The sequence below is a fragment of the Pagrus pagrus genome (assembly GCF_965226575.1).
Source record: "Pagrus pagrus genome assembly, chromosome: 9".
NCBI classification, from domain to species: Eukaryota; Metazoa; Chordata; class Actinopteri; order Spariformes; family Sparidae; genus Pagrus; species Pagrus pagrus.
In genome coordinates this window covers 23,915,103-24,058,810 of record NC_140193.1, presented here as the reverse complement: position 1 = coordinate 24,058,810, position 143,708 = coordinate 23,915,103, and the positions used below count along the sequence as shown (strand labels likewise).

Below are 143,708 nucleotides of genomic sequence, written 5' to 3'. Positions count from 1 at the left end.
CTTTACACGCTTGGATCAGAACTCAGAGAGAAAACAGTCTGATTTTAAAACTGAGGACACACAGCGCCATGATGCTCTGTGTGTTTAGAGCCTTATATGTACATGTTCCTGTAGCTGAGGTCACTGACAGTTAGCCATAACATCACACACACACACACGCACGCACGCACGCACGCACGCACGCACGCACACACACACACACACACACACACACACACACACACACACACACACACACACACACAGATAAATGTAGGTCAGTAATATAAACTGTAAAACACGGAGGACTGTAAATATTTTAACGGTGATGTATGTGCAGTGACACACGCTCTCTCTCTCTCTCACCCACTCGCTCTCTCGCACACACACACGTACATACACATACACAGACCCCCTGGGGGGAGGGGGGAAGGAGGGGGTGTCTGAACAGCTTGTGACGTCTCCAGGCCATGATAACGTCTGCTAATTGGTTCCATCAGGCCTCAGTGTGTGTGTGACTGTGTGTGTGTGTGTGTGAGTGTGTGTGTCTGAGTGTGTGCTCTGTTGTCTTTGTAACGACTAAATAAACTATCCCACAGTCACAGTTACTCAGAGCCTGCAAGTATGTTTCTTATAAGTAGTATAAGTACTTTTTCTTCCGTCTCTGTCCAGAAAGTGGAGGTAGTGCCTGAACAAGCACAAAGAGAGCTTCATCTTCGAGGTGGAAGGACGAGAATCACAAGTCCTGACCTGCTTCACAGGTGGCTTAACACCAGTTCACATTCGTTTTTCTCGACATGTGTTTCATAGGAGGTCATTAAGGCGGACTTCTTCTTGACTTCCAGGAACTGTGTCATCGCTGTGAGGTCGCTTGGCAACCAGTGGAGACAAAGTTGCTGGCTTGGCAAAGAAGAAGTCGTAACACAACCCACTGTAATACAGCAACAGGTCATTTTTACCTTTGGTGTTTGTATGGATGAAACATACAAGATGTAACATGTTAATTAGTTATAATTACTGTGGACAGAGCCAAGCTAGCTAATAACCTCTGTTTCCAGCCTCCATGCTCAGCTAAGCTAACCAGCTGCTGGGTGTAGCCTCATATGTGAGAGTGGTATCAATCTTCTCTCCAACTCTTGGCAAGAAAGCGAATAAGCACATTTCCCAAAATGTCAAACATTTCCTTAAAACACATGTTAAATGTTCTGTGTCAGTGAGGGACCACATAAAGTCAAATATGTCATCTGCCCGTAACCGCAAGAGACCGCAGACACATTTTGCAGCCTTATGTGTGCAGCCCAAATTTTCACGACAGTGCAGACTTTACACACCATATCAGGGCCTCTGGAAAGACAAGGACCCCAGTGTGAGAGGACTGGATAGTGCAAATGGAAAAAAATACAAAAATAGCTAGAATAAAAAAAGAAGGATGAAATCTCTGGGACTTCTCACCAGGCAGGAGAACTGAGGAAGCATCTCAGAAGAGAAGAGAAACAGCAAACCCAGCTGCCTTTAACCCAATACTTTCAGATATTTTATAACCTGAATAAGTTAAAGATGCCTTCTGCTGTTTCCTGGTGACAGAAAACAGAGCACTGAACTCTGATTGCAGGATGACGCAGGAGTCCCAACTGTGAAAGTCAACATCAATAAACTCGGTCCAATGAACTGGGTCAGAATTCATATCATCAGTCTATCTTATATATATACAGCAGTAATTAATGATTAGAAGAATTAGACTGCTTGTGCGTGTGTGCGTGTGTGTGTGTGTGTGTGTGTGTGTGTGTGTGTGTGTGTGTGTACGTCTGTGTCCGTGTTTGTGTGTGTGTGTCTGTAGCCATATGTTGAATCAGTAATGAGCTACAAGCCTGCAGCAGTTACACTGTGTGTGTGTGTGTTGTCCCACAGGCAACACAAGCTGTTACCAAAGAAGATGCCTTCGGACACTCCCCCCAATCATCAATCATCTCTTGAGATTAAATGACATTCACAAATAAAAAGTTCATGTATTAAAAAGAACATTTGTAAAAAAAACTATTTTAGGACATTATTTAACTTTATCACATAACGCTGACCAATCACAGCCCGTATGTGTTTATTATAGTTTACCAATGAGGTCAGATGTTTCTCTTGTTTGCAGAAGGGATGTAGGCAAAAATGAATCAGTGGATTCCCAGTTAGAAGTGTCATTAATTAAAGCTTCACCAGCAAAATAACTGTAAATAATGATCAGTGATGCAGCTAACATAAAACACAAATGTACATTTGCTGTCCTGCCTGAATAAAGCCGTAAGGAACACTTGTCTAAATTACAAAGTCAGCAATGTTTTGTGTTCAATATCTGAAATGAGATTTACATTTGAGTCATGACTTTTACGTAAAAGTATCTCACATATCTATTCTGACATGAGCCCATCATTTTGACAAAATCTGATCTGAACAGTCTGATCAGCTGAGGTCTGGTGTGTTTCTGTGTTCATGTTTGAATTCAGTCAGAGGTTATTTTCAGTCTCATAGGGTTGGGATGAGCAGACACTGATGCCTGAGCCTTCACACTTTAAACTAAACACAGCTGGATTTATTCTCCCGTGTCACGCTGGTGTGGAGACTCTGCAGCTCAAACCTGTAACAACACATCAGAGCTGCTGCACAGATACCACATGGAGAGCAGGGGGGCTGTGATTGGTCAGCTGGGACTGCTTGTGTTTCCTCCCTTCATGTTTCTGAATGAATGAACTATTGTTAACAGTAAAGACAACATGGCCAAACATGAATAAACTATATGAATGATTTGTTTGTACTTCATAATATACATAATTTTAGCGACAGATTGGTGTCAGTCTGGAAGAACTTATCCAATGAGCCACTCCAGTGGTACAGAAGATGTGATTGTTCCTCGTATCCACACGGTGACTGAAAGAACATAAGCAGGATAACTTTGACGACACAACATGATCATGCATAACACGTCAACGTATGTTTGCTGCAGTGGAGCTGAATGTCAGACCACATGCATGAGAACATGGATGGACAGATATGATATTCAGTCCAGTTTCACCCGAATCAGTTCCTTCCTGTCCCGAAGTCCTTGAGGACGATGTCACATCCTGTCTAGAACAACAGCCATTGTGCTCCCGAGGAAGTGAACTTCCCGCGCAGAGTCCTTTCTTCCATCTGCGGTCAGTTGGTGCAGTCTGACGCCTATGCTGCTATTCAACAGGAAGAGCCATATTGAAGATTCATCAACATGGCGCTACTGTATGAATGTAACACAGTGACTTTAGTTACAGTATGTTTACGCCAGCACAGGCCGTTTTGTAGTCAGAAAAGAGGCAAGTATTTAAGAAATTTCCCACGATTTGGACCCGTCTGGTGACTTTATTGTTCCATAGTTTGATTGGGTGGCAGCAGGGCGCCACTCCACCACTGTGGCTGCTACAGTACATCTGATTCTATTAAGGACCTCTACCCTATGATACAAGTTGTCAACTCTTATCTCACCTAGCTTACGTGACGCATCATGACACGTGGTTGACACAGCAAGTTAGGCTAAACTAGGCTTAACTAATCTAAGCTGTTTATTACCCCAGAATGGATAATCAGGCTTTGAAGCCGACAGAGTCTGTTTATTGTGGATGAACAGGAGTTTAACTCATGAAGCCAGGCACCAGTAAAGTGGTCGCCATGGTCACAGAACGAACCACATCGGGAAGTTGAAAAACTTTCATCAATAATTGGAGGTCAGCGATAAATAGTCATGCGCATTCAAGAGAGCGGAAGCCGCCCTGTCTCTCTTGCAGACGTGTTTACATTGAAAACAATGGAGGGAGCAGCAGCGACTGTTAGCTGTCTAATAAATACAACATTCCCCAGAGTATTATTAGCCTACACATCAAATCAGTCGAACCAAGACCATACGCAGATACTATCATGATACTATCACCTGTTACCAATGAACCTTCTTAATGTTCCAAGCAGGTGTTTTTGTAACATTCTACAACATATCCAGTCTTTTGTGGCTCACGTCCCAGCTTGTTTGAAACATGTTGCTGCCATCACATTTAGAATAAGCATATATTTACAAAAATCAATGAAGTTGATGCGGTAAAACATGAAATATATTGTATTTGTACAGTTTTCCTTTGAGTATACGTCAAAAAGGATGAGGAAAACATCACATTCAGTTTAATATATGTCCAACTTTTTAGAATTTGGGTTGTCGCGTGCACTGTCAATAGTTTTGACCTATAGACAGAGTTATAGGAGAGGGGATCACTAAATAGTATCTGGAACTTTTTATGGTGTGTTGCATCATGAACATATTGTTTGTTTTCTACAGTCACGGATGAGTGACATGGTGCCATCTCCGGGTGTCATGTTGTTAAACTGTTTTGAATGCAGTCACACTCATTTTTCACTGACTGTTTACATGTTTGTGTCTTTGTTTGTGGAGCTGAAGAGATTTCAAGTATTAAATGAGCTCTTCTGCTGTGTCAAGAGTCTTATGAACACTGAGGACTTCGTTCTGTCTGTTAACCTGCAGCTTCATTAAGCTAATGAGCATCAATTAATTATGTTAATGAACTGCAGTTAAAATCTCTCCTGGAGGGAAACTGATAGTCTGTTAACGAGCTGAAGGCTGAGGAACCATCTGATTAGCTCAAACTGCCGTTGTGTGTCTGCGTGTGAGTGTGTGTGTGTGTGGAGGGGGGCTTCATCCTGAATTGTATCTCTCTGTGGCCCTGACTTGCTTATCTCTGACAACTACACACACATACACACACACACACACACACACACACACACACACAGAGTCAAATCTTTTCCGGTCTGGCGGGAGACCTCAGTGGGACAAGGTCTTGTGTGTGTGTGTGTGCGTGCGTGCGTGCATGTGTGTGTGTGTGTGTTTGTGTGTGTTTGGGTGTGAGTTGGATCCAGCTGTTGGCTTCATATCTGTGACCTCCTGTGGTGGGTGTGGGTGTGTGTTAGGGGGGAAGGGAGTTATAATGACTTCACACTAATATCATCGCTAATGAAGCTCCTGAGTGTTGGTGAGTGTGTGTGTGTGTGTGTGTGTGTGTGTGTGTGTGTGTGTGTGTGTGTGTGTGTGTGTGTGTGCGTGTGTGTGTGTGTGTGTGAATGTGTGTGTGTGTGTGTGTGTGTGTGTGTGTGTGTGTGTGTGTGTGTGTGTGTGTGTGTGCCAGCATGAGCTCAGACTCAGAGAGAAAGACAGGCAGATGGGGGACACTCTCCATTTAGGTACTAATGTATGAACTTGAACTTTAGGAAAGAACTAAAACATTATAAAACAGTTGGTGAAGATTACAGTTCACACAGAGCAGTGCAGGATATAAATGAACTGACAGAGAAGTGCTCTGTCAGCATCATTACACAGTATGTTCTTTCCAGTGTCAGTGTGCAGTGTGGAAGTGAAAGACGGTGCATTAATTACATACTGTGAAAACCTGTGAAAGAACAATCAAAAATATTTTAACCTTCATTTTCACAAATCAGTGACTTGGACCATCTTTTATTCATTCATCCTAAATACAGCCCAATGGATACTCAATTTTGGGGCTCACGGCGATATGAGGTAGGGCTATTCTATATTAAAATATTGGCCAATAAGTACTGTACGAACAAGGGCTGCACGATAAATTGTCTCAGAACTAACATCACAACGTGCACATGCACAATAGTCACATCACACGTGTGATGTCAATTAAGGCAAATGTACTCAACACTTCCTGCTATAGTGTTCACAGTGGTACAAGCGGCCCACAGAGGTGCCGGTCGGAACTGTTGAAGCACTACAAGGTTTTTTTAAGGCCATTATAAAGTTACAGTACGCCTAAGACTAAATATGAAGGGGTGGCCCTGCATACCGGGGAGTTCCAGCCCACTTCAACAATCGATGTTTGTTTTTTCTCAGTCTGCGATTCTTCAGGAGTTACACTTTTGGACGAGCTGTTTTTGTGGAGATCCACGGTTCAATGGACTAAACCAGTAAAAGTCACTGGGAATTTAATGATTATAAATCAAGCCAAGCATCTTTTTTGCATCATGTGTAAAAAAGAAAAAAACAAGGTTTTCTTATCAGCACGTATCGGACAACATTGACACAGACACTGATCCATCATTCGGCCAATATCAGCCTTTGACATTGGTAGATCAATAGATTAGTAGGGTCTAATCCTAGACCCTTATTTGGGATGGAAAATGGCGATGTCAGCATCAAGACAGCGACTGCAGTGTGATGTCTTACTGAGGCTTTAAATGAAAAACACACATTCTCACACACAGCTCTATTAACAGCTGTGTTATCTCCCACCGCTCTGACTGGTTTCGGACTGCTGATGATTCATTAACAGACTCTGCTGGAGGTGAAACGTGTCTCTTTATGTTAGGACTGTCATCTTAGGTCTTTCCTCTAAATCGGGTCTTGTTATGCTTTGACACAGTGTCATGACACACACAGCTGTAGTACATCATGAAAACCAGGCTACTCAAAGGAAGTGACATAATTTATAATAAATAAAATGTTCCACATTCCACCACAGCCCAGTTCAGGCTTTTGGCCTTATTACATTTAAACATAAAAATTATCATTTGTAACTGCCCTCCACATTGACCCAGAGAAGCTTTTCCTAATCTAATTCATCAACAATCATTTGTCAGTGTCTTCTATAGCTGTTAAAAATCACTATTGGGAAAAAAATTCATTTTCTCATTGGCCGCAGCTGGGGTGAAAGTTCAGTTAGATTTAAGCACACAAACCCCAACCCACTTGGTTATGATTAGGGAGAGAGCATGCTTTGGGTTACAATAGCCCCATTCACACTGCCCTTTCTGTGCGGGAATCATGTGCCGATACTCCGCCTCGCCGCCTGTGTGAAAGTTTCAGATGCGGAGAGGGGGGACAGTTTTCCCTGCGACTCTGATCCGCCTCCGGAGGTAGTATCAGAGCCGCAGCAGGGGCGAGACGACGTCTGTGTGAATGGAAAAGCCTGTGGCGCAGATCAGGGGTGTGTCGGTCTGATGGTGTTCACAGTCTGACAGCTAAACAGATCCTTCACTCATCAAATAAAAGAGAAATGTCCCACGCTTCAACCCACAAAGCAACGTTACAGGACCAAACAACAGTAATGTGGTAACTTATATGAGGGAAAAAATACTGCATCCATATGTGGAAAAGCCTCTGTCATCCTGTCTGTCCGAAACACGGTATCTGTCCCCGGCTGCAGAGCCAAGAAGCTCCTGCAGTTGAATGGTGGTGATTATTTGACGTGATTCAGAGTATTAAACTTTAACTCAACATGTCTTTGTCTCCTTCCACTATTGTGTTGTTGTTACTGTCTCTGGAAACTTATATTGAAAGAAATCACTTTGACAGTCAGCCCTCATGACCGAGACTTCAGTGAGCTTTCCCCCAGAAAACAGCATCCCTCCCCTCGAGCGAGAGCCAGACAGGGTCTGCTGTTTACTGATGGTGATTATATAATTATGTAATTTAGAGCAAAAAACATAACTTTGTCAGTTTTCACTATGCATGGTGGGTCAAGATCTCAGACACAACACAGCTGCTCGGTTCAGTGCGAACAAACAAAGGCGGAGAAAAGGCGAGCGAAAGGCTATTGACTACTTTGTTGAGGTTGAGGAAAGATTGTGGTCATGGTTAAAAAAAAACATATGATGGAGGAGTAGAAAAGTGCCAGCATTTAATATTAGCCTATTCGTAACAATGTCTTTTCATCAATCACTGCTCACTTTCTTATCACATCATGGACTGTCGTCATCTCATTAGTTGTCGACTTAAAGTTTACATGTAGTTATCAGTAGAGTATATTACAAAGTTACTGTCTTTTTGGAACAAAATGTCCTCTCTGCGTTACCCCTATATCTTATAGCCAGAATAAAGGGGAGGAATGATTACAGTGTCCACTATGGACATGTCTGTATTGCTTTGAGACTAACTTGACAAAATGTGAATTTTGTCCATTGTACAACAGACCCCATTTTAAAAAAAAATAATTTTGGAAATATTTTCTCACATTCTTGTAATAAAGTTTGGTCCTCATTTGCATTTACTGCTGTAAAACAATATTTGACAGATGGATTTCTCTGAGAGCTTAAATATCTCACACTGAAGAATTTTAACTCTCGACTGAATGGAGGCTGAACCAGACCAGACCAGAGTAGCATCAGTCACTTTGTTTTGGTGATGTTGATGTCAAGATCACAGAGAGAATCAGTCTTAAAGTTGATGTATAGGTTATGTGGTGTCATTCCGTACATGTCTTCCGGTCCTGAGGCCAACGTACCTCTAGGACTTACAACCCATGACTGAGGACTGTAGTGTTGTGGCAGTTCAACAGCGAAGTGACCATTTGCTACTGTCTTTCCTTCAGGATTCACAGGAATCACATGGTGACCCGGATGCAACACGGCTGTCATATGACACACACACACACACACACACACACACACACACACACACACACACACACACACACACACAAATTGCCTCAGGATGGTGATGACAGTCCGTCAAAAAGCACTTCAGTCTACAGCAACATATACTGACCAGACTGTAGCGAAATTTACTGATCATCTCATGGACTGCCATGAAATGTGGTTGAGACATTAATTTCCCCGTCTGGATGAACTGTTATCGCTTTGGTAATCCTCAGAATTTTCTAGCACTATCAATATTTCCAATATTTATGACCAATACCTACAAAACTAATGACATTCCCATGGAAATGGAACATGGTAAACATAACTGCTAAGCATCAGCATGTTGGCAGTGTCATTGTGAGCATGTTAGCATTTAGCAGACAGCACTTCTCACTCTTTATTTAACTGAAACACACACTCCTGGTTGATTACTTTGTATCATTGTGGTAATTTTATATATTTCTACTGTTTACCCTGCAAAATTGCCACTATGAAAGATAAAAAAACAACATGGTACATGAAGCAACATGCGCAGACCAACCCATGCTCCTGTGTTGTTTGAATGCAGGGGTATTCTTGGAATCAATGCTCATCTTGTCTTGCTATGTCACGTTTGATTTTAACCTAATATAAATGAAATTCAAACTAAAGCAGGGAACAGGCTGATATTTCCATTTAGATTCAGATACATGATGATTTGTCACAATTAGATATTTATATTTATTCATTTTGCAGACACTTAGTTCAAAGTTCAAATGAGGAATATATATACATAATAATGTAATTTACTCGGTCAAACACTACTGACGTATATGTTAGTAGTGCAGGGTTATGTTCTGGGGTTTTTGTGTGTTTTCAGATTTTTTTATGAAGGCTTCAGGAAATGTGTGTGGTTTAAAAAAACTGCATTACTCAGAAACAGTCAGAAGTCAGGGTCACCACACTGACTGCAGCTTCCTCTCAGCTGGTTTTGGTTGTTAAGGCCACAGTAACCGTAGTGGCTGCATCGGACTTCCTCTTTTTTCACACTGATGCACTTTGCTGATCAGCCTCCACTGGGGAGAATTTGGCACCTGTTGCCCTCGGTGACTCGGTTGGCTCATCTTTGGTTTCCATCTCTCCCCTTCCTGTCGTCATAGGAAGTCACCTCTGTCAAGGCCTCTCCTGCGTAAGGACGTCAAAATAAAAGCGCTGAATGCTAATGTCCTGTCAAAATAAGAGTTAAGTCCTTCACCTCTGTCAGACACAAAAATAACTTCCGGACACACACACACACACACACACACACACACACACACATCTTACATAACCATAACAGTTTCTTCCCTCTTTAAAGCAGAAGTAACTGAGAAAACCCCCTCCTCCGCTTCTGAGCAATATTCTCTCTTGCAGATGGTGAGCGATGAGAAGATGGATATCGTGTCTGTGTCAGTCAACTATTGACTATTCTTGGATTCCAGCTTCTTAAATGTGAAACTTTTCTGGGTTCTTTGCCGCTTTATGGCAGTAAACTGAATATCTATGAGCAAAACAAGACATATAAGAAATTCATCTTGGACATTTTTCGCCATTCTCGGACATCTTATAGACAATAAAAGTGATTGATTGATTAATTGAGAAAATAATTGACAGATTAATAGACAATGAAAATAGGCAAAAGTTTGCACCCTGAATCTGAACACAGACATGCAAGAACAGCAAGTTCTGGTTCTGGCAGGGGGGCTTGTCCATGTTTGTACTGTTTAATCCGTCTCTAACTCTTTAGCTGTTGTGTTTTTGGTTTTGGGAAGGGTTTAAAATTGACCCCACACTCCATACTTACAGGAAAATACAGGGTAGTCTTTCACTACGGCTCGATGCACACCGCTTCAACAAGTGGAGAAATCCAAAGCTTGACAGAGCTGCTGTGCCTTGATATGGTACACTTTAGTTCTCTATGCTATGACTGGACAAAGACTGTTCAGGGGTTTAGCCAGTGGTCAACTAAAGAGAGGCTTCAGTGTCGTCACACTGTATCATCAGCGCTTAACAAGTCAGTCTTTATTTTTGTGTTAATAAGCCGGAAACTCCGGCGTACACATATCGTACACATATCACACATCGTTTGTTTTTTGTTTCATAAACCCCTCACTGTTGAACCACAGTATACATTTATTTTGGTTTATATTATGCTGGCTTTTGTTTACACCCTCAGCAGAGTGAGCTGTCTTTAAAACCTCACCGACTGGAGCGGAGCGCCCGAACATTAAATGTGATGTTTGTCGAACGTTGTCTCGACAACGTCTCTACTGTTCATTCATCTCCCTCCCAAACAACAAGGAAGTCTTCTCAACCAGCTGACAGCTGCACTCAGTGTGTGTGTGTGTGTGTGTGTGTGTGTGTGTGTGCGCACGCGTGTGATCTCCATCGTAACCACTTTACAATATTCCCATTCTGCTGTTTATTTTCCTGGTTAAAATAAACAAACAGGAAGTGAGACAGAATGGCAGGAATGGGACATCCTGTAAGAGGAGAGCCGCTGCAGTGACGTCCAATCCCAGACGAGAGCTGTGATAAGGTCACTTCCTGTCAGTTCAGCGCCATCGAATGGAAACTCTGAAAACTGCAGCTGGTTCCTATTTCGGGCAAAACTTCTGAAGGCAGTGTGTGAATGCTGCAGCGAGTGGAGGGAGAACACAAGGAGACATTTTGGTTTCAGCCGACTGAGGCATCTCACACACACACACACACACACACACACACACACACACACACACACACACACACACAAACACCGGAGATACAGAGTATCCGGTATTCATGCTAATGAAATACCATGGTCAGGAGTAAAACGATGATGTTGTTTTCATCGTGGTTGCCAGTGGCGATGTTGACATCAGAAAGCGGAACAGCTGGCGTAACTGGAGGCATTGCCACAGCAACACAGACCCACAATGCCTCTGGAGCAAAACAGCTGTTCTGTCCAGGGGCGAAGAGACCTAGAAAAAGATGGAGAGACAGAAAAGGAGAGACAGACAGTCTCTTGTCGTAGCAGGACAGCTTATTTGAGACAAAATTTGTTGTTTTGGGCCTCTATTGACCCCAACCACTTTCCCATTAAGTGCCAATCACACACTGCAGGACACAGCACATACTTGGCAGTCTCATTATTGCCCAGAAACTGACCAGTGCTCCTACATGGGGAACTGCTTGTCTCTACGTTTTCTGTCAGTTAATTTGAGTCAATTTGATTAAGCACAAATGTATTTAAAGGGTTATAATAAATATTTTTATATTAACAGTGGATCAGATGTTTGCAAAGGGGGTCATGTGTAGTGATGGATCATCAGCCTCAGTTCTACAGAGCTTTACAGCATCATTCAGTTCATTGTTTTGGTGATACAATCTGAAACTTGACCTGTTTTGTTCACTTTCAGGACTGTTATCGACCTTGTTTCCAGCCGCAGCTGTTTTCAGCAAAAAAGCTCTCAGACAGTTCACTACCTGCTCAGCACCAAACAGTTAAAGACCAGCTGGTGAACAAAAAGGAGCATCCAGCAGCTAACTAGAAAGATTTTTATAGGAATTGGTGAGAATGAGATGAGAACGGGACACAACCTGTCTTAGGTAATTGTTCTGCCATGAACAAAATTCTTAACAAATTTACATTTGGTTAATTTCTGTGCAACGAGCAGACGTGCAGTGAACCTGGGGCTGGGGATCAATCAGCAAACACATCTGTGTATTTTTTGGTGAAAACTGCTGCTAAACCAGGGGTGTCAGAAGTGAAGTGAAGTGAACTCTGATGTTGTTGGCAGCCATGTTGGTTTGACAGGTGGTGGACTGAAGAAACCTTACCTACCTGACATCCAAGGAACTTAAAAAAGAAGGAAGGGTCATTTCATCACTGAGTCTTGTTTTGGGGCCGGACAGCAGTGACAGCTGTATCGAAGTCAGTGGAGACATATGCTGGAATCTGTTAGCTCGGACCACAAAACAAAAGTGTGAAGGAAAGAAATTACAAAATAGGTCAAATAAATAGTTTGTGTAATGTGGACTCTCGTGCAGACAGACGGGCCTCTTCACTGCCTGCTGAGGAATGTTCTGGATGAAAAAGTAGTTCCACTAAATCAACTGAGTGATAAAGTCATGGGAGTTCAAAGAGAAACACAGACAGAAGCACAAACACTGAGGGCAACTGTGAAATATGAATCAGGACCTACAGTTGTGTGTGTGTGTGTGTGTGTGTGTGTGTGTGTGTGTGTGTGTGTGTATAAATACCATGTCTAATTAAAGTTTAAATTCGTCCTTCCTGTCCACAATTCTCATAGTGACCGTGGGAGAGACTGAGGGGGTGTGTAGTCGTCATTGTCCGGCAACACACACACACACACACACACACACACACACACACACACACACACACAAACCCTCTGTACTGTTCTGTAACATTTACCAGTAGAGAATCAACAGTTAGTTCATGATGTTGGTCACATATAGCACACGGACAGCATCAACTTGCTTTCACTGACTTTTACGCCAGCCGCTGTTCGTTCAGTCATATTTTCTATTTATTTTATTTCTCAACCGAAGTACCTAATGCTTGTGTCTAAATGTTAAAGCCTATCAATATTAAGCCAATGAAAAATAAGTGTGGATTCCCTACAGATGGCTAAAACCACTCAATTCCTACGGTACAGAAGGACATGACCTCAGTGTCTTCACTGGCACCACCCGGCCCTGCACTGAACTGACCATCAGCACAAGATCCAATGCAGAAGTCCAACTGGTAAGAGTGTAACTAACATTAGTTATGTTTACATTAAGTGGTACTTTTCCAGTCACTAGAGACTAATGTATCTGCCTGAATATGACACTATTTTTAAGTTGCCACCCAGCGTCACCATGCCAACATACTGGTTTAGCCAGAGCTTTCGGAGCAAAGTAAAAACAAACTACAATGTCACCGACAATCCCTCCATGTAAAGCAACATCTGTCTTGTCTCAAGCAGTCACCATTGTTGTTATTATTATTATTATCCTCGCTGGCTCCAGAACACAACTCGACAGTGGTTTCAGTCATGGCCATATCACTGACTGTCTAATTATTAGTCCCCCGTGACACTCTTTGGATCATCTGCTTTTCCAGATGAAAAGTGATGTTCCATGTCATGACACCAGACAAATCGGATAACTTCTTGGAACGGACAGATTCAGCAGTCTGGACCCTGGCAAGTATCTTCAAGCATCAAAAAGAAACCCAGCTCTATAGCGCTACCAGAGGTTTAAAAACTCTACACAGAACCTTTAACCGAGACAATCTTTAGAGAAGCGATACAAAATGAAGCAACTTAAGTTACATTTTGGGTGTCATATACCATTGAATGGGGGGAATGCAACATTGAAATACATCAAAATGCACAAATCAGCAATAATAATTTAATTTTAGGCAATGTTAGCTGCGGAGGCATAAGCAAAGAATGGTTTTATGCTTGTTATAAAGAAAAGGACAATAATACATACACAGAGAGAGTTCTCATAACCCTCCATGTGAAGTGAGTGTGCCTCTGAAAAATCTCTGTTAGGACTTCCATGCAGACATTACACTTCACCCTACGCCTTTATCCCAACAAACGTAGGGACACCCTAACCCTAGGCATGTACGCACAAAATGGAGGGGTAGGGCAAAGTGGTAGGTGTAACGGGCATGTTGGGATTCGCCCAAGAATCTAAGGCTACGACACTGGTTGCGTGAGGCTAAATGCTTCCAGCATGTTCACGATGACAAAACTAATGTTGATGTTTAGCAGGTATGAAGTTTGTTCAACATCTTAGTTTAGTGTGTTAGCATGCTAAAATGTAGGCCTACTGGTTAGCACTAAGCAGAAAGTGCAGCTAAGGCTAATGTCACAAGTTTTGTGGGTATTTGGCCAAACGAAGGAGCCCCACATGGTAGTGCAACATCACGTGAGGCATACAATAATAAAATCAGACATAATCATACATACATAATCATACATAAATCAGATATCTGTCCCTTCACGATGTCAGATCTGCTTTCATTTATATCTCACTGCTTTTGCCATAACTGCAGCAGCTGTGAGGAGCAATCTGAGAGAAATGGGACAGGAAACTGGCTGTTTTCTTCCTCCAACAGAAAAATATACAGAACAGTCTGTGTGTGTTGATAGTGTTTCAGCTCTATTGTTCTGTTTTGTCCCAGATCTGACAAAGCTAACTGTATTAATGATGAGGAGGCTAACACAGACACACACATGTGCACACACACACAAACGCACACTGATGTTGGACAGCAGAATGGAGCTCTGTTGTCACATCTGCAGCTCTCTGCATTTTCCTTCTTACAGAGTTCAAAGGTTGTTACACCACTGGGAGGTCAGAGGTCAAAGGTCATCTCCACCTAGTCCCACAGCCGCTCCTACCTCTGTGATGTCTTAAGCCGTAAACGATTCCACAGTTCACGTTCCTCTTTGTGAGGAAACAAATCATTTTTTCATCATCTCGGGGCGGAACAGACATTACCCAGAAGACCCAGGAGATGAAGTGTTACATGCAGACGATGAGCAGCAGATACTGAGGATCAGCAGGCCTGTTGGAAGTTTTTTCATTGAATATAAAAAGACTGTTTGGATTCAAGACCCACATTTAGTAAACTCACCGTTTCCAGGTGAATTAAAAGCTGCAAAGATGAGTCTTGGACCATATTGCCACGACAGAAACATCGTACCCACTTTATGAAGTCGATGTGGCAAACATGTTGACACAATCTACCATCCGGCACACACAGAGCGCTCATCAAATCGGAGTGATGTTTGTTTCCATTTGATGAATGCAAACCAACATTCACTCTCCTTTCAGTTCTGCTTTTGGTCCCCACCAACCCCTGAGAAAAATATCAGGCTCGTCACTCCACTGTTCTCACCAACTAGCTGTTAACTTCGCTGTCTGCTGTTTGATGCTGAGCATGTAGAAGGCTTCAGCTGTTTTTAGAGCTTTTCATGCGACTGTATAAAAACAGTAACAGTGACCTGAAACAATTAAAGACATGTACAGCTGAGTTATCTGTATCTGTTATCTGACTTGATCTGAAGCCTCTATTGTTTTCTCAGCTGGATGAAGGTGAAGGGGACTGAACTGTAAGGGTTGTTGTTGTTTTAGTTAACTTCCTGTCCGTTTCATCACCACACTTTCACGTTTTTTCAAGGCAGCTCTCTCTGCCTCTTTATTGTCTTTCTTTTCAGACAGGACCACCTCTTTGTGGAGTTCTCCGTCCTGATTGGATAAAGTGGGAGGGGATACCAGAAAAATGTCTTTCTCTGTAGATGCGTGAGCCGTGGAAGGAGACTGGTTACTGACCAAACACTCTATAACAGTGATTACTGTTGGAATATAGAACAATTATACATTCATTTTAGTAAGAAAATAACACTTGGAAACACTATGGAAACAAGTCGAATGTGAAAATGAATAGAAAAAGATGCTGAAAATATCTCTGTTGGAACACAATACCTACAATCAGAGGTCAAAGGTCACAGGATATACACTCTAGTCAGTAATGTCAGCGACACATTACACAGGCAGAAGCAAACACATCACATAGTGCCTGCTGCCTACAAACTGGATGAGAAGCTGCATGTCTGATTCTGCTGCTGGTGGTTCACTGATTCATCAAAAAACAACAAATAATTCAAAAGGGAACCTGTTTTCACTCAGAACAATTCTTTGTGAGCTGTGTTTGTGTTTGCTCGTCACAAGCCAACACATGCAACCAGCACTTTCTTGTCTGCTGACTGTTAGCAATAAGGATACAACCTGCCTGTATTTGGAGTCCCGCCATGATCAACAGCTCCATCTAGAGCACCGTGCTGGACATCACAAGCATCAGCATCAGTAGAGTCACCGATACGCTCCACAGCAACATCAGGAATCCCGCCATGATCGACAGCACCCCAGTGTCATCGAGAACGTTTGTTGTTTTGATATAATGACAATGGAAGCTGATGGATGAACAAAACTGTGACAAAAATAGAGACTGTTTTCTCTAATTCTTCTTTTCTGATCAGATCATGTAAGAAAGTTGAGCTTATAATGAGATTAAAAAATAAAAAATAAAAAAAGCTATCATCCGCTGCTCTACCTTTGTTTTTTAAAAACCAAGATACTTGAAGATGACTACAAATGGCCTTACACGCTTGTTTCAATCATGGTCGATCAGTGAAAACACTAAATCATTTTTGTTATTGATGTACATTTTTTCTTTTTCATCACTGATCATAAAGAACTAAACATTAAGCTTACTAAGCGACTAAACTAAACAGCAGCAGTATTGAATTACTGTGCAGCACAGACTCAGAATCAGCTTCTTATATCTGACTTCCTCCAACTTTGACCACCTTCAACCTTAAATACTCATCATGAGCCACCTCTACTCACTTTTACACTTCTACACTATAATGCTCCTTACGCTAAACCATTTTGCTTCCTTTTTATTTCTTTTAATGTCTTATGTAAAGAGCTTTGAATAGACTTTGTGTATGAAATGTGTTATAAAAAAAAGCACCTGAACATCTTTGATCAGCACTTTTTTGTGTTTTGTGCGAAGAAAAAGTGAACTGGACCAAACTGACTACTTAAATGTACTCTGAGAGTCCAAATCTTCAAAAGGTCGAAGAATACGATTAATAACATTTATTAAACAAACATATGGCTGAACTTTTAGAGGCGTTAAGAAGTCAGGTGGAGTCATTAAACAAATGTCTGCTGATCCCAGCCCACAGGAATACAAACCTGCAGAGGTGTGTTTTTGAAAGAAAAGAATAAGGAACAGGACAAAAACAGTGTGTGTGTGTGTGTGTGTGTGTGTGTGTGTGTGTGTGTGTGTGCGTGTGTGTGTGTGTGTGTGTGTGTTTGTGTGTGCGAATGCAATATTTATGCACGATATACCAGTGGGACTGTATAAAACAATGAAGCATCATTGTAACTGCGCCACATATTTATCACCCGCCGTGTCAGCTCTGTGTGTGTGTGTGTGTGTGTGTGTGTGTGTGTGTGTGTGTGTGTGTGTGTGTGTGTGTGTGCTCTCATTAATCACAGCAGTGTTGTTCCTCCAGCGGGACGCTCTGATCTCAGGGGAGCAACCATCTGTTGCTCAACACCTTCTCTTCTTCTGTGGTGAGATGAAACACGTAGAACTCTGTGCCAAACCCATTAAACATCAGAAATGATAAAGCTCTGAACATCATCTCAAACCGTCCTTAACAAATCTGTTGTCACACTGACTGCTGGAGGAAACAAATACGATGTTAAAGTGAGACGCGCAGGTTTAATTTGTCACTCAGTTGACACTTTTAGCTTTACGGCAATGAGAAAATAAAAAAGATTTTTGTGCATGTGCCGACTGCAGGCGAGGCCTGCATTGTGCAATCTAGGAACCAAACAAGACACAGAGTCTCCTGCTTGGTAGCATCGTCTCATCTACAATGCTTACGTTCTGATGTGTAGCAGTCGGTATATTGTTGAACATGTTCCACAGTGACGGTCACTGTCAATTCCAACCCCGAGGACATGTGTTCAAAGATAACAACACTGCAGTGACATCAGGAGAGTCAGAGAAGAGAGCTGCAGCTTGAACTTAAACTCTTATCATGCTTTGTGAAAACTAAAGCAAGGCCTCCCTCTAGAGGGAGCACCTCCTGGAGACATGGTACACTGGAGAACCAGGGCAATGAGACAAATGTAGGAAGAACAGTCTGCTTGGGGCGGTGATCTGGAGAAAAATAGTTATTCAGTATGAATTATGTTGGATTTCTTTTCTCTGCATTAACTGGTCAGACCTATGACTGTTTACAGCAGTCAGGCACATTTCCATGTAAAACTGAAACAATGACTCAAACAGGTGGATTAATTTTAAATGGCAGAAGGATTAATATGCAGGGATTGATTAAGATAACATCAGACTCTAACTCTGATCATCTGGTATTATTAATATTATGAGGATCAGTTAGAGATTGAAAATAGATATTCTGGCTCTGAGGATGATATGAAGCACAGTCTCCCGGCTGTGTTTACAAGAAACCATTCTGCACAGGTGAGAGGTGTGTTACAGTCATTTCACACATCTTAAAAGCTAAAATTGTCACTAAGCTGTTGGACTTTACAAACATATTGTCAGGATATTCTTCCTCCTGCGGGGAAAGCTGCACTCCTTCACCTGGTTTAAAACAGGAGGGTGAATGACTTCCATTACTCCGTCTTATCAGTGTAAAAGACACGTGAAAACTCACCTTTACCAAAATGAACAGAACATTTATAAAAAGCAATTATAGCCTACATAGGTGATCAGAAGTCACCAGGTCTCCTCAGCCTTACTGCTTCTTGTTGTAGCTTGTTCTTGTCATCTAATTTTCAGGACAAACCGGAAACTCAGGATTTTTCTCATAAGTCGGCTCATATTTTAGGACACTCCCTACTGCTAAGAGACACACCTGCTGACGGTTCAGTCAGTGGCTTCTGCAGCTCCTTCACATCACAATTGCACTTCAATATCGAGGCCCCTGCTGCCTTTGGGTCCCAACTGTACAGTCCGAATAAGAAAACGGTTGAATACAACAGGGTGCTGACGCAGGCAAACTCAGCTGTGGTTATATGCAATCTCTGCTATTCTGTTTTATGTACTTGCTTTAAAAGCACCTTAAAATTTTCATATGTAGTTGAAATGGACATGGAATTAGTGTTTTTTAGTCTAAAACAAATTAATTTGATCTTCAGACTAAAGAGTAGAGCAACACATTTTGCCAATTCTCCTCAGTCTTTTCTCATCCTAATTATTGAAAGCATTTAGACATAATTTTAGTTTAAGCAGCAGACTAATTTAGTCATTTAAGGTTTATAGATTCAGGAGATACTGAGTTTACATTAAGAGCTGTGCATACAGACGTATGGAATCATTAGGGAAATTTTTAAGGAACTGTTTTCTGCTATTGATTGGTTTTGGTTTTATCACTAAAGTATTCATTTTCCCAGGAAGAATATACGGTAGTTCTGATTCTGCATTGTTTTCATTCAAGGATAAAAATGTATGCAGCTTTCCTTCTGTATGTATTAAAATGTAATTCCAAACACATGCAAAATGCATTGTAAAAGACATTCAACAGAGGCCAACTTTGGTGTGAAAACTTAATTTTGTGTTCAGTGTTGTTTCCTTTTTTCTACATATTGTGGGTGATGAGTAACCGTTAACATTTCTGAGAATAAGCTATTAACTTCTTGGACCTTGACCATCACAAAACCTGATTTACTGTTGTCTTCAAAGGCACCTCAATTCAGGATGCAGATATGCCATAAAATGCTCACTCCTACTGTATATCACTTGACTGGATGTCACTCTTGGAATCCCGCAGATTTTCCTCCCCAGGCAATAGTTCAGGCCCGTCAACTTCCTTTATTTTCCGTCACTGCTTCTGCAGGGAAGGTCTAAGAGAGTAAATACTGAAGAAAGACAAGGAGGAAGATCCAACCAGTGATAAGAAAATAAAACTTTCTCTGGAAATGATCCACTGGCACTTACAGCATGTGACTGATCATAACACACAGTTAAACAAGTGCTCCTGGTGATGCAATAAGCCACTCATAGAAGTTAATCAATCTGATTGTGAACAAATTAAATATTGGTTAATTTATGTCGACATAAAGAGACCACAACCCTCACACAATATGGCTGCCTTAATATACTTTTGGGAATGGCTTTTCGCTCTGCATCCTGCAGAATGTCGAGGTCTTCAGCTCTTACTGTCCATATCAGTTACTTTTTCAGGTCACAAACCTGGGTCCTTTTACAGAAGATTATCTTTCTTGGAATTTCTTGCACATAATTGCCATTTACAGATTACTCACTGTGTCTGTCTCTTTCTGTACACCTTCTCTCTTTTGCTCCATCCTTATAATCAGCATTGGTGCTGCTGGCAGCGCCCTTTACTTTTTCCTCCACTTCCACACTCCCCCCTGACTAGTGTTGTCATAAGTATCAATTTATCGAAACATAACGATTCTGAATATTAGAACCAGCTAAACTTTCTCGGTCTAATTCAGTCTGCAGTATCCATTGGTCCCGGCTTCCTCCAGAAGTAAATTAACTTAGATGCTGTTGTGCTTAACTCACAGTACACAGTGCTTGTTATAGTCATCTTTTAATTCAAAAATTTTTTTCTTCCCCTGTGGTATTGAGAGAGTACATGACGCGTGTGATAATATATCCTAAAATATAAAACCATTTGTTATAACACCATCACTAAATTTTAGTTGCAACGTTTTTGTTTTTTTCTTAAACGGACTGCATGCACAGGGAGAAAGTTTAACAGCACTAAATCCTGCAGAACTGACCCAAAGTACCTGCAGTAGCGGATCACTACCACTAGATGTCAGTAAACGACCACATTTCAGTCTGTATCAAAGTCAATGCACTGTGGCCTTTAGACTTGTACTGACAGCTGTCACTTAGTACAGATGGAGTCATTCAATGCCTCAAACTGTCCAGTAACCAGTGCAGACTAAAGGCTGTAATGATAGCTATTATGTATTCACACTGCAAAAACCCACTCGTACCAATTACATTAGTAGCCCTTCACTGAGATTAATGGGACCTTTTTTTTTTTACTCATTACAAGCAACACTTTCTATTGATTACTTGTTATTACTTTTTTATACATTTTTTAAAACTTATTTTGAAGATGCATTTTCCCCCCAGGGCCCAGTGCATATAATTTAAAAAAAGGATGTAATAATTTTCTCTTTTTGAAATAAAAAAATACATTTCCACAACCGATCCAACACAAAAACCTCCTTCTTAAGATGGATGTAGGGCCTGTAAAGGTGTGGGGATGAGGAGAGACAGGGCTGGAGCTGTATCTGTGGAGCTTGGTGTGTGAGTATGCGCAGCTTGCTGAAAGTCAGCCTGCATCCATTAACTGTCGGCTAAAAAGGGAGCGAAATATGGACATGAGGGATTTTCTGTGAAGATGTTGAGAAATCAATGTTATGAGAGCAAAATTAGCCTGTTTAGATAAGCGCCAAGCTAACAGGTTGAACCATTTCCGACAACACTGTTTCTGCCTCCACTTCCCATCATGCCCCTCGGTGCTTTCTCCGGAAGAAAACCTCCGCTTTTTCCTTCCACTTCCTCTTTCCGTCAACGGAGTTTAGGTAGGACAGCTACTGATCTGATCCCCGTCCTTAAATCTGTTTAAATCATGATTTTGTCTGTTCATCCGCGTTAAACCAGCATTTGTAAATGTGCAGCAGATGTCTAAGATTAAGAACTACTGAGTATTGTCACGACAGACATTTGTTTTGAAGCATTTTATTGGTTCTGTTCGGCTCATTGATGACATGGCGCTGTAACAGCGGTGTGTCACAGCTAAAGGCCGACAGCCGCTACACACGGAGCAGAAATGGCTTCGATACGAGCCGGTTATTGAAGCTAGAGATTGTTCAGTTAGAGCACAGCTGTCAACGTTGACACGAAGTCTGTGTGTGATTGAAAACATTGTGAACTTCTTCCCTCAGTGTGAAGACACAGCACGTTATGGTTGTTAGCTTGCTAGGCTAACAGCAGCTAAGTTAACAACTTATGAGATTTTGCGAGCGTCTGTCCTCGCTTTAGACTGTGAATTAGCTCATTTATAACGTGGTGGGTTAAGTCAGCTACCCAAGACGGTGAATGTGTTAGAGCAAGTGTACTGACTTGATCAGTGAAGCTGTAGCCAGAGGCCTTAAAAGTTTGGGTTCACATGTCAGACCGGTAAATAACCCTCCCTGTGCTCTGTTTCAGTACACGATGGGACGTGTGATCAGGGGACAGAGAAAAGGTGCGGGCTCCGTGTTCAAAGCCCACGTCAAGCACAGGAAAGGTGCTGCTAAACTCCGGCACATTGACTTCGCTGAACGCCATGGCTACATCAAGGGGATTGTAAAGGTAAGTGAGGTCTCTGTCACTGTCTTATGGGAGCAGACCATTGTGACATGAGCGCCCAGCGTGACATCGTTTTCCTCTGCTGGTGTGTCCTCTCAGGATATCATCCATGACCCTGGCCGTGGTGCTCCCTTGGCCAAAGTGGCCTTCCGTGACCCATACCGCTTCAAGAAGAGGACCGAGCTCTTCATCGCTGCTGAGGGCATCCACACAGGACAGTTCATCTACTGTGGCAAGAAGGGTAAGAGGCTCAAAGTAGACTTTCTAGGGTTGTTGCAGCATAAAGTAGATGAACACTGTAAATTAAGTTTGTGTCCTTTTCAGACAGAATCTAACAAAACTGACTCGAAATGGTTTAAATTTGACAGCATTGTTACTGACGATATAATTAAGTGATGCGTTATAAAACTTGCTACAGTAACATTTAACTCTTTCAAGTAATGATCATGGTGTGGTTGATGTATGAAGTGTTACAAAAGGTTATGTCTGACCTTGTGAGATTGCATTTGGGTTAAGATAACTCTGAGGATTTATCCAAACATGAGATGGATGTGTAAAATGACTAGTACCAGTGTTGAGAAATGACGTCTGTCTGAAAGGGAAGATGGTTCTGGACTGTGAAATATGCCAATGTGGTGGTTTCAGTTCACTCAGAGTCCAACCAGGATCTGGAAGTTTGAAACATTCTGAGTTAGATTGGATGCATCTTGGTCTCATTTTACTGCATTTGTGCAATGTTTGGCATCTTTCTGTCTTTGTATGAAGGTTGTCATGATACTTTAACTCAAGTTTTGAACTATTTATGAGATGCTAGAAAGTAAAACGCAGTTCTCAAAACCTCGATACCATGAGAAAAGGTGTGCAAAAATCCTCAGCACACTTGATGGGATATTCTTTCTTTTTTATCTTAATCTGCAGACAGTTCTGGTACAGACTTACTGAAACATGCCAGTATTTTTAATATCTCTGCAGCTTTTGGTAAAAAATCTGGTTAAAGATCTGTTTTATTATAGCTTTCAAGTAGTTCTGATACGACCAAATGCAGATATTGTTTGAAACTTATCGAACAAGTATAGATACTTTTGACATCCTCACTTTGTAAGCAGTTCTGCTGCCTCAAAATCTTGTAATGTCAGAATGTTAACGGAGTAGGTTGTTCAAATTCATGGATTAATGTGCTTGGGATTTAGTGATATTGTGGTTACAGTGTTGGATGGGTATATATGATATTCTGGTATGAAGCCCATGGCTCATTATGTTTTAACCCACAGCTCAGCTGAACATTGGCAATGTCCTGCCTGTCGGCACAATGCCTGAGGGAACCATCATCTGCTGCCTGGAGGAAAAGCCCGGTGACAGAGGCAAGCTGGCCCGCGCATCAGGAAACTATGCCACAGTCATCTCCCACAACCCTGAGACCAGGAAGTCCAGAGTCAAGCTGCCCTCAGGCTCCAAGAAAGTCATCGCCTCTGCCAACAGAGCTGTTGTTGGTAAGGACCCTTAATGTCTGCTCGAGCTCATGTTTCCTCACTGCCACTGTGACTTACTTTGGGAACTGATGTCATAGTGTGAGGAGCTGTGTAGTTACACTTCATCTGGCATTTGTGAGCTGAAGAGTGTGATTGCATCAGTACACTGTTTGACGGGCTCTGCCCTGTGTTACAGGTGTGGTTGCTGGAGGTGGTCGTATTGACAAGCCCATCCTGAAGGCTGGTCGTGCCTACCACAAGTACAAGGCCAAGAGGAACTGCTGGCCACGTGTCCGTGGTGTGGCTATGAACGTAAGTCAACATTTTGCAACTGTGTTGTGTATGATACAAACCAGGTAGGGCTGACTATATGCACTCAATACATGTGTGCAGAGAATTAAACTGTCAAAGTAGACCGTAGTGAGAGATGAGACTGGGACAGATGACAAGTGTAACTTATTCCTATTTACTAGGAATACGTATGAATGCATTTGAGCTGGGTAATGCTAAGTAGATTCTGTTAAATTGTGAATAGATATTGTTGGGGGACAAGTTTCTGGTTGCCTTGTATGTCATGTTTTCCAGTGTCAGAATCTTGAGAGGTTTTATGAGCAGCTTAATTCAGCGTTTAATGAATTGTAAGAGGAATATGTTAAATGTGCTGAAAAAGGCTAGATACTGTTAACCTGGAGGAGAGAGCTGCACACAGCGTGGTTTTTGTTCTACGTGGAGGTGACGATTAAGCTTTAACAACATCTGTATTAGCTATAGTAACTGTTTTTACTTGCACAACTTAGTTTTTCCGACACGCACTTCGTACGTGTGTGAGGTGGTTCAGTGACAGTTTTTTCAGCAAGGTTGGCACTGGCAGGAAGTCTTCTATCACAGTATTTTTGTGAGACAGACCATTGAATGATGTCCTAGTTGAAGTTTTGTTTGTGCTCCTCTGAGTGTCTGTTTTAGAAAATGTCACACTAAGGAGGTCCAAATTTGTCCGTCAACGTGAAGCACTTTGTGCTCACTACTGTAATGGCTCAACATGTGCTACACTAAAAGTTAATCTGTCATGCTTTCACTGTGAAAGGCACTCATGTACTGAAGACATTGACTGTATCGCTTGTGTTTGACGGTCTCTGCACTTTGGAAATAAAGCAGTATTTAGCTGGTTAGACATGGTCTTTTAACACTAGCAGGTCATTAGGAAAAGGCACAGCAGGAAGTTGTAGGCTGGGAATAAAACAAATTCAAGGTTCCTCAGACTGATGTTCCTCTCTTCTCCCCACACAGCCCGTTGAGCATCCCTTCGGTGGTGGTAACCATCAGCATATTGGCAAACCCTCAACAATCAGGAGGGACGCACCTGCTGGTCGCAAGGTCGGTCTCATTGCTGCCCGTCGTACAGGCAGACTGCGCGGAACAAAGACCGTACAGGAGAAGGAAAACTAAATCTGACTGTCTTCATAATAAAATCTGTTCCAAAAGAATTCTGTTCTGTTGATTTATTTCTGGGTCCACACATACACGCACAAAAGCTCAAATATGGGACAGGTGTTTGCAAAGTGTAGTGGTTAAATAATCACAGATAAATGTGCAAATAGGCCTTTAGTAGGAAAAACACTGGTGTAAATGTTAGAATTCCATTTGCTGGTTCAGTTTCATGGTCTGGATGTTGCTATTAACATTTCAGTTTATTCGAAAATGTAACTAAGACCATGACTATTGGCTACTAATGACTTGAGTGATCACAGCGGTAACTGTAAAACCAAACCATTAATGACGTACCTACAAGAAGTCTTATCTCCATTAAGATATATTGGTGAAACTCTTGTTGACTCTTCAGGTATGGATTCAACATTATGATCAGTTTGGTGGTCATGGGCTTTTGATGTTTCCAATATATCTCAGTAGACCACAAACTACAGTACATCTCCCCATGTGTTGAATCCTGACACTGTAAACTTCATGATGTAAGATTTAAAGTAAAGAGTTTTAATTTGGCTAGTTTGACACAGTTTTAGCCCATGACCCAGGTGTCTTACAGTTTGTACACTAGAGGGAGCTTGTATAGCGGGACTGTTGGAAAAAAGCTTTGGTTGTTAAAACCCTCAAATGAAATCCTGGATCTATTCATAGACTAAAGATGATTCAATAGTGCTTATGTTCCTGAGTTTATTTGGTCTGAACTCTATATTTTTGTTAGCCCTTTACAGATTATGATCTTTGTGTGTTCATGAGCTGTGAGCAGTTAAAACATGAACAATTTTCCCTCTTGGATTGTATTCATGTGAAGGGGTTTTTGGAGGAATTAAGTATCCAGTAAAAATTGTGTAACAGAAATATCTACACTTTTTTCTTGAGACCCCTTGAAAGAAGGGGCCCCAGTTAGAGAGATGATAAAATATATAAAGAAGTAGCAGCAATGTGTCAAGCTCAAGAGAACATGCAACTCTGTAGCATCTTTATTAAACTCTCCCTGTCTGGTGAGCAGGTGCATCTTTTATATGATGTGTTTTGCAGGGTTGCTGCCCAGGGTCAAAATTAGCGCTCCCTCTGCAGCAACAGAAGACATTACATACTCACTTGCCAGTTTATTGGGTGTACCTAATTAAAACTATTGCAGTGTAGTACATCAGTTGAGTTGAGTTGAGTACTTGCAGATATTTCTATTATTTTGTTAACCCCATTTCTATCAATAAGGATAAATAACAGTTAAACAGCAGCACAAACTTAATCTTACAAATTGGCCATATAGAATCAGTATGTAAAACTGAACATTATAACCTTTGGATTTATTGTACAGCTGTTTGTATTATTATTGATTATATCTTCGATTTAGTCATTTTCAGAGCTGTTATTATTGTTGTCGCTGTGCCTCTGTGTCCCTCCCCCTCCGACTCTCTCACCCTCTCAACCCAGGCGGTCAGGGCAGATGTCCACCTTGAGTCCGTGGGTCTGCTCAGAGTTTCTGCCTGTAAAAGTGAGTGTGTAAAATTGGTGGGGTGCCCCTTTAAGAAGGTTTGCCATTGTGTCACATGACCATCTCTCATAGTTGACAATATACCTCCTGGAGTCTGCTCACCATCATAACCATGCAGAATCAACAAACCATACCAGTCAAGACCTCACACCTTGGTACAAAACAATGCAGCAGCCAGCAGATATGAAGACATTTTGTAAGAATACTGTTGTGTTCATATAAAATGATCCCATCAGTGATGCTCAGCAGATGTTTATTGGTTATGTTCACCAGTAAAAATGAGACACAGGCAAGATTCCATGTTCTTTATTTGCTAAGGGCGCAATGCTTTTTTTGTTATATTTCTGTGCACAAAAAAACCTCACAAAGTGAAAGTCCACATCGCGACTGTAGCTCCAGAATTCAACGTCACACCATGGCCAAAACAAAAGTCGGCAAAAAACAGGGCGCAGAACTCTGTACAGTCAATATCTTCTTTAAAAATAACACAAGGACAAAAATGTTCCTCTTAAATCAAATTCTATTTTTAGTGAAATACAACAAAATAAATTCTATAAAATAAGAGCAAAATATTTAAATATAATACGATGGGCAGAATATTTTCATTTGCAGGAGTATTTGGTATGTTTTAGACAAAAGAAAAAAAAAAAATTCAAAAAATACATGCATTCAAGTTACCAATTAAATACAGTATTTACTGATGTTTACCTTTTACTCCTACAGAATTACAAGTTAGCTCAAGTTGCAACATGACTAACCAGCCGCTATTCTTACGGTACAACCCTGCTGTGGAACCCGTTCTCCATGGAGCGAGAGGGCGAGGGTCTCGCTGCCAGCTCGGGACTCCGAACCACAGCCAGAAGCCAAACCTGACCAGCTCCATGGCAGAAAGGAAGCCGATGGGCAACAAGTCTGTCTACAACTAGGCTCTATTGAAGAGACAGAAGCAAACCACACAGTCTATTATACACCAGATATCCCAGTGCAGCAATTCTGTTGCATATGTGTTTCATTTTTCAGAATTTCTAAAGATGAAAGCTAAGCTGTCTATCCCACCAAAAACGGACTGCCGAATGTGAAGTTGGAGGATTATAATGTGCAATTGAAAAGCCACTTATTCATACATTGGTTCAAAATATCGCCCTCATTGTAGATAGGGTAGATGAGTAGAAAAATAAACAAAAACAAATAAACCTAAAGGGTAACAACACCCCTCTGGAGATGTGGATTAAGAACAGCTTTAGGTTGTTATGATCACAAGTCTTCCCTTGGGCTACACTATTCTGGTGAGAAGCCATGCTAAATGTTACAGCATATTAACTAGAGCTTCAAAAAGGATTGAATTAATTACCAGAACAAACAAAAAAAAAAGAAAAGAAAAAAAGAAGAAAGGCAATGAGTTTCAGAACAATGTTGCATCACTGCTTTTTCACATCAACCAAACATCAAGTCCACCCAACCATTCCATATCTCACACTAAAACCAACCACAGCTCGTGCGTTGATTTGGCATCGATCATAAGGTTGCCAAGGAGCTTAAGAATAATAATATAATTATGATAATAACAATGCGTCCTTCTACAGTTGAATGACCAGTAACCGTCCGATGGTAGAACAAACTTTACTGCTGAGCATGGGTGATAAAACAAAGAGGAGTTGTTGTCTTCTTACAGTTTTTTTTGGGAATTTTTCTTATTTATAATATCCATTTTTGTTTTTCATTATATCTGCAACATCTCCCAACAGCAAACCACACAGAGTTATGCTACTGGGTGATCTGAACAGTCAAAAACATTAACATACTATGTACACCTTTTTCGTCATGTAGACAAGCGCATCAGCATCGTCGGCTCTGGGTAAATTTGAACTCTTGAACTTAGAACTCTTGTCCACTCCCTCGCCTCTGCAGCCGCCAGCAGACCCCTGTCACATGGTCAGGCAGCCCCAGGCCAGGGAAGAGCACCTACCACAGGCTGACGGGAGGGGGAGGCCTGGCTCTGCCCTGCCCTGGGGCCAGAGATAGAGAGAGAGAGAGCGCCCGACGAGGAGCTCTGTTGACCAAAGGATGAGAGGAAGGAGAGCGGGACGATGGAGGCTCGAGGCACAGCAGAGGGGGGAGGGGATGTTACTCCTTAGGCGGGGCAGGCGCCGGGGTAGAGGTGGGGGCAGGGGTGACCTCCTCGGTGCTCTCCCAGTTCTCTTGTGCTCGCGGGCCTGGACCAGGAGTGGGACCAGGGGCCGGGGTGGGGGTCTGGGTAGGGCCTGGAGTCGGGGCAGAGGCAGGACCAGGGCGCTGGGGGTTGTTCATGTGCTGAGCAGCAGGTCCGGTGTACGGCTGCCCATGGGGGTGGTTGTTCTGTTCAGGAGGAGAAAGTGGACAGAAATCAGTGCACTGGGCAACGTGTTCCTTCATTGTCACTGAACATGGCGATTTTGATCCTAGTAGTGATCCTGATGTGATCCTGATGTGTTGTCTGCTTTAATCTTTTAACAGGATAACAACAACAATTTAGAATATTGCATGGCTGTACCCAGGTGCAGTAGTTTGTTGTTGTTGTTGTTCTTTGTCTTCCCATCTCTGTTTATTGACGGATGGTAAACTTTTAAAGGAGCATATAAGATCTGATGTTGTGTAATAGTTATTTGTCCCCCATATATTTGTATGGGATTGGATGTAAGCACTTGTTACCGTTTTAACATGCAATCAAATGATTTGTTAGGAATGGTTTGTTTTTCTGATTTATATTTAAAAACAAAAGCAGTTAATTTTTCAGGAAAACAGCACACAAAGTTGCTTGTTACTCTGCTCTGCTATAACGGCTAGACACAAACAGTGAATACGACAATCAGGGAAAATCAGTCATTTATTCATCCCAGACTGCCGTGAGGACCCTGAGACGGTACCTGCTGAAACTGGGTTGTTCCAGGAGAATGTGGGTACAGAGAGGTGTCCTCAGGTGGGGAGGAGTCTTGATCATCAGGTGCTTCCTGTTCATCTGGCTCCTAGGAGACGAGATGAAATAAACATCATCACAAATTCATTTAACCTGTATATTAAGTATATTAGAGTAAATATATATATATATATATAGCAGGAATGTCTAGCTTTTTAACAATATAGTGAGTGCTATGTTAAGCTCCTGCCTTTCACTGTGAAACAGAGTAGGTTGTGTGGGGAAGTTACATTTTTCATCTGTGTTAAGCTATCAAGTAGAATGAGGTTTAAATGAGATGTGATTATGTGTGTGGGTGGATTCTACACCTGAGAGCTTCCTCTCAGCACCAGAGCTGCTGGTAATCCTGAGCTAACAGAAGCTGCTAGTGAACTCCCACTCTACTGTGGAGGTAATTTTAGTGCAACAAAGCACAAGACTGGTGGTCTTTTTTTAACAGTAAGGAAAACATCAAATATATCCAGCCCTATCATTAAACAACTGTTAATCATATATCTATGTGACAGGGGATAACATTTCTGTTGAGCAAGTGCAAATAAAAATATGACAACATGAAGTCGTAAGTGGAAAAACAACAAAACAAAACCTGTCAGGCTATTAACATAAACTTCTAGTTAAATTGCTAATAAATTCTATCATATCAAACCATCCTTGTGTTGTTTTAATACACTCAGTATAGCTATTATCTATTATTTAGCCACAGGTGACATATCAAACTGTGTGATTTAAACTATATCTGATTTTATGCCAATAACAAATGACTAACAACCTTGTGTTAGCGGTTGTTTTGTCAAATTGTGTCCAATTTTTTTGAAGGAGTGATTCTCCAGACTAACACCTGAGTATATTCAGCCTTTTCAAGATGCAGGTGGCTGGCAGCATCACAGTTTGAGGGAAAAAAAATACTGGCAGAAGTGCACCAGACTGAGATGGAAGACTGGCTATGTCAGTGATGTTGCTTTGGCGAATCACTGGGACTGGGCAAAAGGACAGCAACAGAACAAAGATCTGTTCACTGTGCGCAGCTGCATAAAATCATTTCTTATGCCAGTTCCACTGTATGGCAGTCTACCTTTCCTTTCACTATACGAGTGGATAACAAGATGAGGATGGTCATTTTTTTGTTTAACTTTGTCATAATGTCAGCATGAACATGTCCATAATTTGAGAAGTAAACATCCTGACTACATATAAAAAGACAGAAAAACAATAATGCACATACAAATGGCTGTATACTGGAAATATAACTGTTGAAAACTCAAAGGGCTGACTAATGTTTTAAAATCATTCTGGCAGTTTGTATCAACATAGGCTTACTCTAACCTCCTGTGCTAAACTCTTTCTACAACATTTTGCATCACATTAATATAAATCCAGTCCGAAAACAAAACTGAGCAAAGCTGACAAAGTGGGAAAAACTATGGGGACTCAACATGCCACAATGTTTCTAGCCTCTGCCACTGATTACTATTCAAGCTACAGAAAACCTAAAATTGTGCAAGTCTATCTAAACAGATGTAAACTGTGTTGGAAGCCTAAACACTGGCCAATAGTTTCTCTGCTGATACTTCAATTTTGTTCCATTTCCTTCCTTTATGTTGTGGTGCCTGGAATACTGACCTTCCCTGGGCTTCCCTGAGTACACTTGAGCTGTGTATGGAATATTACAGGAGAAGTGTGTCATTTAACTGGACTTTTAAACATAAAAATACAAGTCACTTATTTTAAGTGAGAACAAATAATGATATTTGTATGCATTGTGAACTGCAGCCATTAATCAATACAAGACATATTCAGCATAGCAAACAGGTTATAGCTGTAGCTCAGGGAGGACATTTACATTTAACGGCATGTTGTAAACACTAAATTAATGGGTCAAATTAAGTATTAATCATTAAGTCTATCAAATGTCAGACACTAACATTTTTTTTGGTCTATACATCATTTATGAAACCAAATATCAGGAAAAAACAACAACTACAAAACTGAAACATATTCCATTTGTTATGACATCAGATAGAGAAAAATGATTAATCAATCATTAACACTGTTGATAATAAATATTCTGGTCATTCTGGTGAATCAGTGGGTTGTTGTGTTGAAGTGATGTGCTACATCAGGGGCTGTATTCACAAACATTCAGGGAATACTCTCAGAGAGCTCCTAACTTGGCCTAAACATTTCTAGCAAGGCGTCCCAGCTTAGGAGTGATTTAAGAAACTTTTTAGAGTAACTCTGAGAAAGGAAGGGCCAGAAACTTTATCGTAGTGACGAGGCGTGGTTGACTCCATTGCTAGGTACGATGTTCTGTAACACAATTAATATTAGGCTGTACTTTAAAAGAAGCCCACTAAATGTTTGAAAACACAGGCCTACTTCTGCATTAGCCATGCATTCACACGCTGATAGCTGCGTTACATGCTGGTAATTTCGGTAGTGTAAAATAATTTCCAAGGAAAATTTGGCCTTGTGTTAAAGCGCAAACCAAGAGGCAGACGCAGGAGGATTTGCCTTTCACATTGACAACAAATCCTCAGCAAATGTCTTGTCAGCCAACTCTCATTACTTTCGTCACGTTACAAGTAAAATGTGACTCCTGATACTCTGCTGGCACGCTGCTGCTGCACGGATTAGACATCCGCAACACTCTGTAACTGTAGCGTCCATTGTCAACTACGTATTGCTTTTTAAAAAGTAAAACAATGGTGGGGGTGGTGGGCAAATAATGTAATCAGTGTATGCAGGAACACCATGCAACACCGGGAACACTGACTCCAACAGTTTTTCACCTAAGGAGCTAAGGATGCTTTATGAATACGGCCCCAGATTATTTGAGCTCCTCTGGCTCAGTCATACAGGTTTTCTGTGCGATTTTTCTATTACCTTCACCACTGTGCACCATGGTTAACATGTTTCCATAGCAACGGTGGCCATATACAGTAGATATGCTTTATTGTGGTGCTTTGAGGTCATTTTCAGTCTTCATGTGGCCTTCATGATTTTTAATATTTGCCTTTAACAGAAAGACCCCTTCTATACTGATGTTTGACTTAATCACAGTAACAGAACTGAAGCGTTTTTGAACAGCTTTACTGAACTTCAGATTTTTTTCAGTACATCATATTATATAATATATTCATTCTCACAGTGTCCTATAACTGATATAGTTTGCCTCCCAAAGCACATTTCCTGAGACTGGAATATTATGTCAATGTGAAATTAGGCAAGTGTGTGTGTGTGTCTATGTGTGTGTTGTATGTGTGTTGTGTGGTGTGGTGTACAAAGTCAATGGCATTACCTCCTCAGGACAGAGTTCACAGGCTTTGGCCAGTGTCATGCGTGCACTGTGTGACCGCTCCAGGAAGTAGCCGTTGGAGGTCTCGTTGCTCTGAACTGGAGGGGACCAGTTGTTGTAGGTGTACTGGGGATTCCCTGTGTAGGGCCTCCTCTCCAGCTCGTCCCCTAACCACTCCACTGCCCACGTCCACTTTCGTTTCAGGTCACCATTACTCTGTACACACAGAAGAACACACTCATCAGCATTTATGGCTCCACATGTTATGGGACCTTGAATGCTGTAGGTTTATTTTACTTTTCTTAATACATTGTTTGACTTAATTAGTCCAGGTTCTTATTCAACCAGTCAGTCTTGGCATAGGTTAACTAGTGTTTGGAAGAGTTGGAATATTGGTAGGAATGCAAGAACTGTGTAGTGCGTGTAGAAAATACTAATAAAATTAATAAAATGAATGCCAAAGTAATTGGGTCTGACCACAGGAGAACTGCATCTAGGATCGTAGTTTTTTTTTGTTGCAAAATTAGCTATCTAGCATTTTTCAAACTACAAATTGCAAATTGATTTCATGGCATATACATGTAGTGAGACATGATGTAAGCATACCTGTAGGATCTGGTAAGCCACAGAGCAGTTGCTAAACAAGGCCACCATGCACTTGATGCACTGGTAGGCTCGTTTCTGGTAGTGGTTCTTTGAGCGCTGGATTGTGTCAAAAAGCCCATCTCTGTCATCTGGAATGCCCTTAAGCACATTGTGGATCCTATACAACCAAACAGGGAAAGGTGAAATTTAAATTGTGATCACATTCAAAACAATGCAGCGCTGATAAGTTCCACCCTGAGCAATCATTCTGACCTGTGTGTCTGCCAGGAGTCCTCAATGAGCAGGATCTGTAGCAGCAAGTCCAGGTAAGGCCTCAGCTCGTAGGTGTAGGAGTACGCCACCTGCAGACACAGAACACATATATGATCTGGACTTAGGCTCTAGTGGACACATACAAGATATCCTGTTCGTCTTTTCATAAGACATTTACCTGCCAGAGCAGCTCACTGAGCACAGTGGAAGAAAACTGAGGGTTCTCCCAGCAGCTGAAGCGAAGCAGCTTTACTGTCTCTTCAGAGTTGCTGCAGTCCTCAATGATCTTTTTCACGTAGCTCGTCCTCACAAACAGAATCTCCGCCACCAGCTGCTGCACAGGCATCACTGGGGCCGTGAGGTTGGTGTCACCATATGGGTTAGGAAGAGGAGGGTTACCTGGAGAGGGCAGAGGAGAAGAAGTTTAGTTACGCTAATCTGAAATATTGGTAGTTTCTCGAGACATATACATGATCTCTTCACAGCGCTTTTATTCTTCATCTCTAAAAGCCCTCAGCTCCAAGCTCTGTCTACACAACAGAGGCTCAGAGTGGCTGCTTCATCAGTCACTAGATCCTGAGCAAGGATGAATATCGTCATTGGGCTCCAACTCTCCCCACCCTGAACCATCCCAGGCTATTCATATAAAGAGTAAGAGTAAAACCCTTACCATTTATGGAGGACTGCATGCGTGAGGAGACGTCACAGCAACGGACCAGCTGGGAGACCACCGTGTAGAGCTTGCCCAGCTCAGCGTACTGGTACTTAATGGGAGGGCCGGGACCCTCATCCAGAGCAACCAACATGAACGTGGCAGGGACATTCAGCTTCAACAGCTGTGTCTTTTCTGCCAGGCCTGTGTGTGGTAGGAGTAGTGAAGGGGGGAAGGAAAGAAGGTAACATTTTCAGTCCCAAATTAATTTTAAGTTTTATAAAAAAGTGAGTCATACTTGAGAAAAAGTAAAGATATCATGTTAAAATTACTTAAAACTGAAAGTCACTCATCAATAGTGCGTGGGGAAAAGTTTGAAAGTATCTGACATGAAATGTACTTAAGTATCAAGTATCATGACTAAAGTTAGTGTAGTATAGTACAATATTTGCCTCCAAAATGTAGTGCAGTGGAAGTATAAAGTAGCAGAAAATGGAAATACCCAAAATTGTAATTTAGTATAGACCTTTAGTAAATGTACTTGGTTACATTCCATCACAGCTAATTATCATCATTTATATTTCCCATGAAGCTCGCTTGTAGAATTCACAAAAGAACAGATGCACATGACAGCAGTGTGATGGCTGCGTGCTCCTTACCGAGATTGGCATACATGACAAAGAGGTTGAAGTACTGCTGCAGGTGACGGCCATGTTCAGAAACCTCTCTTCTGAGCAGGTTGAGTACAGCTCTCAACAGGTGGTCACTTAGACTGAGGTTATCACAGCCCTGATACACAAACATAGAAAACAACAAACAAACCACAGCAGGGTTACATCAATAAAAAGCACAAGACGAAAACTCTCAGTGACAACCTGTGATACAATCTGCCTCAAGTATCTTCAAGGAAATCTGTGGTTCAAACTGTATCAAGTAACATCAAGTATCTTCCTGAAACTCCTATTAAGAGCCATTTTCCAAAAGGTTCCGCTACAGTCCGGCACCAACCTGAGCAGAGGGTCCAGGCGAGGCGGTGGGAGAGGGGCAGGGGCCGTCTTGCAGGGAGAAGTGAGCAATGAAGACGATGAGCTTGGCAAATGCACCACGCACCTCGGCGCTCGGGCACTCGAGCAGGTACTCCGAGAACCGGTTGGGGTACGCAAACAGAACATTGTGTGCAAACCAATAGCGTACATTCTTACTGTGTCTCAGCAGGATGCAAAGGGCGTCATACCTGGAGGGAAAGATGAGCAGAATAATTTAAAGAGAGGGATAAATCAGGGAGAAAAGCTGAAAAAAGAAACGCAGACAGAGGCAGAAGGAGCTTACCAGTCACTGGCAGGACCCCGTACTACTTTCTTGGTGTGAAAACCTGTGCTGAAGAGGAACCTGGCAGCCAGCTGAGCACTTATCATAGCAATCTCTTCTGCCTCTGGCAGAAGATGGTCTTGTCCTAATAGAAGGAGAGCAGTGATAAATAAAACACAGCGAAAATCCTTCAGGCAATTTGCTCCATTTGGCATCAGTTTATGTTGCAGTATTGAAGAAAACTATGTAGCTACACACACAGACCAATGTAAAAAGCTACAGCTTACTCATTGCCAAAACGCATAATTAGCAACGATTCAATGACCCGGACCGTCACAAAGCACATTACTCTAACGTCTATATGTACAGTATACATCACAACATACAAACATTTACAATGTAGTCCGCAAGTACACCAGTAGGGCACTGACACGTTTTCCTTTGTTTAGGCACTCCATCACACTGGAGAAATAAAATAATCAATATGACTAATCTGTTTTATACAATCTATATAATTCCTAAACATCCTCAAGTTGAAGCCGACAGTTGGCTCTGTGACCTCATAGTCATCATTTCAAATCCAAACAGTGCAAAGTCAACACAGTGAATAAGGTGTCCTAGTAATGACAGACAGCAGGCCTATTTTATATACATATTACATAACATTATAAATAGTGACGGTAAAGACACTGAATGCCAAAAAATGATGTTGTACAAAATGCAGACGGTAACACAGCAACTGGCAAGCAGTCAGCTCAGACAGAGACAGCAGTGTAAGCTACAAAAAAACCATCCCCTGATCTCTGAGTCAGGCCCATCAATAATATTTAAAATCAGTTACATTCAAACTAATATTCTTGGTCATTGCGTTGCACAAGTAGATGGATTGTATAAAAACACAGCGTACAATATAAGTTTGTTTTCAAAAATCCCTTTGCCCTGAAAGGAAAGTTCTTCATGATCTGAATCATTCTGTCCCAATCAAGCGTTTCTGTGCTGATGACTTCCCTCGAATATTTATTTTCCAGTGGAACATTACAAAGCTCTGGCTTCATTAATAATGTATTGAAGGGGGGGGGTGCTTTCTCGGCAGCCCTTGCTCAACACTACTGAACACCAGTTCTTTCCACAGGGATGCTGCGTATAACCATCACTTTGGCTTGCATTACACACATTTCAGAGATTAGTGATACAATTATAATGGCAGCTGCTTTGTCTTTAAGAGAGAAGCTTTTGAATTGCCTAAGAGACATGATGATGACTTCTGCTCTCTGTTATTGGATATGCAGAGACATAATTGGAAGAGTGATGCGAGACTGTGCAGCTACAAGAAATCACATGCCTCACATTTTTCCTGCACACACAAGGATCGAACTCTTGCCGTTTCTCCACTAGCACGTGTGGCGAGTCAAACTGAGCTGCACCGATTTGCTTTTCCATTACCAGTTTAACTGTGCCGAGTTGAGCTGAGCCGGAGATGGACCTGCTCCGGAGAAGGGCCGAGCTGTGGCCGGCCCACCTCCAAGCAGCCTCCTGACATCTCACGACTGTGACCGACCCCCTAAAATCGATACGGAACTCAAGTCTGTGCAGGACTTTTGTAGCTTCAAACTGAACTCTTTAGTTTCTCTCGTCCTGTTTGTACATTCAGACATCTGCTGTTTTACTGTTTCGTCATGTTCACTTTCAGCCGTTTCAGGAGTCATGTTTGGTTACTGTTCGTGAAAACACGTTTCCCGTAATGTTGCTTCATAATAAAAGCTTTTAAATGACTAAATAACTGGGGGCTTTTATTGCTAACAAGTTACAGTAAATTAAATGTGTTTGTAACTGAATAAGCAGAGCCACTTTGTTAGCGGTGATCCTTCGATAGTACTACGGGGATCGGAACAAGCGCGTAATTGGTTTAAGACACACCTTCAAGCAAGCAGCCCAGTTGTGATGGAAATGCAAAACTGCCGAGTCAAACCGAGCAGAGTCAAGCCGACAGATGTAATGGAAAAACGGCAATGTGTATGCAGTGTCAGAAATTCCTGATTAGATATATTGTTGATCCGAGATGCATTTATCCATGTTGTGGAATAAAGACAAACACTTGCTACTTGTCTAGTTAATGCTATGTCTGCTATTTGCTTATTTTACTTTTCCTAATATTGTTTTATCCGTTGCCTATTTTTGTATCATTTTATCTGCAACTTTATTTTAGCTGCCCTCTTGGCAAGGTCTCAATCCCAGAAGGTTTTCAGTTTTAATGGGCCTTTCGTGGTTAAAAAAAATAATGTCCCGTTGTCACTTGAATGATAAATGAAAACAGCCAAAAACAACAAGAATAAAAACGCAGTTGTATTCACAGCCATCATTTACCAGCGCAATATCTGTTGCAAGAGCAAACTCCTGTGTCGTTTTTTTTGCAGTTTGTTTCCAGAGTTCATACGGTGCTTCTAAAACATCACACTTGAGGTTTGAGTTAAGGTTATGAAGCTAACTACAGCAATTTATTTTTTATTTATCCTGTAACATACAATAACACACAAGATTCACTGATTTAGTTATGCATTTAAAAAACCCTTTAGCAGCAAACAGAAAAAAATTATACATACCTGGAGGAGGGTTTAAATAGACACTGTTACAGGTCAGAAGTTTCTTAATGAACTGGAAATATTCCAGGCTGTATTGCATTCGGTTGTGCATGAATTGGACGTTCTGCTTGCGGACGCTGCACTCAATGACACCAGGCATCTTGACCTGATGCGGCTTGGTGGAGGAGATGGTCAACTCCGAGATGTATTTGACAAGCTCGCTGTCCTTGTCCAGTGAGTCCATACGCTCATAGAATAGGATGTAGGCATTCCACCAGCGCTTCTGCCTGCGGTACGACATTCTTTTCATCATATGATCAAACACCTCGCCCATGTATTCCCCTCCAAAGCACTGGTTCTTCATCTCCTCCTCATCGTCCATCTTGCACTCAGTCACATCCCCATCGTCGAACTTATACCAGCGGTTCTTCTCGCCATCACCCCCATTCCTCTGGATTATGTAGGAATAGTAGTGTCCGCCGCTGGCCTGGCCTGAGTGAACCAGCACTCCCACCAGACGATACTTGGAGCTGCCTGGAGGTGTGGGTTCAGAGGGTTCGTTCTGTTGGATAACCTGGTTCTCTGGGTTGACGTCATCGCCCTCCAACTTGGCCACACCAGCTACTGTGTACGGCTCCATGTCTAGCTCCCTGGGGAACTCAAAGTAGTCATTGAACTTGATGGCACATTCCCTCTCCCAGTCATAGTCGAAGCGCTTCAGCTGGATGGCCAGGACAGGTGGCAGCTTCTTAATGAGCAGGCGCTTCACAGTGTCCACCTGACAAGGAGAACAAACATCACAGGTCACCTCTCTGGTCAGAGTTCAACAGATACTTTTGGGTAAGCCATTAATGGGCAACCATTAAGGCGTCCTTTTTTTAACCAATGCACTTTGAGTGTCAGAATTGAACATAATCTGGCTACCAGCTGGGTGCTCCATTCTCACCTTCTTGTTACACTTCTCACAGTGGTAGGCATTGGCTCCCTCAAGCAGATCTCCTTTAACATACTGCTCCATGGAGTCCAACAGGTTCTGGTGGTTTCTGATATCTACGTTGAGTGTTGTGAACGACTCCTCACATTCATACCTGACAACACAAAAAATTATAAGAAAACAAGAACCCGATGCAGTCTGAAGATTTTATTTCTCAAACTATTAGCACAGGAGAAAGGAATGCACCAACCTGTGGGGGCATCCCTGACAGATCTTTTGGTCAGCAAAGGACCCACCCAGCACCTTGCTGAGCATGGCGGGGTGGCCCAGGGCTTTCAAAGCTTCATCCAGACTGTCTACTAAAGAGTTGAAAAACTCCAGAGCATCGTGCTGCTCCCGCAAGTTCACTGGCTCACCCCATAACCTAGAATGGAGAGAAGACAATTAGAAAACTGCATCCACTAAACAGGCAATTTGCAGATCCAACCAAAACTACTTTGAGTCTCGAGTCTTTCATACCTGAACTGTTTCCAGAATCCCCTTGGGACGTAGTACTGCAGTCTGGATGCAGCCAGATGTCCAAAAATGACCTGTAGGTGACGTAATACACCAATGTTGTACTCCTTCCTGTCCTCTGACTTGCTGGAGGGTTTATCATCAAACTGATGGTGGTAACTGAACACCTCATCACGAGGATCCACATTACTCTGTAGAAACAGAACGAAAAGATGAAACATAACTTGCAAGTCTCCACAGCCACAATCACTTATTACTTTTTGCTACGGTATGTCATTTTGTTTGTTGGAGAAACAACACTGAGAAATTATTCCCCAAATAATTTGTATAAATTAATCCTTGAAGCTGGTGCTGTTAATATGATGCCCTCAGCTCTTCGCTCAGCCTACGCGCCTTGAGTTAGCCACTTTTGTCAGTCACAGGATTCTGAAAAAGGATGAACATCTTCATTGGGCAAAAGCTTTATTGCAAAATAAACCCTCAACGTACCTCATTCTCCTGCTTCTCATCCCCTGACATGTCATCGTCCACATCAGTGCCTGTGCCCTCAATGGCCAAGATGCCGTTGCGGATTGGAGGGATCATGTACAGCTGCTGAATGACTGAGTTCATATAACAGGTGGCCCCAGCATTCTTCAAACCTACAAAGCCTTTGTTGGGCCGCGGCCCCACTGGAGGTAAGTACTCCCACTCTGTCAGTGTCTCGCAACCTGGAAGGAGAGGGAAGAAATCTCATGCATGATGTAACTTACAAGTGGTCAGGTAAAGGCATCAATGAAATTGCCACACTGGTGTCTCCCTACCTAAGTAGTACATGTCAGTCAGGGTGTCAACTATTTGCTTGAGGTTGCGTACACAGCCCACGGCCAGTGCAACAAGGAGCTCAAAGCCAGCGTTTATGGAAGCGGGGGTGCTGCACACTGGGATGGCCTGCTCTGTGGGGAACTCCCCACTCTTCATGTACTGCAGGTACACGTTAGATGCTGGGAAGATGAAGTCGTCAATCAGCTCCTAATCAAGAAGAAAAGGAGAAGCGATCTGTTAGTAATGTTCTGAGAAAGGAGACAAAATTAAAGAAGGGGTGGTTTTCTTCTCTTCTTCAGGTATGGTCCATTTGTTATACCTTAATAAGGTTGGCTCCTCCTTTCTCACACCCAATGTAATACTTCTTCTCTGGTGTCTGGAAGGCTAAAAGTTCTTTGGTGACCCCAAGGTGGCCCTCCAGGATGGTCTCCTCCACACCAGTCTCCCCAGTCCTTTTGACCTCATCCTACAAAATGCAAAAATGTTGAGTACCATCATTTCTGCCCCACATTTGACTGAGTGGCAAACATTCAATAACCTCAAATTGGCTTTTTAGGGGGCATAACAAATACTAATAACATATTAACAGGTCAGTCGTGAGATTAAAGAGCTTCTTTACCCTTATCCGTTTCAGCCAGTCGATCTCATTGTTGAGGAGCACCTCAGCATTTGGCAGGTTGATGTTGCTGTTATAGGCATAGTTCAGAAGGTGTCTGAGTAGAGTGAAGTAGTCTCCAGCATGTTTGGCGCGCTCCTTGGCTGTACTCTGCACATGGACAATTTAGCATTAGGATTTTGTAAGCAGTAAATTTAAACATATATGGCACTGAGGTGATGTATTATAATGGATCAATAAAAGGGTTGACAAACAAAAAATAGCCTTTAAGAACACAAAGTGTATAGCCACTCACCCCCAACACAGTGAAGAGGAGGGTGATGAAGAAGAGAAGGGGTCGATGGCCCATACAGCACCTCGTTGCCATCAGGAAAAACTGCTCCTGGGCCATTTGACGCACAGATCTGTTTCACATAAATGACACCGTCACCATCATGACATTCTGACATACCTAAAGGCTGGAGATGAGGATGTCTCCATTTTTACTTCAGCGATTGGTTGACATGCATCTTGGTCTACTTACTTGCTGTGGCAGTGTAGCAACAAGTCTATGATGAAGGTCTGCCAGGCCTTCTCCTTACTGAGTGTGTCCAGAGCCGTTGGCATGAGGGCGAAACACAGTGTCATTACCTCCAGGGCCTCGCAACACACCTGCTCATCTTCCCCATCTGGCTCCTTTGCTGCATTTGTCTAACAAGAAAAAGAAAGAGAAAGATATTATGCAAAAATACATATAGCATTGCACTGCACTGCTAAGTCCACTAAGCTCACCAAGAGCTCTTTGTTTTTTTCATTGTACCTTGCTCAAAGCTTAGGACCTTTTACGGTCTTGTCTGCTAGGTTCTAAGACAGTCTACATCTATCATGGAAGGAAGAGCAGCACAGATTTTACTCTAATGGAGAGCCTGCTTACTTTTAAATTTATAAGGCTTGAGACGTTTCCTAAAATAATTAGATTAAACTTAACAAAAATTAAAACGCAAAACATTCAAAAGTCAACTTACCTTCTCATATATTTTGCTGATCTCTTCATTTGAACTGAAGACGAGCTGCACTGTGCCACAGCCTGACGCCCACACTATTTTCTGTACCGCTCGGATCACACAAATGTCTGGGATGTATTTCGATGCCTGGAAGAAATTCTGGTGAAAAAAAGTCCCATAAAAGCCATTACAGACTGCACCACTCAACAAAAATAGATTTTCATCTACTTATCCAGTGTTTGTTTGAACATAAATTTCTATGACATTACATAACAAATGTTCAGGTTTGGGTATCTGCTTTTATAACCAGCTTTTCTATTTAGACATTTATCATTGAATTACTACCTGAAATGCAGTGCCCATTAAAACTATTCATTAAAATTCAGTACCTTAACTAGTTCACAATATTCTAACAACAAACGCATGAAAAAACTGTTCCTTACATTTTCTGTGACCTCATCAGAAATCTGCTGGGCCAGGCGGATGGCTACGTTGCGCAACATGCATTCTGAGGCAGGGTTAGGGATGTTTTGCAGGGCATTCTGGAGGACCAGGGCCTGGTCATGAGTGGCCTGATTAATCTGCAGAGTGGAGAAAGATAAAGACATGTTAGAGTCAATTTTTTAAGAAACAAATCATACAGGTATGTCTGTGAGTAATGTGTGTGTGCGGCCTAACCGGTGAGACAGGAATATTTCCCTCAGCGTTGGGCTGGCAGGCTTCAGCCACAGCCTTCACATGCCCAAAGCCTACGGCAGTAAGAAGGAGCTTTGCGATCTTCAGTGCATTGAGGTAAGCCCCACGCCGAGTCTCCATGTCTGCCGATGGGAGGAAGTTGTTCCTGGTGAGCATGCTCAACACTAGGGGAAGCCCACCGCTCTTCAAGAAGTTGTACTGGAAGTCGCTGGCGTCCTCGCCCAGAGTGGCACTGGCTGGCATCAGCAAAGCATAAACAACCTGGAAAACGGGCAAGATTAGTGTTAACCTTTCTCCAGATCAGAGATCAGACGTGACTGAAAACATAGGTCTTTATCCCACACTGCGGGATAAGTGTATGTAAATTTGTTATCTTTCAAATGTGGTGCATGTTTTAAATGTTTTATTCACTGCAGTTATCCAGCTAGATTAGTCATATTCCTTGTGAGACACATTACATATTCATTAACTATGTTATGATTATTAATAGAGATGTAATACTGCTGTTCACACTCCAAATCAACACACAAAAATACACTACTACATCACAAGCTGAGAAGACGAAAAATGTGGTTATCAGGGCACAGAAAGTATCACAATACACTGGCAGTACACCGAGACCCACCTCGATGAGGTAGAGCACTTGTGAGGGTGACGGGCCGAAGAAACGCGAGTCCAGTGAAGGGCTGAGGCTGTTCTCACCGAGCTTGGCATGGTCCAGACACACAGCTCGCAGATTCTCCACTGTAGTGTTATCTAAGGACACAGAAACGGCACAAACATGACCACGGAGTAAACACTGCCCCTGCGTGTCTCTGTCTGTGTATGTTTATGTTTTCATTAAATAAACTGGCAGGATAGTATTTAAAGCACAGCTGCATGCACACCTGGGGGCATGAGTTTCATGAGAACTCGAGCTCCATCTCTGAGCAGTGGCATGTTAAGGTTGCAGCCCAGGTCAGCCACCTGCCACAGGAAGGAGATGTAGCGCAGATGCAGCGACATAATCTGTAAAATAAGGTATGGGGTGTTAGAGTACTGCTGTTCACATACAGACACAAAATTAGGGCTGAGTGATGCTGACATTTTCATATTCTGATAATATAAGGGTTTCTAACTGACTAAAAGAAAAAAATAAATAAAAAGATAAAAGATATAAATGATAAAATAAATGTGTTCATTTTTGCTTTCATAGAGTCCAAAAATCACAATCTTATACGCATCTTTCACATATCAACAATGACTTAATTAAAACAAAACAAAATATATCACCCAGCCTTTGTTATCGTGACATAAGTACACTGCTCAAAAAACTAAGGGTACACTTAATCATCACAGTATAACAACAAGTCAGTTTTATCCATCCTGATTCTTCTGCTAGTGTCCTTGTCACTACTGGTAGCATGAGGTGGTTCCTGCAGCCCAGTCAGGTTGCACAGGATGTCCGGCTCTTCCAGGAGGGCACATCCATGTGTGCGGTCGCAAGAGGGTTTGCTGCGTCTCCCAGCAGTCTCAAGAGCATGGAGGAGATACCAGGAGACCGGCCGTTACACGAAGAGAGCTGGACAGGGCCGTAGAAGGGCATCAAACCAGCAGCAGGACAGGTATCTGCTCCTTTATGCAAGGAGGAACAGGAGGAGCACTGCCAGAGCCCTACAAAATGACCTCCAGCAGTACATGTTTCTGACCAAACTGTCAGAAACAGACTCAAGGAGGGTTGCATGAGGGCCTGACGTCCTGTAGTGGGACCTGTGCTCACAGCCCTGCACTGTGCAGCTCAATTGGCATTTGCGAGAGAACACCAGAATTGGCAGGTCTGCCATTGCCGCCACATTCTCTTCACAGAGGAGAGCAGGTTCACACTGAGCATGTGACAGGTGTGAAAGAGTCTGGAGACGCTGTGGTGAACATTATTCTGCCTGTAACATCATCCAGCATGACCAGTTAGCCGGTCGGTCAGTGATGGCCTGTGGAGGCAAATCCATGTCATAGCCAACAGTACTCTGACTGCTGTTAGGTAGCAGGATGAAATCCGGACCTTGTGCTGGTGCTGTGGGCCCTGGGTTCCTCCTGGTGCAGGACAATGCCCAATCTCATGTGACCAGAGTGTGTAGACAGTTCCTGGATGACAAAGGCATTGATGCCATTGACTGACCCTCACCTTCCCCTGACCTAAATCCAATTCAGCACCTATGGGACGTTATGTATCGGTGCATCCGACGCTGCCAGGTACTGCCACAGACTGTCCACAAGCTCACTGATGCTCTGATCCAGATCTAGGAGGAGATCCCCCAGGACACCATCTGCTGACTCGTCAGGAGCATGCCCGGACGTTGCCGGGAGTGCATACAGGCACGCGGGACCCATACACACTACTGAGTTGGATTTTCAGTTGCTGTGATAAAATTCGCGCAATTCACTGAAGCTGAATCAGCCTGTGATTACCATTTTTTACTGTGTGATTTTAAATCCAGCCCTCAGTGGGTTGATGATTTTGGTTTCCACTGTGTGTTGTTATATCATTTTGTTCTCAACAAATTATACAAGGTGCATCAGTAAAGATTTTCAACTTGAATAATTTGTTCATCAAGATCTGATGTGTGTTCAACTAATTTAAGCAGTGCATATTATTTGGAGGTCACAAGGACATCGGTTTATAGAGTTAATAAAAATATATGCTGTAAACTTACCACACCAGGAAGACAGCTCTCCACCTCAGGGTTGGGCCCATCACTGTAGTGGTTGCCATGGTTACCAGGAGAGCCAGTGGATGAGTCAGAGGAGCTGTCTGGGCTTGAGGGCATGTTGGCACTCACCTGGGTCAGCTTGGCGGTGATCAGCTATACACAAACATCACAGTTAGTTAATGCATTAGATTAACAGTCTTTCTGGCTTCAAAATAAGTGTTGCTTTGGAGGTGAACACAGCAGGTAGGATCACTTATTTTAATGATGAAAGTTCCTATCATATGTATGCACATAGAAAAGTACAAAGACGGCAGCACTACACCTTTACGGAAAAATATTTATTTTTCTTTTTGATGCCAAAGAATAACGTCCGTCTAACATTCTCACCGTTTTGTCCTTTAAATTGAGCTGTCCAATCAGCTTCCTGTCGTCAGCTGGATCAACAACCTCCCCACCAATAAAGAGCTCTATCTTGGTATGTGCAGCATTAGCTTTGATCCTGTTTAGGATGCCACGCCGAACCGAGCCGATTGTGTCGTTAGTGTGTGACCAAATATCCAAGTCATCCACCTGACGCCCCTGGTTGGGGAAACGGACGATCAATGTGATGTGCTTCCCGCGAAAAGCTCTGAAAGAGGAATGGAAGAATTTGAAGTTTAAGTGAAACAGAAATTAGGCAATGGCAATAAATGTGAATCAAGCAAATAGACTCTTGTTCTTGAACCAAGGGGAAAAAAAGGCCCTCAGTTAACTTTAGCGAATTCTGAGGACAATGTACATGATTTCCAATGTGTGACCATATATCAAGTCTTACTGAGGTTTCTAGGTTTGTGATAATGTTGATTTTTCATATTCTTGTCATTGTGTCATATTTAAAATGGCACAGACTTACTTTCCATTTTCATGGCAAACTCTTAACCAGCACAATGTCATAGTGACTGTACCTTGACATAGGCAGTATAGTCCTCTCCTCATGGTAGTCACTGTCACACTCATTGATGTACTCTTTGAGCACAGTGAGAACTCGCACCATGCGGATCGCCTCCTGACGGGCACAGTTAATGCTGTCTTTGTCTCCATCTAACACACACAGGGTGTCATAGGATGCCTTCAGACGGTCAAAACATGACTGGATGAAGTCTTCATGAATTTCAACCTAAAAGGGAGAGAAAGTAGATGACAATGATTAAGATAAATAACTTGTCAATTCATTCCAGAAAATTATTTTAAATGGTTTGAATTGACCTCCTAACAGATTCATGTGGACAAGGGTGACACAAGGACTAGAAAAGAACAGACTCAAGATTAAACTTGTGCTCTGAAACACAACAGTTAATGTACCTGATTGACTTGCAGTTTTGGTCCAAGATTGGTGTAGATCTCTTTCAGCAGGTCTATGGCTCGGCTGGCGATGTCATCACTTCCTTGAATTACCACCTGGGAGAGAGGAGAATATGGTAAAAAGGTTATGAAGAGAAGGGCTCTTCAACACACTCAAGAGCAGAGAGTCTGACTTTCAAGCATACATGTCTGTTGAGGTCTAAAGCACCAAGGTAAAGAGGAGCCCAATCACTGACCACTCAGAACAAAAAGCACAATGTACTACAGGACTGCGTTTTTTTATCTCTTGCAAACAGAAGGATGCCAAAACCCAGAACAATTGACTCTGGGGGAAGGGCAGATCTCATGTATAGTTACCACTGCAAACTTCTCTTTCGATAACAATGCAATTACTACCACAAGGTTACAATGACAAGCGTACAGTAGGGCTGCAACTAAACATAATATTAATCTGTCAAAAATGTTCTTGAATAATCGATGTGTTGTTTGATCTATAAAATGTCAGAAAATGCTCATTCAGTGTTTCCCAAAGCCCAAGATAAGGTCCTCTATTATCTTGTTTTGTACACAACCCAGGATATTTGGTTTACTGTCATAGAGGAGCAAAGACACGAAAAAATATTCAGATATATGAAGTTGAAATCAGAGATTTGGACTTGGAAAAAACAAACAAACAAACCAACAGAAAAAACTCAAACTCAATCGATGATCAAAATATTTGCCGTTTACAACTAATTGATTAAGCGTTGCAGCTCTAGTGTACAATAATGACAAACCGCAGAGCAGCTGTTGCTCATGTGTCACAAGTCATCATTATTATATCAAGTTTTACAAGTTAGCTCAGAGCAGAGTGCGAGTCTGTGAGCCTAACTGATTACATCTATTAATTTGGCATACGCTTTTGTCCAAAGCAACCACACAGCATAACTCGTCATGCAGTTTGAACTACAGCTTTCACGTAACCACTGTTTCCCAACAAAGTGCAAACAACATTTAAACAGAAGCTTTAAAATCAGACATCTTTCTAATGTTAGTGGTGCTCAAGGAGACTAAATGGAGATCTCTTTTTCCGGTTTTCAAGATATCCAATTTTGTTCCTCAAAGCTATTATAAAAATGCAAAGCACAAAAAGGAAAGAGACATAAAGGCATAAAAGGTATAAAGCATTATCACAACCATCTGCCTCCCTTCCCACTAAACAAAAACATCCATTTATGAGTGCCTGTTGCAACACATCTCCTCACCCTCCAAAGGTAGTCCAAGCCTATTAGTTCCAGGTCATCCATCATGTAGGCCCTGCGCTTTGCTACCAGCTTGCCCTCCCTGCAGTTGACAGCCTTGAAGAACCTCTCAAAGCACTTCATGCCATTCTCCGTCAGCAATGAGGGGTCCAACTGTAGAACGTTGTTCTCAAAGAAGTCCTTATTGATATCTGGGTCCAGGTCGGGCTCATCACCCATCAGCTTAGAGTACCTATTGGGTGGCAGGAAAGTAACAACATTCAGAATAGACGTATGCTGATAAACACATATAAGGGAATTTATTCAAGCTAAACACAAGAATACATCTAATTGCACACTACCATTTGAAGCAGGCCTCACGGTCACAGAGAAACACTGCATTCTCGGCCAGACACTTCCAGATCTGCTTGGCCTGAGGGGCACACAACCACAGCTGGCCATCTTTAAGCAGGAACCTGACAAGAAAAATCCAGAAAATCAATAGTGGACACTGGTGGCCCGAGAGTTAGAGAAACATGCTTGTCAAGGTCATGTAGTTTGTCCCAGACTTGCAACATAATTGCTGGTGGGGGTGAAGTCTCTTGGTAGCGCTTGCTTCTCTGTAATTACACACATTTGTCCTTGAACAAGCTAATGAATGGCGCACTGGCTAACAGACATGACTGTGGAGGGACAGAGTAGTTTTCTTAGGTTGTATTAGAGTGTGTCATATTAGGTCTGAATTAAACTGTATATTGTGTATTTTCCTTTCTATGTTCTATATTTAAGTGCAGAATATCACCTTGGATTTTAACAAAGATCTAAAATTGTACAGATTAACCATCTAGGAACTGTTGAGCATCTGCCAACTGTTGCTCAAATTAAACAGTATGGACAGTCCGTCTCATTGGTGAATAAGAGCTACATTTATACAACTGACCCAGTTTAAGAAAGGGCATGATAGTAATTGGAAGGATCTATTGGTATTTTGTAGTCAATTTAATTTATTGTAGTTGATCCGAGTCCCCATTTAACTCAAAATACAGGGATTTTAAGGTAGAATATGCTCGATAATTAGATTTATCTTTCTTCCATTCCTAGTTTTAGTCTCAGGTTTTAGGAGTAGCTCCCTAAAACCCTTTTTATCTCTGTCTCCGCCAGGCATCAGCACGGAGGTGTTCATGCATTTGGCCGTTTGTTTCCATAACTAATCCTGCATACTTGGACTCATCTGCCTAATATTTTTGTGCACATTTATGACTGTATGCTCCCTGGGTTGCAATGATTCACAATATTTGAAAACCCTATTTTTTTGATTGCTCTATTTTACAAATATCTATATTCACTACCGACTCCTCACTCCTCTTAACCACTCAGGGGTGCAAGTGAAACACAACTGCTTCAGTTTGGAATCTTGTTTCCACAAGGGACAACATACATCGCAGATTCTTTTGTAGGCATTTCCACTTTAAAATGACATTTTACATTGCTGTTGTTTTGGAAGCAGCAGTCTCCTCTTCTCGACACTATTCTCATGCATTCACTCTGGACACAGAGCTAATCTTGTACTCCCTGTTCTCCACCAACATGCCCCCCACACTGACCTGGCAGAAATCATTACTCCTTTAGTTAATTTCTTGTATTTGAGTGTGAGATGATTGTGGTGATGTTGTACCTCAGGAAGTTTAGTCGCTCCTGGACTTCCTGGACATGGCTGTAGCGGCTTCCCGGCCTGACTGTCTGTGGGTCAAACTCAGCTTGTTCTTCTGTAAAAGAACATATAGTCAGACTGCAGACACATCACTGAGCCTTCTACTGTACCTATAAAAATGAAATGTGCGAATAACACAGGTTCCATTTCTGTCTGCGACAGTGTACCTTTAGAGAACTGCCTCATGGTCTCCATGTAGGCCGAGAGATTCTCAGCCACCAGGGTGACCAGCGCATGGTTATGCTGCAGCTGGTTGATCAGGTCATGGCGGTAAAACACATGAGGACTTCTCTGGGTTTGACTAAAGAGAGAATAGCAGGAGGAGTAGAGGTTGTAAGAGGGACAAAGACAAAAATTCAATGAGGAAGCAAGAAAGACAAAAAAAGTGAGAATTAAGCAGACATTACTTACTGTACTTTTAGTAACTCATTTTTTGTAATTGGGAAAACAAAGCATGGCTGATTTCTCATTTGTGTCTATCAGGGACATATAGAAAGCAGCTTTTGGTGTATTGGGTGTGTGTGTGTGTGTGTGTGTGTGTGTGTGTGTGTATGTGTTTGTCAGAGAATAACCAGCAGAAGAGGTCATATCATAAAAGGCCATTTCCTGCCTTGTTTTCCACACAAAAAACTAAACTCACAATCCAAATGAGCCTGCAATCCATGATTAACTTTTGATAGCCACCAAACAAAAAAGAGCCACATGGGAATCTGCAATGTACTAAAATCAGTTCAGATTGGAAGAAAAAAAGTGGCTCAGATTTATTAAAATTCTGCAGGTAAATTATGGCTCCAGTTGACTTATTAGCAGTGGCAAAGCAACTTCTTTCAAAATACATTCCAGTGTTATTACATTTCTTAATTAAATTATCCATATGCATGTTAAATGCAGGAAAACAATATTAAATTAGATTTAAAGAGTGGATACAAGGCATGAAATATCCCTGATATTTTGCACCGAGTGATTTGCGCTGAAAAGAGCTGGCATCAGGAAGAATGGGGCTCCATCTCAAAGGACCTTTCATTCAGTTGTGTAACCGTCTAGATTGATGGACTATTCTGTATATACACTCTGGCTTGTGCTCAGTACTGACAAACTGCACAGAAACTCCCAACAAGTACTACTAGAGAAATGATGCCTATCAGAGTTTACCCAAGGGTGTCTGCTTTTCAGTGATAATGGTAACCACGCCTCCTAAAAGTTTTGGACTTGGGCTTGCTTCCAGTAACCACAACTTAACTTCATCTAACGTGAAAAGGCATTCAATATTAACAAACTATTGTATCACAAGCAATTTTCAAAGGATATTAATAATGAAATCGAATGACATGAAGCTAAGCATTTAACATACGCATAATGATAATCAGCAAGGATTATCATTATCAATCACTCAGTATCAATCGGAGCCTACTTTATATTGTAACAGCTTTCAGTCCAGCTAATCTGTGTTTCTCTTCAGGCCTAATTTTCAATTTTTCAAACTGAAGGTCAAGTGTTATAAAGAATGTGATGGATAGGCATAGATGGGTTGCCAGGGTTTCCAACAGTAAGAGCAGAGGAGGTAAAATAATTGAACATTATTCAAAAACAAAAATGTAGAGCTCATTGCCTGGCCATTGGTCAGGCTGCAAGAATCTGGTATGTTTTCCTGACTGTACTACACATGTGCAGGGCTTTGAACAGGATGAGGAATGAGTCATTTGAGATGAAACCCAAGGAAGAATTGCTTAAGCAGATCCATGACAGAGAATGACATTTTATATAGTATGTATCATAAACATGTCAAAGAGAAAGTTAGACTTGACGTAACACAGAAATAGGTAGAACCCTGGAATTGACTCTCAACTTACCCCACTAAGTTCGTTTGTATGTTAATTGGCATTTTCTTTCTGAAAAACAACAGGCATGTATACTACATATTTTCTATATTGACTAGAAAGGAAACACTATTTAAAATCAAAATAATTTATGATTAATGCTAAACAATATAACTTCAAAACAATGTTATAATGATTTCACAAATTTACCATGGTAACATTATATTAATGGCCATCTTTGTTAGCATTGTGATTCCTGATTGTTTTTTTTGTTTGTGTTAACTACTACAGCTCCTGACAACTGTGCTATTGCTACCATGAGTCAAAATGATTATGATTTAACAAATTATTCATGTATCACAAACAGTACATTTTAATTTTTATGCAACATTTACTTGACAAGCTAGCTAAAAGACTAAACAAATGACTAGCTAGTCAGCTGTAGACGTAAGTGGACATTTCAACTGGTTGGATGTGATTGAGTTTAGGCATGGACTTGGTGGTGGTTAAGGTTGAAGTTGAGTCTATCAACATTATCAGGTGACGTCTTTCAATTGCAGTTACAAAATGTACACTGTTACAGTGTAACTAGGCAAACAAGGTAAGTGTACCTTTCAGCTCATTTTCAGTATACTCAAAGTACAATGTACAATGTAAGGGGGCCTCAAGGTCACATATCAGAATTATTGAGAGTAATTGATTTAGTTAGAGATATTTCACATCAGTTTAAAAAATGGGTTGTATTGCCCAGCCCTGCTGATTAGCACTAGTGGTTAATTAGTGCACTTGGATGACTTTACGCAGGGCAATTCTGATGTTATCTTGCAATGATACAATGCTAAACTGCTAGGCTATTTACTCTCGTGGGCACTAAGCATTCAAGTTGACAAGCATCAGCTAAAAATGCCAGGAAGGTCAGCTGGTCAAAAATGTGACAATTAAAGTGTCCTCTTGCTTCCCTTACGGCTGTTCATGCATTATGTGTGATGTAAACATTAATAATTCTGAATAAAATACTTAAAAACTCTACTAAAGACACATTTCATACTTGCCAGTACTAGAATCTTCCTGTTCCTGTTATATAAAACTGAGATTACCATGACCTTACCTAAGGTTTTGAGGGGCTTCTCCAAAGAGGCTACAGATCTCTCTGATTTGCTTCAGGGCTGGGATCACCCATTTGTCATTGGTTCGTAGCTCCTCTATGAAGCGATCTATCCATTGAATCTTCTGCGTGTCTCTGTCCTGCGAGTAAAAATTTAACATTCTCAGTATGTGAAGTTAAATGAGCAGTCCATCACTTATTTTGCATGTCATTCACCTTTAAACATATTCCCCACCAACACCCCAACATGTACCTGGGAGCAACTGTAATCCAATATCTTGATGTGAGCACTAAGAGCCTGATCCATGATGTCTACAGGCACATCATCACTGTGTGCCAGGTTCCACAGCAGGTTAAGGACCTTGTGGGCCATCACGCCGTCCTTATCATCCTCAGCCAAGCGCCGGATAAGCTCCAGCAGTTTTTCACGCTGCTTCTTGCTGGCATTGGTCCAGCTTGCCTGCAAAAGAGGAACAACCAAGTGCAGATATTAAGACACCGCATAAAACAGTATATTGTTGACATGGAACTATTCATCTGTAGTGTGATTAGGTCAGAACCAAATGAACAAATAAAGCATATTGTGTACAAGAACCCTTTATAATCTGTGATTGACTGATTAATACAACTCTTCCTCACCTTGAAACAGTCAAAAAGGTGATCAAGCTGCTCAGGTGAGAAGTCCCACGCCAGCTTGGCTAGGAGGTCATGGACATTCTTCACAATGGCCTCATGCTTACCAGCCTGCAGATATACAGAGACAACAACCAAACTGTTGGGTTAACAAAATACTTGAAATGTCAACCAGTTCCAGACGTCTCAGCAGTGTCAGGGATGTGCTGCAGCTGCAATGCAGACAACTGGCAATTAACAGCAGGGACCTATACTTTTTGTGTGGAATGAACAACTGCAGCTTTGCTTCAGTTACAGGATTAACTGAAACTAATTACTTAAAACTGAACTTAATTCAGTACCACGATTTGTGCCATGTTCTTTACTTGGATGTTCTTTCGCAAACTAATCTAACAAATTTACATTTCAGCTTTATTTTAATATTGCTCTACTCTAAGTTTCGAAGAAGACGTCAGCAACAAGTCAAAACGTCAGCAACACTTGTAGTACAAAGAACTTTATTGTGAGACCAACGCTTTGGCTTTTATCAGATTCATCTTTTATCAGGCTCATCTGTCCATGACGATAACCTGAAAAGCAAGGAAGTACTGGTGTCACCATTACGTCTTTCTTCAACTCTCCCAACTACCATACAAAAATTCTCAATATCGTATGTCCGTAGAGCTGTGCAAAAAAAATAAAAATAAATAAAAATAAAATATCGATACAGCTGTATATCACAATATTTAATTTCCCAATACACTGCGTCAATATACCCAACTTGTCGGGTGCCATTTCGGGCAGAGTGACTGAGTTGGTCAGAGAAGCAGGAAGCGGCATGAACGACACAGCTGACAAAATAGGGTACATTCCAATATAATTAAACGGCCTTGGTACATTCACATGAAATCCGGTGGTGTGGCGGTTTGGGGGTGTCAACCTGTGGTCCATGTGTGTGACATGTTGGGGACCCCCGCTGATGAGTTTGCCAAAAGGCGAAACGGCTATCTTGTTATACTACTAGCATGCTGGTCCTACTTGTGGTTGTATGTCCTCATCGATGGATTAAAAATAACTGTATACAACCAGGATGCCAGGCAGGTCATTACTGTGTGTTTTAAACTGGGACATAAAGCCAAACCGAGCGATCACAAGTGAAACATCATGCTACACAGACAAATGTCTGTTGCATTCTCTCTGGAGGATTTAGCCATGCTAAATACCATGCCTAGCTACTGACCTATTCTGAGTCGGTGGAGCATTTTATTTGTCAAGATTTGCACCCCTATAGTGTGGTTGAAAACACCAGCTTCAGGCATATTTAACACTATAGTGACAATACGATGGCATCTACATAACTTCAGTGACACATTTGATGCACTTTATTTTTCATATTTTTTGCAATTTCAGTGTGTCCACTGTTTCAGTGTCACGTTGAAGCACAAGAGTGCACTTAAATTGTTATGGCAGCTAAGACTTTGCCAATACCCAGCCCTGCTGCATAGTCAGACAATATAATGAAAAGTAACAATTTACATGATTTCTGTAATGTAGCATTTGCTGGCTTACTTTGCTTTGTATCCTATCAGATGATCTTAGAGTGAATTGTTTGGCTCTGTTAACTTGTATTGTGCATTTGTCTGAAAAAACATTGTTAGTTGCTGTATACCTGTGCAGCCCAGATGTTGTCCAGATCCTGCATTGTAAGCGCTTTCTCTTTGATAACGAAGCGAAGGATCTTCTCCAGTTTCTCTACATACTGCGGCTGGTGCAAACTGTCCCTCAGCACAATGGACAGGATGTGGTTCTGCTGGATCCACTCCTGAGGTTGGACAAGAGACAAAGATAGAAGAAGTGGATTTTAGATACAGAGAAATCTAAGACTCGAAGAACAAATGTTAAATGCCGTGTTGAACTCACCGCCATGCGCTCCGCTGTCAGCCATTCCTCCTCTTCAGGGTTATGCCGATGAGTGTAGTAAGACACACTGGAGATCACCTTGTTCACTTCATTTAGTGCATTCATTTTGCCGTTAAAAGAAGAAATTTGCAATAACCTGTTGATGAAAATTGAGTTTGTTTAATTAATATCAAATCATATTAAATGTGTATAATGATAACTGCACTCAAATTGTCTTAAATCTGTTGACAGATATCAGGAACTGGCAATCAGACATGATTTTGTGGTACTCACCTAAGAATCATTTTTAACCTAAAAATCTCTAAATTCTTCACGGTCTCCTCCTGCCCTGGTACACGAGAAGCCAGATTCTTCAGAGACTTGATTATCATGGACAGTGCGTCGTTTTTGGCTTCATTCTTGGCCTCTTTCTTCAGCTCTTCATCAGTTAGATTCTCTAGAAACTGGGGAACCATCTCGATGACTGGAAGGAAGTACTTCTTTACCGTGTGCAATGTGAGGAACTCGTAACACTGGCCAAAAGGCCTGCAATGCAAAGAAAACAACAAGTCAGCTCACACAAACTTGTAAGAGTTAAGGAAACCCATTGACAGAATATTGAGCATTTGCAGAAGAGCCTCACTTGATAAGTGCAGCGATGATCTGGACGTTCAGTGCTTGGCCGCTCATGAAGCGATCGTGCAACATTTGAAACCCGTTTAACGTGCCAAATTTGTTTATTAAGTCCACCAACCAGCCCTGGGAATAAAAAAACAAAACAAGGGAAAACATGTTGAAAGAATGTTAAGTCAGATTTTCAAGTTGGAATTATTGCTGGTCCATCTGACCTATCTGGTCTATCTAACTGTAAGCAAATATAAAGTTTGCATTGCAGTTTAATATTTATAAATGTCTGATTAAATTTTAACCCTAAAAAAACAATTGATAGCAAATCTGGTTTAATCGTTGGACTGTGGGACCATAAGTAATCCTGGGCCCCTGCCAACAGAGGCAGACAGGCGATCAGTGCTGCAGTGCTGTTCAAACTGACCCCTGCCCACGCTGTATTCATCACATCTTTCACTGTAAAATTCCTATTCTCTGGTGTATCCACCTTCTCTTTTACAAAATCTGCTTTCTGACAGAAGCACTAAGTGTCTTATGGACTGTGAGTTCCACATTTCATTATCAGGCTTTTCCAGAGAGGGATTCTCTTTGTTTCACAAGGGCCCTAAGGGTAAGACTAAACTGTGACTCTATGGATTCTGTCTAAGATACAAAGACAGGCCAACTGTCCTCTGGAGGAAGAAAACAATCTGTTTCCAGAATTACTTTTAATTTTTTTCTACAGCCTGAACATTTATGATGTAAATAATGTATCGTTATCACACACAATCTAGACTATCGAAAGGGGGAAAAGAACAATTTGTTTAATCACAGAATGGAGTTCACAAAAGTTCAAACATGGTCAGTTAAAAGGGCAAAACAGTTTGTGATTGACCACAAGACTACTTGAAGTAACCAATGATACAATTTTTATGTCTGGTCAGCTGGAGTAGTGGTGACTCACCTTAGGAGAGCGTGGGTCTGGTGGTCTGGCGAAGAGCTCATCGTCGGCCAGCTGTGCTCCAGCGGGGACAGTCTCGGAGGGCCGTGTGCCATTGTAGATGTGGAACTTGCAGTGAGGGTTGGTGGCCATGGCCAGCAGCTCCAGTAGAGGGAACCAGTCCTGAGAGAGCTTGGCCACACACAGCTCCACCAACCGGTGTGTGTTATTGATGATGCACCTCTATGAAATAAAGTTTGTGTGTCAAAAAAACAGTTTCATTTTAACCATGTCACTACAATAGACAGAGAAAGAAAGCATGAGTAGCTCAGAATCTCAAGGTCATCTGAAAAATCCTCTCTCTGGTATGCTGCAATCCATTTCTGGTTTAGTAACAATGACCATTTTGACTTGAAAATCCACCAATAGCCTATAGCTCACAGATACCTTTACATTAATACACCTAATACCTGCAGCCACAGACTTATTTTTTAAAGATTTAAAAATAATTTACTTGATTTTCAGGGTGACAGGAGAAACAAAGATGTTTTGCTCCTTTATGTCCTTGCCTGTCTCACTCCATTTACTGTGAAAAGGTTCAAGGGATCAATCTCGCTAATACAACACAACAGCCAGCCTCAGCTACTTCTTACAAAAAGATCATTGATCACTGCTGGCGTTGCCTCAGCCCTCGGTAAACCAAACAGGAAACTCAATTTACAGGCAAGACCCCATCTGAACAATGCATACATCCAAAGAGATAAGGGCAAAGATGCCAGAGAACAAATAAAGCTAAAATGACTGTGCTGTGTCATGCTACCTGATAATGATGTAGTTTTTTGTCAACCTTTAAGAGCACCTTTAACCCCTTCTGTTAAACCAGTACAGAGTAGTTTTGTGGGAACTGAAAGTAGAGTCAAATTCAAAAGATGGTTCTCATTTATCAGGGAAGTCTTACTACTTATATTATGGTTTTATATGTTTAAGATAATATATTTACACAGATCCCTTGGCTTCAAGTTTTTCAAGTACCAAAATATGAAAGAGCAATCAGGACTCACATGGATCTCAAACTTCCAGCCACTGACTGCCTCGTCTGTCAGGATCTTTGTGAAGGAGATGGTCAGACCATCTCGGAAAAACCTCTGACATGCCTCACATTTCACATCCAGTCCTGCAAGGAAATATGTCCCTCATATATCAGACCATTCATATAAAATGTGCAAAGAATTAAACAAGATTATGACATAATCCTTAAAGGTTTCAGTTTACAAATGGCCTAGGTAGTGGAATGTCTACTGCGGTTTTAAAATTGGATGAATATCTGGACTTTGGCCTTAATCTCATTGTGACATTTCATATCTGAAGTGCAAAACATACACTGACAAGATACTTTTGATTACTCATCAAAACATTTAATATTTTTAAGTATTTTTCCAACAGTCTGAATGTAATAGGTAGGGTGCACTACAATTCAGACACTGATCTGAGGAAGGCCATTTGTTGACAAAATATTGATACTCATAACGTAACAACATCATTAGTGCAGAGAGACTAAAGATTAAGGTCTTTATATTTGGTTCAGTAAACAGTGGACAATCAGGTGGAATAAGGCTTGATTTTAGTGATGAAACGTTCAGTCCATTAATCTGTTATCATTATTTCTTTTAACAATAGCATTTGAACACTTGCTGCTTTCTGTTTGATTTCATTGTAAATTGACAATATTTTGGACTGTTGGTTGAGCCAAACACGCGCAGAGTGATAACAGATGAAAACAGCAACATCAAATGTATTACCAACTATTTTCAATTATTATTTCTAATATTATTAATTCAGTTTTTCAAGCAAAAAGAGTAAACATTTGTTGGTTCCAGTTTCTAAAATTTTGATGATTTAGATTTGTTGCTTTTCCCTGTTTTATTAAATTGTAAATTACATATCTTTTGATGTGTAAAATACACCTTGGGTTCTCAAAATATAAAAAACAAACTACAATCTAACCTACAATCAGGCATTACACGAATATTTTATAAAAATGAAAATAATTATTGGCAGCGGCCCTATTCTCTACACTTGAACTTGCGATGATTAACAATTTGTACAACACAATTAGCCCGTAATTTTAAACGTCTGTCAGATGTGTCTGCCCCAACGCATCCATATTAACACAAATACCATTCTGTATATTCCTACCTTTTTTACTCAGGTCTATAGCAGCTTCCAAGAGGACTTCTAATTCTCCTTTTGGCAAAACTGGAACAACCCAACGAGGCCTAGAAGAAAAAAAGTGAAATCAACAGAAAAATCACTATATATGTATAAAAAGCATGGATGTTGCATGTATGATGTCTACCTGCATCTCATAGAGCTCAATTTAACATGCTGTTAAGCACCTTCCCTGTGGTGGCTTGACTGTTGTGTTCAGATTGAGTGTGAAGCCAGTTTTTAAGGGCACATACAAAGTTAATGGAAAAACATATGCAATGTCTTGAAAAATGTTTTAACTTGAGTTGAAAATTTGCACTCTTCACGACTCAGGAGGAAACTTTACAAGCAAATGCGCAATGAAACTCACTAAAGTTAATCAGTGTAATTTTGGACTAATAGGGCTGCAATGTTTCTAAGTTTGGGTCCACACTCTGTATCCCATGTGCGGAAACGGGGGTGACTAAGGACGCAGCCTCTGCGTCATCAAATGAGGAAATACCTGTTGATCATGTCATCCAGCTTGGCTAGGTCAGTGTGAGGGAAGGCGGGCTCCTCCTCTTCCAGCTGTGGGGGCCCATCACCCTGGCCCTGCTCATCTGGTGGGCTCACTGGAGAGTTCTCATTAGATGAGTTCGGAGATGATGTCTAGAAAAACCAGAGAATGAAACGCATATTGATCACTGCTTGTATCATATAAACTAAATCTGACAGAAAGGTTTCAAAAACAAAATACCTTGAAGAAAACTAATTCCACTCTTTTGGAATTCTTACACAAACATAAAAATAAAGCTTTTGTGAATTCTTTATGAAGTATTAAAATAAAGTATTGAATTGAATGTTAGCACCTGCAAAATGTAATTTAATTGAAACACCTGCACAATGTAATGTAATGTAATGTAATAAGTAATAAGTAATAACATAATGTATAAAGTATTTTCTGGGTGCTTTTTATAACATTAATCTTAAGTAATAATTCATAAACAAACAAGACTATATGTCTAGGGTGATGGTAAACGCAACAATTAATAAGAATAATTGGCCTGGTCGATTATCGGGCCAATACTCAGCATGTTCCCAATTATCGGTATCAGTGATTTTTCTGTCAGATTGCAAATAAAATAAACTACACTAAAAATATGCTCCTTTTGGCTCTGATGCAACATCCTCTCATGCAATGTCCCGCCCACAACACTATCTGATTGGTAACCCATCACAAATAATAGCCTACAAACAATACAATAATATGAATCCACAAAGTAACTAGTAACTAAATTTATCAAATAAATGTAGTGGAGAGGAAGTATTAAGTAGCAGAAAAAGGTTATACTCAAGTAAAGTACCTGAAAATTGTACTTAAGAACGGTACTTGAGTAAACTGTAATGTATATCGGTTACAAATATTGGTTATCGGTCTCCTTGATTTCTAATCATCAGCATCGGCCCTGAAAAAGCCATATTGAACGATCCCTACTGATTATACCAGACAACAAAAAACAGAGCAAGACCGTTGTAACCGTTAGCTTCTTATTAGAAGTGTTTATCCTCAATGTTGTATTTGCAAGCTGTTTATTTTATGTTGAAGGTGAGAGGGTGGGTGATGATATGTGACTCAGAATGGCTGTTGTGGTGACATGGCATGTGTGTTAACCCACTCAACCATCAGGACGCCTTGATCCGTTTTGATTACATATACATTAACATATGGACGATAAAATACGACTTGGCCATAAAAAAATCAAAGAGAAGACTTGGACAGTTTTGTTTTATCTCCACTATGACCAGACATCAATTCAGATACAGTTTCAATATCATCATTAGCGACCAATAACGTCATTAGACATAGTATCACTGCCTGATAGCTCACTGACACTCACCGTCATGTCATTATCTGAAACTGCAGGCTGCTTTCTAATTAATTTGTGTGCTCATCTGGTTACTTGTGAACAGGCCTATGCAACTGCAGTGTTTTGATAGACACAATGGGGAATTTTGTTTTTGATCAGTGGTGCACCCAGAGCACTCAAACAAAGGATGAGAAATAAGCCTGGCTTTATGCAACCGATACCAAACCTTCAAAAAAAAATTGCAAGATCCAGATTGAACTGATTTATTGACCAGCGAAGCAAAAGCTTAACTTAATTTGTTATACTGTTTCTATAGTAACATATACCAATGGAAAGGCATGGCCCACTTCCTGTATGGGGTAGGGTTTCTATTGTTCTAGTCACTAAGTGCATATTTGTAGGTATAAAGAAGCAGGTGTCTTTCATGAAAGGCCTTTAAACAGAGCCATTCAAGTCATTATACTCATAGTATTTGGCACACAGAGATATGCCCTTTTCATCCTTATCTACCTAGAGGAAACAAAAACTGGGGGCTGACATGGTTGTGTTAGAAGTATAACTGTGTTAGTATGTAGGTGTATCTCTGTTACGGTGCTGTCAAACAGAAATTTTGGAGGGAAGAGTGTTGGAGAAACAAAGGCAACAATGTGCATCAATAAAAGCCAATCTCTGCACCAAAGTCACCATTCCCTTCTTCATGTCTTTCCTCATCTAATGAGTGTGTATGAACATCATGGTGGTGTGAGCAGCTGTGTGTGAGAGAGTAAAAGAGGGATACACATAATCGAGAGATGCACAACTGAGAAATATGAAATGTGGGGGTGTGTGGTGAAGGCTCCTTCTGCTTGGCTGACCTACATAGGCAGCTTGCCTCTCACGTCTCACCACGGCTCATCTCTAACCAACACAGGCCTGCACATACACACATCCTTTATCCATCACTCAGGAGGCTCTGTTCATTGATGCCTCGCCTTCACTCTCTTTCTCCCCCTTTTCCGCTCCCTCCTCCCCTCCCTTCTCGTCCACTTTGGCATCTGTGTGAGGTTAGGTACGAGCAATATCTGTTAAAAAAACTGTGCTGCAGTGTCTGGATGTACAAAAAGAGAGCTATCAAGACACATTCCAGTTCCTCTTCCTTCACAGGTTAATTGAATTACATGTGTCTACCATCGGAAAGGAAGTGTAAGGCACAGTCATTTAAAACAAGTACAACGTGATGGGACTGGATGAAAGCAGTAGCCAGGCAAAGGGAGACAATATCAGAAATATTCAACATAAAGGAAAAAATATGATGGGTGTGTTGAAGGACAGTAAGGAAAGGTCTGATGATGAGTATTAGCTGGAAAGTTAAGGCTGACCTGGTTCTGTGGCAGTGGGGGCTGGCTCTGGGCATCAGGTGCCTGGCCCTGGCCCTGGCCCTGACTGTCATTGCCCCCCACCGGAGAGCCACGCGTGGTGGCCGTCATGCTCGCCACGGGGCAGATCTTGGCAATCTTGGCCTCTTAGGGAGTGCTGACCAGAAGGGAAATCACAGCCACCTCAGCTGTAGAGCAGAGGGAAGAGAGCCCGAACACACGAGAGAGGGACACAAGCACCTGGAGATCTGGGTGTGCCGCTGAGACCATTGCATAACCTGGAGCAGGGAAGAAAGGACAAAGGTCAAAAGTTACTTGTAATACACACACAAAATGTTAGGTGGTTATAATCTTGTACTGCTAAGCCGCCTGAATGACACTGTGTTCTGTGACCAACAAGATGTGTTATTAATTAGGATGCTCCAGACAGGTTTTGATAGTCTGATGCACATCATTGATTTAAAGTATATTTAGTAGTAGTAGAGGTAGATTTAGAGTATCCACTTCCAACCAAAGATCCGTTACTGGCTCATTGCATCGTAATTACACCAACCAAAGTGAGAAACTGCCTTTACATTTACAATTCTCTAGATGTTTCCCGCACCTGCATGCTTTTGTCGATTTACCAGGGATGCACAATATGGATTATTTTTTTGATAATAATAACCGATAATTACCTGCTTTCATGGCTGATGCAAACAAGATAACCATTTTAAACTGTAACAAGACAACTAAGAGGCTCAAATGTCATGAGCAAAGATGGACGATTATGATTCCTTCTTCCTCTTCTTCATGTTTTATTGGTGAATTTCAAACCAACTTCCATGGTATCAGTTTACAATTTACACTAGATTCTGATAAATAGCCGATAATATACATTTCCTAATATTTACATTATTGGTAATGTATTGTACTGATGTATATTGTGCATCCCTATTCAATTCAAATTATATTACTGACAGACATTTTTACATCTTTCAAATTTGCCATCCAGAGACATTAACATTGACCTGCGTCACTACCAGCCCATCTAGCCTGACAATAATTATGTTGTCCCAAACATGTTGCTTCTCATGTCCAACTAAATCTTTCGTCACGGCAGCTACAAGACTGGTTAAAATTTTCCTCTAGCACTTTGGCCAACCCTAGGAACATATCACCTCTTATACACAACAAAAGTAATATTTAAATACTGTGAAAACACAGGTCCCCCCCAACAGTTGCTATGAACAAGCAGCCAGCGGATACTACTACCTGCCTGAATCCAACTCATATTTGTGTGAGGGCAGTCACAAAAATAGTCTTAGGTGGGTAATGATGGGACAGGGCAGCTGTGATGGTCAACAAAGTCAATACAAAAGTTTAGCATTTATTTTAGTGTTTTCTGTAACTGGCGTATTCAAATACTGACTTAGTCATTAGTAATACACATTATCAACTTCTGATCACAACTGATCAAGTGATGTATCCTTTCTCATAAACTACTGTATAATATGTGAGAAGCTAGAGCATGATAATAAACAAAATAAGAACACCAAGACACCTCAGAACAGTCTGAGAACACTGTCATACTTTCTCGTAGCCTTGACCAACTCTGTTCATTGCAACCTGGATCTTCTTTTTGTTGTTGTGGCCATTACTTTTGTGCCCCCCAAATGATCTCCTGAGATTTGGGAACATGAGGACGTTGCTACATGCAAAAGTTCGATGGAGCAATAATCCCAAGCGATCAGATAGTTTCAGACAAGCCAGCAGTTCAGCCATATTATCTATCCAAATTTATTTGGAGGTAAAAGCTGTAATGTCAGTACTATTCCCTCGCTGCATAAGAAAACTGTGTGCTCACACAACTATGATAAATACTGCAAGTCAAATTTAGGCCAAGAAGTTGGTCTGCAAGTTGTTGGTCGATTACAGATATCAGTAAAAACTTTCTGTTTTTAAGAGATTATAAAGCACACAAGGATGCTTAGGGTAAACACAAATTTTACAATGAAGTTTGGTGTTTCAGTCCACTGCTGTTTTAGACTTAATAATTAAGTTTATTGTTAAACTGTAAAGTACCCTGCCTCTATTGCTTATATTTGTCACAAATATGTGTCTGATTATCACATTTGAGCGATCATTGCAATTTGTTTATATCAGCCAATATATCAATATTGGAAACGTTTACTCCCTAATTTCAGTATTGTTGGTCTTAAGTTTCAAACAAACGGCATTCAGCAAACACCTATCATATATCTACCAGGCTATCCATTTGCGTCTGTTGTCATGCCAGCTGAATACATGCATGTCTTCCCAACGACTTATGCATTAGTCTAATTAAATCTTGAGTCTAGCATTATTCTTAGTTAACTTACTCAGCTGTATTTTAGCTGCTTAACTAGCAGGTGAAAAGGACGAATTGTCTGATTGTTTTGTGACAATCACCTTAATTTAGCAAATGCTATGCTACACAAAACAGGATAAAAATCCTCTATCATTACAGTAAAGTAGCCTAAGGGTGTCTTCACACCTGTAGTGATTTGCTCTGGTCCAAATCAATTGATGAGCTAGTTGTAAACTTGGAACATTTTTCCTTGGGTTTGGTTTACTTACTCACACACACAAAAAAAATCCAAGCGAACCAAAATGCAGCACTATAAACCAGGTGAGAACGTTCTGAGGCAGGAGGAGGATGTAAATACAAAAAGGACTAGTGCTTATTCTGTGTAAGAAACCTTGCAATGGCATTTAACATGGAGCAAAGGGCACAGTTGGAATTGGCTCACAAGTATGTAGAAATGCAGCAGGCAACACTACACCAGCAGAATGCCGACTATATTGAAGCATCCATCTTTGTTCAAGACATCTAAGCCGTTCTCACCCTCAGGTAAACTACAGGTTAGGCACATGAAAAGCAGGCATTTTCTATAGGCAAAACTATTATTAGTTAGTGGTATCAGCTGAAATATCCATGTTGTCCATTACTAATAAAAATTCACATTTTGATTCGTGCCATGGCAACTTTGTTATTCCTCATTTGTTATATTGTCATTCCCCTGTGTTTTTTCCCCCAGACTGTCAAATAACTTTACTTGATTTATTAAATATAAAATAAATGTATTGAAGATAATAATTTATCAAACACTTGCACAATTGTCTGACTGAACGCATTTCTTGGCTGGCTGACGTCTTTTAGGTGTTGTCAAGGCATTCCCTGATCTCAGTTAGAGATGTTCCCATATCATTTTTTCTTCAAGATACAGATTCCGATACCTGGGATTTGGTTATTGGCTGATACCAAGTACCAATCAGATACCAGTGCTTGTTTAAAAAAAAAAGGCCTTTATGGCCTGCTTCAGCTTAAACCTTGCAGAGAATGTTTGCCATACAAAATGATGTTATTTATTTTTTTGACTGTCAGTCGTAACTGGAAAAGAACAAATAAAGAAATCTAGGCATGAATAACAGTTCCTTTAAAAACTGTTAAAGTGCACTAAAGTTAAAAAGTTCACTTTTTAAATAGAGCAGTTTAAAACAGTTGTGCAACAGCAACTTAAATAAATCTATGAATAACAAGTTCCTTTAAAACTCACGGAACTCGTTTGCTTGCAGAACCGCACTTTGATGGACAAATGTTGACGGCAATACTGTGTCCACCCAGTGTGCACACTCAGCAAAGACAAGGTCCAAATGTCAGCTGTAAAGCTGATTGCCTGCATGTCTTTCAGCCTACATGAAATGTGTTCCCTCACTGTCTAATTAAGTTTGGGAAGAGAAGTTTTGTCGCGCTCTTTCACGTGATGCTTCTTCAAAAGCTTTATAAAGGTTGCTGGTGTTAAAATCAGCAACACTCGTGGCACTCCTCAAAAATTATACTGAACATACTGAACATGTCGCCATTTTACTGGTGGGGTTATCCAGTATGAAATATTGCCACATAGCTGACATGATGCTAGCTCCATCTGACTCACGTGAAATCAACTTCTTCTTCACTGCTCTAAAAACAGTAGTTGCCAGGAGCAGCACAGCGAAACTTCCTGTGTTGGCTTTAAGAACAACGAAGAAGAATTGATTTCCAGTGTGTAACGTTAATCGGAGCTAACTGGGAAGTAGCAAGGTCCGGTTTCTAAATTACGTGGTATCAGATCACGTACTCACCAATACCGATATCTGCATTTTTGGCAGTATCAGCGACATTTCTGATACTGGTATCAGAATCGGAACGACTCTAATCTCGGTAATTTACTTGAGTTTGTGCAATGTAATTATTATTGTAAGGAATGAGGGACACAACCAGTCCTAGCTTGTTGGACACCATACATATAACCTCAGCTTTCATTGTGGACAAATATTCACATTAGTGAACACGATGATATGGCATTTCTCCCAGTCTCTGCCCAACAAACATGTTTTATTACATCTGGACGAAAAGCTTTGAAGGCCAGAGCATCTCTGCAGCACGACAAAATTTCATTAAAAAAGATTGTTTAATGACACATTTGACCTTTATAAAATAATTGCAGCTCTTGTAATTTGGATTATTTTGCGATTAATTGTGCAGCCTAATTCAAATTCAATTTGATTTTAACCTTCTTCTTCCAATTTTCAGCATCCAAAGGAGGGCAAACATGAAACTAAGAGAATATGTTAGCTACAAGTTCAAATAGATATTTTTGGCCACGATAAAGGGCTCTATGAATGAACTGCTGTGACATTTGGTACAAATACATTACGTCTAGAGGTTCATATTCAGAAGTAGAAAAGCTGAAGACTTAATATTAGTATTATGCAATAGGCAATTAGGGGCTATTTATTGGTTCATGCCAAATGCTAATTCAATGCCAAAGGACACATTTCAATATATTGATTGCCAAACACCACACCTTTCAATCTTTAGGTCATTAAAATTAACACTTTGATTAGCCTATAGGCTGGTTCAGAGTGAATGCTGTTTTAAATGTATCTTATAATTTGACGTGGGAAGGGGTTGTGGAAGTTTTATAGACTGGCAATGAGGCCTGAATCCTTATCCACAACTATTCCTGTGACCACAGTAAATGAGGTGCTGGGCATAAAGGTAAGACAACATAACTTTGTAGTGTTTAGAGGAACAGAGAGAAAAACATCAAGACATCTTCCATGTCGTTTAACCAGCTGAAAGCTTCAGTGAAGGTGACAATCACAATATAGAGTCTGACCAGCTGTGAAACCAAGCTCTACAGGACAGAGTTCATGAGGACTCACAATCTCAATTTCTTTCACTTTCTAAAAGCCTCTTGCCATCTCCACTGTCTTCTGTCCAGAATTATCAACAGCTTACCAGATCAACAAATGACTGGAAATAATAACAGAGTTCGATGTTGTTGATAGACATTATACAAAAATTAAATATGCATAACAAAACCCAACTTTTGAGAATAATTATGAACCATAACCGCTACCCTCTTGGAGAGGAATGACTAATGCTAAAAGCAACTAATATTGTTGCACTAAAGCGACCGATTACTTTTTAGTGAGTGACCATTCATTTCTTTCTTCATTTCGGTTTCTTTCTTTTGGTGAAACAGTTCAAACGTATGTTTTGTTTATCTACTCGAACATGGTCTTTCTTATTGTAAGGGTAGTGAAACTAGATGTTTGCCTATATTACAGGTGGCAAGTGACATCTGCAGTTTGGCCTGCAGCTGTCATAAAAGACACAACATTATCGCAGTCATTATTGAAAGCAATATCTGGCCATAGTCTTTGGCTTGCTGTGAACAAAATGTCACATCATGTATCTGAAGCTACTACCAATAAAAGCACCCAGTGGCAAACTATTTACAAATGGGGGAAATATAGTAGATTACTCTGATATCGCACAAAAAACAAAACGTTATGCTTCATCAACAGTGCAAAAAAGTCAAATACACGGTAACAACAGACACTATAGAGACAGGCGCTATGCTAGGTACAACTGCGGCCTTTTGGACCGAACCGGCTTTCAAACGTTAACGTTAGTGTTATTAAAAACATCTTATGGCCGGAGAAATCGGTCATGGAGCAATACGTGAGGTACCTTTGAATATCTTCAAAATGAGACAGTCCAGATGCACATAAAATACACGGTGGCATTACGTAACTATGATTACAAACTAGCGCCGTCAACAACCGTTAACAGCTGGTGGTTTAGTTAGTTAACGCCTGCTGCTAGCTAGCTGCGGCAACAAACGTTATGTTAGCTTGCAAGGCGATCCGCCCAGACAGCAGAGCAGTGACGGCCTTGTCGTCCAAAGCCCATTGCGCTGAGACATGCAGGCCTCATTATTCGGTCGGGCCTGACATTAAAATTGCACAGAAAGCCTTTGCTACATAACGGACGAGCTTAAGCACACAGATAGTTTGATTAACAACTAATATCATTATCGATCTAACATCACTTTCCCCAGCTTAATTGTTGAACAACCGTGTTCCTGTAACGCCATTTACAATGAGCCTCGGTCGTGCTAGCGTGCTAACGAGGGACAATCTAGATAAACAGTTAATGTTAGCTAGCCGTTAGCTTACGTGCGAGTAAATACCCGAGGGTGCATTTAGCTAACGTTAACGTTTCAGTTTTGACAAGCGGCTTGCTGATAAGGCTCGACAAATAACCAGTTTCCCCATCTACAAAAACGAACACTCACAGATTAAGCTTAACGTCATTTTGCGGCCATTTCAGCGTTTAAAATAAGTTAACCTAACTAGCTATCTTAGATAACGTTATATATGTTAGTGACAGGGGAGTCGTCTATTTCCTGAAATTTAGTGAGTGAGCGTTGTGACCTGTATCGTCTAACGCCAAGTTATAACTTAGCTAAAACAAACTGAAAATAAGATCTTGGAGGCCCAAGTGATACAAGATGTTAACAGCAATGTGGCTTTTGCAATGATATTATTAATGAAAGACAATATAAATATGTGTGTAGAATAACCAAATTTCAGTAACTTGTAAACATGAGACGTTTAAAGGAAATGTTCCTTCTCAGGCTGTAGACAGTGCCGAGGACCATTTGCGGGTAGCTAGCGCTAGCTTGGCATCAGTGAATCTAGCGGGGTACGCTAATCATACTACCCGTAGTGTTAAGACCATGAATTGCAGTTTAATCGCGTTGACATTGTCAAAGATGCAGTAAGCAGTAGCTAACAGAGAAAAAAACACCAGCAAATTAATCACACTAGTAACCCAAATGCAGTAATGTTACCTTGCATCCACCACCAGCTGACGCAAATACTAGCAGTAGCCAGCTAACAATCATCAGCCAGCGTACCGAGCTAGTTAGCTAACAACTCACCAGGAATTTGATATGACTTCCCCCTCTATTCACGGGCTACGTCCAGCCTTGAACGATGGTGTCGTCGTATATTACATAAACGTGGCCTATATCGGTGACAGTTTCGCAGGACACAAACCTGTTACTAGAAAGATCTAATTCCTACGTTTTTCCTCTGCTTCTGGGTGTTTTTCCTGCGTCACCGGCGCGGTAACAGCCCCCTAACTCTATCTAGTCCGATTTCTGGGGCTTGTCACTTCGGTCCCAGCAGTCACTCACAACTTGAATCACTTCAACATGGCGGAAGCGCAGTCGGACACAAACGCCGCTCAGTAAAACAGGCCAGACGACTATGTGAACTCCGACAGTCAGCGTTGTCTGTGAGCTAGTTTGCACCGCAACCGAGAGCAGCTCGGCAAACACAACAGCCGCTGAATGGAAAGGGCATAAAACCCCTCTCAATTCTGATAAATGACTCCGGCTCCAGGAGGGAGTCCGAGCCGTGGTTTGATTGAAACCAAGCGAGGAAAGAAGCGAGCGAGCTGCCGCACCGAGCCACACCGCCTCCTACCGCACGGGGAGGTCATACATGGATACACCACAGTGTTGTACACATCAAATGCAACACAACACAGGCAACTGGAGCTGGCAGGAAATAAGGCTTGAGGGCCCCCTTAACTTCTCACCAGTGCACTGGCAGCATTGGATGATGCTAAAATATTTTAATATCACCTCTTGAAGTCAGTTTAATTTGCTATTATTATTATTATTATTATTATTATTATTATTATTATTATTTGTCAGTCTTTTCTACCTATCTATGTGCACATTAACACTAACCCTTAGAAGCCCCCGAGGTGATGGGTGCCTATGGGCCTAGTATGAATCCCTTTCAGACATGAATCTGTGACATTGTTGGCTTATTGTATCTACAGATAGATAGATAGATAGATAGATAGATAGATAGATATACTTTATTGATCCCAAGCTGGGAAATTAAAGTGTAGCAGCAGCATTACACACAGAGACAATGACAACACAATGAAATAAAAAGAACAACCTAGACATATTAACATAGCAATATAAAAATTGTATATATATATATAAAAAAAAATGTATAAATAAGCCGTATTGGTATATAAATAAATACTACAGACTCATACACAGTGTCCTTAAGACATAATAATCTAGACCAAATAGATGACCAGGGTAGCATCATATGTACAAAAAGAGGAAAAGGCAGTCAGTCATGAGATAATGAGGAAATAAAGAACATATAATGGTGTGAATTACCGCATGAGTGAATATGGGTGTGTTTCCCACCTTTTTGCATATTGTTCCTCTCCACCTCTTTAAAATGGAGATCCTGCAGAGGAAGATTAGATGAAATACTAAACAGGGAGACAACTGATCTCCTTACATCTCCAGATACAGTGTTAGTATATGCTTCTTTAATTAAGCAGCAAAAACGAGGTCACACCGTAGTAATCCAGTGAAAAAGTCACTTAGCCTCCACGCATTAGATTCTTCGTGCTCTGACTGTGATTCGCCTGCTCTAACGCAGGATCCCTCTGTGATAAATGAAATACATTATTTTGATTATTTTTAACAACCTGTGTTTCACAAAGGGGTCAAGAGGGGCTTAGCTGCCTCTATGTGGGAAGATAAATACAAGTGAATGCATATGATCAAACCACTGGTAGAAAAAAAACGTACTTATATAATCAGCCCTCCTAACCCGCTTATTGAATTCACCAAGATGACATACCATTACGGATGTCTGGATTTATCAGTACTATAATCAAATCTTTGTAAACCAGAATGATTTGATAAACACATAATAGGAATATCAGGTATTAAATATTCAGTAAGGTAGAAAGTTGTTTATGTTATCTCTATCAAAAGTTGAACACATCAGATCTGAGGAGTATTAAATTCTGTTGTTTATGGCTTATTAAATATGGGTCCTAAATACATGTGTGAATGGGGGGATTGAGCTTTGCCTCTGGGTGTGTATTTACTCTGTCCTCCTCCAGGTGTCTGTGATGGAGGGGAGGTCGTGAGGCTCAAGTCTTTTCTTCATTGCAGCACGGACAAGTTCTTGACGTCCTCACAGATGTCTGTCTCCAGTCTCTCTCTAATTTTGTCATAGCACATAATATGTTGGTTGCCACCGTCCTTGTCCTGTACTACATTTCAGATGAAAATAAATATATTGTTTTACTTTACTACAATTATTTGACAGCTTTTACTAGCCTAGTTACTTTACATATTACATGTTTTAAACACACAAAAAAGAAAATGTACTGCACACGTGCAGCTGGAACAATTAGTCAATCAATTGATTGATTGATTGACAGAAAATAAATTGCCAAAAAAGAAAAAAGGAAAAGGATTATCATTTATTTTACATGCAAAAACATTTAACCGTTCCAGCTTCACAAATGTTAGGATTTAACTTTGGGCTCTGGGTAAATTTAACAGAATGAATCCATCAACAAAGTAATGGAGAAAATAACCATCTGATGAATCAATAACACAAGTGATCATCAGAAGTATCAGTCCTATTAACATAGTGTCTCTGTGACCTCAGTGATGCATGATGTGTAACATGTAGTCACAGACTTTTTGACGTGTTGTTTATTCGTTAACGTGCTGTCATCTGTTACCAGGGCAACAGATTAGAGAACACGTTAATAGCAGAAACGACCGACTGTGAACACACACGCGTTACAGTCAGCAGACACACATTTCTCTGGGATTGTAAACAACACAAACAATATGCTGGGTACCACAGTTAGCCTACCCCAGTGTGGGAACCAGTGGCCTGACAACTGAGGAGACGTTCACGACTCTCGTTCCTCAAAGCTCCAGTCTGGGTTTTCTTTCCCACCGGGGGCCTGCCGTAAGGATTCCCGACAGCAAAGATGGCGGCTGAGCGGCATTGAGTCTTCTCCTTAATGGGTTACCACATTTGGTGTATTTGTTGAGTTTACTGCTGAATAAGGAAACCAAGTCCGCGCCGAGGAACTCGTCTCGGGAAAGAAATGTTGTGAGACTGTTACTAACACCTTTTCGCAAGGAGTTAGGAAGTACAACTCGATAGTTTGCCGTTGCAGCGCTGGCTGTGCATCGCCGTAGCTAACTACTCAGTATCGTCATTGTAAAATGGCTCCGGTGCAGATTGGGTCAGATGGGCAGCTCGTCCCACTTGGAGGTCCGGTTGTCTCGGGGCCACAACCACCACCACCCGGAGCACCGGCCACACAGGGGGTCCGACTGAGCCTGCTAATTGAGTTTCTTCTCCAGAGGACCTACCATGAAATTACCTTGCTGGCAGAGCTGTAAGTTCACATTTTAGCTTGTAGGCCTCAAAGCTAACTGGGGTAACCGGCGGGCTAATGAGCTAACGTTGGTCAACTCAGAGGATGCTCATCTTCCACACACACAAATAAACACTAACCGGCTCATCAAATGAGAAGTTATGGTGTGCTTTTCACATTAATGGAGAAGATGAGCTTTTGCATAGCACAGATAACTACTGTTATGTGAGGGGGCGTACCGGTAAACAACATCACCATCATATGTCTGAAGATCCCTAAAGTTATGTTTACGGTTATCAGAGATACCTGTCTGTCCGGGGCGATACATATGTGTCACATCAATATATGTGTGTATGTATGTAAAAGCAGACTCTCGCATCAGGGATGCTTCGTGTTTGGGCTGGTAATATTTTGTGCTCTCTACTCAGAGGATCAGGGGAGAATGGCAATAATCAAACAATTTAATTTTTTCTTTCTAGACTTCCCAGAAAAACGGACATGGAGAGGTATGTTTCTTTGAAATTCATTCAGAACTTGTCATCCCTTCACTCCTGTAGCTGCTGATTCTGTGAGGCTGATTGTATGACTATAATCATCTGGCTTTTGTTTGTTTGCTTTTTTTCAGAAAAATTGAAATTGTCCAGTTTGCCAGTCGCACTAGGCAGCTATTTGTGCGTCTGCTGGCCCTGGTGAAGTGGGCAAGCAATGCAGGAAAAGTTGAAAAGTGTGCGGTATGTACTGTGTAATATAATTTTCTCAGTATGACTACATATAGTTGGAGTTTGAATACATTGCACATTGCCTTGTGTCTGTCAGACAGTAATCAATTTAATCATTCCTCTGTCCATCGTATCCATGGTAACAGATGATTTCCAGCTTCTTGGATCAGCAGACCATCCTGTTTGTTGATACAGCTGATAGGCTTGCGTCGCTGGCAAGAGATGCCCTTGTACATGCTCGTTTGCCCAGCTTTGCCATCCCCTTTGCCATTGATGTTCTCACCACAGGGTCATACCCACGCCTGCCCACATGTATACGAGTAAGTCTTGTTAAACTTCCTTACCTGCATCTGCTCATCTGTAGTATTATATGGCTTTAACATCTTGTATGTTTGGTATGTAAGCACAACTGTTTCTGTGTCCATTTTTGTAGGATAAGATCATTCCTCCCGACCCCATCACTAAGTCTGAGAAGCAGACCACCTTGAACCAGCTTAATCAGATTCTACGACACCGCCTCGTCACCACGGACTTACCACCTCAGCTAGCAAACCTCACCGTTGGTAAGCAGCTTGTGTATACCCACCCATTGTAAATTTTAACTGATAGAGACTGTCTTAACGTCTTTGCCAGTTTGTTTTCTATTTTATTGGTAATGAGAAGATGTTCTGTGCATCTTTGCTTGGGTGTGTTTTTGTGTAGCTAATGGACGTGTAAAGTTCCGAGTGGAAGGAGAGTTTGAGGCCACTTTGACGGTGATGGGCGATGACCCTGATATTCCCTGGAGGCTGCTGAAATTGGAGATTTTGGTGGAGGACAAAGAAACTGGAGGTACAGCTTGTATTCATCCAGCTCTGCTGCACACTTCAGAGGGTGCCATTGACAAAGCACTTCATTGCTAATGTTTTTCCCTTTCTCATTAACTCTTAACTTGTTGGTCTTTCGCCCTGTTCCTATACTCCATCTACCCCCGCTCTACCCCTACCTCTATATTGACAGATGGCCGAACCTTGGTCCACAGTTTGCAGGTGAACTTCATCCACGAGTTGGTCCAGGCACGTCTGTGTGCAGATGAAAAACCCCTACAGGACATGTACAACTGCTTACGTATCCTTTCTTGGACTGTCTATCTGCACACACACATTTGAGCATTTTTTTGTATGTCCTGCAAAAAAACACATGGCTTTACCCCCAGTCTAACGTGAACAACTGCAGTAGGGCAGCAGTGTGTGTCGGAGCATATAGAGTATTGACTTGTAAAGCAGACGCATGAAGCATTCCAATGAGAAACACAGCTGCAGAATTGCATCCTTCTTAACCCCCCCCCTTTCTTTTTTCATTAATTCTCAACAACACAACAGCCTTTTGTTACTGTCCTCACTGCAACTTATCACCCAGACAGGTCATCTGAGGTGTAATTAATTTCTGGTGGAGATGTGTGTTTTTAACACCTGCACTAAGACACAGATACATTTTGTTTTATTTGTCCATGCAAAAGTAAAAGCTAAATCAGATCTTCTGCAATATAAATGAACCATCATGTCAACTTCAAAACCCATCACCTAATATTTGTAAAGTCAGTGCCGTGATAGTCGTGCCATTCAACTGTTGTATCTCATACATATAGGAAGAAGAGAATAGTTGTCATCACACAGTCAGAGGTCCTATCACTCATCAGTCTGTGAAAAAACGTAGAGAGAAACAACAGCTTGTTAGCATTCTTGCCAATATCAAAGACCCTAATCAAGCATGCATGATGAGCACGACTGTGCTTGTCACAATGCTAATCAGAACATCTCGGCTCTGCCTTTCCCCCACTAATGCTAGCAGGGCATCTCATCGTGTCAAAGAGCAGTCTGTGTTGGGGACAAACACCCCTTTTACCAAAAACGTGCATGTGTCTTGAGGATTTGTGTGTGTGTGTGTCTTGAATGTTGATGGAAAGATGTGTGTAGTACTTAATCTTTATTTCCCAGGACTGTATTTTCCCACACCATGTCTTCTTTAACAGTACTGTTTCCAGACTCCTTTTGTCTGTCACTGCAACTAGAGGTGCTTCACTCTCAGACCCTGATGCTGATTAGAGAGCGATGGGGAGACCTGGTGCAGGAGGAGCGATACGTGCCTGCAAAATACCTCACGCTCTCTGTCTGGAAGTAAGACTTTATTAATTACCCTCACATATATGGACAAGGACACTGTGTTCTCAGCAAACTACCAGAATTGAATGAAAAGAGAAAGCTTGAAATCGCAGAATGTATTTTCACTGTTTTGATTTCTTCTTTGTATTTACATTTTTCTTTGTTTTTACAGCCAACAGGTTTTGGGTAGAAAAACAGGCACAGCGTCAGTGCATAAAGTCACTATCAAGATTGACGAATCAGATGGATCTAAACCATTGCAAATATCTCATGAGCCTCCTCTACCTGCCTGTGACTCCAAGTTAATGGAGAGAGCTATGAAGGTAAGGAGAACATATGTTTTTGATAAATGTGTTTTCAGTGTAAGAGAATGTATGGGGCAGTATGGCTTATTGTATGAATATATTGCAGTTGATTGATTGATTTTTGTTTTCTCTCACGCATTCATTAGATTGACCATCTTTCAGTAGAGAAACTTTTGATCGACAGTGTTCATGCACGGTCCCATCAGAAGCTACAGGAGCTGAAAGCCATTCTCAAGACCAGCAATCCCAGTGACAACTGTACGTATTTACTCTACTTCCTTGTCATTGCCAGTAACACACATTCCTAGAAATATATTGAGCAAATGCACAGAAAGTGTTGTCCCCAACAGCAACTACAGGCTTGTGCCAGTCTGTGACAACAGTTGAAAACCAAGGCATGGTATAGTAGTGGTGGGCATATACAGAAAGTTGTTCCTTTAAAACACAAAAAAAAGAAATCACTTATTTATTTATTTGGATCAATATAATTCATATTCAATTGCTTCACCTTAGTCTTTGCTTATTAGACGAGGAGGTGGAAAGAAGTTCCAGCAGATGGACAAATGTATTTGCTGTTATCCAGTATGACATGGCATTATATCAGTATAGCAATGATGCTGCAGAAATGAAACTCAGAAAGACTGACTGACATGTGATATGCAAAATTTTTGGGAACTATCACTTACTGTATTACAACTGTACTGTGTCTAAAAGTGTATAATTCAACTCTTCACATGGCCAAGTGTTAAAAAAGCAAACATTAATCTCAATAAATCATAATATTGAATTGCAATGCATTTTGAATCTGCACCCAAGTGTCATTATAGTATTGAATCAGGAGATAAGCATGTCATCCCAGCCCTATCGTTTAGGGCACAGTAGTCATCTTTTTAACTCTGAAAAGTATTTAATGTGGAGACTGTTGTGATTTTAATTAAGATGAATCACATAGGGAAAGTTACCATTGCCTCATAGATATGTATTGTCTCACACATCCTCCCTTCACCTTATGTAAATTAATGCGCTGTAGTCATGGTGTTATTCACACTTGTGTTTGTTTATTTCAGCATTCATTGAGACTGCTTTACCGACCCTCGTCATACCAATACTCGAGCCCTGTGGTCGCTCTGAGTGCTTACACATTTTTGTAGACCTGCACTCTGGCATGTTCCAACCCATGCTGTATGGATTAGGTAAGTCATAGCAAACACTCACTCATAACTATTTTTTTTGTGTGTTTGTTCATTTTATTGGTCCTCGTACATTTTTTATTCAAATACTGTTTACACAAGGGTTTGGTTTTGTATTTTACAATAATCTGACGTGGATGATTAAAATTCATACTTAATTTCTCTAGCCCCATTCACACTGCCCTTTCAATGTGGGAATCATGCGCTGATACTCCACCTCACCGTCTGTGTGAAAGTTGCAGGTGCGGGGAGGGGGGACAGTTTCTGATCCGAGACAATGTCTGTGTGAATGGAAAAGCCGGCAACGCAGAACAGGGGTGTGTCAGTCAGATGGTGTTCACAGTCTGACAGCTAAACAGATCCTTCACTTATCAAATAAAAGAGAAATGTCCAACACTTCAACACACAAAGCAAGGCGGCTCCCGCAGTTGAATAGCGGTGATTATGTGATGTGATTTAGGTTGTATTTGTGATTAACTTGTATTGAAAAAAAATCACTGTGATGGTCAGCCCTCCCGGCTGAGACTTCAGTGAACTTTCCCCCAGAAAACGGCATCCCTACCACCAGTGAGAGACAGACAGGGTCCGCTGCTGGAAACTGGGGTAACATGTTGGAAAAAAAAACACATGGATGTCAACGTCATGATGTGTATCGTCACACCTCTTTTGGTTCTGCAGCACCAGCTAGCTTTATGAAATGACACACTGGAGTGGCTTTAAGCCGGCGCTGCTTGGTTCAGTGTGAACAAACAAAGGCGATAATGCGGCGATAACGCAGAGTGTTATACTCTGTGTGAAAAGGACTACCGTGTCTCTACTTTTACCGTTTTGTATGCTCAGCTCTGTGAACATAAACCTCTGGGTTGTTGTCTCTCCAGATCAGTCCATGCTAGACGACATTGAAAAGACGATCAATGATGATATGAAGCGCATCATATCTTGGCTTCAACAACTAAAGTAAGTCCACCTCCTCAGTCCCTCATATATTTAACATGATGTGTATTCACAGCTGACAGTATAATGTTGATGTTTTGACACAGTGAGAGAAGATAGCAGAAGCAGCTCAGAGTCGACAGTAGTCTTGACGCCTGCCTCTAGCCTGTCAAAACTGACTAATAGCAGTTAGTAGCAGTAGCTGTCAGTAGCAACACTTGACTAGGCATGTGGCAAGATTGGTGTTGAGAAGAATTTCTTGGGCTCTCAGTTGCCAGAGTCTTGCACTAGTGAACAGTGTGAATGATGTGAGAGAGTATGAGCTATGAACCCTTGACTTTTTCTAACACAAAGTCTGTCTTGCTCTCTGGCAAGGTTCTGGTTGGGGGAGCAGCGCAGTCGACAGTCTGTGAAACACCTTCCCACTGTGTGTACTGATGTCCTTCACCTGTCCAACTCAGCTTCTCACCCTGTTGGCAGCCTGTCCAAACACAAACTCTTCATTAAGCTCACACGCCTTCCGCAGTACTACATTGTAAGTACAAAATACCCTGCTGAAAAGGGCTAAACCAAAATGACTTCAGAAAATTCCACGACAAAGTTAAAAAACACTCTTATTTTTATGTCCTTTGTCTAATTGTCCATCTTGGATCTTTCCTTATCCTCATCTATTTTCTATAGGTGGTGGAAATGCTTGAAGTGCCTAGCAGTCCCACAGCATTGCAGTACAAGTACTCCTTCCTGTCTGTGAGTCAGTTGGAGGGAGAGGATGGACCCATGTGTGCACAGCTCCTACAGCATTTCAAACCAAACCTGGAACACCTGGTCCAAGATACCACAACAGGGAGAGGGGCCCGGCCTGGTACTAAGAGAAAGGTAGTCAGTGCTAAAGTAGTTATACACCAAATGTTCATATGTAGAATTAATAGCAGTATATTTCATCCCACACAAATGATGAAATACGTTTTTTAGAGTTTTAAATGGATGTGGTGCCCGATGAGAGGTGAGAACCATGCATTTTGCTGTGCCCACCCTCAAAGCACATTTTATACAATGACATATTAGACATGTTATACATTAACATTTCAGAGCATGTTCCTGCGTAACATAATTATTAATTAGCCTGCCACTGGTGTTGCCCTGGCAGCCATATGTGTAGGCTGCATCACTACAATGACACCCTGTCGAAGTTCCTTTCGTGTATGTTAAACAATCCATTGCTAAGATAAAGCAAAAATGTGCACAGCTGGATAAATTAAACTCTGTTCTGCAGATCACTGGGGAACAGGGGGACCCAGAGCCAAAGAAGCCTAAGCGCTCTGGAGAAATGTGTGCCTTCAACAAAGAGCTGGCTCACCTAGTAGCGATGTGCGACACCAACATGCCTTTCATTGGCCTCAGAACAGAGGTAAGTCTCAGACAGTGTGAAAACCTGAAAACATAAAGAATAGTGATCCAAGTCATGTGTTTTGTGCCTAATACCATCCTTCTCTTTATTTGAGTAGCTGTCCAACATGGAGATCCCAAACCAGGGTGTCCAAGTGGAGGGAGATGGCAGCAGTCATGCAATACGTCTGCTAAAGTAATAAACACAAGCACGCACACACATGCATACATTTATGCACACATGAAATGTATAGTAGTAAATAGTATGATAAACTCTGCCCAAACCATTGTAATCATACAATATAATTGTTTTGTCCCGCAGGATTCCTCCCTGTAAAGGTGTAGGAGAGGAGACTAGGAGAGCTTTAGAGAGATCACTACTTGACTGCACCTTCCGACTGCAGGGCAGGAACAACCGAACCTGGGTGACTGAACTAGTGCTGGCCAACTGCCCTCTCAACAGCACACACAGCAAAGAGCAAGGTACACAGACACACAGATGCAGAATATTCCAAGTTCATCACTAAAAGTTTATATGTAATTATCACATTTATTAATTTATTTCTTTACCTTGATGTATCCAGAAAATGTCATTGAGATAAAAAATCTCATCCATTCAAAACCCGTAAGGTCACAATCTGAAAGCAGTAAAACCATCAAATTAATACTACCAGCACATACCCTATGATCTTATAAGTACTCGGTGTAGCAAATTAAGCAATAAACACAGTATGCTAAAAACATTTTCATTGTTTTTCTAAAATGTCTTGCATTACACATTATGTGCTTTGCTTAAAATATGGCCAGCATGTGAATATGGAAATGTCAGCATCTGCTTCATGGCCCAGTGTTTGAGTAAACCCATCTGTCCCCTCTATCAGCCTCTACGCGGCACGTGTATCTGACCTATGAAAACCCTCTGTCGGAGCCAGTGGGTGGGCGGAAGGTTGTGGAGATGTTTCTTAATGACTGGAGCGCGATCAGTCAACTCTACCAGTGTGTCCTCAACTTCGCTCGTGCACTGCCAGGTACATGCATTGTCATCCATGTAAATATATGATCTTGAAGTTCATTGTTCTCCTGGCCTGGTTTGACTTTTGTGCTGAAACAAAAAACAGTAAAATTCAGAGACAATTACTTTAATAAGTCAAGCATGTGTGTGTGTAAAATACATAGTTACAATGAGTGAAAGTTTACACTCATTAGTGTGACTCAGTGGTGAATAAGTGCATTGCAAAAGAAACATACCCATCTAATCCAGCTGCACATTGTAATTGTTTCCCCCCTTCAGAGATGCCATCCTCCCTGAGTCTGTTCTCAGAGGTTCGGCTGTATAACTACCGTAAGCTGGTGCTGTGCTACGGCACCACCAAGGGCAGCTCTGTCACCATTCAGTGGAACTCCAGCAGCCACCGTTTCCACCTGGCCCTGGGCACTGTGGGGCCCAATTCTGGCTGCTCCAACTGCCACAATATCATCCTCCATCAGCTACAGGAGATGTTCAACAAGTGTCCAAATGTGATGCAGCTGCTACAGGTAAACAAAGTTATCGCAAAGTTTTGAAAATACAGCCATATGTGCACTTGTTAGCTCAAGATCACCTCATAATTTCAAATGACTTCTAAGGTTCCTCTTGAATGTGTTTACTTAACCTTCATGTGTCAAAGTTCCTGATAAATGGGGCTTTATGTCAGTGGGCAATTCAATTAGACTCATGCTTTCCCTTAAATGTTCAAGTATTCTCTGTTTGTTCCTACTCCTCAAGTGGCTCTGCAAAAAATATATGCAAACGTTTCCATTTATCATCTTCCCCAGGTGCTCTCTGACACCCAGGCCCCTCTGAATGCAATCAACAAGCTACCAACAGTGCCCATGCTGGGCCTGACCCAGCGCACCAACACTGCCTACCAGTGCTTCTCCATCTTACCCCAGTCAGCCACACACATCCGCCTGGCGTTCCGAAACATGTACTGCATCGACATCTACTGCCGCAGCCGTGGTGTGGTAGCCATCAGAGACGGAGCCTACAGTCTTTTTGACAACACTAAGATTGTAGAGGGCTTCTATCCCGCTCCTGGACTCAAGGTATACCAGACCTAGTTGACTATCAGAGTTTATATGGAGAAAAAACAAATTATTTTTAACTGAGGTTTCACTTGTCTGGAATCTTGCCATCACAGTGAGAATGCCGGGTTATTCACAGAAACTCCAGGAAGTCTCTGCGTCTCAAGGAAGTTTAAACATTTTTTTGTATAGATTCTACTGTTGTGTGGCGTGTTACTCAGTTAGCATAAGAGGTGCTGAAAGGTACATGTTGTTAGTTAGACGTCACTTTATAAACTAATAAATTAAAAAATGATCGACAAATTAACTGTTAATGAAAATAGGACCACCTAGACTAGCTGTTTCTCCTGTTTCCAGTCATCGCTCAAGTGTGAAAACCTGAAGGATCTTTCCACACACACGCAAAACTGAATTGAATGCTGATGATACAGTTTTATTAACAATGACTTAATTTTTTTTGGTCCAGCTTTTAACAATTATGTTCTTAATTCTGTCCTTCTCATCTTTTCCCTGTGTAGACATTCCTGAACATGTTTGTAGACAGTAATCAAGATGCTCGCAGACGCTCTGTCAATGAAGATGATAACCCACCCTCGCCGGTGGGTGTAGACGTGATGGACAGTCTGATGAACCAGCTGCAAGCTCAACAGCAGCCACAGACAATGAGAGGGGGTGCGGGAGGCGTCTATCCTCCTCTCACTTCACCACCTCCAAATTACCATGCTAATGTAACTCCCTCACCATCCATGATGCCCACCCAGTCACCAGGTAACAGCAAGCTTGGTACTTGGTGTTTGCCCAAGTTTGTGTGAGTGAATGACATCTTGTATTGCTTGTGTCATCTGAGCTTGTCAAGCCTGCCATACAGGATTATGAGCTACAGATCTTTGTTTTGGTCACATTGCTGTCATCAACCTCCCTGCTCACTTAGGTGTTTGTCGCAAAAGCAAAATATGTAAATGTTACGGAATGAGGAAGAGCAAACCATGTGTGCCCATTTTAATTTTGTGAAACCATGAGATCAGTTGTGTTTCTCATGCAACATTCACACACCTCACAGCCAAGAGGGAACAAAGCATGCATTTAGTCCTGCTCCTTCCATTCCTCTCCATCTCAGCCCCCCAGCCAGAGGCTGTAGCCCCTTCCGCCCTGCTTAGTGTGTGTGTGTGTATCTATCTATCTCTGTGTGTGTGTGCGTCTGTGTGTGTGTGTGTGTGGAAGGAGAACCTGTCAACCTCAGAGTCTGAAGAGCCATTTGGTATGTGTGTGTGTGTGTGCGCAGGGAACATCCATGCCTCTGGCTCCCCTAGTGGAGCTCTAAGGGCACCTTCTCCTTTCGGGCCCACCCCGTCTCCATCTTCTCTGGGCATAGCCATCGGCCCGACCAGCTTTGCCAGTCCCCACGGTAAGCAGCAGGGTGGCTCTAAATGCTGGCCTGGTGGTGATTCTGGTCTGTAGGGCAAGGGCTGGAATGGGCTGAACCAAACATCTTCACTAGGCACTTAGCTACAGACACTAGCATGCATATAACAATGGCGTTTGATAAGTGGGCACACAGTGGTGTATTCATTTGACTGTGTTGATTGTTGTTCATTAAGCTTTGTTTGGTTGCTAATGGCTGTCTCTCCTTCACCCTAGGTGCTCTGGACCCCAGCTCTCCATACGCCATGGTGTCTCCTAGCCACAGGGGCCAGTGGCCAGGCTCACCCCAGGTCTCAGGGCCTTCTCCTGGGGCAAGGATCCATGGCATGTCCCCTGGTAACCCATCACTGCACTCGCCTATCCCTGACCCCCATTCTCCACGTGCTGGGACCAGTAAGTACTGCTATCAGTGTTGCCATGATTGTAAATTCCCTCAGATTTATTTTTATTCAATTTATTAAATTTTAGTGGCATTTTACAAAATGACCCTGTCAGAACTCTCTGATGGACAAACTATGTATCACAAACTAGGTGACACAGTTTCTAAATAGTCAATAATAAACCTCTCTCTCTCTGTTTTTGGTCTAGGTTCACAGGTCATGCCTACCAGTATGCCTCCCCCCCGCAAGCTACCTCAGCGCCCCTGGGCTGCCTCTATTCCTACCATCCTTACCCACAACGCGCTGCATGTGCTTCTGCTCCCTTCACCCACTCCCTGCCTGGTGCCAGGCCTGGCAGGAAGCTACCTCTGCTCGCCGCTGGAGCGATTTCTGGGTTCTGTCATCATGAGACGGCACCTACAGAGGATCATCCAGCAGGAGGCCAATGTAAGTTTCACACAAAATATTCTTATAGTCCTAGTGTGTTGTTGTCCTCTTAAAATGACATGATGTCTTCCTAACTTCCACTTCTCTGTCACCTCTCCTGCAGTTATCTATTGTAAACTCCAATGAGCCGGGGGTGATCATGTTCAAGACGGAAGTGCTCAAGTGCCGCGTTGCTCTCAACCCAAAGAACTACCAGACACTGCAGCTCAAAGTCACTCCAGAAAACACAGGGCCCTGGTCCCAGGAGGAGCTTCAGGTTCTGGAGAAGTTCTTTGAGACGCGGGTCAGTATAAGCAGCATCCACTTAAAGCCTAATTGACAAACTATTCAAATGCAAACACAAACACATTTGAGGCATTTGTACTGGCATAATTGACACATATACGCTTTTTTCATTGACATATAAATGAAAAAAATACTTGGAGTATTTATTTCAGTGGATAATAATCGGAAATATTGTAATATAATGGAAACATTTTAAAGTTAGTTGTAGCATGGCTTGTCAATGTATTTAGCACGGATAGCCATTAAAGCCACTCGTAGGAACACATCCTGCACTTATGTTATTCCATTAATGTATCTCCTGTTTTCCTCTTTCAAGGTTGCTGGGCCTCCCTTCAAATACAACACTCTAAATGCCTTCACAAAGCTGCTGGGGGCACACACTAACATCCTCAGGGACTGTGTGCGCATCATGAAGCTCGAACTGGTGGGTAGCCGTTTCTTTTGTACGGGGGGTTGGTACATGTATTTAATCATGACTATGTATGAGCCTCAAGTTAAATATGTTCAATAAATATTTTTACACAAAATGTTGAAAGCAACCTAGAAATGCGAAGCATCCCATCTACACATTTTTTACTACACTTTTCAAGCTATGCAAACTTAATAAGCACCTTACCAATTCTTTGATTATGCTAGCTGTCAAATAAAAGTGGAAACATTGCAATAGATACAGACCAAGTACACCATGCTCTGTTAAACCTGCCTTTCTCATTGCTGTGATTTGTGAGTGTGTGCATGCATTACACATATATATGCTCTAGTTATGGAAGAGAAAAAACAAAGGACAGTTTAAACATCATTCAAGTTAATTTCTTTACCTTTGAGATAAGTAATTGGAATTTCCTGTGTTTTGTAATAAAAACGTGGCTCTCTCTGTAGTTCCCTGACCAGGCTGCACAGCTGAAGTGGAATGTCCAGTTCTGTCTCACCATCCCTCCCAGTGCTCCCCCCATCGCCCCTCCTGGAACCATCGCTGTGGTGCTCAAGTCCAAGATGCTCTTCTTTGTAAGTCTCAGCCAAACCTCACTAGCTCTTGCATACCAGAGTATCATTACGTTGAAACGCGATGAGCAACCTAACCCTATGTGTTTGGTCTCTTTTGCCTCACAGTTGCAGCTGACGCAGCGTATGCCAGTGCCACAGGAGCCAGTGAGCATTATCGTGCCCATTGTGTACGACATGGCCACATGCCTCACTCAGCAGGCAGACATTCCCAGACAGCACAGCTCCTCTGGGGCCGCAGCGCTCATGGTCTCTAATATCCTAAAGAGGTTCAATGAACTACACCCCGCCAGGCAGGGTAAGACTCGCCCTGAATAATTTACTGTGGTGAAAAACTGGTATTACATTTACGTCACTGAGCCTGGTAGCAGCTGATTATACAGTTTTGTCACCTTAACTTATCGCAAGATGCCTTTGCTAACACTGTGTATTCTCTCTTTCTTTCAGGTGAGTGTACGATATTTGCGTCTGTTCACGAGCTGATGGCCAACCTCACTCTGCCCCCTGGTACTCGACAGTAGAACAACAAAGCCAGAGCCGGTACTGGAATTCAACTGGAGTCCCTTTTGAGACAGAAGATGAGGCCATCCCTGAGCTAAGAACAAAGGAGATTAACCATGGTCCCAAGATGTCAAAACCCAACATGTGTGTGTCCTCTCTGCTTCAGCCACTGGACTATTGACCTGATGTATAAATGCTGTTGTGAAAGGGAGTAAAATGTACAGACAGTTGTGGACTTCGGTCTTTATTCTTGATAGACGCTTACAAATAAGATTTGCCGTTACGGTATATCTTGGACATTTGGGGCAATTGATGCAAAAGGATATAAATGTTATTTTTCCTCCAGGTGCACTTGAAACAAAATTATCTATTGAAATTAAGGTTGTTTACGAAAATATGTACATTGTTGTATATTTGAGTATTGAAAAGAATCAGGTGAGTTAGACTTTTGCTAGAGAATTGTCTTCAGTTTTGTTTTGTTTTCCTTTTTTTATAACGCTGGACTATTATAGGATCGGGAGATATATTCCTTAGCACACTATTTAAATGTCTTCTTGCCTTTACTTCTTCTGCATTTTTATTTCAATCGTTCTCTTTGGATACTGTAAAACTGTGACAAACTTTATACGCCAGTTGTATTTTATTAAGACCCATTTTGAGTCCTCACTGAAGGATTTGAGACATCCTGTCTGACTTTGCTATTTAATAAACCACGCCCAGAGTTGGTTTGTGCTTTGAGGATCTTCCACTGGAATTACAGAAAGTAAATGTCCTGCTTACAACGTTATATTGAAGTAAAAGTACAAGTAGTGGAACAGATATACCAAACTATCAAAAGTAAATTTATAAAGATCAATATTACTATTATACCACAAAACTTAAACTGCTTTCATAATTTACTCTTCAACTCCTTTTGACATTTTTCAGACTTCACGCAGTGCCACCTAAACTGCTTCTTCAACTCCATCCATCCTTTACATTCAAAACTAAACTGCTTTCAGCACTTTCTTTTTCTGGAGTATTTCAGACCATTTCAAGTGTATTGTATTGGCACCTAGTGCAGTTAAATTTTCCTCCAAAAAAGTTTCCATTTTTATGTTACATTACAGATTATTGTCGATGCTGTGTCATGTAAACATTGCTTCAGTGTTTAGTAGGTTGAGTAGGAGAGAATTTAGTCACTTTAATTTTGGATATTAAATCTGTGACAATGCAGTTAAATCTATAACAACGCATCATGTTTTATACACTGATCTTAATCTGAAAGTTAACCATTAACTAGTGTAATGGATAGAGCTGCAACAATGACATGATTTGTTAACCATTAACCTTTAAATGAGTCTACTACTTTGATAAGTGATTAGTCATTTGCAAAAATGTCGATCATTTCCCTCTTCCACGTCCTTATCTGTGAGGATTTTTCATTGCAACTTAATATGTTAAGCTTGTGGACAACTGGAAAGAAGTCCCCTTGGGTTTTCAGAAACCCTGGTGCTTATTTTTTTATAATATATTATAGACTAGGGTTGTTCAAAACCAGTATCAGAAATACCTTTCATACTGCCTAAAATGCTTTAATCGGTATCAGCGAAAACCAAAGTCTGTACACTGATATATGCATCGATTCCACATAGTTTATCCATTCATTCACACCTGTATGAAATGTATGTAATTTTTTATTCCACAAGCAGCCAATATCCATAATATATATATATATTTTACTCACTGGTCTCTAAACAGTAATCGTTATCAGCTAACACACAAATATTAGATATCACAATCAGTATCGGGAAGAAAGGTACATCTTTGATTGAACAAATGATTTATGGAGAAAATAAAATGAAAACAGCCGTTAGATACAACTGTAGAAATCAAAGTCGAGTAAAAGTAAATGATATTTTCCTTTGAATGTAGTGGAGTATAAGTGTGAAGTAGTGTAAAATGAACATCCTTGAGTAAAGCACAAGTAGGCTGCCTGAAAATTGTACTGACATCAGTAAATGTAGTTGATTTCCACTGCTGTCTGTCATCAGGTGTGTGTTCGGTTGTTAGTGCCTGATCAGACCTGTAGAGACCACTGCTGCATCCTCATGAGGTGATGCTGCGACGATCTTCATCCCTAAAACATGACATCATTTAGAAAGGCGTGTGTGTGCGGGTGGGGGGGGTGTGAGGGGCGTTCAAAACTGCAAATCCAACACTGACTGCACGGCTGTTGTTGCAAAGGGCGTGGACATTGTGTATTTATTCTCTCTCTTTTAAAATTACATGGAGGAAAAGGATGTAGTCTTCTTCACCTTGCGGCTGCGTGCGAGCGAGCATCGTCACCTGCGAGGAAAACGACGAGTTACGTTGAGGAAACATCACAGCGGCTTTTAGTCGCCAGCCTGAACGTGTGGCACTCGAACGCACCCCTCGCGATAGACAGTTCCGACCAAATGCAATAAAATAAACAAACAGACCACTATCTATTGTGTCTGTCGCCTCCACCGGGCTGTTGGCTTTGCGTCCGAGAGCTTCATATGGCTCTCAGCAGCGGGACACATTTAGGAGAACAGTGAGATAACAATCAGAGCCGGTTCACGTCAGATATGGCAGTAAGCACATCTGATCCTCTCTGTCAGCCGTGCGCCTACCATGAAGCTTTCAAAGGTGAGTCCCAGCAGCACACACCCGTCTTTATTTCAGGTTTTGTTGAATTCTTTCTGCTGTTAGTGTTAAATGGCATCTTGGGAGGAGTGCGCCCGGCAGGAAGGCGCTGACCACTCCCCTTCAGTCTACATCTCCATCCTTCCGTGGACCTGTAGGGTGGATGTCATATGCGCGTTGTTTCATAGGCTGCTGTGGTGCGCCTGTCTGTCAAGATGTGGAGGGAAGAAGGTGATGTAATACAGGCAGGCCTGCTGATTTCAGTTGCTATCTGTGTGATCAGTGGAGCTACAGGTGAAGAGACCTCTGATGCCCGTCCAGCTGAGCCCAGAGCAGGTGGGTCTGGAGATGTTGTGCCTCTGTGGGCAGCTGGACCTCCTCATCAGGGCGCAGATGCAGCAGGTAGGCTGACCTGAGGACTAAACACTTCCACCGCTGCTGACACAACTCACATGCATCCCTGCCACCTTCTCCCCAGGTTTCATCAGTTGCAGTCGAACTGAGAAGTTCAATTTAAGTCAAAGTCACATCAAAAAGTGATTAGAGCCATGTGCTTCTCCATCAGCAAGTAGATGGGCATCTTGGAAGGACAGTACACATCCATTAAATTAGGCAATTAGACTGGGTGTGCAGCACATTAATTATATCAGCTAATGTTGGCCATACATCATGTTAAAGGAAGATGACAAGAAACGATGGGCTGCTGCACAAACTGATGTCCATCAGACTACAAACAGGAGTTGAAAGTGCATTTTCCATCATCTTTTTTGTTTTGCAGCAGTTTTTCTTTTAGTTTCTAACAAAATAAGGTTTTCTCAAACATGCTTATTCCTACATCATAATTCACATTATACTGCTTAAATGGAAACCCACTAAAAAGAAAAATCACAGTCCAATAAAAAAATAGGAAAAAAGTGAAGGAAACTTTTCTACTTGCTGCCTTTAATTCAAAATTCTTTAAATAATTTAGGGATCTGAATCCAGATAATTCACAGTTAGGCCAAAACTCACATATTTTCTCTGTTATATTTTTGTTTTCATTAAATGGTAAGCAACAGTCCTCTACACTCAAGCAAGTTGTGGGCTCTGCCTTCCTCAATGTGAGTCAAATTTCCTCTTTTTTGGATATATTTACACCTTTGAGATGTCAATTTACTGAGGAAGTCGTTGCCAGCTTAAACATGATCCATCTAAACATCCCAAGACTTGTTTATAACTGTGTTGTCTGTCCTACTGTTGATAAGCTTGCTTTGCGGATGCTCCTCTTGTTGTCCTGTGGCATTATATATAGTTTCTGTGTTACAGTTCCAGGAGCAGTTAGGACAAGGCTGTAGCCCCGAGGAGTCAGACACTTTCCAGGCTCAAGGTCAGTGTGACAGCATCAGTGTGTTACATTTGCCTTGGATACTTCCTGTATGTTTGAAGTGTTCTGTGCCTTATTCTTTAAGGATCAGAGATTCTTGACCAGATGCTGCAGTGCCTTGAACACCTACCAAAGCCTATGCCACAGCTGGAGGTATTTCATCTGACAAGTAGTGTTCACTTCAAATTCTTCCCTAAAAGAACTTGAAATAAGGAGACTGTAACTTGAAGTTACTGCTACATGCTGTACCAGAAGATTTATGTGTTTCCTCAGGACTACCTGGACATGGTGGGTCTATCAGCGATGTTTCCTCGGGTAGAGGTGTTCCTCATTCAAGGCAGCCCAGTGGACATGCTGGAGAGGCCGCCGATGGACGGTAAGAGGATATACATTTATTCCTAGCCAGGGGGAAGAAGCATTATTTAAGTATTTCTATTATATGTTACTTTTTAAACAAGATTTCAAAGGCAAATATTGTCCTTTTTTATTCCACTTGACAGTTAAAGTTGCTAGTTGCTGGCTGATAGAATATGATTCACCGTCATAGATAAAAAGCTACTCAATTGTTTAGAACGTATTTAAAATTGGCTCCACATTGAATTTCAATGACTTTACGTTTTGTAATATTAATTCATTCGTGTTAACAAGTGATTAATATAAAACATTTAAAACACTCGTAGAGACATTATTCTGCATAATGAGCACTTTTAATACTCAAAGTGAATTTTTCTGATAACACTTCTGTACATATCCTTAAAAGAACAGTAAACCCAGAAATGAAAATTCAGTCATTATCTACTCACCCTCATGTCAGTGGAAAGCCAGCTGAGGTTTTGTCACCCACAAAACATTTTAAAAAAGCAAAAACAAAAAAAAACCCAAACCATTCAGCCTAAATATAGTTCCCATTGTTCAAATAATGCCATAATCACATTCTGGGTTATTAAATGCTGATTTCAAAATCAGAATATCACTGAATACAGAGGCATTAATGAATAAATACACAGTATAAATACACAGTACACAGTATAAATACAGACTGCAGCCTTTTATTCATGCGTAGGTGTTTGTTAAACAGGTAACAGAGAGAAAATCACAGATGCAGTTTGAACTTTAAGGTTTGTGGTTCACAAAAAAATCCAGAAGAAGTTTAATGTGTTTAACAGGTGCTTCGTTTGTGTGAAAATGAATCATCAGGGTATCAGCAGGCGCATCACATCCTGACATGTCTAATGAGTGATAAAACTGTGAGAATGAAACAGGAACTGAACTTGCACAAACCACAAAACCAGACAGCAGATGCAGATCCAGCTGTTAGAGTTTCTCCAGATATCAGCCTTTGAAGAAAGTGATCATCCGGCAAAACTGTTTGCCGTCTGCTTCAAAGATATTTAAACAGGTATAAAGGACATCATTGGTTATAATGTAGGATGCAGACAGCAGCTGAGATAATACTAACTGCAAAAGACATCATATCTTTATTTTAACCCACCCATGAATGAAGTTCATCACACTCTAATTTCCAAGTGAGGCCTAAACTATATTCACTATAACTTCAATCATGTAAATGTCTGAACACTTAAACTGCAGACATAGGTTTGATTTGAACACTTCAATGATGCGTGGATCACAGGTGTATCCATGGACACGTCCAGGTCATGAAACTGAACATTGTGATTAATATGAGATGAGCTGCTGGTGGGTGAAGTAATACATGTCATTAATGAAGAAAACTGTGGAAGCCCTAAAGGGCCATGCATTCATACATTTTATTTCCTCCGTTTTCCTGTGATAAGTTAATTTAATTTGTTTTCTTGAGATCTCGAGTTATTATCTCGAAATAACAACTGCCGTTTTTATGGGATAATTTTCTCCAGATCTCGAGATAACGAAACTTTGTTTTCCCGAGATAACGATATAATTAAGTTGAGATCTTGAGAAAACAAAACGATAGTATAGTATATTAAATCATTGCAGGAAACATCATTCAGTGTAGCAATGTCAGAGGAGCAGGAGCATATCGATCACTGCGTCACATATCTTTTCGATCAAGGCCTGACACAGGCTGGAATAGCATTATGCCTTGCTCCATAATCTCAGGCCTATCATATCACAGTCATTATCTCGAGATCTCGGATTAATTATATCGTTATCTCGGGAAAACAAAGTTTCGTTATCTCGAGAAAATTGTCCCGTTATCTCGGGGAAACGGCAGTTGTTATTTGGAGATAATAACTCGAGATCTCGAGAAAACAAATGAAAGTAACTCGTTATCACGGGAAAACGGAGGATTAAAATGTATGAATGCATGGCCCTTATATGCAGGAGCATATCAATCACCGTGTCACATATCTTTTCAATCAAGGCCTGACACAGGCTGAAATAGCATTATGCCTTGCTATTACAGATAATATACACATTAATGTGCGTAATCTAAAAAGACGGTTAGCAAGGCTTCAGCTATATCGGCGGCGCAATCTAAGTGAGCCTGATGTTGTTGTTAACTACATAGCTGACCAGCTACGAGGTCCCGGGCGTCTCCATAATCTCAGCCCTATCATATCACAGTCATTATCTCGAGATCTCGAATTAATTAGATCGTTATCTTGGGAAAACAAAATTTCGTTATCTTGAGATCTCGAGAAAAATTATCCCATTATCTCGGGAAAACGGCAGTTGTTATTTTGAGATAATAACTCGAGATCTCGAATTAATTATTTCGTTATCTCGGGAAAACAAAGTTTCGTTATCTCGAGATCTCGAGAAAATGGCAATTGTTATTTCGAGAAAATAACTCGAGATCTCAAGAAAACAAATGAAATTAACTCGTTATCACGGGAAAATGGAGGAAATAAAATGTATGAATGCATGGCCCTTTAGGGCTTCCGTAGAAACATCTCATTACCTGCACCATAAGAAACGGTACAAGTGCTTCTCTCTGTTAACAGAGCTGTGGGTAATTACTCACGCGGTACATCAGTTTAACTCTATAGATTATTTAAATCTCTCGACAGTTTTTAGTTCAGTGTTATGATTTAAATGTTTATAGATAATGGCATTTCTGGCATGAATTCATCTGACGTCTCTGCAGCTGTTAAAGCCGACTGACAGCTGGTCCAGCTGTGATCAGCTGCAGCCGTCACCAGCAACGGACGGTACTTCTCACTTCCCTAACTCACGCGCGCGATTTATTCGTATTTCGCGCGCCAGATTTAGTAATCCGCGCGCGCGTTTTTTAAAAAACAAACACTTCCATGTCACCTCCCGGCCCCCGTAGATAACATAGTGATAACGTGAGAAGTTTCACATTAACATTTGATAACATATCGTAAAACTGTGTTAAGTTTCACGTTAAAACTCGATAATTTAGCCTATACTATCATGACGTGAAGACTGTGATGTGATAACTTATACTGTTACAGTATAATGTTACGATCTGTAGTTGATTATTAGCAGGACCAAAAGCGGACACCGGAAACAGGGAGATGGTGGAAAAAATGTATTTTATTGAGCATCACGAGAAGGCTGGCGGTGGAGGAGGGCTGAGGAGTGGATGGTGGCTCCGCCGGGGAGGTGAGGCGGACTCCCGGAGGAATCAGACTCCCAGGTGAAGCTGGCTGGTGACAGAGGTGCGGGAGGCTGGGTGGTGGCGAGGCCAGGGAGTTTATCCAGGACCTGAACGATCACTGGACGAGACGAAGGAAAACAAAGTTAGAGTCACTGATGAAAAAGCGAAAAATCAACAACAACAACAAAAAAAAGACAAACACGAGAAGCTCTAGAAAGCGAGTGTTTCACTAGGAGCCCATGTATCCTGTCTGGGTTTACAGGAAACCACGCCCAGCACCTCTGAAACACACACAAGCACAACAAGACAGACCGCAATAACAGTCCAAATTTAACATTATTATCTCCTTTACACCATTTGATTTAGTTCTTCTTCATGCTTGGGCTGAGACGTGGCGAGATGTTGCTGTTACTGAGCACACAGCATGGATGACAGTGTGATGAGTATGCCTACACTGAGGAGGATTTAAAAAGGCGTGGGGCTGTGCAGAGGAAAGAATCAGTCCTCCTCCCTCTCTGGAGATAGAGTCATTTCTCATTGATCAGCTGTGGATACAAGCTAACCAGCGCAGCTACTGACAGTCTCATCTTCCTACATGAAGTTTGCCTTTCATAGTGATCAGTAATCAATGAAGATGAGGAGAAGCAGCTCTGTTTGACTGCATGTGAGCAAAATGTTGCTGCTTTGGCCGGGAATAAGATGGGTCCTGATGCTGGAAGCTAGCTAAAGGTTGTGTAATTAATATGTTCCTCATTAAAGATTAATCATTTCACTCACCCACACCCTACCCCCTATTAACGATAATGATAATGACCTGGTCTGATCCACACATCACATTACACACAGAGATGCACCGCAGTGCCCCTGCTCCTTCTCACTTTTGCTCATATATTTGGTATCCCAGGGCTTCCAGAGACTTGGATTATGCCAGATGAGCTGTAGGAGCCATCTGCGTCAGGTGTTCTGGAGAATTCTGCAAAGCTGTTTTGCTGTGAAGCTCCAGAAATCAACTTGGGGGCGAGGAGATAATGACTGAATTTTTTATTTTTAGGTGAAAAGTTCCTTTTAGTATGATTTTAAATTTAGGACTTCGTTGACACAATGACATCAGTGATGAAGAAGATGACCTTCTAATCACATCCACACTGGCTGTTCAAACGATTAAAATGTATTCCTGTTTGCCCAAAGAACACCGATAACACAATGTTATGCTTCTCCTGCAGACTACTTCTTCCACATCGCCAAACTGAACCAGCTCCTGGTGCTTAGTCAACAGCTAGAAGAAGATATCAGGCACCTTGGAAGTCATAAATACATCGCCCACCAGCTCTCGGTTATATATGTAAGGAGAATAAATCAAAACTATCAATTTTTTTTTACTTTTTCTATTTTGCATCAACCTCTTCTTTTTAATGTTGCTTTTTTTTGCAGCAAGTCATCAGCTCATTCAGAGGGATTCAGACTTTCACTGAAATAAAGAAAGATATTGAGGCCAACTTCAAACAGATGAAACAGTGTCTAGTGGTGGAGGAAGGCTCCAGGCATGAGCCACAGCTGGCTGCTCAATACATCAACTGGTGAGCAAAAAATCCAAATGTTATGTTGGCAGAGATGATGACTAATGTAGCAGCAAACCAGATAATAACCAAATGTTCTCTATGTAGGATATTAGAAATAACTCAGAGTTTGACATCAGCGGTGTTGTCACTGCCGGAGGAGCTGACAGAGGACCTTCACCAGGCCGTGACCTTCATGTCACAGTTCCTGTCCTGACTCACCTGTGTCTACGAATCCATGATGTTCAGATGCACCAGGTTTCTCCAGGAGTCTGCTGCTTCTAAATGAACTGATGTTGTTATGACTTTGAAAAGGTGCTACACAACTTGATTCAGCTGACTGACCGTGGGACCGGATAGCCTCCTTCATTTACAAATCATTAGGGTTTTTATATTGTCCTCCTGAATGTTAGTCCATATGGTGCGTCGGTTGTTGGGAATGTATGCTTGTTGAATCCCTCCTTGCACTACTGTTATAATCTTTTTTGGAATAATAAAATTTAATGCAATAGGAAAACGTGTTCTTTTTCTCCCTGCTATGGGTCTTGTCATGTTTGGTAGATGTGATCATAACCAAAATCATTTAGACTTGTCTTGGCAGGTAAGGCACTACTAGTAAATGCATCTCTGCCTCAGTAGACCACTTTGCAGGGAGCTTAACACACCTCCAATAACAGTCGATGGTATTTGAATTAGTAACGTAACAAGAAAAATGGTCCAATTCTGTAGAAAGTGAGATTTCCTGTCTTTTTTTATTATGAAGCAATATATAGGTGCTACAATGTACTGTGAAAGTATCATAACACTTAATCCAAGGAGGAATGCACACTTCATAGGAGCTGTCAGGACTTCTGTGAGGTTGTGATGTCACACCTATACAGTCGCTGCCCTCAGCAATGCCCCCAGCATGGCCGTGGATGTGAAAATGTGGCAGAGTTGATGTGAAAAACATGGTGGGCGGTGCCTGTTCAGTCCTGTGAGAGCTGACCAATTGGAGACAGACTTTCACTGGACGATTTTTGAGATAGTTTAATTTGATCATTGAAGCTTTACTACTATCCAGAGCTGATATTAAAACATTCAGTCATTTTAGTTTGAAAGTAATCACATTAAATGACACATTAAACATGAAATAAAACTTATTTTCAGATATTTCTCAAATAAACCAGAAAATCTGTGTTGTTAAGAACTTGAGTGTAAAGAGATAAAGACAGAGTTGTTTTTGTTTTTTTGTTTTGGAGATTATGATAGTGAAACTAGTCATTTCGCGGGGGTTGTGTTGTCAAAATAATTAACCAATCGTTTTGTAGAAGCTTCTTTCACAATGGGTCTATTGTAGTTTTTTCGTCTGTTACAACTGTTTCCGGCAGATTCGTGATGTGAAACGAGATGTCAGTGACGTACAACGTAACGTTTCAGAAAAAAATTACAAATGCGCTGCCTTGCCTGCTGAAAGTGGGAATGGGGTCAATAGGCGATTTTTAGTGGGTGTACCGGCATTAAAGAATCTGTGTAGACTTGCTAATTTTGGTGGAAAAGCTGTAAAAGAGAAGCAATTATCGGTTACTCTGTTAATATGCTGCCCCCTATGTTTTTTGAGCCAACTTTGAATTCTGGCCACCTTGAATCCAAAGCACTGTGTAATGGCACAACAATGCTTACATGCATGCATGTTGTTTAAAGCAACATTATGTAGAAACTGGCATTTTGTGTGGTTTGGCGCCCCCCACAGTTTCTGAGTGCAACACCACTGTCGTAAATACAAATCCCAGGTTTGAAACAATTTGTCAGATGTAATGTAGGTGCTAACTACAAACAAAACTCATTATAACAATGTTATGTGTTTTAAACTTGATGTTGTTATTTTAAGGTAAAAAGTTACATACTGGTGCTTTAACTAAACTTTAGATTTCTAGATGAGAGGTAAGTTAACCTCTTGAAGGCTTTGACCCTGGAGGTAGGGCCATTGTCCACCAATAGGAGGGTTCCTGGTTTGATTCCAAACCCCTGCAGTCTACATGTCGAAGTGTCCTTGGGCAAGATACTGAGCCGTAATTTGCTCCCAGTGGTTTTTTCATGGGTGTGTGAGTGAGTATGAATGATTATCACTCCTGATGAGCAGGTGGCACCTCTGCCACCAGTGTATGAATGTATGTGTGAATGGGTGAATGACTGATCCGTGTTATAAAGCACTTTAAGTGGTTGCTAAGTTACTTTACTTTAAGTATAAAATTAACAAAAGTATTTTAATTTTCAATTTCCCTTATTTAATAGTTCAGAGATGAATAATCTTACTCGGTTACACTGTGACATATTTTTCTTTAGAAGGTGTAGATGCCAATACCAGATGTAGTAAGTCGTTTTATTTTTAATTAGACTTATTCAATTGTTCAGATTATTAATGTTAAACTGTTATACTGGTACTTAATGACAAATCTCCTGCAAGTCTTAATCTCAATCTCTGAGCCAATGACGTGGGACACTGAGGATCTACATCGGGGATTTCCATGACGACAGGCACCAGATGAGAAGGATGGAGGACTACAGGACAGGCTGCTGGTGGTCAGCTTTCTCTCAGTCAAGTAAGTCTGTATGACAAATATATCAGCTGAAAATGCTTTAATTGTCTTTTCTGCTTGGAGTCGGGGCTGAGTGAAATAGGCAGGGTAGGTGTAGGCTGGGTAAATGGCGCCTCCTGCTGTTTAATTTATGCAACATGTTAAACCAGACAGCTCCCTTCTGAATTAACACAGTTAATTAAAATACACGAGAGACACACACAGGGAGATGTTAACACACATTTACACCAAACTAACAGCAGGAAGCATATTAAAGAAGTGCTGTGTTGTGTATTATAGTTGTATTAAAGCACATTACACAGTGTCACTATGCATGTCACCGACTGGCTCAGCTCTCGTGGGTCTGACGCGTTTGTTCCTCCAGATGTTTACAGTGCTGAGGTATGCACAAAACCCGGCAGGACGGGCTCGGTCTGATACAGCAGCCAGGGGCGGGACAAAAAGGCGAGTGACGTTGTAGGCTAGCCAATCATATGAGTTCATTTTGGTTCGTCAGCCAATCGCGAGGAATTAGGCTGTCCGGCAACTTGACTGTGAGAGCTGTGGGAAAAAGAAGCAGGATATTCATTGAAATGTTTGAATTTGAGTAATTTGACAGCCTTGGGAGTAAATATTACACACCAATGGACACAAAGGAAGGATGAATAAATGTAAAGAGGGTAAGTTTGAAAAGTTTATGAGCTACTGAGCCGTCTGTTTACCTGTCAGTCAGTTTTAATCTTTGTTTTACTGTGCACACCGCAGGACTACTTCAGGGAAATATTCCTGATATTGCGTTGTTTTTTTTGGTTTTGTTTTAAAAAAAAAAAGCGTGCTCGCAAACAGAGTCCAAATATAGCAGCGTTACCTTTCAGTTGTGTCTGCACCGTTGAAGTCTGTACTCTGCCGAAGTGTCCTTGAGCAACCCTTTACATCCCTCCCAGCTGCTACCTGTGGAGGGGGCGAGCATTAAGTCATTGACATGTCCCCTCTGACTGGAGATAGGGTCCCTGTTGGCTATATATGCATGATTATAGCGACCTCCTCACTCTATGGAGAGCAGAGTTCATATAATTCTGGTTGACAGACATGAAATGTTTTTACCCTCATGTTAACTTCCAGATGCAGAGACTCACACCTGAACCCTGTGTTGTTGTAAAGGTCTGAGGAGGAGATGATACCAGAGCCCACAGCTACAGCTGCATCCAGGCCCTCAGAGCAGAAGTAAGAGTGCGTAATCATGAGTACTACTTTCATTTTCTATTCATGTGATCTAATGCCATGTTGTTGACTTCCCAGTGAGAACTCTCAAGATGAGGCAAACTCCTCGGGGGCTGTCAATCATTCAGAGGACGAGTCAGGGAATGAGAACAGACAAAAGAGTGTGGTAGGTGTTATTCTGCCGGATTTAGTACTCAGGGTGTCCTCCAGGACCGGTAACCAACCTTGTTGATGAAACTTTATATGTTATAACCACAGTTGGTAGATATGTTAACGTATCACAGTATGAAAATGTGTAAATCATTAGATCCATAATGGATGAATGTCATGCAGTGCTTTAGTGTCAGCGTCCTGGTATTGTTCCTATATGTGACATGAACAGAGACATTGTTAATGTTATTAGTAACACCTGTGCTTTCCCTACGATGACAAGTCCAAATGCTGTGAAAGAAGCTAATTCTAGGGCTTCATTGGATATTTTAAGAGATTAGATTATTAGTTGATCAATTGATTAGATGATCAGTTAATCAGTCAGTTTTTTTTTTTTTTTTTTAATTCAACAAATACTTTTGATAATTGATTCATCATTTCAGTCTTTCGGGAGGTTTTGCTGCTGTTCTTTGTCAAATGTGATAATAAAATGGATATGATTATGTTTTGGACTGTTGGCCAGATAAAACAAGGAATGTGAAGACAACACCTTTTGAAATTATAATGAGCTTTTATCACAATTTTCCTGCATTTTACCTGCAAACACTTTGAGTCACTGAGAAAATAATTGGCAGATTAATCTCTAGTTAGTTGCATTCCTGGACAAATTCTCTAACTGCTAAAGCTAATTCTTTAATCATTTAATCATGTGTTGAAAACTAAATGTTAATGAAAAGTTATTAAGTTTGTTGGCACTCGGGTGGAGGAGTGAGGTGTCTGGTGCCTTACTTACTCTGTAAAATTTGCACATTTATAATCAAGGTACTTCGATGTTAAGACGGAGGAGTTTGCCATTCATACATGTGTATTCGTCCTGTTTAGGAGGCGGCACACTGGTGTGAACTCATTCATATGTGAATCAGTAAGCAAAGCAATAGTTGGGTTGTTATACAAACAACCAGTGAGGCATTTTCAAAGATCCAGCATACAAACTAGCAAGCAAATTACAGCTGTAACAAAAACATATGTGACACCAACCAAATATAAAGAAATATCAAACTAAACAAAGCAATGATGTCATCATCATAGGAAGAAAATAGGTCATAAACCAACTACCTTGATGTAACAAGTGGATAGATGTGCAAAACAAAACATTCATTTTATAGAAAAGGTATTGTGAATTATTATTATATTGAATGATATTATTATGAATGCTGGAAACATTCACAACCAACTATTCCATCTGTTGACTTCAGGACATGGTTGAGATGCCACGCTCAGAAGTGTGGCCATATTGTGTTATACTAATCTAGTTTATATATTATTCATGTAAATGACTTTTACATGACTCATCTGTACAGTCCCATCTGTCACGTTTTGATAACTCACAGAGACGAAGAAAGAGAGCACACAAGGGCTCCGAGAATGTCAAACAAAAACGTGCCAAAGCCGGCCGCAGCAGTGCGAGGAGAGCGGGAGGCAGCCCCCGTAAACAGAGGCATGTGGAGGCTGTCACCCTGTTCGAGGTGATCACCATGGGCAGGAGTGCTATGCAGGTAAGATTAGCCAAACTTAAACTGTGATATACACCGATCAGCCACAGCATTAACGACACTGACAGGTGATGTGAATAACATTGATCATCTCGTTACAATGCAATGTTCTGCTGGGAAACCTTGGCTCTTTGACACACACCACCCGTTCATAGACAAGCCTCCTCTGTCAAGTTACACTGATCTGTGTTTTTATTTTTCTCAGTAATGTGAGAAACCTGCACAGAAAACATTTGGTCACCTTTGATTTATCATAAAAGAGTAGTGCTTTATCATTCTGGTGGTCGGTTTAAATGCACATTAATATTCCAGTCTTACTCAGGATATGTTCAGCTAATGAGCAGCTACATGTAAACAACATTTACAAAATAAAAAAAGAAACATATTCTGATTGTAAAAACACCTGAATGTACAAACTTATATTTTGGTATGGAAAGCCAATCAGACATTAGTCAGGAATTGCGTTATTATCAAAATATGAATATACAGTAAACGCACACTGACTCTTGTGTAACGTGTGAGCAGGTGGTGATTGATGATTGGATCGAGGCTTATGTGAGAAACAGAGACTCTTCTCTCCTCGACCTCATCAGCTTCTTCATCCAGTGCTCTGGGTGCAAAGGTAATCAGATACTGCACACACACACACACACACACACACACACACACACACACACACGGAAAACAAACAGTCAGGTCTATGTTTCTATGTCTGTGTCTGTCGCAGGCGTGGTCACAGCAGAGATGTGCCAGAGCAAAGACGACGGTGACGTCATGAGTAAGATGGTGGAGGAGATGGATGAGGTGAGAGGTCTTCAATCTGAGTTTCTTCCTGTGTCAATCACTGTCACATCTGTTTCAACACTTTGAACTGAATCTGTGTGATGGGGTGTGTTTCAGGTCGCTGGTCTGCAGTATAAGAAGTTTCTCGCCTTTCCATGGATCCTCACAGTCACATGGCCCATGGATACAGTCAGTAGTTTTATGTCTTATACCTTCTTGTATTAGGGTCTCAGTAATTCTTGAATCATATTTTGGTCCATGATTTCAGGGGTCAACATACCAGTATTTATATTTATTTATTATAATATTGCTTTGATTGCTCAAAATCACTTCCTTATTCACTTATTCAAGTAAGAATCAATAGGGAGCTTAATAATGAGTTGAGATATTGGACAGTTTTAATTCATATTTATTTTGGGCAGGTGCAGTGTGTTGGACACTGGATTTTTCATGCATTGGTGAATTTTTTGGGGTTTGCTATAAAGTGCATACATATTATACTTTGAATTCAGACCCTTAATGACAACAAACAGGCAAAAAGTACATATAGAGAGCAAATGTGGGGGAGGCTGTGGATGCAGCTTCGATGTGTTAAACCTGGCATTTCCGTACCTTTATTTATTCATGCTAGGTTCACAGAGCACAAATCCTGTTTTGCAGGAACAATCTGTTTACATACCATATGTGCAAATATGTGCAACATTTCCTCATACCAAAACAAGTTAATAGGCCGGTTGTCAGCAAGTTTTTCTGAGGAGGACGGGCTGCGTATGTGTCTCAGTTACTCTCATTCACACCTGGAGACTGTTCACAGTCCTTACATGTGACACTGGACTATATTTGATAAGCACAGCTGCACCATGAGTTTACTGTGTTATATTATACACACTAGCCTGCATATGAGTCATTACTGCCTCTCTCTCCACTGTAGGATAGTGTGGAGTATCCTCTGATACAACCTGGACCATACGGCCGCTGGTTCCACACTGAGTTCTGTGACTTTGTGTCAGTGCTGGTGGCCCAGTGTCAGCACAGTGTCATATTTGACAGTTATCTGATGAACACCCTCATTTCACTGCTCACCGAGCTGTCCAACTCTTACATACGGGCCTTCAGACACACCTGCACTCTCGCAGGTAAGGAATACAAAACACAGACACATGTAGATACATAAACACATTCAATAACTAACCGAACTTTGGTCTTGATCTGTTCAGCGGTGAAGCTGCTGAGCTCTCTGGTGGGTGTGGCTCTGAGCCTGAGTGTCAGTATTGAAAACAGCCAGAAACTGTTCGAGGTGCAAAAGTCAAAGACGATGAGACAGAAGAGCACACAGCAGCTGGAGAGAATACAGAAGACGATCACAGAGGTAAGACCAGTGTCACTCTGGCTGTGCAGAGAGGAAGTTAGTGTGAATGAGTCATGTCCAATTTGTTTCCTTTTGTTCTTTAAGCTGCAGGAGAAGAGGGCGGAGATCGAGAGCATGATGGACATCGTCTTCAAAGGAGTTTTTCTGAAAAGATATCGGTTGGTATTCTGACATTGTTTCTGCACAGCTTTCAGTGTGCATTAGAGTGTGAGCTAATCTAGGGATTTTATGTGTGCCTGTGCAGCGATGTGCTTTCAGAAATCCGCTCCATCTGCATGGAGGAGTTGGGTTTGTGGATGAAGCGCTACAGTTCTGCATTCCTCAATGATAGCTACCTCAAATACATGGGCTGGATGATGCACGACAAGGTAAACAACAGCGTACATGCATAATGTGACAGAAAGATAACTGGTAGGTACTGTACACACTCGGCATTGTCTCTGCACTGACTTTCAGATACCAGATGTGCGTCTCAAGTGTGTGTTAGGTCTACAGGGTTTGTATGGAGATCCTCTGCTCCTCCCTAAAATGGACCTGTTCACCAGTCGCTTTAAGGTAAACACTTCTGCTTAAAGCTGCACTAATGGACTATGGCCACTAAGGGGTAGAAAGATATCAAAACAAGCGGACAGGTTCACAACCATCAGATATCGGTGGTTCATAAAGTTGTCAAAATGTCCTTTTTACAAAATTAGCAGACACAGAACAGTAGTAGTACATCTGGATTCATGTTTCTGGCAATGTGGCAAATTGAAGTCCAATATTTACTCTCTCTTCTAACTCCATTTGGTCTCCAACAATTCCGGAAACAAATATCTGGCCCTTTAGCTGCTAAATGTTTGACTGTCTGTCAAGTTAAGTTTCCTTAAGTAACTACAATCTTATATATCTATATTTTTTTATTCTTAGGATTAGAAATGAGGTTGATGAGGGTTATAAGACTGAACCAAACAATACACATGCGGTTGTAAAATCTAAACAAGGAGCTGAAAAAGGCTTAAAAGCTCTGCAGAGATGCAGAATTGCGTGAGAAGGCTGTTTTTCTGTCATAATGAATGACACTACAAACATCCTTTTCATATCCCACAGTGTTGATTCAGTGTTACTATTTAGAATGTGAGTAATGCATGTTCAGACAGACATGTTCGAATAAGTGTGGGCTCATTGCATGTTTACTGTTTGTGCTCCAGGACAGGATGATCTCCATGACCCTGGATAAGGACAATGAAGTGGCAGTACAGACCATGAAGCTACTGGTTCTCATCTCCAGGTGAGTCACCAGCCTGACTTATTGTCATTCTTATGTTGTGCTTATCATTTTCCACTCATCCTTAATGTATTCCTTCTATGTTTCTTTGCATCAAACTACTTCTGACTCCTCAGAACATCTGATGAAGTGCTCAGTCCGGAGGACTACAAGCAGCTCCTCCAGTTTGTTTACTCCTCACAGCGCCCTCTAGCGGCCACTGCAGGGGAGCTGCTCTTCTCAAGGTATGCTGACCTCCATCATTTGAATAAAACAAACAAGCCAACAAAAACATACAGTTAATCAGTGTTTATCTGGATGTTTTTGGCCAGGCTTCTCAACACTGTAGCGCCTGCATCTGATACTCAGGATGAAATGAATGAGGAGGAGACACAGAAACAACAAACATTTGTCAGATTGAAGGCTCTGCTGCAGTTCTACCAGGAGTCTGAGGTGAAAACATTAAATTCAAGGCTCTTGTTTTAGCTGAGAAAATGACTTGGACTACCTTTTATATTTAGATCATGATGCTGTGAGTTGTCTTCCATGACACAGACATGAACTAACATGCCTTGTCTGCTCTATTACACTTTCAGCTGCACAAGCATGTGGTGTACCTTGTGGACAGTCTGTGGGACTGTGGTGGAGCCCTGCTGAAGGACTGGCCCACACTCACATCTGTGCTGCTGCAGGACCCTTCCTCACAAAGTCCAGGTAACTGTGCATAAAGTGTATTTGTGGTGGAGCAGGCGGATGTAGTCAAGTATTCGTATATTTATTACTGTAGAACACCAAAGGCTTCATTTCACAAATATATATATATTCTTTTGCTTTGATTGAAATACTTTCTCTGTATTGCAGACAGGGGGGCATCTAGATTTTTTTTTGTAGATGAAATGTTACTATTAGCACTTCATTTTCTATATCCTGTTGAACACAGTGTATACATAACCTTCCAACAATGCTTAGCTTTACTGGTGAGCAACCCTTTCAGGTTCTCTGGCACTGGACCAGTGCAGTAGTTTCAAGGTAGAAGACACATTTGAGTTCACACCTAAAATCAGCTGAACTATGATATTTGCAGATCTTTGAACATTCAGCCAATGAAGTGCTATGAAGCTAATAGGAGCAGGCCAGGGGCCAATCAGAATTTAGCAGGGGCGACTGCCCGTGTCGCCCTGCCCCTGGATCCCATGATTACGGATGAATATGGTCATCCAGAAGGATGTTCTTAAATCTAGTGCTTATTGATGACTGAAGCACATTTGTGAATATTATTGTGATTCCCCAGAAAAACACCTCAACAAGCCACCATGCAACACCCTATATACTGATTAGTAGACTTATTCACTAAGGTAATAAATCATTTTAAAAATGTTGTGCTTGTTTTGTTTCCATGCAAGTTTCAGAGCATCTGTAAGCTAAAACAGTACTACATTATATGTATGTGCGTGTGCAGGTCTTACTCAGGCAGAACAGGCTGTACTTGTGGAGGTCCTGGTAGCGTCCGTGCGTCAGGCCTCAGAGGGGCCAGCCCTGGCAGGAAGGAGCGGAGCAAAGAAGGTCAGTGGGACATGTGTTTCTGACATATTGGATTATAATTTAAGAAATCAAGAATTGAGTATTTATGTCTTGATGTTTAGGTGATGAGTGCCAGGGAAAAGAAGATTCTGTATGATGACAGTACTAAGCTCACTGAACATCTCGTCACGGTGCTTCCTAAGTTATTGACCAAGGTATTTATTTCACACATAAGGGTCCATATATGAGCCGGTCTGATTCTGCATGAAGAACATTCAGATCTCTGTGCTGCACAGTTAGATTCAGAGCATTACTTTATGATAATGTCTATTCTTTAATGATGTTGTTTGTGCAGTTCTCAAGTAGCTGTGACATTGTTTCCTCCCTGATGAAGATTCCTCAGTACTTCCTCCCCGAGTGTCCCGAGGCTGAAAACACACAGGTCTGCGTTCCAGCCTTTCGATGTGCACAAACAATATCCTGAAGAATTTTTTTTAACCATGCAATTAACACTGAAGTGTTTGACCAAAGTATTGGAGCTATGAAACAAAACTATTTAAGAACTATAATATGATTAGTTTACTATAGGTTTATTATTAAAACAAAGGTACAATTCTGATATTTTCAATGAATAATTTACTTAAAATGATGAATCACTCGTCAGAATCACCTTAAATCAATTAATTTTGTCATCTACTAACTGCTCAATCAGCTATTTTACTGTAGATTGTCTTTATTTGTCTTAATTGTTATTAGCTCTAGTGTATAGTTACTAAGTTGTCCATGCATTTTGAAATTAGTGTGCATTGTCCTCCTCCTCTTCAGGCAGTGTCCAGCCTGATGGCAGAGATTGGAGCTGTTTTGGAGCTTCACTCAGACCCTGCTGTCCTGGAGGCTGCAGCCCGCACCTACCTCAGTCTGTGTGGGGAGGAGACGGCTGGCTGCTCGACAGCCCGGGCTGCCAGAGACTCTCTGGTCCAGCGCTGGGTGGACCACCTGACAGCACTGCTGGAGGACTCACTCAAGGTGAGGGGCACTGTTTCAATGTATGTATACACATCAGGGGACCCAAGGAACATTTAAGAATACTTCTGCTGATTTTTCTTGATTTTTGGCTGTGTTTTTTGTTTAAAATGTTGCGTACTTTTACCTTTTCAGCCTCTAAAAATCCTTTAAATGAAAGTTTCATAGAGTTTTTGGTGTGATGCTCACACTAAGTCCATAACCTGTGATGAGGGCTCACAAGGAAACATCATTTCCAGTGGTGCAATGTTACGAAGTACATTTACCTAAGTACAGTACATAAGTTCAAATTTTAGGTACTTGTACTATTTCCACGTTGTACAACTTTATACTTCTACTTGTTACTAGATACATAGTTTTCATACGACACGAACACAGGAAATATATGATGATCTTATAGAATATGATGCGTTGTTGTATATTAAACCTCTCACCATAGCCACCACAGCTTTATACTAAGAGGTCACAAGCCAAAAGGATTTGGATGTGTGCCAAACATCCTTGTATGCAAATAATAAAGAGCTTTACTTGACAAGATGACTTATTATTTCCTGCTTTTCTGTTGTAGGGTGACAGTTTGTCTTCTGACAAGGAGAAAACTGGAGAAATTCTGGCCACACTGAAGAAACTCAGAGCTTTCCACAAGTGAGAGGTGTTCACAATGAAGTTTGTGCCCACAATATTCTGCCTGTGCTGATATTTATCGGTTGTACGTATCTATTTCTCTTCATCTTTTGTTAGCTGTCATGACCTCTCTCGCTGGAACCTGTTTAAGCTGTTGTCTCCTCTCCTGTCAGTGGAGAGCAGCCAGGGAGGAGCACTGCCTGAGGTACTGACACTGAAAACCTAGCTTTTTTTCAGATCAAGTTTGTTGATTGAACTCGTGTGTCCAGTGTGTCCTCAGTCTTTTCTCTCTTCTCCTTTTTTTTTGGTCTGAAGGTGCTGTGTGAAGTGCTGCAGTGTCTGTGTTACTCCATGCTCTGGTCTCTCAACACAAGTAGTGAAACGCTCACCTCCAGAGTGAGTTATGTCCGCTGATGCTTTCACCTAGTATCAAGTAGGATCAAGATTTAAAAATAAGACAGGACATTTCTATGAACAGCCAAATTAAAAGAAAGTGGCCAACATATTAATTCATTTTGGCAACATACAGTATTAATGTATGTAAATGCATCCGAGTTGGTATATTATGGTTTTGGTTTGCACTCAGTGAACGAAGCATCAGTCACAACAACATTTCAGATAAAAATAGAAGACATTCTTTCATATCCTCTTCAGTGGCTTGATTATGAAATGCAATACCATGTACAACTAAATTTAAACTAAATCAGATATATAAAAAACGACAAAAATAAAAGTTTGTAATGCCTACAAAAGAAATACAGCTTTGTTTGTGCCAGAGAAGTTTCATGCCTGTGAATAAATGAAACAAGCTATTTGTTTTACAGATACTCACTGGGGTGTTTTGGATAAGGGGCTGCTGCTGCAGCACTACTGTGATTCCCCTGCATAAATGCTTCTTTTCTGATTAATTTAGCTGCATTATTGATTAATAAGTGGCCTCTGCACTACAGTGATTGTGGTGCTAGAATACGCTGGAGGTCTTAAGTGATTACAAGCAGCCAGTACACCAGTTTACATATCAGACAGTTAGAGCTTAAATGATTAATCGAATGATCAATGAGTTGATTGACAGAAAAATAATACACTGATTTGATAATTGATTCTTCCATTAGGCAATTTTTTGAGTGAAAATGTGAACTGTGAACAGTACTTCTAGCGAGGACCATATGAAGTTCGACATTATTTTGTTGAAGAATTTTTGCACAATATTAGCCTCTTCAAGCCTCTATGTCCATCATCAGTGTGTGTGTGTGTGTGTGTGTGTTTTAGGAGAGAGCTGTGTCCCAGAGACTCGAGCTGCGTCTCTTCTGTGAGAGGGGTCATTCTTGTCTCTCCCACTCCGACCACAATGTGCGACAGCAGGTGGGACGGACAGGAAACTGATGTTTTATCAACGACGGCACTGTTAAATCTTTCTTCTAGCCTTTCTAACTCCCTCTGATTTCTCCGTATCAGGCTTTTCTGAGTATCTGTGATGTTCTGACGGCTCATTCCTACCAGCTACATGTGTGGGATCCCACCTCCTTTGGTCCACTGCTCTACACACCGAGTCCGAAACTGCAGAGGGCGCTGTTGAACTTTGTTTGCCTGCACGTCTTTGTCGGACCAGACTGTGACAGCCAGTGCAGTGGTGAGACTCAACCTGTGTACATGAAGCCTTTTTCCACTTATTTATCATCCATGTAAATATATTGAGCTTACTGTTACCTCACTTGGGTGTTTGAGCTTCATTGCGAGCTTCAATGTGAGCTTCAATTTTGACATCATAACTAGTGAAGTTGAACCAATGAAGCAGGAGACATCTTGTGTCCAGCAGTTAAACTTTAAATTAAAGGAAAAATATTAGCATAATCATAGATTCTCTTCAACAAGGTAATTTTTCTGGGCAAAAACCACATTAGACACAAATCATAATCTATTCATCATCTATTTTATATATATCTGGAGGATATTTTTAAGAATAACTTTTTTATTTTTCTATATTTCTAATTCATAAGCGACATTTTTGTTTAATTGAGGATACTTGCTTGATACTTGTTTTAATTGACAGTAGACAGGGGGGTGTTGGAGTAGAAACAAGGTAACAAGGGCCTAGCGGTGTAAGAAATACTCCAAAAACCTGGTCAAAGTAACAATACAACCATGTAAAAATACTCCATAGCAATAAAAAAACAAAAAAAAACACTGCATTCATGGCCTACATAGATGAACAAAAGTATCAGCTGCAAAATGTACTTAGGTACTCGTCATGCAGAAAAATGTCCCCCGAGACTTATATTAGATTCTTAATACATAAGTAGCATTTTGCTTTTGTAGCAGGATTTTTTTTTTCTATAATTTTATTGGATAGTTGGGTGGGGCATCAAACAATTAATATTTAATGCTTATTTTCATTGTTGATTATTCTGCCGATTTATTTTATCTATAAAATGTCAAAAAACAATTTCCCAGAGTCCAAAGTGACATCTTCAAACGGCTTCTTTTGTCCGACCAACACTCCAAAACCCAAAGACTTTTCATTTACTGTCATAAATGACGATGACAAAGTTTAGATCCATGTATCAATCTGCATGGTTTGTTACACAGCTCCCTTGCAGCGGTGTGTTAGAAAAACCTGTACCCATGCAGTGTGTGGGACACCCAGGAGCGAACACACAGCCTCTGATGCACAGTAGATGGCACTCTCACTCTTTCCGAGCGCAGCATCTTTTCTCGGGGCCTTCGGTCCTCTGAGTGAAGCATTGATTCGGTGCACCATCTCACCGTGGTAAAAACATGCAGATATTAAATGCACGGCCACACATTTGGCTTCATACCTCGCTGCAGTGCTGCCCGCTGACTGTAAATGGGCTCTGATTTCCAACCTGACCTGACAATTGACCCCCAATTACAAAGGAAGCCCTGTTAATGTCCTCAGACTGAAACTGGCTTGACTAATTTGTACGAAAGGATGTTGGACTTTGTTATGCAGTAACAAGTGCTGCAGCTTGTAAACTGATGACGGTGGCGTGTTCCTGTCTGTTTTAAAATGAGGAAAACAAGATTGACATGTTGGTAATACATAGTGTTCTTTGTGTAAAGTCCTGCAGGTAAACTTATGAATTCATTCATGGCTTTCTGTAACTAAAACATTTTATTACCTTTACAATAGCTTCTACTCTCACAGACATATTGCAACCAAATATGGGATCGTCCAGAGAAGTCAATAGCTGTCCTGGTGGAAATCCCTTAAATGTTCAACCAAATACAATACGGGATTATTGGTTTTTGAACATGTAATAAAAAGCTATTGTTTTATTGGATTTGCCTGGTAATGGTTTTGTTATAAAGACAGTGTTTTCTATTAGCTGCTGGATCAGAGATCACTCGGAGGGCAAAGGCACTGAGTTAAATCATAAAATCAGGGCAATCTCTTTCCGTGAGAAAATTCCATTAACTCTGGCTCACCTCCGAGCCTATTTTATTAGCCTCGTGAAAGATTGAAGCCACATGGTGTCACAACCATAACTCTAGACTTATGTTATCTTTGATTTCCACCTGCTAAAGCCATTGTCCTGAAACTAACTGAAACACTCTTTTCCGCCGCTGCTTTGTTCTTTTCTTTCTGTTATATGATTTCTCATGATTAATCACTCGTCTCACTTCACCCCCTTTTCCCTCGCTCTCAACCACTTCACATCCAACCACACCATTCAACTCCATCTGGCTCCCTCAGTCAGTGAAAACTCTGAAGTGGAGAGACTGGAGGACCTTCACAAACGGAGAAATCTGCTGGCGGCCTACTGCAAACTGATAGTTCATGGAGTGCTGGAGATGAGCATGGCAGCTGAGGTCTTCATGTACTACAGGAAGGTAAAGGTGAACTCCTCAAAGAAATAGTTTGACATTTTGGGAAATACGCCTAGTAGCTGTCCAGCCAAGATTGATACAATTCTCATGCTTGGAAAGTAAATATTAGGGATGTTCCTACTGACTTATTTTCCTGAAATTTAAATGGAAGTTTAAACTTAGATTAGTTAACAATTGCCTACATTACCCACCATGCAACTCAGCCACTGTGTGAAATCACTGAGGGCAATTTATCAGATTATATGCAGTTTCCTCTGGAGCCACAAAAGGCTTTATATTACACACTTTAATGTGTAAAATTGGTGGAGTTACCCTTTAATTATCTAGTTGACTAGTTGCACACATCCATAGTGAATATGAAGCTATAGCCAGCAGCCACTTAGCTGCTTAGCACAAAGTCTGGAAACGGGGAGACAGCTAGCCTGCCACTTTCCAAAGGTCGCTGTAAAAGGTGTTCAGCCTTGTATCATTTGGGAGAAATTGGCTGCTGAACAGTCAATAAAATTACTTTACAGATGTTTGCTGTGAGCTGGTGTGCAACAAGTGTCTAAATGCCTCTTTCCATTGACTCTGTGTCGACTCCTGCATCTCTAAAATTCTGAACACACAATAAAGCTCTAAATTAAATTCCTCTCTTGTGTGTAATACACTGTAAAGATGAGGAAGACTGCAGGAAACCACCACAGCTGACAAAGAAATAACTGTCTTAAAACTGCAACCTGTTGTTTTCACACTTTTGGATTTAACAATCAACATATAATGCATTAACAATAAGTGAGCTTCAGAGGTTCTGATTGGTGGATTTAGTTTTCTTTTGGACAGAGCCAGGCTGACTGTTTACTCGTTTACAGTCTCTATGCTCAGCTCAGTTAACTGACTACTGGCTGACTGTAGCTTCATATTTAACGTTCAGACATCACAGTGGTATCAATCTTCTCATCTAACTAAGTGAATTAGGGAATTTTCAAACCTATTCCTTCAGTGCTAGTATATACTACAGATATCTGCTCGGAGCTTTCTTTGATTTATTTGTCCCTCTTTGTCCTCAGTACTACAACGACTTTGGAGACATCATCAAGGAGACGATGTACAGGACCAGACAGATCGATAAGATCGAGAGTGCTCGTACACTGGTGCTCTGCTTGCAGCAGGTATAGCTTCTCCACACACCCGCTAAAAACATACGCTTCAGATACACTCTGGTAGCTGCGAGATGCTGATGTGATTTCCTTCACTTCCCCAGCTGTTTGTTCGTCTGAAGCGAGAGCAGGAGAGCGGCGGCAAGGCTCACCCAGGAGTCCAGACCTTCACCAGCATCAAAGAGCTGGCCAGGCGGTTCGCCCTTACATTCGGGGACCTCTTCAAGTTTCGTGAGTGCGTCGTCATGATCCACAGGTCAGCATGGGCTCATTTCTCATTACTTGGATTTGATTGTGTTTTTTTGTTTCTAAACTTCTGTGTCTGTCAATATGTGCAGGAACAGCATAGAGTTTGTGTTCCAAGAGTTTAGTCAGACCCCAGACACTCCTACGCCACCGTACCTCTCCTACCTGACCATCCTCAGTGAGTTCTCAAGCAAACTTCTCAAACCAGACAAGAAAACAGTGTAAGTGCTGCACAGAGCATACAGGTTTTCAAACAGGTTTTTAAATGTACTTTGTTTTCTGAGTCTGTTCTTGTCTGTGCAGGTTGTCCTACCTGCAGAAGCACACTGCAGAGCACATAATTAACCTCAGGGAAGAGTGCTGGCAGCCGCTTATCTACTATCGTGCTTCCCTATTGGCTGTGGCTGAAGGGGAGGATGCTGTGTCCTACGTTAGCTCCGACAGGAAGCCGCACATGCCCAACCGCTCTCCCTTCTCCAAACAAAAACTGGAAGGTACTATACTAAACAACAAAGTCAAGCACAGAATTGTTATGTTCTCACTGTCACAAAGTACCAGCTGCATCATGTGTGTAACTTTTTGTTGGTCATTTTAGGAAGCAAGTCCCCCTGCCCATTCAACCCTGCTGACTCCAAAGACAGTAAGGCTCACAGGTCCAGCTTCAGTCCAAGGTGAGGCTCAGAAATACTTTACTTTCAAAATTCTTATTCATTTATTGAAACAAATCTTATTCACCTTGCACATATGAATTACTGTAACCTCATTTGACCTCAGCCATCAGGAAAAGACACCTGATATGGATCCCTTTTCTGTCCCCGTGGAACCTCCCGCGAAAAGATTGAACATCGAGGCGTCTGTCCTCAGCACAGGCAGCGAGGCAGACGAAGACACCGTGGAAATCGAACTGTAGCAATTAGGAGGTTGAGCAGAGTTGGTGCTTCTGTCTGGACGAAAAAACCTCACTGGACATCACAAACTTTGTGAGACGTTTTCCTTTGTCGGGTCTTCTCTTTTCTGATGTGCAGACATCCCAGTGTCCTTTTTCATTTTACGGACCTGTTAAAAAGTGTTATGTTTCATGTATTATGTTCTTAAAGTTTAAGTCCATGTGATTTTATTTTTCTTACCGTCAACAAATCCCATGAAAAATTAAATTAAAATTAAAGTATTGATCCCACTAATTAGCCTACTATTACTGCATCCAAAGCCTAATGTATTATTCCTCTGTGCCAGAGGAAAAGTTTCAAAGGCTTGAAATTATTTTGTTGCCATCCTAGGGAAAAAAAATATTGAGTTTCATAAACTTAAATGGTTATCCAGAAAGTATTAAAAACACAATGAGCCACATTGTCGCACTATGTAACTTTTCCCTATATTACAAGGAACGTGGGTATTGTAGTGTACTTTGAATTAATCTCACTGTCCTGCTGCTGTAAATACAGACCTAAGCACCAAAAAGGTTTTTATTCGCAGCTGAAAATAGTCACCAACAAATCACTATTACTGTTGTTTGAGTAACATTTCAAAAAAACTGAACTGTTTCAGTAAATCACAGAGACTGTTTATTAAAAAGTTTACTTAATATTCGTGATAGGTTTTCACAGATTTAACATTTTCAGTAGAAAACTATAGTTGATTGAGGCCACATGCAGGGGCTTTTTATGGGATTTGTTAACAGTGAGAGAAATAGAGTAATACTAGTGCTATTATTCGAATAATTTCACACCGTGTGTATTTTATTCACAGACCACTTTCATTTGAGGAACGTGTATCATTATGTCTAAAGGTGTTTCCCACATATACGCGTCTATACTGTACGTGAATGTTCCAAATAACACATTATTCATCTTTGAATATTACTTATGGATCACACTGGGCTCCAAGATGTATAATTATCTCAGAGTACATTAAGGATTTTGCTTTACTGTCCTTTCTGCCACTTTATTATTGCTCCTTATAGGAAATAGTTGGGTTAGTTTGCCAAAAACTGCTTATGTATCGCTGTAAATTCATTTAAATAAAAATGTGTGCAAACAAGCAAATTTTCCCAAGCTGTTACATTTTTATCATATACATTTCACACCGTTGCCTTTCAACATCTATATTTGTGTTTGCAATCAGCAGCTGTATGGTGAGAGCAGAATCAAGCTGACCATATGAAAACCAGTTTTTACTAGATGGATCAAATTAAACTGCATAGTCGATTTTCTTTACTCTTCCATCAACCAAGGCTTTATTATTAATTTACAGAAAAGCAAAACATTTTAAAATTGGTTCCTTTTGTTCTGTCAAAGTACATTCAAATTAAGTACTTTATAACATAGAAAAAAGAATTTGTCTGAAACACTTGCCCAAATCATTTACAACACAGCACGCACCAAATTAATATTTACAGTTATTTATAAATTCATCTCTAATAATTTATAACCCCATCTCACACATACATTAAATCTAAGTCATAATGAATACAACCTGTACAATATACGCAGTGTGTGCAAGTCTGAACTGTGTCCTTGTGTGTTTACAGCAGGCTCGACGGTGGCTTGTTTGGCATTTGCAGTAGCTTCTCATTTCAACAACCATTAATGAATTTACAGTCTCATAGTTATGAACACTGGAATGTAACATTAGCCAATGATTTCAGATGGTAATTAGTTCAAAACCTGAATCAAATCAACATGGTTTCTGTCTATCGATCCAGGGAGCTCCAGTGTGTAAAGAATGTGATTCAGCTCATGTGAATGTGTCACACAGCGCTGATGTTCAGATTAAATAACACTCGCCCCAGACATTATTAGTACAAAGCATTTCAGGCAAAACATAACTTTTCCTTTGTCAACATGTGGGGATGGAGCAAAAGTCTAAACGTGCTGCTTGTGACATCATAAAGTCAGCTGTGTGAAGGGTGAAATATTAAAACATCTGCTATAATACAGCATTGTGAAGAACCACTTTGCTCAGACCGCTTTGCATGTCCTGTATCCAAATGTGTGATACTGTGTCCATTTCTACAGCACATCTGACCCCACCAGTGTTCTGACAGTGTCTTATGGTTTTGCGTTCACTCCCTGTTTATTGAACTGTGTCCTGTTTTGCAGGATGGGAACTGGGCCTAAATCTGCAAATCTCTGACTTGATGCGATTCAATTACCAACACTGCTGGTTGAACTCCGGGTCTGGGAGCGCACAGCGCTCAGCAGGCTTGTGGGAAAATGCAACAGGATCATGGGGTCATTCAAAATCATCTTCATATTCATATTCGTCCAGATCCAGGTTGCAATGTGGACTGGGGATCTCAAAGAAGTGTCTCTTTGTCAGACCCAGCTCATTGGAGATGTGCTGCCCTAAAGGGCTCAAAGGATTCTCATACCTAAACAGACACACAGAGGATAACATCAGTCAGAAATGTGTCAGGGAAGAAGAAATGGAAAATAAATAACATAAATATAGAAACATTGGGAAATGTGCTTATTTGCTTTCTTCCTGAGTTACAGATAATACAATCGACTCAGTTTGTACGGTAAATACGAAACTACTACCAGAACACAAGCCCAGCACCTCTAAAGCTTACTGATATATCTTTTGTTTTTTTAAATTCAAAGCAAAAACTTAGGTGTAAAAACGAGTATCCACTGGTTGCCTGGAAACCTCGTGGTAACAACAAGACTGCAGGAGGTCACTGCACCCGGCCAAGAAATAATCCAGTACTATCCCTGTAAAACCATGACTTGTCCTGTTTACACTATACACGTTTTGAAACATCTTAAACAAACAAGATATGCATTTTTAATAAAAGAGCTTTAGAGATTCTGGTAGGCAAGTTTTGTTAGCTTTGGACAGATCATAGCTGTTTTCCAATTTCCAGTCTTTATGCTAAGCTAAGCTTATGGGCTGCTGGCAGCAGCGTCATATCTATCACACAGGAATGAGAGTGGTAGAGATCTTTTCATCCAACTTCTGGCATGAAAACAAATAAGAGTAGTCCCCACAATGTCAAACTAGTTCTCCAAACAACATTTTGAACAAACCAGTGCAACTGGAAAGGACGAAGGAAGAACACATGAAGGCACAGACAGAGATGGTTAAAGAGTAGAGGTTTTTCTTTTTTTAAGAGGCAGGATAAAAACAGAAAGTGTCTGGTTCAAAAACAGACTCCCAGCTCGAAGACATGGCTACATACACACGCGACTGTGCAGTCTGATCTGCTGTTAACAGTATGGTCAGACTGGTGTGGTGAGGGTAGGAGCTAGGAGTGGGTTTATGACTGGACTGGCCCAGAGAGAAAGAGGAGGAGGATAACACTAGTCCCTGCTGTTACCCTGCTTGTCTTACCTGCTCTGGTTAGCAGCCTGTCTTTAGAAGTCGGTGGTGTTCCTAAAACCGCCACACAACATACCTGTCAGCAACCTCATCTATCACTGACTCACTCACTGTCACAAAATGCCCAGTCTTAGCAAGGAGACATAAAGCTCTGATCATCTGCTATGTCTATTGCTCAGTTAGACAGAAAACTGAAATCATCTTGCCCTTAACCGATCTTACTTCTAATTCAAAAATGGTGCAGGGCTGCAGCTAAGGGTTATTTACATTATCGATTAATCTGTCGATTATTTTCCAGATTAATCAATCAGTTGATGGATAAATAAAATGTCAGAAAATGGTGAAAAATGTCGATCAGTGTTTCCCAAAGCTCAAGATGATGTTCTTTAATGTCTTGTTTCGTCAGCAACTTAAAGGTATTAAGTTTGTTGTCATAGAGGAGTAAGGAAACAAGATATTCACATTTCAGCAGCCAGAATCAGAGTTATGACTTTTTAGAATAGTTGACGATTGATTTAATAGTTGACAACTAATCAATAAATCGATTAATTGTTGCAGCTTTAAAATGATGCAAGTATTGTTCTCTCCGAGTACAGTAAATTTGTACTAAATCACCACTTTCTGACAGCACAGCTGAATTTCTTAAAAATGTAATCAATTACACTTGTACTGTCGGTAGGTCTGTCGTAAAAATTGTCTATATATTTTCACATTTGACAACCATACCGGTAACGCAGCACTCATGATCATGATAAAAAGCTGTAATTACAATATTACATTAGCTAACACAATAATTAGGACCTGTATTTAAAAGTACACATATGAATGGTGCATAAGGACAACTTTGCTGTAACTGGAGAAAAATACACACAAAAGAAGTGAAGCAATAACATCTCATAGCAAATTTAAGTGATCACATGTGTGCTGCGACAAGGAATAACCAGTACAGAGATTTGGCCTACCTGCCTGCACGTAAAAAAAGTGCATTTCATTTGTTTAAGTCTTTTCATCATCTGGAGCAATTAGCATGTGAAATTAACAACAATGTAATATATTAATTACATACAAACAGGGATGAAATTATTGAAAAGTGGCCAAAAATGATACAAAATAAAACCAAACTGGAGCAGCTGATGCTGTGTGGTAGATTAGGTTCACAAGAAAGATCTATCAATGCAGCCATGAAGCCCTCTTAAATATAATAAAAAAAACTTTTGTGAAGTTTGCCAGCAAGAGTCAACGTGAATGATTTTTTAACTTTTATCTTCTTCTGAAGTCAAAAGTTACACTTTGAGCAGTTCGATAAATCAAGGCTCTGGTTTGCAGCTATATCTACCAGACGCACATGTAAAGTCAGACTTACACGTCATTGCACTGCTCGTTGGCAGCCTCCTCAGCCACAAGGATGTCGTACTCCTCAGCGGCATATTTCTCCCAGTCTGAGATCTCCTGGCCGTCTGTCTCCACCTCCTGAAAAAACATGACAAGTCACGTAAGCCACTTGACCTCTGACGGTAAAACAAGTCATGATACTATCTCACATCTGGGGTCATCCTATCACTTACCCTTATAACAGAGAATGGGTCCTTCTGCTCGTGGTCCAGGTACTTCTCTATGTTGAAGAAAGTGTCAAAGAAGATGTGGGACAACTTACACCTTTTAAGGTCCCGCAGAGTGATTTTACCTGGATGGGATAAAATAGGCACTTTAAATAGGATTACAAACACAAACGTACCCAGTGACGGATTATTAATGGAATATATATGAAACCCTTTTAGGTCTGACTACGAGAATTTTTAAGCCCGACTTTTCCATCCAAACTAGCTTTCAAAATTGGCCTGAGACCTTGCTGAGTGAGTAAATGTTGAGTGTCTGGCACTAACACTCATCATAGGGGTTAAAGATATGATTTTTTGGCTACTGATCAAACGGCAGCTGGACCACAAGATTTCAAACTAATTTTTGCTTTTAATATTTATCAATCTGTCAATCATTTTATTTAAATTCATATAGTCTCTGAAATGGGAAATGAAGCAAAAAGTGTTATCAGGGTTGTCAAGTCCAAATTCCCCAACAGAGGCATTTCATATATTTTTTGTTGGTTGTAACTCGTAATCTGCATGTCATATCACACGTAGCACCTCTACAGTAATGTACAAGTTGATATGTCTGTACCACAGACCATAAATCTCCCAAAGAATGTCACATTTTAATGTGAAATTTAAAGAGGCTTTTACATCTGTTAAAATAGTCAAAGTTGTGTTATCATGAGGCGTAACTGTGGAGGGAAACATCTGCCTCAAATACAAAGTCAAGAAGTTGTAACATCTCATATTACATGTAATATTCCACAGCTCCACTAGTGCAGCATACCAGCAGGTCGACTAAGGGTCACATTCTCGCTGTGGCTATCAATACTAAACATGCATAGCCTCACCGTGTACTAGTGTCTTCTAAATGGGATGGTGGTAAAGCTAAGTGCTGGAGGGAATTTGTTGAGTGGTGTGGATGACACCAGCAGCTGGCAGGCAGCAGGCAGTGCAGATCAGTCAGTCAGTCTCTCATCTATAACCGTTTCCTCAGCTAATGATCAATGCCCCGGCCTCAGAGTGTGTATGCGTGTCTACGACTGTCTTGGCTAAAAAACATGAAACCTGTCAGACTCTCTGCTGTGTGAGCTTCTCAGAGTGGGTATAAATGTCTGACCTTCGACCTCAGGCTTGACAAGGTCAAGCATTTGGCAGAGGCAGTCCTCGAAGGGAAGGGGCTCGATGGCCATGGTCTCCAGCTTCTGACACTGCTCCTCGTAGAAGAACTCCAGCTCGTACATGCTGAGCACCCCGTCCCCATCCAGGTCCATACAGCGGAACCAGTACTCTATACTGGACACCGAGTAAGGAAAAGAGAAGTGAGCAGGGTGCATGTGAGAAAAGACGTAAAGGACATAGAGAAACGTAATTCAATTATTAGTCTTGAATGCAAACAAAACAATCTATGATATTTTTTGTAGCCAGAATAAAATAGCGGACAATGGCTTATGTAATTCTACCCAGAATGCACACAACTTATTAAGAATGTCTCAGACTACAATTATTTCAGTGTCTGGCTGGATCAAAAACGTTTACAAGTGCAAGGTGTATGTACCTGGTGTCCGTCTTCTTATCCTCCTCAGAGATAAGGAACCAAACAAAATCAGCATAACTCAGCCGCCCTTCCTTATACACCCGTCTGTCTCTGTTGAAATGAGCCACACAATCACTATTGAAACCGGTAATCAAATAAAAAAAGAAATACTGTATATCTATTCTGGAAAAAATAACTGAATGACATGATAAGCATCCTTTAAACTCAAAACCTACATATTTTCACTTACCTTGTGACTGTTCCTGAGAATATTCTCTCAATCATCTTATGGGAGATGGCTGGAAAAAAATACAGCAAAGAGATTATTTACAATCCAGACTGTCAGAGAAAACGGTTTTCTCTTCTACAAAAGCTCTCTCAGTTAATGTACAACTTTTTCACAACACATGTAATCCATTCTCACAGACTGTAAATCCAGACTGGCTAGTGTAGCTTTTTTTTATTATCTTGACAATGCTATAAATCCTCTGGTCATCATTTCGAGTGTATAGTGGGAGAAATTGTTCCAGACATGGCGTCATTTGAGCAAAGTATATTTGCTGCTCTCTTATTGATCTTGTGTCTCATTTCCCCTGCCTCACTCACAGACCATCAACCAAGAACATGTGGTGTTGAGTGTGTGGGGAGGAAGCACCAAAGACAAGTTTTTTCCCCCCCTAAGTGAGTGTTTGTGTGTGAGCAGTAAACCTGCACCAAATGACATTAACAAATGATTTTTATTGTTCCATGTAGATGTAGCCTACTGACAGTGCTAACAAATGCCAGGAAGGTTAAGGAAAGTTAATTTAGTCATCATCTCTTGTGTTCTGAAAGCACTTGTCATTTGTTTTGTCATTAGTTGTTTGTGTATGTCCTATAGTCACACACACACAGTTCAAACAAAAAGGTTCTGCAACATATTTAAAAATTATTTCAAAGTTTGGTTCTAGTCAGGTGCAAAGACAGTAAGGTTTGCTTGTTCACCTTGGTCATTGTGCTGTGCCAGGTCCTTCTGGTCTACGTAGAGGTCATGGTCTGTGTCCAGCTCCCAGAACTTGCAGTAGATAACGTAGAAATGTTCATAGGAGAAGAACTCTGTGAGCTGGTTCACGTCCTCTTCCTGCTCCAGCAATGCCACATTCTGGGACAGAAGACGAAAAAAGTTGGTCAAATTTTGGTGTGTACAATAAAAATTGTCTTTAATTAGTAATTCTCAATATACGGTTAATTTTAGCCAAACTGTCCTTCGTAAACATCCGCTATAGTTTACAGACTGACTTCCGTCTTCACATTACTATACTTGGTGTAGTGCAATGATGAGTTATTCCAACATTGTGGGTGTCCTGCCTCACAGTTTAACCTCCACAAAAGGCTATTCCTATCTGATGAATCAGTTGACATGCACATGTGTTTTGCCCAGTTGGATTTCTTTGTAGCGATGTTGTCACATTTCCAGATTTCAGCAGTTATTTTAGCGTAAACAAGATAAGTAAGTGAGTAGTGTAAAAGTATTTACTCATATTAGTTCAGCATTAAGCATTCAATAATTATATTAACACTAGGGCTGCAATCAATAATTATTTTCATTTTCATTTTATCTGTTGATTATTATCTCAATTAATCAATTAGTTGTTTGGTCCATAAAATGTCAGTAAACAGTGATAAGTGTCAGTCAGTGTTTCCCAAAGTCTAAGATGATGTTCTCTAATGTCTTGTTTTCTCCAAAAGCCAAATATATTCAGTTTAATGTCATAGAGGAGAAAACTAATCAGAAAATATTCACATTTAAGAAGCTGGAATCAGAGAATCAGAGTTTTACCGATAAAATTACTCAAACCATGAGTAGATTATCAAAATATTTGCAGATTAATTAAGTATGTGACAACCAATTGATTGATTGTTGCAGCTTGAATTAAAACCTTCTATTAAAGCCTGTGACTGTGCAACTGAAAACACATGTTGTTATTATAAGAAGATATTATTATAATATTTTAAGTATAATAATAAAAATGCATTAAACATCAATGGTTAAAAAGTAACTAATACTCTGAGTTGCGTTTGAGAAGAATATGTTGAGTCGTATACCTGAAGAAAGTTACTTTTCCTGAGCTCAGAAAACGTAATTTTTCCATTCCATGACCGATTCACATTGTAGAATATCCTCTGAATCACCTGAAAAAACAGTTGACAGTGTTATGATACAGTATATAATCTAAGAAAGCATGGGCAAAACTTCATCGATACAGTGCCATTTTAATGTTTCACTACTGCAATGTTGCAGCAGTAATGTACTGTGTCTTGTGTTATGGTATACCGTGGTGATGTATCGTGAGTGAAAGTCTGGTGCCTCCTTTAGAAAGGCCAGGCCTGCGTGTGAGTTCACCACATCCTGAAAACATAAAGTAAAGTCAGCTCACTTTGTGTTCACTGCATGTCTGCCTCATTTCAATAACAAACCCCACAAAACTAACAGACACAAATGCAAAAGAACATCTCCATGAGACAATGTGCATACTACAATAACAAATACATATGTTCACTTAAATTCTGCAGTTTCTTTCAGAGACGAGTTTAATGGCAAACCACATGTGTCTTTATTTTTGGTATATGGAACTCATGACATTCAGAGTAGGCATATAAATGCATACTTATTCAAACATCAGAAGTTGTCAGGTTCTATCTACTTCACTTTGTCATGCCATATGCTTTATAACTTGTGCTATGTAAGGAAAAGGCTCCAGGCCTTGTTGGGAGAGGCCATCAAATTTAAATGCTTCTTTGAAGTCAGAAAACACTGGGTCGACCGGTTTTTGGATGAGCTTCAGCCTTTCTGATTTGACAGCAAAGTGGCGAGAAGGCCAGACAAAAGACGTTTGCTTGCGACTGCTTAACCTTCTCTCCTTCCTCATGCGATAAAGTCACAGGGTGTGTGCTGCATTTCAAATGAACTGTAGCTATATTCTTGCCATGAAACTCCCCCATGTCTTTTCTTTATTCTACCCCCTTCCCTTCTGCTGCAGGAAAGAATTGTTGACATAAATGCGGAGGCGGCAATGAAATTAAAAGGCCTTATTTCAGGGCAGCCGTCGTGCCTCTTTGACTCTTACTGTGAGAAATTAAATCATAGAGAAACACATAAATCACTGGGCACAGGAAACAGGCGGGGACAGTCAAATCTACTCCACTGCAATCCGCCTTTCATTCATCAAAACAGTCAAAGGCGATTCACCGAGCGGGACCATACAAATTAAACAGCGTGTGCCACAAAGCATCTCTGCTGGTATGCTAACGGGTGTTTGGTACAGCCCAGCCGCTCCTGCCAGCATGAAAATGAATCAGGTGTAGGGCGGGGCAAGTGTTGAGCACCAACAGCTTGTCAGGGGGAATGAGAATACAAAAAGCCAGCACAGCAGGTCCACATGGTAAGACTGACGAAACAGTCAGTTAGATGATTCTTATGAAACAACTTGATAAACCTGTGCTAATGTTTCCTGGGATTGTTTTGGTGCATTAATGTGTGTGTACAATGTGCTGAGCTCTAGTTGTGCACCAGTGAAACCTCTCTTCTGTTAACTCCCCTCCACTATATTACTGGCTTACAGTAACGTCCCTGAATTAGTCCTCCGCCACATGAAAAAGCACTGCCTCAGCAGGGCTGTCCAAAAATTAAGTCCAGTTCGCACCACTGAGGCCAATGCAATTTTGCCATCCCACATGGCCAAGTCCAGCCCTCTCCCTGGGTGTGCTGCAGCTAGTACCTGCAGGAATGGAATAAAGTCGTCTTGTTCCAGGTAATTACAGCCAGGCTTGGCCAAGAGGTGCACAAATTTAGAAGCGTCATCGTGACAGGTCTGCAGAGTTCTGGAGAAGAAAAGAGAGAACAGATGGTTGCAAGGTTACTCCCTCTTTTGCTCTTATGTTCTCAATCCTTTTTATTGTTCTTTAAAGAGTGCAAGATTAAAATTGTTCCATTCACGTGCAGGTATAATACATTCTGAAATTAGGATTCTGAATCGCCGCCTGGTGATTATAAGTGTTGAGTGTTATGGTAGCAACGGGGAAATAATGCAAGTGTCTACTGTGGCCTCTCATTAAAGAATGGCTCAGTCATGAGCTCAAGTCAAAGGCCAGGTCTGTCCAGCTCTCCGGAGGCTCACAAAGTAATACAAGAGCAGGCCTATTGCATACAACAGCATTCAGCACAAAGCTAAATGTGCAGCCGGCATTACAAAAGCCTGATGGTATTCCTTTCAATTTTACGCAGAAAGACACTGAATGGATGTTTTCGTTCAAATACTGTATATGCACAGCAACTATTCCCTTGTGGACATTTGTGAAGCATTTGTAATCAATGATTTGTGTTTAGAAATGAAAAGGAAAATGCCATGTTAGTAGAGAGCTGCATGCAGTGTCTGTAATCTCAGCAAGTGGTCATTATTGTTCTGAAGAGACTGTGTGAGCCATTTAGCTATGTGTTTACCAGTGGTCGAGTGAGAATAAGTGGAGCCATTGTCTTACTTTCTCCACATAGCCACGAACTTGTGAACGGACACGAAGCCGGTCCTGTCGCCTCCAGCCAAGCAGAACAATGGCATTTTCCAGTAAAGAGGGCACTCACAGGCCTAGGGAGATGAGGAAGAAGGAGATATGGGGCAATGGATATAGAGAAGAAAAAATTAAATACGCTCTTTAACTTTGAAATACACATTTGATCTTTGCAGAAAAAGAACAGCACAATGACACTTTACACTATTGGGTTGACAAGCAGTGTTGCATCACTTTAAGCCTTCCCTGAGGAAACCTAGCTGTCATTTCCCTCCTCTCTCAGGTTCCCCTCAGGCCATTTCTCACATTCCTCTGGGAGACGTAGATAATATTTTCCGAGAGGTTTAAAAATCAGCAAACAAGGAATGAAATTGCACCAATGAAAATAATTTGCTGGGTGGCAGCTGAACCTCCATGCTACAAATCACATATTCACCTTGGCAACCTGGCCCATGTCCTCAATGGTGGCCCTTTCATTTGGGAATTGGGAAAATATTTTCTCAATTTTGGAAATGAGGCTGTCGATGTTGAGGTTGGCTTGGGGCCGGCCCTGTGGGAAGTGAAACTTTGGAATGCTTTCACTCAGCGCAGTGGTGACAGGCTCCTTCGTCCTCACCTGGGCCTGAGACAAACACAGAAATAAACTGTTAGCAACTGATGCTAGCAAACGCTAACACCTCACAGCTCGAGCATTCCAGCATGTGCTCAAGCTCGCCTTCACACAAACTCTGCATTGCTAGCACTGTAAGCACACCTCTCAGCAAACCCCAATGCCCATCAGGCGAGAGTTGTGACAACTCAGCAATCATGAATATTATCCATTTATCTGTAATAGATACGTCTGTGATAGACATTTCCCTCTAATACACTGCCAGTCTGTGACAGATTCAAATTAGGCTGCCAGTTGTAAAATGCCGCCTGATTATCAAACTCTTTGTGTAAAGAATGTGTAAGAGCTATGCAGAACAAGATAATAATGGAGGAATGCAAACTGGAATAACAACAAGATAAAGTTATCATCACATTTGTGGCATCACAATGTTTACAAATCCACTTTGGTTTTAAACAGCATAATCTGTGATCTAACTGTAAACAAAATGGTATCTCTAAACAACATGAGATATGGCAAAACAAGACAACCAAAAGATTTGATTAACTCATGTTTACTCATGCTTTACTGATTAAAAGTTTCAATCAGTAATGTTTGACATAAACTTTCTAATCGGCATTTAGTGAAAACAGAATGCTAAGATTTCAAAGTCAAAGTCTGATATTATGATCCATGACAATATCATTGTAAATGTATAAGCTCAGAAAATACTGACTGGAACTTTACCCCCCCCTTAATGACTGTAATGATCTGGAGAGAGACAACACAATCAAATAAACCAATTAATTTGCATTTTCACAGCAGATGTTATGACCGCACAGAAGGAAATGCACATTTCAAATAACATTACCGATGACTCATTCGAATGTCTTAGTTAACTGTGGCTGTGAGCCAGCTCGCACACTTTGATGGACCTGAAACTGACACACCTAAATGTTGAGAGGGCATTAGTAATGTTTTTAATTACACCTGTACTTTTTCTGCCGGGCATGTCAACATATCTGCGGTGAAATGGGTTATTAATTGATAAGATTTTCTATAGTGGGCAGCCGTCGTAAAGGTCTAGATGACTGTAATGTCATAAGCATGAATGTGTTCCCCTAAAAAGCCAGCTCGGAAAGTTTAAACAGCGTACCTCACTACAGGCAAACAGTAAATGTCAATGACAGCCCTGTAAATAGTAGCATGGCTGGCGTGTGATTCAGTTTATATGTGTTTGTGCGTTTTAGGGTTTAACAGCAAAGGTACAGTAGGTCTTTAGGGTCTGTTAGCTTCCAGTCTTTTATGTGACAACTTATTTCTAACAAACTCAAACAGATGTCATTTCAAGGTGCTACATTCATTTACACAGAAAACTTCCAATATGTCAGAGCCTGGACATCTGTGTGTGTGTTTCCTTTTAAATACATCTGCCTACGAGCCAAAATAAAAGCTTTGTGTGTGAGGACTTTGTAGCATATACTATTAAGCTCTATGACTGTGACAGAAAATAGTGTATTCTTAAGTCTAACAACAATGACATCATGCTACATTGGGCCCAAGTCTTTATGTAATAATACATTTTATTCAAAACCAGTATATTCATACTGGTAATCATTGAATGTCTTGCTAAGGACCATGATTAACAAGATATTCTCATGGCCATACACATAAAAAGCCAGAATACATTATGATCCAAATGCGTTATGTCGCACATATTAGCCAGTTTCTAAAAACAGCTCGAGCACAGCATGCTTCGCTCTGAATCTTCATCTCCTATCCAAAGACTATTTACACGACTCAAGAATTTGCTAACTGGATCAGTCTCCATGGCCTTTAATAATCACAAACAGACCAACACAGTCCCCTGCTAGGAGATAAAAACACTATCTTGTTTGATTTAAGTTGAACAACACACTCTACCCATTGTTCTCACCTCTTGTTAGATTTGACAGAGCCTACAAATAACCACTAAATAACAACAATAAAACTTTAATGACGACCATAAAATTGCAGAGGAGAACATAATGTGACAAAATGCAGCCATGTCCACTTCTGCATGTTTATGTGAAATTGTTTCTCTGTATTCTTTCAGTGATAGTCTGCTTAATTTAACCTGATAAATGATAAAAGTGGCTGATCCTCTGCTCTTCTCTGTCCTGTGTGTTGGTGTCAGCCATGGCTATAAAAGGACATAAACATCTCCTGTTGCCCTGCCCCATGCTGTCCCCCTGTCTCTGTCTCTCTCTTGCTTCATGCTAACCGCTAGCAGAGCTCTTGAGCACAACTGCTAAGCCCCATGACATTTTGCACATTCACAATGATGGGGTCTGAAAGAGGACAGTACAGCGGCTGAGCACAACATACCACACAAGTTGAAACATCATCCAATAACCGAAGCTCACATCACATATCTCAAGTTATTTTAAATGCCAAGAGAAAGTGATGTAACTGCTCACTTGTCCTCACCTGCCCAAGGTGCGACAGAGTCCAACACTACCTGTAGTTCCACTTTATGAACAATTACTTCTAACAGAGAGGATTAGTTAGAATTCATGGAGTTCAACATTGGCCTGTAACACAAAAGAGTTGTACTAATGCAATCTGTATGCCTTACAAATACCAGTCTAAATTAATAGACATGCCCATTGGCTAACAGGCCAGTCAAGCCTGTGCGGTAGTAGGTATATTCATACAAACACCTGCCTGTCCTTGCTGGAAGGCTCTGAGCCTCTTCTTGAATCGAGAGGGCAGAACAAAGTCACAGCCACGTGCCAGCTGAGCCAACTCCTTCCTTAGGTCAGGGTCCTGACGTAGAGACAGCTCCCTCATCCTCATCCTCGCTCCAGACGGGACGGGGAACACATATACACAACACTCAATCCAGTGTTATCCTCTTGACTATACAAATCATTCAGTAGCAGTGAGCACTGGAAGCAAAGTGCAGTGGCAGCAGTGGGAGTCCTCTGTGTCTGTGTCCCTGTGATTGTCCTCTGTCAGAGTGAGAGCCTCTTAATGCAAGGGAGCAGCTGCTACTGTGACTCTCTCTCCCATTCCAGATCTGGTCGCACAATCTCAGCTCTGCCTGCTGCTCTGTCCTAGTCTCTACATAACATGCACATACACACACACACTGCAAAGGGTCAGGGAGCCCTTGCCTCAAAGCTGCTGGGGAGATAAGAAGTGACGGGGTGTGTGTGTATGGGAGTCACTTAGCGTATGTGTGGGGTGGGATGGGAGGGGTGTGTGTGTGTGCAATGGATCTGCCCTTTCCAGTTTGCATTCCTCCGTGCTCATAGAAGGTTATGTAAAGAGACAGACCTGTTGTTGCAGCTTGCAGCAGAGGCAGGAGCCAAATGAGGGATGCACCTCAATATCACTGTGACACTCATGTTCACTGGCTTCTTTTCTGAAAAGCTCCCATACTTTTAAATACTTCAGAGCACACTCTGCCTACATGTACTCTGAGCCATGCAAACTGGAACCTTTCTCTTTTGGACAGTACATATAGACGCTAATAGGAAAATTCAAAATTAAACCCCTGAAGTGATGGAATATAATGAAAGACACGTGCTAGTTCTGCTAAATCTGCCTTCATCTGTTACTAAATCTGCCTTCAAGTATAAATCAAATGAACAGCAGGCAGACAAAATAGACTTACTGAAGCACTGGCAAATAAAGAAAACAGCCAAAGTATGACAACTCAGTAATAGATAGATAGCATGAGTGGGGGTCAAATCACAAAATGACACACACACAACAGTAAGACATAATGTACACATAATGAACTCTTCTGCATCCGATCTTATGGTGGTCTTTGTTTTGCCTTCCGTTTGCAAGCTTGAGCTGCCAGCCATTCCACGTCTTATTATAGTTGATGGGCAGTAGAGGAGGGGGGAGAAATGTCAAATTCAAAGAATGATGACCGAACCAGTCTGCGCCTATTAAAAGAATCAACAAACACTGTTTGGGCAATCCAAGAAACTAGATCTGGAGAAACAAGGGTGTATCTTTAGTCCTCAAACAAAAAAACGCTTCCGGTTCCTGCTTTCCAGGACTGATGGCAATTACATCAATTCTCTATAAGTATGCTGATCTAAAGCTTTGGGGTTACCTTCACTGCACTGACTCTACACAGGGAAAGCCTAACAACTATATGCCTATAGATGTAAATGTTAATTCAACAGAAATGTAGTATTATTACACAGGACGCAAAAGCACACCCACAGTATTTTTAGATGACAGGATCACAACATTTTCCACTGGTTACTGCTCAAACCCAGTTCCTGTTATCCTCCATACAGGACACTGCACATGCTTGATAAGCTGTTTGTGTGATGGCTTTTCATTGTGGCTGCCTTTTGTTCGTGCTCATCAATTTAAACCAAATATGGAAAGGAAAGCACAGAGGCCAAAATAAAACCTGGTAGATCAGATGAAACGGTCAGCTCACGTGGAATCATTCTGTTCTGTTCATGTCTGAGCAAACAAAATCTGAAGTTTGTTTCATAGACAGAGATATCACAACACAGCAGGGATAATGATGTGTTAGTTTACATATAAGGCAACAGCCCTGTTGGTGTTTTAAAATCGAGGCACACATGGTGTGAAGAGTAACAACTCAGATGCAAAAACACACACAAGTTCTGAATGTAGCTCCCAACAGGATTGTATGAAATGTCTGTCTTTTAAAGAGAAATCTTTCCTCATACCTGTAGTGCCATTTATCCATGTAGACAGTTTTTGCTAAGTTTTAGAGACATCATCTGTAGAGATGTCTGCCCTTTCTCTAATATAACCAGATAATATGGAACCAGAAGTCAATTGGATTGTGGTGCTCAAAGTTCCTAAAAATGCATTTGAAAATCTCAACAGCTATGTCACTTTCAGGAAATCATAACCCAGCTACTTAAGATAATCCACAGACCTTGTTGAGGGCCCTCTTCTCACCGTTCAGAAGGAAGCATGCATCTCATAACAGAGGAAAGGCTTGCTAGCAAAGCTAACTAACTAGCTAACATTGAAGCTCGGCCGAGGAGGATGCCAATAATGCTTACAACCCGAGCTGTCAAGGCCATGAGCCTCTTGTATTCTGTGTGTTGCTACGGTGTAGTTCAGTAGAAAGAAAATAAGTTCCTACATGAAAATGGCCAGAAGAAGGTCTGTGGGTCATCTCAGTAACTGTGTCATGATTTATGGAAAGAGACATAATGTACAAAATGTATTTTTTGATTTTGGGGTGAACTGTCCCTTAAATAACCAGATTGGACAAGCTACAGCAACCAATATCGCTAAATAAATCATCCTAGGGCCATAGCAGGCAGGTTGTCCAAACAACATCACCCTCTGAGACAACTATCAGTCAGACAGGCTTGCTATGTGAACACAGTCTAATGGGTCACTGTGACAAACAGAAAAACACGAGGACTGGGATGTGTCTGATCTGTATACTGCTAAATCTGATCTGTACAGAAACATGTTTCCAGTCATGGTCGTCATTGCATAACGGTGAGATTATGAAACGCGCTGTCTGGACTTACTGGCAGGTCTGCATGTTACAACTCCCAGCAGTCAGATGACTATTCATAGGTTCTTGAGATTGTAGTTTAGCTTCAATCAAAATTGCATTCAGCACTGTTGCTGGACAGTCAAACAATGATATTCAAGGGTCAACATGCAGGGCAGACAGGCAACCACAGCGGAAAGGAATAGATTGCGGAAGGGTGGGGCAGAACTCCCCAGAGGGCATCTCCAAACTGTCAATACAAGCATACATGGTGTCCCACTAATACTATGTTCCACTGGCTTCAGTATCTGCATTAATAACAACCACTGAGCTGGGACATGTACCACATTGAATCCAAACAGAGGTGAACCAAACCACCTCTAGAGCCATAACTAGGCCTGGGTGATAAAACGACAGCAAAATGTATCGGCAATAGACACACCATTGATAGCAATAAAACAATAGTTAAATAGTCTCAAATGCATGCATTAAATGCAAACCAATAAAAAGCTTATAGGACAACACCCTGGCTCATGAACAGCCCGTCATATACCTTGATTATGTTTTTTTTGGATAGACTTCCTACAAAGTATATAGACCATGAATACAGCCAAGATGCTTTAAATTTCTGCACATATATATGTTTTGAGACATTATGATCTCCAAGAAAGACAATTCTCGTGGATTAAAGCGAATGGAAGTTGCTAATCAGGGACAGACCATTGGTTGATAATTCAAGAACTCTTAACATATGTTTCCCAAGCTACTATGTCTGCAGAGGATTGAAGATGGTGAAAAAAATAGTTCCTATTCCAGTAGGACACCCACCCAAAAGAAATTGCTAGTGAAGTATTTAAAAATTGTATCAAAACTTCTGTTCATCATCATTTGCAGAGACACACTCAAAATGTATTTTAAAATCTTGTGGAGCTTGATACAGCTATAAAGAAAATGGCTTGGGGAAAATCACATGGTCAAGGTGAACTTAGAACTAACTTTTTGTCAGTTTTTCTGGACTTGTATACGAGAATTGCTCTTTGAAGCATTAAAAAGAATGTTTAGAAAGTAATACATTAACACTAAAATTCAAATTGTTATGCAAAATAATCAAAACATTTTAAATAGCTGGCTACAAAAGGAATATTTCTATTTTTGGGAGAATCTTGTTAACTAAGATGGAAGGAATATCAAGGTTATTTTACCCAGCGTATTCTTTGGCTGTATGATAGAGTTGTATCAAGAAAATTCATTTTTAATTTATTTGGTGAATAAACAACACTTCAGTATCAGATCATATATATATATATATATATATATATATATATATATATATATATATAGCCATTTGTTTTTATTTCCTCGTTTAAGTGTGCTGCTTGGAAACAGCATGAGGTGATGCTCAACAATGATAATGCCTGTTTGTTATTTGAAGATAAGAAGATAAGAAGCTGAATAAAGTTGAAAAAAAAAATGTGAACAGCCTAATCCAACTTGTGCGGATTGTGGGGTTTCCTTGTTGTGTTAACTGTGTACCTTGATAAAGTGGTTAAATTCAAAATGAAGAGGTTAAATACAAGCTTTTAAACTTTAAAATTGTAAAAATAGGAATGGTCATTGAAAACGATCAATAATTATCAATAATTGTTGGTATCGACCAATATGAAAGTTTGTATCGCCCAGACGTTGCCACAACTGTTTCACAGAATAGTTACAGAAATGATGCTGCTGCTGCTGTGAAATCCAGAAAGCTCCAGCTCCATCTACCACAATCACATGTCTGAGACAGGGATTTGGAATACATGTGAACATGGGCCAAAAATAGGCCTGATAGACTGGCAACATGGTGGGCTCAGGGAAGGCCGACAAGTAGAACATGATGTGAGCAGTTCAGCTAGCTTGCACAAGTGCAATAATGCAAAAGCAGAGTCGGACAGTTATCATGGAAGTTATTTATTACTTCCATGATAACTGGTTTGCTCCACTTTTGGTGCCATCTATCCAGGCACCAAAAAAGGAGCAAAGGGTCAGAACACTACAGAAAGAACAGCAACATTTCAGCAACTACTATATAACTGAAAGTTAAAGTTTATAGCCATAGTTAGAGACCACACCTTTAAAGACCAAGTGGATTTTACCTACTCTTTGGCTGTATTTTCCCTATTCAATTTCATATATATATAGACAGTTAGGTTTGCCAAAAGTATTAACCTTCCTGAGAAAGAGACATCAAAACTGATATCACCTATATTTTTCTCAGTTTTAACTACTGTGAGTGTCCAAATGATGTGACTGTATACTGAACAAGCTGTATTTGTGTTTAGAGTTATTTACTTAATTCAATTACAAGTTTATAATGTAGTGAAACAGGAAAAATGACAGCTTAACTGAGACAAATGACAAAGCTATAGTAAGGAAATTATAATCTAAAATACTGTATCACAAAGTTAAAACAAAACAAAAGTGGTTCTTGGCTCAAGTCTTTGAAATGTAGAAGGCTCCATAGTGCTCAAGAACTATTCTTAAAATAAATAGGTTAATAAACACCTCATATTCCTTGGTACCATCTAAAATAAGGCCAAACCTGCTGAGTCCTAGCCGAAACCCAAGGTTTGCGAACACACACTTGACACTCACAAGTCACCAAGACTCCAAAATAAAAGGACTTGCAGGAAACAGTTTAACACCTGGTTCTCTATGACAAGTCAGGCAACCGATAACGTGACCCTGGACCCTTGCTTCAAATAGCTTCAATGTTGCTGAGCGCAACCAAGCATGTTATAAAAATACATCTTGAGAAATAACCTGTGATGCTAAATGCAGACGCTGAGAGAAGAAGAAAAAGTAAACACTCAAAGTAAATGTATTTCTACTGTTCTATATTACCAAGACTCTTGAGTGTCTCTGTGTATGACCTATTGCACTAATAACACAGAGAAAAAGTAGGTGTTGTGGTACACAGCAGAACTGAAAGCCAAGACTTCCTTGGGAGCTGATATTTACTGTACATAGCGTAGATAAAAGATCTACGGCCACATATTCTGACAATGAGCAGCATCTAATGGAAGTCGTTTCAGAGTAAATTACACAGGATGAATGTGCTGCCACACCTCATCTCACTGGCAAAGTTCCTGGTATCCAATGCCAACAGACGGGAACCGAGGCTATCTATATCAGTGTCTGATGTCAAAGTCGGACCAGCTGTTCCAGGCTGCATCAGTGTGACATAAATTGAATTTTTGAGTAATCCTTTGAAGAATGCATCTGTATGCGGGAATTCATTTTGTTGTCTTAAAATAGAAGTATTACTTTATACAACCTCACAATCCCTTTAACATTGAGTGACACAGTGTGGCCACATGCCATGACACATCATAGCAGAATACACAAACTGTCCAGCAGTTGTTTTATGGTAATCTGGAATGAGGGTGGCATTACCGGCCAAAGGTCACTGGGGGGAAAGATACTTGGATTTGAAAGGCAAAAAAATTCAAATTCATTTGCCAGACTGTTTCATCATATGCGCACATTAAACAGACAAAGCCATGAGGAAGATTGAAAAGCCAACTGATCACTCTTTTGAGGACCACTAAACTGTGAAACCCATAGAGGAGAATGACCTCTTCTGCCTGTGGTTAGTTTGTTTTAGCGAACAAATGACTTCTCATCAGGTCACAAAAAAGGTAGCAGAACAGTTTAAAATGATATTCTGCTCCGAGTGTAACATCAGGTCGAGCTCTCCAACACTGGTGTTTCATTCAGACTGAGAACAGATGTCGCACCAGTGACCACTTGAACGCCTCCTCATGCCTGTCTTTAGCATGTCAACAACATGTAGAAGGCGGAGTCTGTAAGAGCACATGCCTCCAGTTGTCTGGCTGTCTCACTGTCATCACATTCACCATGTTCACAGCTTCTCATCTTGGCAGAGGGGGAGTCCTTAAACATACAAAAACATTTTGTGGCTTTTAACTGCTCAGTGTGGCTTGATTTCTTCCATAACTGAAGCAGCCCCAAGCAAAATTTCTATTTACCTCTGGAGACCTCTGTCACTGCATAATGAGATGTGCAATGCACAGGCTGAAAGGAGTAACCAGAGTGCCAGGGATAGGCTAGGTTCAGACACTCCCAACTCTCATAACACACTAATTCGCGGGAGAGGCCTGAACATTTGGAAAGTATTTGACTAATAATCACTACATATGCCGACAGACATGGAGGCTCCACTATGATAGTCCTGATTAGAGCCCCTCACTGCCTTTGATCCTGTAGACCACTCAGCAGCCTCTTGTGGCCAGACTGAGAAAATAAAGAGCCCAGGGGATACGTTAAGGTCAAGATTGAGAAACGAGAAATTGAAATCTATAATCAGTCATGATGGATTAAATTAACTGATTAAAGACCAAGTGTGTGATGTCCAACTTTGGGGACTTCTGATATTAGTATTTAAAAAAAGGACAGCAATTGTTGACGGATGGCATGACCAAATTGAAATTCTATAAACTGGAGGTTAAAGCAAAAAAAAACAAAAAAAACAAAACAAACGTCAGTCATAAACTCATGAATCTATGTTTGATGAGGTACAACTTTTGATTATAATGCTGGTGCAGAATCCACTTATTAGCAAACACATGAAAGCATAATTAACATCAACATATTACAAAACAGCAGTTATGTTTAACGTCTTTTTTCACAGCAGTCTTTTTGACTTTTTGAAAAGTGAAGGTGTTACTGAGATAAATGTTGGCTCCATTTGTTCATGTGTCCCACCCAGTAAGTCATAAAGTGTGACAGTGAACCAGCATGAACAATACCAGAACTCTGAAAATAAAGCAGCTAAATAGAATTGAACTGTCATTAAATTTGTTACATACACGTTCGTTTTTTGTACAGTAACATGTCTGGGAAAAAGGCCTACTGATACATTTTGGTAAAACCTTTTTATGAAATATTTTTAGCAAACTCAGTGTTGAAAAAATAAATCTACTACATTAAGACACTGCCTCCCTCCTCCCAAAATGAATGATATATCCCCCAATCTCGAAGTGCATTGTAGATTTCAATGCAAATTCTTGCTGCTGTACAGAGATGAGGCTTCCTGAGATTTTGCAACAGACCCTACAGTATGTCACAGGTACTTTGGCTCAGGTGGCACAAGCATAAAGACCAAAACTGCAGGACACACCTTGTTTTAACGCTGTTAACAACAACCTTAGATGAAAGCCCTGCGACAAGATGTGTTATGGAACTCCACATCCTGTTTAAACCTGTAAAACTGTTTCATAACAGTTTGTGTAAGAGGCTCATGAATGATGGCCGGGAGTGATGAGCTACATGGCTACAGAAATCTGTTGACAGCCATTCAAATGTTGTTCAGTGTTTTAATTTATTGTTTCAACAGACAATGTACCTTTTTTGTGCTGACGGATCTCCGCAGTACTCTGCCATTGGGTCCCGTCACTCTAGTATTACTGCTACTGCCAGAGGGCAGGGTGCTGGTAGTTGGGGGGCTGGAGGGAGTGCTGAGCGGAGCAGGCTTCTTCTCTGCCAGGTTCTTTTGGGATGCCACATTGTTGTTCTCATTGAAGGTCATCGACCTCTTGTCCTGGGTGTTGCCACTGTTCAAATCAATGTGCTGTCCACTTTTGATCAGGTCAAGATAATCTTTGAGTAGTGACTGGGTCGCAGGATCACTCAACCAGTTTAGAAAGAGCTCATCCACCTTCATTTTAAGAACCGGCTGGAGGACTTGTGGTGACGGCATTTTGCAGGATATCACTTACTGGCCTTTCTGACAAACGCACCTGTATAGAAAGAGTAACATTACGTCACAACACAACACAACACAACACAACACAACACACACCCCTTTCAAAATTTCAAGCACAACCTAATTTGACTGCGACAGTGCACAACCGATGAGCAGACCAAGGTCTAATAAATGCAGCGACTTGTGGAAAATAACATGTGCAGTGGTTTGGTCTCAGCCGTCCTTGCGTTGAATCCACATAAAACACGCACTTACGTTATTGAATTTTAGCGCCAACTGTCAATGACCTAGCCCCGTAGGCGAAAGTAAGCGTAGTAAGCCCATATTGACCCCCAGCAACGTTAGCTATTTTTAACTCCAGTGTCGGAAATACATTTGCTTAAAACTCTATTTACTAAGCAAGCGTAACTTAGAGCTGCCAGACTACTTAGCAAATAAGTCAGAGTCGACAGAGTTAGTAAAGTTGGTGGTAACAGCTGGGAGAAGCAGGTAACAACAGTTTGTTAGCGACATTAGCATTAACAAGCTAACGTTAGCTGGCTAACTACGGCAGCTTACCAACCTTCTAGTCAATGGACGGTGGTGCCAAATGCGTTGAGATGACTCTAGGTTACATCCACCATAAGCGAAGCAGTCGCATGCATGCCTGTTTACCTGTGAATTACAGGAGTAGCGCTGTTATCTCTGGCGTTCATCACGGTGTGGCCAAAGACTGAAGCAGTCACAGCGGCAACTTCTCAGGCTCGCGTTCCCCTGGTAACAGCGCAGAACTAACGCGAGATCTTCCGCGGGGTGAGAGTTCACCACACCTTTAGTTCATTTCTCCGATTTCTCCTCCATGAAAAAGAAAAAACTACATTTACAGCCCACCTGCTCAAAGTCTGCGTCACTGCTCGCTGTGGTGTGCTAATGTTTCTGCACTCATTCATCGTTTCTATCGCTTTCACTCCCCATTACTCAGTGGTTGAAGAAGTATTGAGAGCGTTTGCTTGTGTTTTTAAATGCTCAGTATTAAGTTCTGCAACCGAAATCTTAAAGTAGGTAAGTATTATCAGCAAAATGTTTTTAAAGTATTTTAGATAAAGTACTAATTTTGCTGCAGATTGGCCCTTCTAATTCAACACTCACTATACCATATTACTGGATTAATAGCCAATTAGTGATGCTTTTACATTAGAAGCATTTTAATGTTGTATATAGTCCATGCAGATCTTAGTTTAACCACTTTAAATACAGTTGGGCAACTTCATTTGTAACAAATCTTGTTCTGTAAAGCACTAACAGCAAAAAAGTAAAACATAGTTAAAAGTGCAATATTTCCCTTGAAATGTCACGAGGTGAACTGTGTAGTAAGCAAAATGAAAATACTCAAGTAAATTACCTCAAAATTGTACTCAAGTACAGTACTTAGTTACATGCCACCTCTGCATGTGCCGAGTCCATCTTGCATAAACACTGTCCACAAAGCACTGCTAAACATTGTGTAGGCATTCTTCATTTTTGTAACTTGAGGCTCATATATACCTTGCTTACCACTATAAATTCCATACATTGTATCCATCACATTTATAAATACCATCTACATTCTTTTTGTTAATTTATGGACGCTTGTTTTCTGTGGTACACAATACAAGTTTGCATTACTTATTACTGCAGTCCTCATTTCAAGGAAACTAGTTCTGTGTGGTCAATTTAGCCTTTTATAAACGTGATCCTTTCTCTCTTTGCATGAATAACAATGCTACATCTGCACCTGATTCCACTCTCCTTTCTCCCCTCCTAGCCTGGAAGCAGCAGGCCTGAGCACCTGGTGCGTATGGAACTGGGCATCCTTATTGATTACTGCAGGAGGAGTGGTCCCAGACATTGTGGCTCCCTCATTGCATCCCCAGCGTAGAAAGCAAGCAACACAAGAAAAAGGTCAGTTTGAATAATGGGCACCATATTTGACACCTGGGGCAAAAAAAAATGGAGTGGATTGTTTTCAGCAGGATGGAACTTTCCAACTCTGCATATGATACCAAATCCAAAAAGCAGGCCGCGACCACCACCATATTATTCTAATACGCTTTTAAAAGTTGAATAAATACTTTTTTGGTTGGACTTGAGTGGCTTACATGTTAAAAAAATACTAAAACAAATTTCATGACATCAGGGTTAGGCATTAATGGTGCAGTAACAATTTCACCTGAAATTATTTTGTACTTACACAAGCACTGCAACCAAAAACAACACCTTAATTACTCAATATCTCTGTGAATACAGCGTTGCTGGGTAATTATTATCAGGCAGGCAACATAACAAATGCTGTCGAGAACAATCTGTCCCTTTTGGCAATAATAAATGAAAGGCTTAAACAAATCATTAAGTTGTTGTTTTATTTTTTTGGTATTTAATTTTAATGTAATTGTTTGTTATAAGTGTTTCTATTCTGTTTTGCATTGCATGTTTAGCATACATAATGCATATATTTTTGCAGATAGATCATTTTAAATTTTAAACAGTTAATTAAAATGTTTGTTTTAGACCCTCACAGTCTCGCAGAAAAATTACCTGACATGGACTTGATAGTGTTGTGTTCTGTTTCTCTATATTTTCAGCATGAAGGACCTTAGAGACACCTATCAGCCTAAACTTCTATTTCATTAATGACCACATTCAAAGTGCCTGTAGCCTTTTTTTGTTTAGAGCAAATTAATGTTGGTTGCACGGTTGTGAAAATTATTGACCGAATGCTCCTGATTGCTTCCCTTGATAACACCAACAAATCAAATCTGAAACATTCAAAGTTGTCTGAGGCGCAGCACGTAATGAGAAACCTCTTTGTTCTTTAGAACAGCGTGTGTTTTAGAAACATGTGTTTTAGAGCCTAATCAATATCAGAAATGAGAAGAGAAAAAGTGAAGGTCTTGAAACTTTAAACTTTGCAACTTTTCAAAGTGTAATTATAGTGTACAAATAGGATTTTACCCAAAGCAGTGTGCATGTTGTTTTTTCACGCCTTGAAGGACATTTCAAAGGTTTGGCCGAGGCTGAAACCACAGGGGGACAGCTGGTTAGCGTAGGAAAGTGTTAGTGAGGAGTTCATGTGTGCAACTCTCCCTAACTGCTGTCAGCTATGCTATATGGGTGCTCTGTGAAGTAGGCGATAAGCAATCTGCTCTAATAAGGAGAGTGAATAGAGTTGAAAGTGTTGTGTTGTAGCTGTACGCTGTAGAGAGTTATTCGGACCGTACCACGGTCTGTGTGCATAGTAGAATAGGCAATAGGCTACAGTTATTTTAAGATTTAAGTTTGTTTCACAGTGAAGATGAAACTTTGTTCTCTTTGTTTCTCAAACAAATATTTCCAGATTCAGATTCAGATTTTTAATGGACTGAAGTACAACTTAAATGACTTAAACAACATTCTTAAAGAAGGCACCTTATTTATCTATAACTTTTAGCTTATCCAGTTGTAATAAGATTAATAATTAATTTAGTACCCAATGGTTCAAAAAGTGCTTTGGCAAGTACTTTCCCCTTTTACTTATTATAATTACATTATATAAATTAAACAAAAATGATACTCGACTCCCAGATGGTTGTCATTGCAAAGGTTGCAGGTCCTCTGTGATCCTGGGAATTCGGGTGTTTCCAAGTTAAAGTTACCAATTTACTCTGTCTAGATACGTATGAGCTTGTTTTTCCATTTCTGGTTGTTGATCTGACATTTGACCAGCTGTTAAATTTTTGCGTGAGCCAGAAATAAGGCCCACCACAGTGATAAAAAACAAATTATAATCACATCTGTTGCAAATATGTTGGCATTATTTTAATAGTTTTAACGGATTTGCAGTTGATGGTGGTTTCAAAAAGTTTTCAAAATTATTTCAGTGAAGAAAAACAAAAACATACTCTTGAGCTGTGATTGCAGTTAAAGCAATAATATAAGTTGTATGAAAATATTCTGTGGACAATATAGGCTCTCCTCCTAAAACAACTTTACTTCACTTTCTGTGAAGTAAACTGTTCATTTTAAACCTAGATAGGATAAGGATTTTGTTACCTTTGAAGAGGGATTACTTTTTAATTGAAACAGAAAGACAGAGTTAGGAACTGTATACACACATCAGTATGTCAAGTAGTGTGAGGTATATTTATACCTCATAAAATTGATTATTTGTCAACTATTCAAACAACTTCTCTTGGCCTTTTTCTCCTCATCATCCGCACTACTTCCCTCCTCAAAGAAGATCAGTGTTCTGTAGCAAACGGTAGAATGTAAAACAGCAAATTACATTAAATACTGCATGTTTTAGACCTGATGATATCTGTGCTGAAAGATGACAGAATTTAGGTAAAAGTAATATAGATGCAGTTATCGGCTCACCTCCCCTCAGCAACTTACTGTCATGAGTGAGCATTTAGGGCTACATGCGTGTTTTCATCTTCCCTTTTAATTTTCTTCTCTCATCCACACTGTGCAGAAAAAAAAGTATGTCGTTCCAGTATTAGGGCTAAAAAAACAATTTAAAGCTAGTTGTTTATCCATCTGAAATGTTAGATTAGAGTACTTTTGAGTTGTTGCACGCTGCGTTCTGCTGAGTAAAAAAAATGAAAAAAATTCCAATCAATTTTACACCCCTCCCAGGCCCTATATATAAGTATATTTCTGCTTTGTTGCACTAAATTGATAAATATGACATGCTGTTGGTTGTCACAGGCTGATTTAAACTTTCAGACATCAGTTAAGGTACCCGAGCCACCACGATGGTCCTGAAATGTCACTTTAGGTTTCCATTGTGCATATTGCACATTACTACATAAAGAAGCAAGATAAATTTGTAGATATCTCTCTCTGTGTCTGATTTCCAATAATAGCCCACCATTGTTGAAATAACTGCTCGCATAAAGTAACAATTTTACAAGAATGTAGCTGGTCTAGTGATATTTTTGACCAGATATTGCTTTGATCTTGGTCTTAAACATCCTCTGTTTGATATGGCTTTCAAATGAACTGTGGTATGAACCTCACTTTTCCGCCTCCCAAAATGGCATCGAGTAGTGATGAGCCTTCTCATAGCTCTTTCATGGCTACACTGTAAACACGCTGCACTGTTTTTATTCCTTAAGAAAATCACAGACGGAGAATCAAACTGTCTTCAGTCAACATTTAGATTCCTAATACGCCGCGCGAAATGGAGCCGCAGAGGAGGAGACTTCTTTCATTAGACACTTCACTAACGCTCTGAAGTTTGCTCCTTCCATCTGAGATGACTTTAAAAGAGAAACAATGCCTCTGTCTATTGGGGTCTTTGGAGATTTTCTCTCTCATCACATATTAATGAAAGAGGTGGCATGTATGGAGTTGGAGAGCTCGAGCAGGAAAACCTGGTTGTGAGCGTGCCGAACAGAGCTGCCTTTATATTCATGGATACATGACAGACTCACATTTGGTGTACTTGTGACGTGGTCTATGCTGTTTCTCAAGAAATCTTAACTTCAGCAGTATTTGCTCATTTTCTGCACACCAGTATTGATACACATACAGAACAGTAGATATACATTAATATAGAAGCTGCCTGTAGAGGGCACACTTCACCTGGGATGCTTCTGGGCTACACCTTTCCCAATCTCTCTCTCTCTCTCTCTCTCTCTCTCTTTTTACACGCATGCACACACACATAAACAATATTCATTTGAGTAAATTCATCTCACATAAGTGCACAGAGGCAGTGTGAATTAGAGGTGAGTTCATGCCAGTTATTCTGATGAATGCACTGTACATCACTATCCCACACTGGCCTCCATTTCTCCTTTAATGAGACAGGCCCATCAAGACGGAGCGGGAGCTTTTTGATATCCTCACAGGGGCACGGCGTGCACAAACACTAATGCTCATAATTCATAGCAAATCAAGAAAGATCTTGTTGGAACAGAGGATCACACCAATTACCAGTTGTTTATTGTTTGCTATTGTTGTGTTTACTGCAGTCTAATCATATTTGGAGGTCAGCCACAGCACTACATCAGCTCCAAGTGGAAAAGCTCTTTTGAAGCCTTTCATTTCGTTGTGCCATATTAGCTGCACTGAGCAGCCCTAGACAACACGCTGCCTTTTGCTTTCAAGATAAAAAGAAACAAGCATTACATCACTAGCTAAATAACTCCACGAATTAAGGAAATTGCGCGTAAATTGGTCACCTAAAAAAAAAAGAGGACCAGCCCATTAAGAAAAATGTGTTTCATCTATTAATTTGCCTCGAGATAATAATCTTTAACATAATGACTTGAACATGGGAACAAGAGTTTGTGTTCGATTCTGGGCAAATGTTGTTGGATACTAAAGTTTGGCCAGACGAGGCGCCCTTTTTTTCCTTCTCACCCCTCCTATGGAATAGCAGATTCGTGGCATGGAAGCAAGAAAATCATGGAAATCAGTGAGGCCTTATTATACCAAGGTCATTACAGCTGGCTTTTATCCTCCTCTGTACTTATAGGAGGTAAGGGAATCCTATTCTGCATCACCCAAGGCCTCACCTTTGAACACACACACACACAAGCTCACACCAGGCCAGCATTTGCTCACACACACACACACACACACACACACACACACACACACACACACACACACACACACACACACACACAGTGGTTTCTCTTTCATTTGGCCTCCTTGAATTTCATCATTCATTTTTACATAACATTAGTGTGTTAGTGGTCGGCGTTCCTGCATGTAGAGGGCTGCTGTTACTTCAGGAAAAGACTGAATAATGCACGGGAAAAGGCAGGCAGAGGCTCGAACCGAGTCGGCAACAGTGCACATGATTGCCGCCTTATAGCATACATATATGAAACAGTTTGAGTGTGTACATGAAGTGAGATGAATAGAGGTTTTTGGGAATTTGTGTCGCTAGACTAGAGGGTGAACTAGAACGTAGGTGCAGTTACTTGAACGAGATTCAGTTTTATACGATAAAACTCATTGAAATGATTCAATAGAGCCCTAAAAGCTTTGATTTCTATAGTTTATAGCAACAAAACAATTTGTAGATCAAGAAGATAATGAAAACAAAATGTGAGCTAAGTGACCGAAGTGCCTTACTATTTTGTGCCTCAAAGCCAGACACTTACAGCTTCTCTTGAAGGAATTTGGAAAGTATTAACAGCAGATTGCGGTTTTGTAAAAGACCTGCACAGAGATGGGAAACAAAGAACTCAAGGTTACCATTTTACATCTTTCCAGAGATGGGTTAGTATAATAACACATTAAGTTGCTGTAATTAGGCCATTACTTTCAAAGTAACCCAATCACACAATCTGGAGCAAAAAGGACTCTCCGCATTTAAAGATAATATTTTTAATGAGCATCACAAGACGGTTGAGTGTTACTCAATGGCTCCATCAAAAAAGGAGTAGCTGTGATCTTGAGGGGAAGGAAAGTGTCCTGTTAATGTGCGCCAAAGATGGCCTCTTCTGTCTGTCTCAGCGGCTGTGTCTGATTTGAAACTCTCCATTGATCTGATACCACCAAGAACTGGCCTGCATATTAAACTGACGCTGTGATACAGCTCCTCAGAGACAGATGAATTTGTGTGTGTGTGTGTGTGTGTGTGTGTCAGCGTGCAGGCTCATGGCTGTAGTCCAGGTTCAGGGTATTACAGGGAGAAAAAAAAGCCCAAGAAAATGTA

General features: G+C 40.9%; 6 protein-coding genes and 1 long non-coding RNA gene across 23 annotated transcripts; 4 read left to right on the top strand and 3 right to left on the bottom strand.

Moving 5' to 3' along the window:
- The first annotated feature begins 21,537 nt into the window (after nt 1-21,537).
- On the top strand, nt 21,538-25,355 carry rpl8 (ribosomal protein L8). Its single transcript, XM_084362401.1, has 6 exons — nt 21,538-21,633; nt 22,262-22,405; nt 22,502-22,643; nt 23,674-23,892; nt 24,068-24,183; nt 25,159-25,355. Exons 2-6 carry the CDS (start codon nt 22,268-22,270, stop codon nt 25,315-25,317), a joined length of 774 nt encoding a protein of 257 aa, XP_084218527.1. The 5' UTR covers nt 21,538-21,633; nt 22,262-22,267; the 3' UTR covers nt 25,318-25,355.
- A 1,783-nt stretch (nt 25,356-27,138) lies between these two features.
- usp9 (ubiquitin specific peptidase 9) lies at nt 27,139-70,173 on the bottom strand. Of its 5 annotated transcripts, none has more exons than XM_084361592.1 (48): nt 69,689-70,173; nt 62,394-62,668; nt 59,691-59,836; nt 59,177-59,256; nt 58,042-58,154; nt 57,005-57,223; nt 56,078-56,193; nt 55,729-55,980; nt 55,456-55,591; nt 55,205-55,357; nt 53,563-53,667; nt 53,177-53,383; nt 52,927-53,063; nt 51,852-51,890; nt 50,169-50,302; nt 49,966-50,056; nt 48,653-48,766; nt 48,315-48,543; nt 47,071-47,166; nt 46,674-46,885; nt 46,117-46,357; nt 45,733-45,882; nt 43,930-44,050; nt 43,668-43,798; nt 43,025-43,303; nt 42,790-42,927; nt 42,368-42,505; nt 41,887-42,053; nt 41,659-41,767; nt 41,367-41,513; nt 41,067-41,213; nt 40,747-40,954; nt 40,433-40,653; nt 39,947-40,134; nt 39,678-39,851; nt 39,440-39,581; nt 38,515-39,271; nt 35,936-36,059; nt 35,615-35,840; nt 35,266-35,395; nt 34,625-34,810; nt 34,133-34,353; nt 33,955-34,043; nt 33,703-33,859; nt 33,100-33,312; nt 31,422-31,451; nt 29,752-29,850; nt 27,139-29,203 (listed from the first exon to the last, which is right to left on the bottom strand). In XM_084361592.1, the coding sequence occupies exons 2-48, from the start codon at nt 62,499-62,501 to the stop codon at nt 28,973-28,975; spliced, it is 7,851 nt and encodes a 2,616-aa protein (XP_084217718.1). In that variant the 5' UTR covers nt 62,502-62,668; nt 69,689-70,173; the 3' UTR covers nt 27,139-28,972. The 5 variants fall into 5 exon arrangements, with proteins under 5 accessions (XP_084217718.1, XP_084217719.1, XP_084217721.1 ...); XM_084361593.1 differs by having other exon boundaries at nt 42,368-42,493; XM_084361595.1 differs by lacking the exon at nt 31,422-31,451.
- Nucleotides 70,174-72,364: 2,191 nt separating this feature from the next.
- On the top strand, nt 72,365-86,491 carry med14 (mediator complex subunit 14). Of its 2 annotated transcripts, XM_084361474.1 has the most exons (29): nt 72,365-73,011; nt 73,470-73,496; nt 73,616-73,721; nt 73,856-74,029; nt 74,143-74,272; nt 74,412-74,540; nt 74,709-74,816; nt 75,733-75,865; nt 76,023-76,173; nt 76,302-76,413; nt 77,223-77,348; nt 78,224-78,302; nt 78,654-78,813; nt 78,960-79,154; nt 79,552-79,686; nt 79,784-79,860; nt 79,987-80,147; nt 80,546-80,692; nt 80,956-81,200; nt 81,480-81,749; nt 82,247-82,496; nt 83,011-83,133; nt 83,367-83,543; nt 83,739-83,977; nt 84,081-84,260; nt 84,579-84,686; nt 85,142-85,267; nt 85,373-85,562; nt 85,712-86,491. In XM_084361474.1, exons 1-29 carry the CDS (start codon nt 72,836-72,838, stop codon nt 85,783-85,785), a joined length of 4,308 nt encoding a protein of 1,435 aa, XP_084217600.1. In that variant the 5' UTR covers nt 72,365-72,835; the 3' UTR covers nt 85,786-86,491. The 2 variants fall into 2 exon arrangements, with proteins under 2 accessions (XP_084217600.1, XP_084217601.1); XM_084361475.1 differs by lacking the exon at nt 83,011-83,133.
- A 1,040-nt stretch (nt 86,492-87,531) lies between these two features.
- LOC311262718 (uncharacterized protein) lies at nt 87,532-95,412 on the top strand. 3 transcript variants are annotated; one of them, XM_084362356.1, is made up of 9 exons: nt 87,532-88,417; nt 88,698-88,816; nt 89,473-89,514; nt 89,720-89,780; nt 89,863-89,930; nt 90,051-90,153; nt 94,569-94,687; nt 94,777-94,922; nt 95,010-95,412. In XM_084362356.1, exons 1-9 carry the CDS (start codon nt 88,357-88,359, stop codon nt 95,116-95,118), a joined length of 828 nt encoding a protein of 275 aa, XP_084218482.1. In that variant the 5' UTR covers nt 87,532-88,356; the 3' UTR covers nt 95,119-95,412. The 3 variants fall into 3 exon arrangements, with proteins under 3 accessions (XP_084218482.1, XP_084218481.1, XP_084218483.1); XM_084362355.1 differs by having other exon boundaries at nt 89,467-89,514; XM_084362357.1 differs by lacking the exon at nt 89,473-89,514 and having other exon boundaries at nt 87,534-88,417.
- A 2,013-nt stretch (nt 95,413-97,425) lies between these two features.
- LOC311262715 (cohesin subunit SA-2) lies at nt 97,426-114,281 on the top strand. 7 transcript variants are annotated; one of them, XM_084362344.1, is made up of 32 exons: nt 97,426-97,483; nt 98,582-98,683; nt 98,759-98,846; nt 100,222-100,386; nt 100,909-101,005; nt 101,111-101,187; nt 101,284-101,355; nt 102,098-102,302; nt 102,384-102,535; nt 102,620-102,693; nt 102,780-102,903; nt 102,992-103,090; nt 103,726-103,805; nt 103,919-104,026; nt 104,114-104,234; nt 104,378-104,495; nt 105,241-105,344; nt 105,425-105,517; nt 105,658-105,744; nt 106,128-106,328; nt 106,894-106,970; nt 107,067-107,154; nt 107,265-107,345; nt 108,219-108,311; nt 108,405-108,579; nt 110,665-110,801; nt 111,848-111,949; nt 112,042-112,193; nt 112,276-112,404; nt 112,487-112,677; nt 112,779-112,854; nt 112,958-114,281. In XM_084362344.1, the coding sequence occupies exons 2-32, from the start codon at nt 98,634-98,636 to the stop codon at nt 113,091-113,093; spliced, it is 3,552 nt and encodes a 1,183-aa protein (XP_084218470.1). In that variant the 5' UTR covers nt 97,426-97,483; nt 98,582-98,633; the 3' UTR covers nt 113,094-114,281. The 7 variants fall into 7 exon arrangements, with proteins under 7 accessions (XP_084218470.1, XP_084218472.1, XP_084218473.1 ...); XM_084362346.1 differs by lacking the exon at nt 97,426-97,483 and adding an exon at nt 98,016-98,139 and having other exon boundaries at nt 98,621-98,683; XM_084362347.1 differs by lacking the exon at nt 97,426-97,483 and adding an exon at nt 98,016-98,139 and having other exon boundaries at nt 105,697-105,744.
- Nucleotides 97,932-98,641, bottom strand: LOC311262719. The gene is made up of 3 exons (XR_014623297.1): nt 98,564-98,641; nt 98,328-98,410; nt 97,932-98,020 (listed from the first exon to the last, which is right to left on the bottom strand). It is a non-coding gene; the product is annotated as an uncharacterized lncRNA (long non-coding RNA).
- A 126-nt stretch (nt 114,282-114,407) lies between the features above and the next one.
- On the bottom strand, nt 114,408-136,795 carry ppp2r3b (protein phosphatase 2, regulatory subunit B'', beta). Of its 4 annotated transcripts, XM_084362353.1 has the most exons (15): nt 136,596-136,788; nt 135,674-136,067; nt 124,608-124,793; nt 124,145-124,248; nt 123,385-123,487; nt 121,941-122,015; nt 121,712-121,798; nt 120,611-120,767; nt 119,877-119,925; nt 119,648-119,737; nt 119,210-119,385; nt 118,069-118,187; nt 117,867-117,973; nt 116,516-116,557; nt 115,467-115,553 (listed from the first exon to the last, which is right to left on the bottom strand). In XM_084362353.1, the coding sequence occupies exons 2-14, from the start codon at nt 136,025-136,027 to the stop codon at nt 116,539-116,541; spliced, it is 1,626 nt and encodes a 541-aa protein (XP_084218479.1). In that variant the 5' UTR covers nt 136,028-136,067; nt 136,596-136,788; the 3' UTR covers nt 115,467-115,553; nt 116,516-116,538. The 4 variants fall into 4 exon arrangements, with proteins under 4 accessions (XP_084218480.1, XP_084218478.1, XP_084218477.1 ...); XM_084362352.1 differs by lacking the exon at nt 116,516-116,557 and having other exon boundaries at nt 114,409-115,553; nt 136,688-136,795; XM_084362351.1 differs by lacking the exon at nt 116,516-116,557 and having other exon boundaries at nt 114,409-115,553.
- Nucleotides 136,796-143,708: the final 6,913 nt, after the last annotated feature.

Coding starts and splice junctions, on each gene's coding strand:
- med14 (XM_084361474.1), top strand. CDS start 72,836: ATGGCTCCGGTGCAGATTGGGTCAGATGGGCAGCTCGTCCCACTTGGA. Junction 78,814..78,959: donor GCCTTCCGCAGTACTACATT/GTAAGTACAAAA, acceptor TATTTTCTATAG/GTGGTGGAAATGCTTGAAGT. Junction 79,155..79,551: donor GGCCTGGTACTAAGAGAAAG/GTAGTCAGTGCT, acceptor TCTGTTCTGCAG/ATCACTGGGGAACAGGGGGA.
- rpl8 (XM_084362401.1), top strand. CDS start 22,268: ATGGGACGTGTGATCAGGGGACAGAGAAAAGGTGCGGGCTCCGTGTTC. Junction 23,893..24,067: donor TGCCAACAGAGCTGTTGTTG/GTAAGGACCCTT, acceptor CCTGTGTTACAG/GTGTGGTTGCTGGAGGTGGT. Junction 24,184..25,158: donor TCCGTGGTGTGGCTATGAAC/GTAAGTCAACAT, acceptor CTCCCCACACAG/CCCGTTGAGCATCCCTTCGG.
- LOC311262715 (XM_084362344.1), top strand. CDS start 98,634: ATGATACCAGAGCCCACAGCTACAGCTGCATCCAGGCCCTCAGAGCAG. Junction 105,345..105,424: donor GAAGGAGCGGAGCAAAGAAG/GTCAGTGGGACA, acceptor CTTGATGTTTAG/GTGATGAGTGCCAGGGAAAA. Junction 107,346..108,218: donor GTGAAACGCTCACCTCCAGA/GTGAGTTATGTC, acceptor TGTGTGTTTTAG/GAGAGAGCTGTGTCCCAGAG.
- usp9 (XM_084361592.1), bottom strand. CDS start 62,501: ATGACGGCCACCACGCGTGGCTCTCCGGTGGGGGGCAATGACAGTCAG. Junction 41,768..41,886: donor TTGCTACACTGCCACAGCAA/GTAAGTAGACCA, acceptor TATGTGAAACAG/ATCTGTGCGTCAAATGGCCC. Junction 39,852..39,946: donor GGATTCTGGAAACAGTTCAG/GTATGAAAGACT, acceptor TCTCCATTCTAG/GTTATGGGGTGAGCCAGTGA.
- LOC311262718 (XM_084362355.1), top strand. CDS start 88,357: ATGGCAGTAAGCACATCTGATCCTCTCTGTCAGCCGTGCGCCTACCAT. Junction 88,418..88,697: donor CTACCATGAAGCTTTCAAAG/GTGAGTCCCAGC, acceptor CTGTGTGATCAG/TGGAGCTACAGGTGAAGAGA. Junction 89,931..90,050: donor AGCCTATGCCACAGCTGGAG/GTATTTCATCTG, acceptor GTGTTTCCTCAG/GACTACCTGGACATGGTGGG.
- ppp2r3b (XM_084362352.1), bottom strand. CDS start 136,027: ATGCCGTCACCACAAGTCCTCCAGCCGGTTCTTAAAATGAAGGTGGAT. Junction 119,926..120,610: donor GGCACAGCACAATGACCAAG/GTGAACAAGCAA, acceptor ATTTTTTTCCAG/CCATCTCCCATAAGATGATT. Junction 118,188..119,209: donor TGTCAAGCCTGAGGTCGAAG/GTCAGACATTTA, acceptor TATCCCATCCAG/GTAAAATCACTCTGCGGGAC.